Source organism: Callospermophilus lateralis, chromosome 4 (genome assembly GCF_048772815.1).
Source record: "Callospermophilus lateralis isolate mCalLat2 chromosome 4, mCalLat2.hap1, whole genome shotgun sequence".
NCBI lineage: Eukaryota > Metazoa > Chordata > Mammalia > Rodentia > Sciuridae > Callospermophilus > Callospermophilus lateralis.
This window is the reverse complement of record NC_135308.1, coordinates 166,834,666-166,976,823: the sequence shown is the minus strand read 5'-3', so window position 1 is coordinate 166,976,823 and position 142,158 is coordinate 166,834,666. Positions and strand designations below refer to the sequence as shown.

At 50.5% G+C, this 142,158-nt stretch overlaps 4 protein-coding genes across 26 annotated transcripts; 2 read left to right on the top strand and 2 right to left on the bottom strand.

The window, feature by feature from the left end:
• Window positions 1-2,511: 2,511 nt before the first annotated feature.
• Rabl2b (RAB, member of RAS oncogene family like 2B) lies at window positions 2,512-16,146 on the top strand. Of its 12 annotated transcripts, none has more exons than XM_076853418.2 (10): window positions 2,522-2,581; window positions 2,953-3,070; window positions 3,949-4,099; window positions 9,810-9,839; window positions 10,915-10,994; window positions 11,745-11,824; window positions 14,193-14,304; window positions 14,572-14,669; window positions 14,936-15,019; window positions 15,178-16,146. In XM_076853418.2, the coding sequence occupies exons 3-10, from the start codon at window positions 3,993-3,995 to the stop codon at window positions 15,256-15,258; spliced, it is 672 nt and encodes a 223-aa protein (XP_076709533.1). In that variant the 5' UTR covers window positions 2,522-2,581; window positions 2,953-3,070; window positions 3,949-3,992; the 3' UTR covers window positions 15,259-16,146. The 12 variants fall into 12 exon arrangements, with proteins under 12 accessions (XP_076709538.1, XP_076709533.1, XP_076709532.1 ...); XM_076853417.2 differs by having other exon boundaries at window positions 2,540-2,671; XM_076853416.2 differs by having other exon boundaries at window positions 2,540-2,691.
• A 23,514-nt stretch (window positions 16,147-39,660) lies between these two features.
• Window positions 39,661-46,700, bottom strand: Acr (acrosin). 3 transcript variants are annotated; one of them, XM_076855575.2, is made up of 5 exons: window positions 46,557-46,700; window positions 44,285-44,491; window positions 43,799-44,082; window positions 40,788-40,933; window positions 39,661-40,270 (listed from the first exon to the last, which is right to left on the bottom strand). In XM_076855575.2, the coding sequence occupies exons 2-5, from the start codon at window positions 44,398-44,400 to the stop codon at window positions 39,665-39,667; spliced, it is 1,152 nt and encodes a 383-aa protein (XP_076711690.1). In that variant the 5' UTR covers window positions 44,401-44,491; window positions 46,557-46,700; the 3' UTR covers window positions 39,661-39,664. The 3 variants fall into 3 exon arrangements, with proteins under 3 accessions (XP_076711690.1, XP_076711691.1, XP_076711692.1); XM_076855576.2 differs by lacking the exon at window positions 46,557-46,700 and adding an exon at window positions 45,413-45,658; XM_076855577.2 differs by lacking the exon at window positions 46,557-46,700 and adding an exon at window positions 45,413-45,658 and having other exon boundaries at window positions 40,022-40,262.
• A 135-nt stretch (window positions 46,701-46,835) lies between these two features.
• Window positions 46,836-105,486, bottom strand: Shank3 (SH3 and multiple ankyrin repeat domains 3). 9 transcript variants are annotated; one of them, XM_076855572.2, is made up of 24 exons: window positions 105,406-105,486; window positions 104,972-105,032; window positions 103,631-104,247; window positions 103,104-103,307; window positions 102,033-102,104; window positions 100,293-100,401; window positions 100,067-100,218; window positions 99,807-99,974; window positions 99,602-99,718; window positions 99,051-99,128; window positions 98,112-98,178; window positions 85,143-85,416; window positions 82,260-82,453; window positions 81,276-81,389; window positions 75,905-75,980; window positions 75,537-75,619; window positions 75,069-75,193; window positions 74,838-74,970; window positions 73,799-73,879; window positions 65,989-66,119; window positions 65,357-65,441; window positions 59,193-61,458; window positions 52,286-52,313; window positions 51,243-51,364 (listed from the first exon to the last, which is right to left on the bottom strand). In XM_076855572.2, exons 3-24 carry the CDS (start codon window positions 103,904-103,906, stop codon window positions 51,344-51,346), a joined length of 4,854 nt encoding a protein of 1,617 aa, XP_076711687.1. In that variant the 5' UTR covers window positions 103,907-104,247; window positions 104,972-105,032; window positions 105,406-105,486; the 3' UTR covers window positions 51,243-51,343. The 9 variants fall into 9 exon arrangements, with proteins under 9 accessions (XP_076711684.2, XP_076711682.1, XP_076711681.1 ...); XM_076855574.2 differs by lacking the exon at window positions 52,286-52,313 and adding an exon at window positions 56,769-56,803 and having other exon boundaries at window positions 51,294-51,364; XM_076855569.2 differs by lacking the exons at window positions 51,243-51,364; window positions 52,286-52,313 and adding an exon at window positions 46,836-47,380.
• A 17,909-nt stretch (window positions 105,487-123,395) lies between these two features.
• Window positions 123,396-126,477, top strand: Arsa (arylsulfatase A). 2 transcript variants are annotated; one of them, XM_076855565.2, is made up of 9 exons: window positions 123,396-123,510; window positions 123,690-123,941; window positions 124,086-124,326; window positions 124,440-124,658; window positions 124,733-124,902; window positions 125,192-125,316; window positions 125,398-125,525; window positions 125,723-125,825; window positions 125,935-126,477. In XM_076855565.2, the coding sequence occupies exons 2-9, from the start codon at window positions 123,724-123,726 to the stop codon at window positions 126,261-126,263; spliced, it is 1,533 nt and encodes a 510-aa protein (XP_076711680.1). In that variant the 5' UTR covers window positions 123,396-123,510; window positions 123,690-123,723; the 3' UTR covers window positions 126,264-126,477. The 2 variants fall into 2 exon arrangements, with proteins under 2 accessions (XP_076711680.1, XP_076711679.1); XM_076855564.2 differs by having other exon boundaries at window positions 123,396-123,582.
• Window positions 126,478-142,158: the final 15,681 nt, after the last annotated feature.

Genomic DNA, 142,158 nt, shown 5'->3' with positions numbered 1-142,158 from the left:
AACCAACACAGCATTACATGCAGAGGCACCTCTGTCAGATCCCAAGGCCTGTCAACCACGTACTTTGCTTCTTGCTGTCTTCATCCGTTCGGATTACGGTGTGGGATGGTAGGCTCTATTTCTGTTTGAGTTCCAAAATCTTGGCCTGGAATAATCCGAACAAATTTCAGAGCTTCACCGGAACTGCCACGAGAGGGTGCAGAAGCACTGCTGAGCAGGGAGTATTTAGCATCCTGTGCTGCTCAGGCAGGGGGCGCACGGAGCCCCTTTCTCTGACCCCTGTGAAGCTCCGATTTTGAGTTTAAGTGCTGAGGTGGAATGACTCCAGGCCTTGTTTGTAGAAGTAAACCACCACCTACCAGGCACAACCATAAAGCACAAAGTGATAAATAAGTTAATCATGCTAATAAGAATAACCACATGTGAACTTACTGAATTAATTTGAAGCACGCGGATGCACAAGCTTATCAAACACATATTGGAAATCCAGGATCAGGAGCTCATCAAACATGCCAGACCATGGAGTAAAGCAACCCCTCAATTGAGATCCCTAAAAGGAGGCATGCCCTGAGACTGGACATCGTGGGCACCCTGATCCCATCACCTGATCAATTTTCATCACAAGCCTTGCCCAGGAAAATCACCACAGCAATAAACCTCTGAATTTCCATCCCCAGGCTTCAGCAGAGCACAACTTCTCCTGTCCATGATGATAGCACATGGCCCACTCCAAGCTGATATCTCAAGCTGACACTCTGAAACTGCTGTCTATTCTGAATGTTGGGAGTCTCCATGAGAACTCCCTGGGCCTTTCAAACATGGCGGTGGGCAAATTGCCAGTGGGTGGCTAGAACTCCCCAGGCCTTTCAGATAAGGAGCCCCTAATGCAACATGGAGGCAGGCAAGTTGCCAGTGGGCAGATAACAAGTTGTTGTGAAAATTTTCTAATTGGTCCTCCCATCTTCCGTGATCGTGGACAGCTGGTGCCCCCCATGAATCTTATGCAGGGTGGACGTGCGTGCACCATAGGTGATGACCTGACCTTTACTATGATTGGCCCCGGGAGCTTCCTGGTTTAAGATAACTGACTCTCACTTTCTATATAAGCTAGAACCAGCTTGCAGTAAAGTGCTTCATCTTTGTCACTGCTGTCTCTGTGTGCGTTTTCATCACCAACGATGAGCCTTGGCCTTTCACTGAACCTGGCTCTGCACCCTGGACAAGTTCTATTTGACCACCTACAGTAATTCTGCATTTATATCTGCTTTTTGCCTTTGCTCAATTATATATACATAATTGTGTAATGTGTGATATGTGATTGAGAGTTACAGATTTTAGAAATTAAGTTGAAATAAAAGAACTTGTGTTTGCCTGGCTTATACTACCCGGTTTCCTATAGATTTAATGCACCTTCTCCCTGATCTTCCAGCCTTCTCAGAGCCTCCTTTGCAATATCACAGCTCTCTCTCTCTCTCTCTCTCTCTCTCTCTCTCTCTCTCTCTCTCTCTCTGGGGCACAGTAGCACACAGTCCCTAGGAAGTGTTTGGCATAAGAGCTGATCTCATGGGCACCTGGAACCTGCCAGGTGAATCAGTGACAGGCCCCTGTCCTAATTCCTGCTCACTCACAGCAATTTAGGCTTTTGGGCCATCTAGGCTCATGCTTAGTTACAAATGTCAAAATGAGGCAGGAGTATAGAGTTAAACTGGTGACAAAAGGCACTAAATGCTCTATGCTCAAGATGGATGGTCAAAAGCCCTAGCCAACTGCATTCATTGTTCAAAATTAAAAAAAAAAAAAAAAAAATCAATTGATGTAACCAGATCTGACCACAACCGAAAGTAACCAGGACTCTCATTGGAATTCACTTCCACAGTAAAAGAAACACCTGGGGCAAGACTTAACGATTTGAGACACTTTTATGATCATGTGCAAAAAGGTGCAGGTGGACTAAGAAATTGCAACTTAATAATGAATATTGCTACGTAACCTATAAATATGCAAATTTCTGATCCACAGCTCTGTGTTTATCCTTTGCCTTCCTTGCCCTTCTGCCAATGGGACAGAGCCACCTCTCCTGGCTTTTCTGCTTATGAGTAATCACATTGCTATATTAATCAATATTAATCAATATAAAAATTCTTTCTAACCCTCTCTTTATTAGTCCTGTTTGATTTCATTCCTTTAGCATGAGCTAAACGACCCGCTGAGTCGGTGACAAAAGTTGAGACATTTGCTCAAATTTACCCATCAAAGAACTACAACCGGCAGCAACCTCCTGCTCATAAGCCTGCAAAAGCTGATGGCCCTCCCTCCACGCCCCGGAACCTATACCAGCCCGGCCCAAGGCCCCCGACCCGACCCCGACCCCGACTCCAACCCCTACACACAGCCGCTGAACCTGGACGCTCAGGAGCTCAACGCCACCTCGTGGCCGGCCGCCGCTAGGCCCTGCGCCAGCCACCCCGCGCCCCGGCGGGGTCCTTCGGGCGCTCTGCCGGGCAGCCCTTTTCGGGGTCCTTGGCGCGGTTGCGTAGCAGCTGCAGGGACGCTGCACAGCGGAAGCCGACGGCGGTGCTGCGTGAGCTGGGCTGGCGGGTGGGACCGGCGTGGCTACGGGTCCGCAGGGCGGTGGCGTCCCTGGTGTCTCCAGCCGTTTCCCTGGTCGCACGTGAGGAAGGCCTCCCAGGGGTGCCTAGGCCTGTGGGACCCGCCCCTCGGAGGCGGAGGGAGGGCCTGGGAAGGGTTCTCTCAGCCGAGCGTTGAGTGCCCAGAAGTGTTTGTCGAAGGCAGGAGAGCGTGTCCCCTACATCTCGAGGACACATCAGCCATTGAAGGTCTTCGAGCTCACAGTCAGGTTAGGTTTGGCTTTCGTAGAGGTCGCTGCGCCACAGAGTGGAAGTGGAAGGAGAGAACCCTTACCATGCTCACCAAGCATCTGCCACTTCCCAGGCACTGCACTAACGGCTGAGAGTACTGCAGTGAGCAAGGCTCAGTTCCTGCTTATGCAAAGACATTACAGTCAACTCCTGTGCACACCTCTGAACTCAGTGCGAGGTCTGCCCAGTAAGTAAGTGCGTATTAGTGCTGTTAGGTCATCATCAGAGTACCATTTCTGTGTGCCTAGCTAGTTCAGGATCTTAGGAATGTTTGCAGTGCCACATTTAGGTGTGAGGGGAGTAGAACAGGCTAGAGCTGATGTTATACATAGGCGTTGGCACTGGATGGTGGAGGTGTCTTGTATATATGGGAATGTGAAGAGCAGCAGTTGTGATGGGCAGGATTATAGTACTTGCATTAACATGTAACTTGCCTGCAGGCCTTTCATTTCCTATTTAAGGTCTGATGGTCAATTACATGTCTGAGTCTGGCACTAAGGGAAGCATTCTTCATGTAGTTACTATTTAAGAGGTGCTTGAAATTACTAGAGGTTTAAAAACTATCTCCTTTAGAAGAGGGTTTGGGAAATATCCATGTTGAGGCGAGAGAGGCAGCTGCTGAATGCAACAGGATGGAAGATTAGTGGGAGGTGAGAGGTGAGAGGGCAGATAGTCAGGAATGTGGGTTAGGCATCTTTGGCTATGTAGTATATGTTATTTGGTGATGAGAACTCAGATTGTTTTTGCCATACAACGTCTTGTATGTATCATGTGGCATGGGTACTGTTTTTTGTCACTGTTTGACAAGTAAGAAAACCCATATGTTGAACTTGTAAAGTTTTAGCATGGCAGGTGGGAAGTGTGGTCTGAGCTTAATTGCACTAGGAAGATAACATAGAATCTTACGAGACAAGGTTACAACCCTGAGGCCAAGCATGTGGCAGTTACATCAGTGGTAAAGGGAGAAAGATGTGTGTCCTTGGGCTCCTTTCTCCCATCCAGGAGGAAGAAACAGATTGGTTGAGGGTAGTTCTTATCTCTAATAGCAACCTCTTTTTGACTTTCCCAGACACTGACAAGATCATCTAGCTGGGCCTCTACAACTGAGAGCCTATGGCAGGGGACAGAACCAAACTATGTGAGCTGGACCAAGAGAAATACGATGCTGATGACAACGTGAAGATCATCTGCTTAGGGGACAGTGCAGTGGGCAAGTCCAAGTATGTTGGGAGATTACGGAAAAACGACCAGGCCCAGAATGGATCTGGGTTGTTAGAAAAGTCCTCCACAGTGGCTTCTATGGGCTGGTGAGGGAGCGGTCTTGGCTGGAACACAGGTTTACATGGAGGAACAAGGAAGCCACCTCAGCAGATATGTGTGTTGAGGGAGTGGGGGGGTAAGTCAAAAAGACAGAGGAAATTTGGGTATTTCCACAAGTCCTGATTGTAGGTGTAGAGCAGGTTACCCTAGAGACTACTGACGTGATCCAGGGTGAGGATGTGAAAACTGGGGAACTTCTGTATGTGGCATGTGGGCTGAGGGACTGTGGGCCTGAGACAGTGGGACTGGAAAGAAGAAAGTGACAGATTGGTTAAAGGTGGTAAAGATGCTTTCTTGGAGCAACTCCTGAGGCTGAGAAGTATGGATAGCAATCACAATCAATTTACTCTATTGACTTCAGTACCTACCTGATCCACTGTGGAACCTTCTGCCTAGAGAAGTGAGGAGAGGCTCTGCAGTGAGTGCTGGCTGCTTGTCCTCATGAGATGTGCCACTTCTCATCTTTTTGGGACTGGTGAGGGCACTTGCCTATTGTGCCTTCTCAGGATAAGGTAGCATTGTCCCTGCTTAGATGTCCCAGAAGCTCCCAGCCTACCTCACTTTCTGCCTTGGACTCAGGTAGCTGTGAATAGTTTGGTAGGGGCTTTGCTGTTTGTAGGCCATCTTGATGAATTCATGTTCCCTCTCTTCTCCACTCGATCCTCACACTGCAGCTCTACTTTGGTAATTTTATGGTTGCTCTGACCTCCTTAACAATGTCCTACACGACAAAAGTGAGGTGGGTTGCAGTTTAGGAAAGTCATTCAATAAGTAACAGTCCCTTTATGCCCACTGGAGTCTAGAACTGACAAAAGAGAACATGATTAGAAGGCAGGTGGGGGAGTAAATTGTCAGCTTAATAACCGATAGACATTTGGGGGAACATAACCTGGTGTGAGATCCAGTGAGGGCTGCCTACTAAGTCAGTGATACCCAGCCCCCATGTTCAACTCCATCCTCACTTAAAATAGTACCAGTAAGAGTCTAAGTAGGGCTGGGGTTGTGGCTCACTGGTAGAGTGCTTGCCTGGCACATGTGAGGCACTGGCTTTGATCCTCAGCACCATACATAAATAAATAAAATAACAGTCCATTGACAACTAAAAAATATTTTTTTAAAAAAGAGTCTAAGTAATTAACAGGACATCAAAGATTACCATAGCACTAATTTCTGTAAGGTTTAGAACACACGCTAGCCCCCTTTCCCTAGCAATATCTCAGGTAAAATGTTCCACAGGTAGAGACCAGGATGGCAACAGTATATCTGAAGAAAGGTGGGTAGGTAAGAAAAATCTTGGTTCAGTTTCAATGGGACTCAGAAACTCTATGCAAGTTTTTAAGTATCTCTAAACCAGGAGAAACTCTCTTTAAGAAACTAATTAATGGGCTAGGGTTATGGCTCAGTGGCAGAGTGTTTGCTTTGCATGTGTGAGGCACTGAGTTTGATACTCAGCACCACATATAAATAAAAAAACAAAGATCCATCAACAACTAAAAAGAAATTTTTTTAAAAGAAGCTAATTAATGCCCATGTTCCTCATATCTGGGGGCATCTATCTATGCACAGCCTCAGTTCCAGGGGGTAGTTTTGAAACTATAATGCCTTCTTGAAGTTTAGAGATTTACACTGCTGGCAGCACAGATCAACAAGCCTTCTTAAAGTGTCCTTTTTCCCTCATGTGGCATATTTACTATTCTAGATGCCATTTTCCCTATGAGCACCCCAGGACTCCACTGAGTGTGGGCTCTAATGATGTGGCTCCCACCCCCCAGGCATCCTGGGACCTGGTGCTGCCTCCTGGAAAGGCGTTCCCTTCATTCCTGAGTGTGCCAGCTTTCTGCGTCAGAGACTGTTAAGAGAAGATATCCTGACAATACTTGAGCTAGCCAGCTCAAGAGGTCTTGCGTGGACCCCTTTCACTGTCCAAATGCTCAGCACTAGTCAGACCTGCTCCATATATAAGAACCTCCTTTCCCACTTATCACGGCACCTGGCTGAGTTCACTTAACATAATGCTTTCAAGGTTCATCCATGACGTAGACTATTCCTTTTATGGCAATAGTATTCCATTCTATCTACACGCCAACCTGTTTATCTGTTCCTCCTGAAAGGCTCATGAGTTCTTTGTACCTTTTGGATATTCACAATGTCTGTTGGACTCCCTGCAGTCAGGTTTCTGGTATACAACTGGGAGTGAGAGTGCTGTGTCACAAGGTGACTCTGTGTTTAATGTTATGAGGAACTGCCAGTTTGTCCTCCACACTAGCTGCATCATGTCACACTCCCACTGACAGTGCACGGAGGTTCTGATTTCTCCACGGCCTTACCCACCTTCTTTTCCATTTCTGTGATATTAGTCATTCATCTCATTGTGGTTTTGATTTGCATTTCCCAGGACTAATGAAGCTGAGCATCCTTTGGTGTGCTTATTGATCCTTTGTGTATTTACTTTAGGGAAATAGCCCATATTTACGTTGGGTTGTTTGGGGGTTTTGTGATGTTATAGGATGTCTTTAATATATTCTGCTTACTAAACTCCTATCAAATATATGATTTACAAATATTTCTCTCATTCTTTGGGTTGTCTTTTTACTTTCTTGATAGTTTCCTTTGATGCACCAGAGTTTTTAAAAATTTTTATTAGTTATTGATGAACCTTTATTTATTTGTTTATATGTGGTGCTGAGAATCGAATCCAGTGCCTCACACATGCTAGGCAAGCGCGCTACCACTGAGCCACAACCCCAGCCCAAGTTTTTAAATTTTATGATTCTAATTTACCCATTTTTTTCTTTTTTGAGTTTTTGGTGTCATAATAAGAAATCATTCCAAATCCATGGACATGAAGATTTTTCCCTGTATTTTCTCCTAAGAGTTTAATAGTTTTACATTTCGGGTCTTTTTGTTAAGTTTTGTTAAGTTTTGCTTGTGGTATGGTATAAGGGTCTGCATTCTTTGTTTTGCTTATTTTTGAGCACCATTTATTGAAGAGACTGTCCTTTCCCCACTGGATGTCTTGGCATCCTTGTCAAAAATCGATTGACCACACGTCAGAGGTTTTATTTCTAGGTTCTATTTTGTTCCATTGGCCTACACATCTACACTGCACTTTTGATTACTACACATTTGTAGTTTAGGTGTGAAATCGGGAAATGTCAGTCCTCTAACTCTGTTTTCCTTTTTCAAGGTTGCTTTGGCTACTTGGAATCCCTTAGATTTCCATGTGAGTTTAGGATCTATTTTCTGTTCTACAAAAGAAAAAAGACATTTTGATTTTGAAAGAGATTGCATTGGATGTGTAAATTGCTTTGAGTGGTATTATCTACCAAACAGTAAGTCTCCAAGTTCACGAATACAGATGTTTTTCCATTTACTTAGGTCTGGTTTGATTTTTCCGCAACATTTTGTAGTTTTCAATGTTGCAAGTCTTATTCTCCTTGATTAAATTTATTTCTAAGTATTTTTTTTCCATGGAATTATAAAAGGAATTATTTTCATTTCTTTCCCTGTCATTCATTGCAAGTGAATAGAAGTATAATTGCTTTTTGTGTGTCAATTTTATATTTTTCACCTTTGCTGAATTTTTTATTATTATTATTACATATAACAGGTTTTCGGGTGTCTTTAATTGTATTTCTGCCTTTCTATTTTGGAAGAGTTTTGCTTCTTTTTCTTGCACAGGTATGCTGGCTGGAGTTCCCAGTACAGTGCTGAATAGAAGCATGAAGCAGGTGTCCTGGCCTTGTTCCTGATCTTGGGGAAAAGCTTAACAGTGTCCCACCATTGAGTGTGATGTCAGCTATGAGCTTTTCATATATGGCTTTACCCTGCTGAGGAATTAGACTGAAGTAAACAAAAGAATAGAAGAACTAAAATTAAAAAATAGAGAAAAAAAATCAATTAAACTGAAAGTTGATTCTTTAGCTAGACTGACTAGGAAAAAAGAGGAAAGACAAATGTAGCTGAGGACATGAGTATTCACTTTACAGAAATGAAAATAATGTATCTCCCTCCCTCCCTCCCTCCCCCTGCTTTCAAATTTTTTTTATTTTTTTTATTTTTCTGTGTCTCTAGAGTTTAGGAGCTGACTAAGCTGTGTCCTGTTGTGGCTTTCTTTGGATTTATTTTGTTTGACATATGCTCAGCCTCTTGACTCCATAGATTTATGTCTTTTGCCAAATTTAGGAATATTTTTAAATGATTTCTTAGTTATAGGAGGTCACAATGACCTAATTTATGTTTTTCATGCAGTGCTGAGGATCCAACCTAGTGCCTCCCCGGTGCTAAGCAAGAGCCCTACCACTGGTGCATAACCCCTGCCCGAAATTCAGGAGTTTTTAAAATGTCATTTCTTCTGTTTTCCAGTCTGGTCTCCTTTTTCCTTTCCTTTGGAGGTCTCAGTGACAAACATCATTTTTTGTTCACAGCTCCCCTAAGACCTGTTCCTTTTTCCACTCTACTTTTTCACTATTGTCCATTTCGAGGGATTTTTTTTTTTCTGTGTTCTAAAGTTTTGTTTTGTTTTGTTGTAGTTGGACAGAATGCCTTTATTTTATTTGTTTTTACTTTTATGGGGTTTTAAAGATTGAAACTAGTTCACACATGCTAGGCAAACATTCTACCATTGAGCCACAACCCTAGCCCCAGTAATTCTTTTGACATAAGTTATTTATAAGTGGTCTTAAATGTTTGATTATCTTTCAATTCTAACATACAGAAATGGTTAATTTTTTTAAAAAATGGTTGTGTTAATTGTGATATAATCTTGATTATATCTTTTGGGGAAGGGTGGCTTGCTTTTTTTTTTTTTTTTTTTTTTTCAGTTGGTGGTCAGTTATGTGAAAGCCAGAAAAGGATTCAGAGATTGGGGATCTGTATTAAGCTTATTGACTGTGCCCACCACATTCACGTGTTCGGAGGGTGCCTGAGCCCTACTGCACCTCTGCTCTTCCCTAAACATTGGGGATACAGCAGCAAGATACAAACTTGAGAACTACTCTGGTCCGTAATCCATTCTGATTGAGGGGAATAAAATCACTAGCACCTCAGCTGCTGTTATGTACAAGGCAGAAAGGGAGGAAGGGATACCTAGCACCTCAGCTGCTGTTATGTACAAGGCAGAAAGGGAGGAAGGGATACCTAGCACCTCAGCTGCTGTTATGTACAAGGCAGAGAGGGAGGAAGGGATACCTAGCACCTCAGCTGCTGTTATGTACAAGGCAGAAAGGGAGGAAGGGTACAAAATGTATCAGACAAAGTCCTCAGGGTCAGTCTCACTGCTTGAGTGACGTTCGAGCACAGTCCTTAGGACCTCCCGAATCTTGGGGAAGTGGCTTTTGAGTGGAGGGTACAGTCTTCCTGGCCTCAGTTTCCCTATACGTAAAACAGTGTGCTGGAGTAGAAAACATGGATCTGAGAGCTTCACATGGACTGGTCTTATACTTATAGTGACAGAAGTCCTTATTGGGAACTTCACCTAGAAACCATGTGGGTGGAAGTTAGCAGGAGAGGGGAAGCCACATGTAGTTTTCAGGTTGTCAGCCTGGGGGTAATAAAGTAGGGACAAGAAAAGGACACTGCCTGATGACTGCCTTAAATACTCTCTTACAGACTCATGGAGAGATTTCTCATGAATGGATTGTATCCTTCAAGTCTGGAGATGCCCCTTGTTCCTGCGACTCTTCCCACTCTGATGCATCTCAACCTCCTCCACCAGGGAAGAGTGGTGGGCAAATGAATGCCAGGCTTTTTCTCGTTGCCAGCTCACCGGGTAACCTGCATGCCCTCACATGATAGGTGCATTCGGGTTTGGAACTTGCTCATATTTGGCTTTATTTTGTATTACGAAGGCAGAAAGAATGGCTGACAACACCTGATATGGATCAAATGCTTGGGTTCAGATCCTTCTTGGGCAGGTCCCTTAACCTCTGACCTGAGAGATCAGGCCCCATAATAAGTCTCTGATGGGAATGAACTTTGTAGAATATAAGCTTCTGTCTTCCCCCACTTCCCATGAATTGTTGCATTGTTTATTTTGGAATGAGGCCCTCCCTGTAACGCCCAGGTGAGCCCACTCAGAACCAAGAGTGAGAAGACCTCCAGAGCCTGTTGCTCCCTGACCTGGCACTGTGTAGCCGAAGGCAGTTGCTCTGGAATCTTAGTTTTTGGTCCACCTCATAGCAAGTGCTCCTCTACACCCAGCCTAACATCCAGCATCTTTGTGCTTCAGGAGGCATTATGCCCAAGGCTTTTTGTTAGGGTTTCACACGTAGGCAAACATCAATTTATAAACAGCTTATCAGCTGTCTGATTTGTGGGCACTTTTTTCCATGGAACAGCCATGTTGCTGCCTAGGGCTAGGGTTTCCTTTCTAGGCTACAAGGGTTCTGTCCATGCAGAAGGCATCCACAGTTGCATTTTTCAGCTCCATGGTGCCACTTATGTCAACTTCTCTGATATCCTGGCCCAGGCTTACTTCAGAACTAGATGGCCAGAGCACACTCCCAATCCCTGCTGTCCTCACCCTTCCATTGGACCATGTGCCAGTGAGAGCCTCATTCTCCATCTCCAAAATTCATTCATTTAAAATATAAGTGACCAAAAAGAAAAGAAGGGAGAGGGCCCATTCCATCACCCCAAACACCAAATACCTCCCTCCCTCCCTGCCCCTTCTTTAGCTCCCATTATTCATCTTTGCTCCTTAACCTGAGTGCAGCCAGCCACAGCAGCTGTCCACATATGCTCTGACTCTGTACAAGCACACGGCCACCGTGGATGGCAAGACCATTCTCGTGGGTGAGCAGCATAGGCCCAGGCCAACTGAGCCTCAAGGGGAAGGAAGTGGGAGAGGAAGAGAGGTTTGAGGAGGTCCGTGGAGGGATTCAGGGAGGGAGGAGGAACACACAGGGACACACTGCCTCTAACCCCACATCAGGCCAGAAGCAGCATACACAGGAAGGTTCAGAAAGGTGAACGTTGGGATTCTGTGCCTGCCAAAGGAAAGAGGAACACAGAGGCCTTGACAAGGCAGTAGCTTTCCTCATTCAGGGTTTCTCCTTCAGCCAGTGTGAAAAAATAGCAAAGGTGGCCTGAGCATCCTCTCCCATGTGAAGTTTGACCTTCCATGAGGTCTTGGCCTCTTCCTGGGCCAGGCCACTCATCCTGCCTGACTGTTCACCACCTGTGTTCATGGCACTGGAATTTGACACTTTGGAGGACCCTGCATCTTGAATGTGGGGATGAGGGGCACCTATTCCTCTTCTGGGTCTTCCTGTCTGCATTATCCCTCTTCTGGGCCCCTGGCCCTGTGTCCCCTCAACACACACACCAGTGTACACATACCTCTCAGCACACCCAGTACGTGTCCTGAGGACACATGGAACTGTCTGAAGTTTCTTCCTTCCCCCGTGCCCCCCATGCACTTGTACACGACACTCGCCACATGTGTTGGGTTTCTGCGAACAGATACCTGTGCAGAAATGTTTGGGGCGTGGGGGGTCTGCTCTCCAGCCCCATCAGGCAGTCAGAGCTGTGTTCATGTTACAGACTTTTGGGACACAGCAGGCCAGGAGCGCTTCCAGAGCATGCATGCCTCCTACTACCACAAGGCCCACGCCTGCATCATGGTATGAGACCAGCCGGGGAGTAGACAAGGCACTGGGCAGCTCTGAGGGGTAAGGGAACGAGGGGCTCAGCAGTCCTGGGCCCTCCTAACCAAGCTGGTTCCTGTGGGAGAGGGATCAGAACCTCCCAGATGCTTCAAAGCACACATGCTTCCCGGAGTTTCCAAGTGTGAATATGCCAGGTAAGCTTGCCTCAGGTGGGAATGGGTAGAGGAAAGGTGAAGAACTTTCATTCCAGGGTGAGCGACACCCTCAGGGCTCCAGTAGCAGGTCTGACAGAGACGGGGCCACAGCCCTCTCTGGTGAAGCACATTCCCTCAGAGAAGCTCCCAGTGACCTTTCCCTCTCCAACCAGCCCTGGCTTGTTCCCAGTGTCCTGCTCTGCTGTCTGGGTCATTCAGGGTCGCATCCAGTGGCCAGAGTAGAGTGAACTCCACGGGGCACCCAAAGCAGCATGGAAGGACTAGTGAAAGGGGCCGTGAGCACCTGTGTCCTCCAGGAGTGCCTGCCTGGGAACCCTGGCTCCTTCTCGGGTCACCATTCTTAAAAGCTAAAAAGGAGTGTGTTTTTATTTTGGGCCACTTATAAGTTTTTTCATATTAGTTGTCTATAACACATGAAGTAATAGAGTGGTTTGGGTTTGTTTGTTTGGTTTTTTTTGTACTGGGAATCAAACCCAGGGGCTTGAGCATACTAAGCACGCCTTTTTTTTTTTTTTTTTTGTACGAGGGATTGAACCCAGGGGCACTTTGCTACTGAGCTACATCCCCAGCCTATTTATTTATTTATTTATTATACAAGGTCTCACTAGATTGCTGAGGCTGGCTTTGAACTTGCGATCCTCCTGCCTCAGCCTCCCGAGCCACGGGGATTACAAGTGTGTACCACAGCACCCAACTAAGCACATACCTAAACTCTACCACTAAGCCTCATTCCCAGCCCAATTGACTGGTTTTACACAAAATGAAAACTTGGGTGACATAAAACATCAGTTTTATACTGGGTCAAGAACCAATAATGTTCGGGGTCTCAGCTGAGAAGACCCCCCCCCCAGCACCTCCACACACACTGGCAGCCAGCTGGGCCACCAGCAGGTGCTGCTCCATGTGACTCCCAACACTTCCTTGGTGTGGGCTGATGTGGGCTTGCTCACAAAGTCACCCCAACACTGAGCACCCAAGGGGAGCCTGTTGAGAGTTATATCGCTGCAGTGGCCTCACCCTGCAGACCCTGTGCCTCGCTCTGGCTGCAGCCTCTCTGGTTAGAGCACTTGGGTGATAAGTTGCTACCACTATTGGTATCTGAAATCTGCCCTCCTCCCATAGCTCTTTGTACCACCAGCCTTCCAGCCCTGCCTTCTACTTAGTGGCTACCTGTAGTATGCACAGACTCACTCTAAGCCTGAGTGGCTGTCACTTACCCATAAGGAGCAGCAACAGAGGACACGCAGAAGGAGTTGGTCACCCTCCCTCTCCCCTTCAGCTCCTCCCCAGTTCACAGCCACCCCTGATGTTGTCATTAGAGGGTCTCTTTCCCCTGTGCACCCACTTCTGGCACGTGGGCTCTGTGCTGTGCACATGCAGGTGCCAGTGGGCAAAGACCCAAGTGCTGATGCAGGAGCCTAGCAGCTGGCCACACTGTGGTGAGAACAGAGGAGTCTCCTCTCCTGCCCTCTGGTAAGAAAGGGCTTGTCACCAGACTCCTCCTGCAGTGCCTTAGGTACAGGACCTTTGAGGATTTCCTAGAGTTTTAATCCTGATGACTAATGGTACTAAACAAGAATGGTGCGGTAAAGCAGACAGGAGCCAAAGTCTGTCTCTCAAGAACCCAGAAGTTTACTTCTAGCTATTGAGAGCCACAAACAAGTCAAGATGGCGCCTGGCACTTTGCCAGGAGGAGTGATTTGAGAAGTAACACCAGCGAGACATTAAGATGATGTTAATTGAGTTAAGCTGTGTATAATTATTAAGATGATAGAGATTCCTTATTGGCTAATTGCTGTATCTGGATGATGTTAATTGAAACAAGCTGTGTATAGTCAGTCACGTGTATATATACCTCTGCTGTCCTACAATAAGGCGGCTCCCGCTGTATCAACCTTCACAAGTTGCTTGTCACTCCTCCCCGGTTATTTTGCCCAGCCGGACTGCGGCACCTAGCCATCTCAGTTTCAGTCCTCTCACTTCTCTCTCTGAAAGTAGCCTTCTGCTGTGGCACATCATTGGCTCCTCTCAGACCCTCTTCCAAGGGTGTTGGCCTGGGCTCCCACTCTGTGGCACATGCTCACACTTGACTGACTGGGTATTTTGAGTCACCTAGGTGGAGTGCAGAGATGTCGACATACCAGAACTGTCTTCTGTATCTTTTGCAGGTGTTTGATGTGCAGAGGAAAGTCACCTATAAAAACCTGAGTACCTGGTATGCAGAGCTTCGGGAATTCAGGCCAGAGATCCCATGCATCGTGGTGGCCAACAAAATTGATGGTGGGCCATCCCTGCACCTGGGTGACAGAGATGCATGGGACCCATCTCCATGTTTTCTCCCCTCTCCTGGGGCAGGCAGCTGTCAGCAGTTTGTCCTCCCTTCCCAGTAAGGATGTCAGCTGAGCCATCCTTGCCCTCTTCCTAAGATACAGAGGATACCACCCTGATCATCTCTGCCCCACTTTGTGGCACAGGGCCCCCACTGACCCTCCAGTCCCCTCTCCTTTCCCCTGAACAGACAGGCCAATGCCCTACTTCTCTCTGCAGCAGATATAAATGTGACCCAAAAAAGCTTCAATTTTGCCAGGAAGTTCTCTCTGCCCCTGTACTTTGTCTCGGCTGCTGATGGTACCAATGTCGTGAAGGTAATGGGAGTCTACCAAAGCAATTCAATGACGGTGGCAGTCATAGGGAGGCTGGGAAGGAAAGGGATGAGAGGACAGGGCCAGTGAGTGTGCACATGTGACAGGGAAGGGAGGATGTGACGGCCTGGGCTTGATGAGGCACAAATGCATTGGCCTTGCATGGGTTGGGGTTAGGTGAATTTGAGGATGAGTTGGCCGATTGTAGGGTTGGGTTGATGGCCTTCCTGCCCACTGCCACACTTTGTTTCCATCTCCATCCCCTCCAGCTCTTCAATGATGCAATTCGATTAGCTGTGTCTTACAAACAGAATTCCCAGGACTTCATGGACGAGGTTTTGCAGGAGCTTGAGGTAGGTCAGGCCAAGTTTTGAGTGGGATAGACAAAGCAGGCCTTCTTTCAAAGATGTGGAATATAGCACAATATAGTGGCTTTTGATTGTCTTTAAATGTATCAGAACCACAGCTGGGCAAATGCAGGGCCAGGCCTCACCTGTGACCTTGTTCACAGAACTTCAAGTTGGAGCAGAAAGAGGAGGATGCACCCGACCAAGACCAGAGCAGCAGGATCGAAAGTCCATCCCCCTCCTGATCAGAGGGCTGCCTCTCATGGCTGACTTGGGGATGTATGGGGGGAGCCTTTGGGAATACCCCTCCAGCTCTGAATAGAAAATCTCCTGGCCACCCCTGCTCAGCCTCCCATAAACTCGCCCTATGATATAGGAGGAGATTAGCAATAGCATCCTGGACAGGTATGAGGTCCCCCAGACCTGCTTGCAACAGAATTAGGGATTGGTGTCTTTCGTACCTCCCATCCCACCCTGAGCTGGCCAGTGGAAGGAACCAGAAAACATAATTGTGTGTCTCTTCACAGTAAACACACATTAGGTGGTTCTTGTTTTTTGTTTTTTTCTTCCCCAAATTGACCTCAGGGAATGTACCTTGCATTTCTTACAAGAGAATGATTGCTATTCCCTGATTACCCCAGGCCCCCACTGCAGAATGTGTAAGGCCTTGTCCTTTCTCCCCTCTAGTCTCCTCAGTCAACTTTTTAACAGATGTTTGACAGCTATTCATTCCAAGTTTTTGAGCACCTGAAAATTTCAGGTCAGGCCAACATCACAGGAACAGGTTTTCCATTAAAATTAAATAATAGCAGGTAACAAGTCTAGCCATACTTGGTCATATAAATACACAAAGGAAAGTAAACAGTACTGGCTGTAAACAGCCAGACCATGAGAATACCTATTTTGATTATAAGAAAGCAACTTTCAGAACTGCTCCCTTTGAAGCCTCTATCAGCTTGGGAGTTATTCCTTCATTTCTCTAGGACAAATGAGATCTTGTGCCTCCCAGGGATGGCCAAGGACTGCAGAGGAAGAGCTGTTCAGCTGCCTTTGAGCCATACCCATGTCCAAGGCTTGCTAGTGTGCTTTTAGGATCATCTTGGGCATCATTTGCATTGGGGTCCTTAATTTATTGTCTGTATTATTTCTGTTTTTACATTAAAGATTGATGTATAAAAAAAAGTATACATGTGTGCTTTGTGGATCTGAGCAAAAAGACAAAACATATTATCAACCAATGAATGAGGGGAGTCTGCCTTGGTCTGCCAGGGGGGAACCCGTGTCAACTTCTCACCAACTGTAAAGGAAACCATTTCAGTGGAATGCGGTATTTTAAAAAGAATAGGTATTGATTTGGGAGCTTGAGAATAAACATGTTTCCCCTTTAAGTAATTTGTACATGTTCAACTTAGATTTCAACTGCTCAGGAGTTTTCATGAGGTGGAATTTTTTTATTATTTAGTTATTATAAATGACTAATAATTTGAGGGCGGGTTCGTTTTTCGCTGTGCTGGGGAACAAATTCAGGGCTATAAACTTCTTGTTGAGGTAGACTTTACACACAAAATTGATTCACTATCAATATTGACTTTATGAAGCTGCTTTGTATCAGGCTTTCCAGAAGCAGACCCTGGGAAGGCAATTGTTCAGTGGCTCACTAGGGCGATTCTCTCAGAAACAAGGGAGAGGACTGGGGAGGTTGGGAGGCAAGGAGCTGAGCAAGGTTGTGGTCTCAGCTGGAGGCCGACTTCAGCCCTCCTCCCATCTGTGAGGTGGAAGGGGCCGCTTGCAGTCTCCAGGGCAAGTGGTTCCTGTTTGAGTTAGGGCCCACTCTGGGGAGAGGGCAGCTGTGGGTCTTATCCCTCAATGCCGAGTACCCATCCTCAGCCACCACCCTCTGTTGCTTCTCAGGCAGTTCATCTCATCCAGGCCCAGCTTCCCCAACATTCCGACCAGTCCTAACTTCTGGGAAGAGTCGGAGGGAAACCAGAGCCCTGCTGCTGCAGTTGGACCCTCTTGAAGAGAGCAACATCCTCTCCTTTTCCACCACCACCCTCTGGCTAGCACTTCTGCCAGTCTAGGTGGTTTGCCTTGTATGGATCCTGCTCCTCTTGACTGGGGGCCTAAGCCATTTTGAGGCAGTAGTTGCACTTAGAGCTGGATGTGTGAGTACCAAGGTCGCAGGGTCACATGAGTACAAGTGCATGCTCTCTGCCTCCATTATATAGCAACATCCTTCCTCCGGGTGAAGATTGGTGACCTCCTTCCAGAACACTGACTCCTTTCTCTGCTTGCCGGGTCCCGAGCACGTTCAGTGTTGAGGAAGCAGCGCTGGCTTTATATTGTGACACTCTTACTCTGTCACTTGATGGAAATCACCTCCCTACCAAGACCTCCACTCAGTGCCTACAGTTTCAGACCAGAGCCACAGATTCCCTGGGTGTGTCATTAAGAGATGGTGAGCAGGGCACTCCCATCTCCATCCCTGGCTACTAGATACAGGACACGAAATCCTACACAGATGGTTGAGTTGCATACCACATTCTGAAGGGCCTGTTGTGGTTAGAATAGAAGATGTCCCCAAAGCTCGTGTGAGAGAAAATGCAAGAATGGATTAGGAGCACCTTAACCTAATCTGCCCTTAACCTAATCAGTGGATTAACTGGGTGGTAACTGCAGGCAGGTAGGTGTGACTGAAGGAGGTGGATCACTGGGAGGATGCCTTTAGGGTATATATTTTGTCCCTGGTGAGAGAGCTCTCTCTGCTTCCTAATTGCCATGTCCTGAACTGGTTTCCTCTATCATGCCCTTCTGCCTCGATATTCTGCCTCCTCTCAGGCCAAGAGTAATGCAATTGGCCATCTATGGGCTGACTCCTCTGAAATAGTAGGCCCAAATAAACTTTCCCTCCTCTAAAATTGTTGTCAGGTCTTTTGGTCATAATGGCAAAAAAGCTGACTAAAACATTTTGTATTTACTTATTTATCAATTCACAGGTAATTTTATATATTTACAGTTCTGCAGACTATTGTGCACCTGACCTCTTTGGTCTGGCTCTTCTCAGGCCCCCTAACAACCAGCTGAGCCTAAAAATCTAGGAATACCCTAACTCAAGCCACTTCCCTCTACACAGTGCATGGCCTCTTGCATTGCCAAAAGCTCTGACTATTGGGAAGATTTCCCCTTACCATCATCTTTCAGAATCATCATCCTGAAGGGCGCAGCAGTCCATTTGTGGCAGTTACATACTGAGCTAACAGACCAGTAAATCTCTAAATTTTACCAATGTGGCAGGCTCCAGAATGTTTGTGGGGCTTACCTTCCACCCTCTGGAGTACACACAGCTTATCAAGGCATCTGGAATAATTAGATCCCCAGGCCCAATTATGCAGCTATCAATATAGTGAATGGAAATGATGTTCTATGGGAGATCAAGGTGGTCCAGTTACCTTCAGAGTGTGTTATAAAAGAGTAGCAGAATTATCATAGTCTTGGGCAGAGCCAAGAACATGCACAGTTATACAGCTCTTGATCCTAAGTGAATGCAACCGCTTGTCCTTTCTGGAAAATAATGCATTTTGGGGGAGCAATAATCACAGTCCATATTTCCAAGTTTCTGTTATTCCACTCCAGTAAAGACACCAAATCCTGCACAACAGCTGTAATGAGGCTACTTCTTTGTTAAGTTTTAGGGAGTCTACTCTCATCCTCTATGAGCCAACCACTTCTTGTAGGGGTCAAATTAAATGAATAAATTATATATATATAATCCTACTACCCATAAATCGTTTTTAAATAATTCACATAAAATTTAAAAATTCACATAGCATTAAATCAAAAGTTCCATGCATATAACACAGTCACAATATTGTATAACCATCACCTCTAATTCCAAAATATTTCCATCACTTCAAAATGAACACCTAATTATTTAATCTGTGTTCTGTCTCTGTGGATTTGTATATTCTGGGTATTTCATATAAAATGGATCACACAATGTGTGACTTTTCGTACACATAGCACACTGCTTTCAAGATTCACCCACATAACATGTTCTTCCTTCCTTTTTGTGTCTGGTTCATATCCTATCATATAACAATGTGTTATAGGATTTATCTATTCATCTGTTGGTGGACACTTGAGCTGTTTCCAATCTTTATCTACTAAAAATAGTGGTGCTAAGAACACCCATGAACATGTACTTGCATGGGTACCAGAATTCAGTCTTAGTCTACTCATTCTATTTCAACAAGTATCACAAACTGGTGGCTAACAATAGAGACTTACTCTTCTCACAGTTCTGGAGGCTGAGAAGTCTTGAGATCAAGGTACACAAGGTAGGTGTCATTCTGAGGCCTCTTCTCCTGGCTGGTAGCACCCCTGTGTGCTCATGATCTCTCTTCCTCTCTTCAGAAGGCCACACATTCTGTTGGGTCAGGACCACCTATGGTCTCATTACCCTTATTGCCTCTGAAAGGCCCATCTCAAAATATTGTCACCTTGGGAGTCAAGCTTCATTCTATGAATTTGGGAAGGAGTAGGGGACACAATTAAGTCTATAGCAAGATGTGTATCTAGGAATGGAATCACTGCTGGGCTGTGGCTCAGCGGTAGAGCACCCACCTAGCACGTGTGGGGCCCTGGGTTCGATCCTCAGCACCACGTAAGAAGAGATAGAATCAAGGTATTCTGTCTAACTACAACTAAAAACATATTAGAAAAAAAAGAATGGAATTACCAGGTCATGTGATAATTCTATATTTAGCCTTGTGAGAAATTGCCAAACTGCTTTGTGTAGTGGAACCACCATTTCAAAGTCCCAACAGGCATTTACTTTTACAAAGCCTCTCTGGTAGGACCATGCCCCATCGGTGTGTATGTGCTGGTGTTTTACCATGAACATACAGTTCTAACACTGCTGTTTTGCCCTTTCACATGTGTCTTTATTTGCTTTATGTTCATCATAAGAGAAACTTCCTTGTGGTAGGTACATTTTAGAAAGTTTTGAGTTTTTAATTAACATATGAAGTTTTTTAAATCTTGATTTTTTTCTATGGATCTTTTTTTACTATAACATGATGGGTTTAATTTAACAGGTGAAACAACGTGTTAACTATATGATATAGTTCATACATATTTAATTCATAGTTGTTTGAACATGTTTTAATTTTTAAATATACCTAAGATGTGACTATACACTAATATATAGTAATGAGCAGTGACATATCAGAAAAAAATGAACAAATAAGGAGATTTTCATCAGTGGCCATTCATTATTTTGCTTTTTGGAACATGGGTCTTCTTTGAGTTTTGAATATGCTGCTGAATCTAATTTCTTAACTTCCTCAATATCACCCGGAATTGTTGGAATAAGTGCCTCTAAATAGAAAAGTACTTTTCTGGCATAAAGTAGCCAATGATGACCACACTGAGGATTTCAGATTCCTCTTGCAGGGTCTGCACTCTAAGTTTCCGTGGACCTCTTCACATTCTCATGGCATAGCTCCACACCACGCTCACTTTCAACACAGGTCCAAAGCTCAGTCAACAGTGGTGGATGCATCTGCTGGAAGATTACCTGCAACTTATTTGAGAAAGGAAGATGTGAATACACCCCGCTGCCTGGAGCTGTAGCCAAAGAGCTGCATGACTCGCTGCAGAACTTATCAGGGACCCCATGAGGCCACCCTCACAGGTCCTCTGCTATCTGCAAGCCTGGATGCCAGCAGAAGTCCAGCTAGTTGCCACTATGGGTGTACTATCTTGTACTTTCCATCACTTATTTCTTTATGCCTGCGTTCTTTTGTGTTTAGTTGATATTTTTTTTTTGTGGTATAACTTTTTTCAATTATTTTTATGGTACTAAAATATAAATAACACAAGGTTTACTGTTTGTAAGCATAAAATTTAATGGCATTAGCTACACCCATGATTTTCTGTAACCATCTACCACTCTCTATTTCATAACTTTTTCATGACTCCAAACACAAACCGTAACTGTTAAGCATGAGCCTCTCATGAGCAATGGTAACCTTTTCTACTTTCTGTCTCTAAGAATGTTCTAATTTTAATGCCTAATTGTGGGGACAGGTGCATGGAGTACTGCATACATGGCATACGTTAAGGGCATCTGAGTGGCAGGCCGCTCCCCTCACGCTAGGCGCATGAGCGGCTTGCACTGCAGGTAGCCAGGACATGAGGCCATCTGCTGCAGTCCCTCGGCCTGCTCTATGGCCCTCTCCTTGATTGGTCATTGCAAGGTCAGTTAGCAAGAAATTCAAGTATTTTGTGAAGGATTTTTACAAATACATTTATGAGTTACTTGCTGTAGCTTTCTTTTCTAGTAGTATCCTTGTCTGGCTTTGGTATCAAAATAATGCTGATCTCATAGTGTGAGTTAGAAGGTATTCCCTTCTTTTTCATCTTTTGCAAGAGTTTGAGGATTGGTATTTAGTCTTTAAGTGTTGGATAGATTTCACAAGTGCCACTATCTGGCCATCTGGTCTGGGTTTTTTGAAAGGTGTCTAAATACTGACTCAGCCTCTCCTGTTACAGATCTATTAAGATTTATTCAGATTTTTTCTCTTTTTTTCCATCTCATTTAGGTAGATTGTCCCATTTATTGACATTCAATTATCCATAATATTATCTTATGGTTCTTATTGTTTCTATAAAAATTGATAGTGATGTTTCCACTCTCATTTTTATTTTGGTAATTTGGGTCTTCTCTCTTTTACTGTTAGTCAATATAGCTAAAAGGGTGTCAATTTGTTGTTCTTTTCAAAGAACCAACATTGGTGTCTTTGACTATTATTTTTCTAATATCTGTGTTGTCTCTACTCTGATTCTTATTATTTCCTTCTGCTAGCTTCAGATCTACTTTTTTCTAGATCCTTCACTATATAATCATATATTTGGGATTTAGAATTGCTTGGTTTTTAATATACATGTTTACAGCTATGAATTTTCCTCTTAGTGTCTGCTTTTGCTGCATCCCATAAGTTTTTAGTGTGTTGTGTTTTTGTCTTCAATCACCTCAAGGCATTGTCTAATTACCTGTGAGTTATTCTTTGACCCATTGGTTGTTTAAGAGTGTATTATTTAACTGAGTGCAGTGATACATGCTTATAATCCCAGCAACTCTGGAGGCTGAGGTAGGAGAATCACAAATTCAAAGCTAGCCTCAGCAACTCAGCAAGACCCTAAAAAATTTTTTAAAGGGCTGTGGCTTAGTGGTTAAGTGCCCCTTCCCTGGTGAAAAAGAAAAGAATGTATCGTTTTAACTTTTAACTTTCACATATTAGTGTATGTTCCAATTCTCCTTCTGTTACTGGTTTATAGTTTTATTCTTTTGAACTCAGAAAAGAGGCTTCATTGTGATTTCAGTCTTTTTAAATTTATTAATAGGCTGGTCCTGGAGAACACCGAGTTGTGAGTATTCTGCTCGTGCTGGGTACAGTGTCCTGGATATGTCTGTTATGGCAAATTGGTCTACACTGCGTTCAAGTCTTCCATCTCCTTGTGGATATCCTGTCTGCTTATACTATTCATTATTTAAACTCTCTAAACATTATTATGGAAATAAATAGTTCTCCATTAAATTCTACCCATTTTTGCTTTGTACATTTGGGGTTTGTTGTTAGGTGTGAATGTGTGTTATGGTTTGGATGTGAGGTGTCCCCAAAAAAGCTCACATGTGAGACAATGCAAGAAGGTCCAGAGGAAAATGATTCAGTTATAAGAGTCTTAATCCATTCGGTGATTTAATCCCACCAAGGAATTACTGAGTGGTAACAGCAGTGGTAGAGTGTGGCTGGAAAAGGTGGGAATTGGGGCATGGCTTTGGGTACATATTTGTATCTGGCAAGTGGAGTCTCTCTCTGCTTCCCAATCATGATGTGAGCCGATTCCCTCTGCCACACTTCTCCGCCACGATGTTCATCCTCCCCTCAACCCCTGAGGTGTTAGCCTTTTATGAACTAAGACCTCTGAAACCATGAGTCCTCAAATAAACTTTTCCTCCTTTACACTTGTGCAGGTCAAACCCTTTAGTCACAGCACCAAAATAGTTGACTAAGACAATATGTTTGTACTTACATCTTCTTAGTACATTCGAACTTTTCCCAACATATAAAACATCCTTGTTTGTCTCTTGCAGTCTTTTATGAATTGAAATCTATTTTGTCTGACAATAATAGAGCCACCCCAGGCCTCAGGTGCTATTCACACAGCTTGGTGTTTTTTCCACAATTTTGCTTCCCACCTTTTTGTCATCTAGCATAGTTTTGTGGCAATAGAATTGCTGATTGAAAGAATTTTTTTTGAAATTTTAATTTTGTCATCCCAAATAGCTTTCATACTTTCTGGTAGGAAATCAACTATATATATAAAACAGGTTGCTTTTCTCTTTCTTTTGACAGTTTATGATATAGCGAGAAGGCAGGCCTGGCCCAGATCCACCCACACCGGCCTGTACAGGACCAGGACAGAGGCTCACAGTAGGCCCCAGTCCATCCCACCATAGGTGGACACCCACCAGAGCCCAGCCCCCAGCACAGGACACCCCTTTTGACCAGCAGACTACTGCAGGCACTCAAGCCTGGCCCAGATCAGCCCTCCCAGCTTGCATGAGGTTCAGGATCCTCGCTGCAAGGAAGAAGACACATAGACAACATAAAGAAACAGGGGAGGAAAGTGCCCCAAACAAGCCAGGACACCACAATAACAGAAGCCATGGACAGTGAAGTTGATGAAATGTCAGAGGAGGAGTTCAGAAGGTTCAAGATTAAAGTGATCTGTGAATTAAAGAATGACCTAAATGAGCAAATACAGGCAAAAATTTGACCGTTTATGATTGTGTGTGTATGTGCATATGTTTGGTGCCATGACTTGGATGATAATGTGTTTTGATGGGTATCTCTTGAAGTTCTTTGAATTCTTATCTGTATATTAATGTCTTTCCTCATATTTGGGGAGTTTGGGATCATAATTTCTTCAAATAAGCTTTCTGCCCATTTCTTTCTCTCTTTCTGGAACTCCTATCATCTGTACCCTGGTGTGTTAGGTGATGTCCAGAGGTCCCCCAGGCTCTGTTCGTTTTTTTCTAACTCCCTTTGCTTTCTCTTCCTCAAACGGAATCATTCCACACTTTGCTTCTGCCTGCTCAAGTCTGCTGCTGAGCCCCTTTAGTAGGTTTTCAAGGCAGCTTTTGTACCCTTGAGTCCCAGAATTTCTGGTTGGAAACAGCTATGGTTTGGATCTGTAGTGTCCCCTGACATATCGTGGGCTAAAAGTTGATGAGTGGCCTGCGGTGCCTTGGGAGGAGGTGGGACCTCAGGAGGTGGTGCCGGCAGGAGTGTGCCCTTGGAGGGAACCTTGGAATCCCAGGCCCTCTTCTTCCCGGCTTTGCTTCTTAGCCACCATGAGGTGATGCCTCCTCTACCACACATTCCTGCCATGATGTCCCCGGCCACCAGAGACCCAGAGCAACAGGGCCAAGCATCCACAGACTGAAACCTCTGATACCATGAGTCAAAATGAACTTTTCACCCTTTTTAAGTTGTTTATCTCAGATATTTGTCCCAGTGACAGAAATCAACACAGAATGTTATTACCAAAAAGAAAGACAGAAACCCTTGGAACTGGTCTGCAGAAGGAATTTGGAAAAGTTTGGGGAGACAAACTACATTAAACCTAGAGTTCTGTAAGCAGAGCATAATGGGTGATTCAGGTGAAGGCTCTGAGACCGGCATAGTGACAGAAATGCTACAGTGAAGGCCATGAAGGTGAGGTTTGGGGGAAACAGGACTCCATTAGGAATTAGACTAGCAGCCACACGTTACATTCTGGCAAATTATCTGTCTACATTTTGTCCATGCTCTGGATTTTCATGGGAGGCTGAGTTTAAAGGTGATGAACTAATTAATCTGGCAGAGGAAATTCAAGGCAGCACAGCATTCAGGTTGTAGCAGGATGCTTTTAGCCGGATTTACAGTGAGAATTGGGAGCAAAACGTAGAGTGGAAATATTTGAAAAAGTTGTAGTTTGTCCAAAAAAGGAGCAAGGGTAAAAGTGTCCTCAAGAAGGGTGCCATTGCCAAAGAGACAGCACCATTAAAAGAAGCTGATTTCCTTCACCAGGACAGTAGAAAAGATCCCTTGATGGGATTCCAGTGATCAGTAAGACCCCATCTATGACAGGCTCAAAGGGTCAGGGTGTAGACCTTTCATTGGAAAGGCAAGCCTGAGCCCAAGGCGCCCTCTGCACAGGGTCACCTAGGAAATTGTTGGGGCATTCTTTTTGCTGTGAGCACTCAGAAACTGCTGCAGCCATGATTAAACACGCCCTGACACAGCTCACGCTAGCAGCAGACCCTAGCATCATCCACATGATGCTCATCGAACATGGTTTTTCTGGCATGCAAGATGCACAAGATGTGGGGGTCCTAGAGGTGTCCACTGAGATTTCAGAGGAAAACCAGGAGTCTAGGCAGTACGTGGCAGGCTTGAAGTCACTACGAGAAGCCCCCAACATGGTGATGCACAAAACTGTAAGAATCAAGCAAAAGCTGCAATGGAGACTCCACAGATTAGAGATGCTAAAAGGAGCTGTAGGTAGCAAGCAGAGACATGGGGGTGGGCCCTTTGGACTTTGAAACCTTGTTTGGAGATACTAGCAGTTGAGCACAGCCAGAAAAGGAGGGAGAATGTTCCTTCTTTACGGGGAAATGTCATCCTCTCCCACTGAGCATGGATGCACACAGAATGGTAAGTGAAGAAGGGCACCGTGCCTGGCCAGCCAAATGAGCCAGGTGATTGATGGGATGATGGATGCCATAGCCAGATCACCTTCGCACCCTGGCCAAGTCCTTTGGAACTCACAGCATGCCACCACATGTCCCAGATGCTGCACATGAGGACATGTTTTAACATTTGCCCTGTGTGTTTCGGTCTGGTTTTTCCTTTTCATGCCTTTATTCCTCCCTTTTGGGACAGGAATATTTGCCTTGCACCATTGTATCTTGGAAGTTTATAACTTGCTCTTTTTATTTTTATAGGGGTTCACAGGTGAGTTTTCCATAAGTCTTAGAGGAAATTTTGGACTTGGATGTTTGAATAATGCTGGGACTGTTGAGACTTGGGGACTCTTGGAGATGGACAAGATGCATTTTGCATCGTGAGATGGACATCAATCAAACAGGAGTGGCATGTCATAGTTTGGATCTAGAATGTTCCCCAAAAGCTCATGTGTTGAAGGCTTGGCCCCAGCTTGAGGTGCTATTTGGAGGGGGTGGAACTTTTAAGAAGTGGGTCCTACTAGAAGGAAGTCAGTTTGCTGGGGCACACCCTCAAAGGGCCCCATGGCCTCTTCCTCGTTCTTTCTCTTTTTGCTTCCCAGTTGTGGTGAGGCTGACAGACCTCCTCTGCCACATGTGCCCACCAAAACACACTTGCTACCACAGGCACACAGTGATGGGCAAGCAACTGGGAACTGAGACCTTTAAATCATCAGCCAAATAAATCTTTCCTCCTGATAAATTCTTCATCTCTGGTACTTCATCATAGCAACAGAAATTGACTAACAGTATCGGTTTTTCTCAGTTAATATTCTCAGTTTGTTCATGCATCATTTTCTTTATTTCCTTTGGTACTTTGTCCATGGTTTCCTTTTGCTCGTTGAACATATTTAAGACAGTTTATTTCATGTCTTTGACTAGAAACCCCAACATCTTGGCTTCCTCAAGGATGGTTTCTGTCATTTTTTTTCTTATAAATGGCCCATAATTCGCTGTCAACTTTGTGATTTCTTATTGAAAACTATTATAATAATATGATGTGGTAATTTTTGGAAATCACATGTTTCCTTTTCCCAGGGTTTTCTGATCTTGATTGTTAAACGTTGTAGTCATTCATTTGTTTACTGACTTTTCTGAGTTCTTTTGTTTCTTGGTTTGGTTTTTATTTTTTTAATTTTTTATTTTTTGAGACAGTGTCTCATTGGGTTGCTTACAGCATTGCTAAATTGCTAAGGCTGGCTTTGAACATCTGATCTTCCTGCCTCAGCCTCCCAAGCCATGGGATTAGAGGTATGTGCCACCACATCTGGCTCTTTTTAAAAAATAATAAAAAAATGTAATGAAAATTGGTCAGTGATTCTGTATAACTCATAGGCTAACCAGTTATATGGGACTTTCATAGAAATGTGTAACAGAGAAGATACTGAAGTAATGTTACATACTATGAATATCTGATTCATCTTCTTCCTTTGAAGATTCCTTAGCATATCTCTCTGCCCCTACCCTTATATCTTCTGGAACAACCCTTCATATCCTCCTTTAATCAATCCATGAACCCAGCAGAGGTCTAGTTCAAAAGCCTTATCTTTAACTTCATTGACTACTGTTAGTTACTGTCACAACTTCTTTAACATTACAGCAGGTCGTTTCATTCATCTGAAATTTTCTATCACTGCCTTTACAGCCTGCCTGGCTTTGCCAACAACACACCCCTGATGGATGGGTCCTCATATGGTTCATACGGCAAGACCCTAACATGGAACCACTGCACTGTGGAGGGGACACAGATGTGTGCACACGGCCACCTGTCTATGAGATGCTCAGTGGAATGTTGCAGCCAAATGTAGATATAAAGTTGGAGGTTTCTTCTTTCGCTGTGTCTGCTGAAGAATGAGCCTCTGCAAACAAACCTGCTATGGCAGTCCCACATGCTGGCCACACTTAGTCTTTTATTGAACTCTTTTTCATAAGCTTAGAAAGGATTGATTTTTCTATCCAACAGCCAGCACTATCTTTACATCTCATCCTGATAGCTGTACTACTATTTTCAGATTTTACAGCATATTCAGCTTGAAAAACTCTTCCATCAGGAGAGAAAGGACAGGCTGACAGGTCATACCTGGTGCCAATGGTGCACACCATGCTAGAGCCACCAGGACACGCAGGGTCACCTGGCCTGAAGCACTTCACTACACTGCATGACCATGTAGGCTAGTCTCACCTTTAGTTCTAGACATTCAAGGACATCTCTGTCAAAACTGATCTCGGGTGCAGCTCACTGATAGAGCACTGACGTAGCATATGTGAGACCCCGGGTCCCCAGCACCACAAAAACAAACTAAATCACTTTTCTACCCTGAGTGGGTTCAAATTCACACAAAACAAACAGGCACCTCCCTTAGTCTTTCAGATAGCCAATAGATTAGAATAGACAAGCGATCATTTGTCTTTTTTGCTCCCTCTGGAACCAGAGTTCAAGGTCCCACACTGGGAAAGTGGGCTAATGGTCTTCAAGACCAGGCTGGGGGGAGGGTAGGGCAAGAGTGAGCAAACGCGCCAGGAGGCTTTTAAGCGCCTTCTCCTGGTATCACTGTTTTCCTGGTTTCTGTAAGACTTTGACTAGTTCCCAAGTTCAGACAATGTTTCTTTTTCTTTCTTTTTTTTCCAAGCTTTCTGTGAAGGCACAGAAGTTTAAATATGTTCTCTGCTGTTTTCCTGGTGTCACCTCACTTTGAAAAGTCTGTCTTTATGGCTGGTACTAGTCTCTGCCACTCCCCAAGGAATGCAGTATTACTTATTTACCATCCTGGTGTGGGCTGAGGTATGGAGGTACTGACTCTCAAACGGCTCTATTTGCTCTTATCTGTGGGCCCAGGAACTGATGCAAGAGCTCTCCCACTATTCAGCATGTCCATTCAAAGTACACATCATCGTCGCAGGATGAATCCATGCGACTATACCCACTGTGCGAAGGACCTGGGCCAGAAATCCATATATCACCCAACACATCCTCTTAGGCTAACAAGTGGGCTGTGACGGTTTTGCATCCCCAGGATCAACATCTGCTTTGATTTCATGCAGAAAGCCCTTAAAATATCTGGGAATCCCCTTCAATGAACATGGCAGGTACCTCTGAGGAAGGGCGTGATCACTTCTTCATGTCCTGCTGCCATCTTGGGGCTCCTCCCCGTAGGCACTGAGCCTCTGCCCTCAGTAGCTTTGAGAACTGGCTCAAGCCATTCTGATTATTCATTTTTTCTTATTTTTCATTTGTTCTTTTAGATATACACGACAGTGGAGTGTATTTTGACATATTATACACACATGGAATATAATTTATTCATATTAGGATCCCATTCTTGTACATGATATGGAATTTCACTGGTCTCGCATTCACATATGAACACAGGAAAGTTATGTCCCATTCATTCTACTGTCTTTTCTACTCCCATTCCCCCTCCCTCTCCTACATTCCCCCTTCTCTAATCCACTGAGCTTCTATCCTCCTGAGTTTCTGAGTTTCCCAAATGGCAGTGATATGAAGCATTTTTCTCACATGCTTGTTACCATCCATACAGTCCTAAAGTTAACAACATTGTACTGCACACTTGAGATTTTGCTAAAAGGGTAGCTCTTATGTTAAGTGTTTCTTATCACGAAAACATAATAAGCCAAACATTGGGGTACACACCTGCAACCCTGCTGCCCAGGAGGGTGCTCAGGTCCCAGAATTAAAAGGCCAGCCTGTGCCACATAATGAGACCCTGTCTCAAAAATAGTGAATTATTGTTATTAAATAATGATAATATTAATATTAAATAATAAAAATAGAGAATGAGAGCAAACTTGGAAGTGGTGGATATGTTCATGGCATAGTTTGTGGTGATGGCTTCATAGAAAAACCTTTATCTTCAAACTCATCAATTTGTATACAGTAAATATGTATGTCAATAAAGTGATTTTTTAAATGCATGAAGCATTTTAGTACACATTTCTCTCTCTCTCTCTCTCTCTCTCTCTATATATATATATATATAGAGAGAGAGAGAGAGACAAATGGACAACAAACACATGAAAAGATGCTCAACATCATTAGCCATCAAGGAACTAGAAATTAAAACCAGAATGAGATATCACTTCATATAATGAAAAAGACAGATACTGAACGTTGGTGAAGATGTGGAGGAATCACAGCCGCCATGCACTGATGGTGGGAATGTGAAATAGTGTAGCCACCTTGGAAAACAGGTGGACAATTCCTGGAATGGCTAAGCATAGCTACTATATGATTCAGCAGACCTGGTCCTAGACATATACTCATGATGTATGAGAACACACTCATGCAAAAGCCTGGATGTGCATGTTATAGCATCATTATTCATCACAGCCAGAAACCTGGGAATAACTCTGATGTCTGCGCATCATGGTCTCTCCATGCCCTGGAATGTTGTTTGAAAATGCAAAGAAAGGAAGCACTGGCACTGCTGAGGTGTGGGTGGCCTCCCCAGCAGCACATCGCATGGTCCTGACTCTGCAAAACTTGCCGAACAGGCAAACCAGAGAGCGGATAGGTGCCTGTCCAGGGCTGGGGGCAGCGGGGAAGGAGCTTGGCGGGGCAGCTGAGGGGTACAGGGTTTCCTTGCAGGGACAATGAGATTGTTCTAAAACTGATGGAAACCAGTGAATTGTATAGTTCAAATGGGTGAGTTGTGTGGTATGAAAGTGTTGAGAGCCACAGCCAAGTCGGAATGGCCCCTGGCATTTTGCCAGAAGCAATGGTTGAGAGGCAGCCATTAAGATGATGCTGGATTGAAACAGGCTGTGTATTCAACGTATATAGACCCCTGCTGTTCACCTTGGTTGGTGAAGTTCCGGTGGAGGGAGTTCCGGTTGGTGTGTGGTAGGCCTAGAAGGACCGCATGGGTGGCGTTAGGGGGAGTTAGGAAATAAAATTTGTTCCTGCTTGAGTGGCTGGTGATTTGTGCCCAGCCAGACTGCGGCATGTAAGTTAGATATCAATGTAGCTACAATAAATATATACTAATAAAAACTGAGTGGGCTGGGGCTGTGGCTTAGCAGTAGCACACTTGCCTGGCATGTGGCTGGGTTAATAATACTCAGCACCACATATAAATAAATAAAATAAAGGTCTATCAACAACTAAAAAAATATTTTAAAAAACTGATAGACTTATAAGGACAAATTTACAATCATCTTCAGCAGTTTCATGCCCCTTCTCAATAGTTTACAGAATAAGAGTACAAAAAATGAGTAAGGATATAGAAAATTTGGACACTATTAACCATCCTGAAATAATTGACAGTTATAAAACATTCCACTCGCTAATAGAAGAACACATATGTTTTCCCAAGTATACACTGAACATTTACCAAGATAGATCACCACATCCTGTACCATAAAACAAATTGCAAAAAAAAAAAAGATTCAAGCCAAAGTGTACCCTGACCACAAGGGGGTTAAATTAGAAATCAATAACAGGGGCTGGGGATGTGGCTCAAGCGGTAGCGCGCTCGCCTGGCATGCGTGCGGCCCAGGGTTCGATCCTCAGCACCACATACAAACAGAGATGTTAGGTCCACAGAAAACTAAAAAATAAATATTAAAATTCTCTCTCTCTCTACCTCTCTCTCTCTTAAAAAAAAAAAAAAAAGAAATCAATAACATATTCCTATTTGCTAACTAAATGGCATGGTTCTAAATGACACCTGGACCAAATAGGAAATCAAACAGGAAATTAGAAAGTATTTTTTTTTTAAAGAGAGAGTGAGATAGAGAGAGAGAGAGAGAATTTTTTTTTAATATTTATTTTTTAGTTTTTCGGCGGACACAACATCTTTGTTTGTATGTGGTGTTGAGGATCGAACCTGGGCCGCACGCATGCCAGGCGAGCGCGCTACTGCTTGAGCCACATCCCCAGCCCTAGAAAGTATTTTAAGCCAATAAAAAATGGAAACAATAGGGGCTGGTATTGTGGCTCAGTGGTAGAGTGCTCACCTAGGACTCGCAGGGCCCTGGGTTCTATCCTCAGCACCACATAAAACTAAGTGTTTGGAATACAGATATTATGTCCAACTACAACCAAAGAAATAAATATTTTTTTTAAAAATGGAAACAATAGGGCTGGGGTTGTGCTCCGTGGTAGAGTGCTCGCCTAGCACGTGCAAGGCCCTGGGTTCAATCCTTAGCACCAGGTAAAAATAAAATAAAAATATTGTATCCAGCTACAACTAAAAAATAAATATTATAAAAAACGGAAACAGGGGCTGGGATTGTGGCTCAGTGGTAGAGCGCTTGCCTAGCACGGGCGTGACCTGAGTTCGATTCTCAGCACCATATAAAAATAAAGCATTGTGTTGTGTCCATCTACATCTTCTCTCGCTCTCTCTCTCTCCTAAAAAATGGAAACAATATACAAAATATGTGGTATGTTATTAAGCAGTGTTTAGGGAGAAGTTTACAAAAGAAGAGGTTTCAAATCAATAAGCTCAGCTTTCCCATAAGTAGAACAAATTAAGCCAGGTGTGGTGGCACACGCCTGTAATCCCAGCAGCTGGGGAGGTGGAGGCAGGAGGATCGAGAGTTCAAAGCCAGCCTCAGCAAAAGTGAGGCACTAAGCAACTCAGTAAGTCCCTGTCTCTAAATAAAATACAAAATAGGGATGAATATGGGGCTCAGTGGTTGAGTGCCCCTGAGTTCAATCCCCAGTACCAAGAAAAAGAAAAAGAAAAGAAAGAACAAATTAAAAGAAATAAAGATCAAGGAAGATCTCTCAAAGGCCAAAGGTGGAAAACTATGAGCAATGGATTGAATGATATTATATTGGATTATAATCCTACGTGTAAAAGAAATACACATAGGTAATCTATACTGATGTGAATGAATTAATGAGAAACACACCTCACCTACAAAGGAATTCCAAGGATATGTGTAGTTGCTACGACCAGTAGCTCACTTCCAAAGAAAAGCCTGTGGTAGGGTGTGGGAGGTCACTATGTGACCAGCATTTTCCTTCCCTGATCAGTTGAGGCTCTGTTGGTTACTTTGCATGATCTGGCCACATCAAAGTGGCCCTAGATGGCTGCCCCGATGTTGAAAGTCGCAAAATGTGTCTTCGTGCTTAGGCGAGCCTTCCTGCAGCTCCCTGGGTCAAGCTTCGCTCACCTGTTCCTTTGTGATATTAACCCCTGGCCCCGTTTGGGATAGAATGTTCCATGGAAACGCCCTTGTGTGTCCCCTTCTCTTGCTCCGCCTTGGGTTGTGGCCTTCCTAGACGTCAGACAACCTGCTGACAGTGGACATCAGGAAGCTAGACGCAGCCCCCTGAAACCTGACCCTTGCCTTCTTTGAATGACTTCTCTATAAAAGGGGCCAGTGCGCGCTCACTCTCTCTTCTGTGGACCCTCAAGGTCAGAGTAGCCATCACAGGACACCAAAGAAAAAGGTATGTCTGTCTCTTGTGTGGTTATTTTGCGCAGCTCAGCTTCCCTGGAGTGCCCCTGAGTGTTTTTGTGACAGTAGGGAAGCAGAGAGGGGCCTGGAAAACAAGGCCCACCAAGTGGCTGGGGCAAAGTGGCACTCTGGCTGTGGCCTGTTGTGGCCCTTGGTAGGATGGATAGCAGGGATATTTTATCTCTGTGGGATTCTTTCCCCAAACTCATGATACTAACACAATCCTGGAAAAGTTCAGTCAAATTCAAATTAAGAGACATTCTACAAAATACCTGACAAGTACTGCACCAAACTGCCAAGGTTTGTCCTATAAAAGCAAAGAAAGACTGAAAAACTGCAGCAAACAAGAGGAAACTAAGGACAAATGACAAGTAAAAATGCCATGGTAACCTGGGTTGACCTTGGAACAGAGAGAAAGGAAAAGTAATAAAAAGAAAAAACTGGTAAAATCTGAATAAATTCTACAGCTTGGTTAATAGTCATGAGCAATTTTTTTTCAGTATTAGGGATAGAACACTGGGCCACTTGACCACTGAGCTGCATTCCCAGTCCTTGTTAAGTTTTATTTTGAGTCAAGGTCTCACTAAGTTGCTTAGGGCCTTGCTAAGTTGCTGAGGCTGGCTTTGAACTTGAGATCCTTCCTGCCTCAGCCTCCCAAACTGCTTGGATTACAGGCATGTACCTGGCTTAAATTTTTCATATAAGTAAAATTATATGGTGTTTGTGTTTCTGTGCATAATTGTCTCTCTGTGTTTGTCTTACATTTTTCATATAAGTGAAATTATATGGTATTTGTCTTTCACTTAGCACAATATTCTCCAGGTTCATCCATGCAGTCACAAATGAGAAGACTCCCTTCTTTTTCATGGCCACATAGTATTCCTCTGTGTGTGCACGGGCGCGCGTGTGCGCATGCTGTGTATGTGTATCACATTTTCTTTATCCACTCATCCATTGATGGTTAGGTTGATTCCATCTCCTAGTTACTGAACAGTGCTGCAGTGAGCAGGGGAGAACAGATATCCATCTGACACACTGATTTCACATCCCTTAAATATTTTCCAAGTAATTGGATTGTACCATTTTAGACTAGACTAGCCAGACAGTCGTGAAAAAGAACAAAATTGGAAGACAGACATTAACTGGTTTCAAGACTTACTGTAAACTATATACTATATAAGATAAGGCAGAGTGGTACTGCTATCAAGACAAATAGATCAGAGAAACAAAATAGAAAATCCAAAAATAGAACCATATGTATATGAACAACTACTTTTGTTCAGAGGTGCAAAGCAATTCAATGGGAAAAGGAGAATCTTTTCAAACTGTAGTGCTGAAACCACTGGATGGCCACATGCAGAAAAGGGGACTTCAACCCATAGTTCACACCAACACGAAAATTAACTCAAAATGGATCAGAGACCTCAACGTGAAACCTAAAATTAAATTTCTGGAAGACCATATAGAAGAAAATTTTTGCAGGCTTGGGTTAAGCAAAACTTTCTTCAATTTGATATCAAAAACATGATCCATACAAGAACAATTTGATTAATTGTACTCCATCAACATTTAAAATTTCTGTTCTTCAAAGAACCTTGTTTAGAGAATTCAAAGACTGTTTAGAGAATTCTCCCCTTGACAGGGAGAAACATTTTAAAAGCATATGATGTATTAATGTCATATTCAGCACATAGAAAAACTCAAAACTCAAAAAAACCCTCAAAACTCTATAAAATGGTTATAAATACTTTTAAATAGGCAAAAGATTTGACCAGAAACTTTATCAAAGAAGATATTTGGATGGAAATAACCACACGAGAAGATGCTTAATATTGCCAATCATTAAGTAAATGCAAATTAAAAACACAATGACTATTACTGTATACCCATCAGAAGGACTAGAATGAACAGAAGGAAAGTGTTGCTGAGGCTGTAGAGGGCCTGTAACTATACCTCTACAGTTTTAGTGGGATACAAAATGTTGAAGTAACTTTGAAAAAATATTTTGGCAGTTTTTGAAAAAAGGTTTAACACACACCTACTATATGATCTGCCATTCTTCTTGTAGGCATTTAACCAACAGAATGAAAGCATACAAGTCCAAATAAAATGCAAAAGACTTATACATGAATATGAATGCTCGTCACTGCTTTATTGTCATAGCCCAAACTGGAAACAACCCAACATAATAGAAAAACAAATTGTGGTATACTCATACAATGAAACACTTAACAATAAAAAGGAATAAATTACTGATACATACTATCACATGAACAAATGTCAAAATGAATGGTGAGTGAAAGAAGGTATATTAAAAAAAAGTGCTTGCTTGAGTTGGGCGAGGTGACGTGTGCCTATAGTCCTAGCTACTTTGGAGGCTGCAGGAGGATTGCTTGGGCCCATAAGTTTGAGACCCCATCTTAGAAAAGAGAGACGGAGAGAAAAAAAGAAAGAAAAAAGAGCACTTGCTCAGGATTCCATTTATATACAATCTAAGGAATTCAAACTCATAGAGAAAGGCACAGGTAGGGGAGGCTTGGAGGAGGCTTGTGGGAGGGCAGGTGCGTAGGCTATCTCAACCGTCAGACGGCTTCATGGTGTATTCCTATGTCAAACTGCACCTCCCAAACTTCCAGGTCTGCTCACTGGTCTAGGTATTCACCCAAGGGAAATGAAAGCACATGCCCACAGAAAGAGCCACCGGTGGTGACCACAGTGGTTGACTGGTAGTCACTTACCAAAAATGCAGTCATGCAGTGGACTCCATTAAGCCAGCTTCTGGCTCAGTTTTCTGTGCACTGAAGGTCACCCATCTCCATTTCTTTACTTTACCATTTTAAATTTAATAAAATGGTACTCATCCGGGTCAGTTTTCCCTTGTAGATAATATAAGATTTCCTCTACTGATCAGAGCGTCCCAGTCAGAACCTCTTCCTCTGCATCTTTTTAACTGTGCATCTGTGACCTTACTATGGCTGCCTTTCTGGGGTCAGACTTTTGCCCTATGCAGTTTCATCTGTTGTCAAATTCTTTTCTGTTATTCTTCCTAGCAATAACATTCACTGTTAATTTAATCTTTTAAGGTTGTTACCATGAGGACTGGGATGTGGCAGTATGAGGCTCTGAGTTCCATCCCCAGCACAAAAGAAAGAGGTAGGGAGCAGGGAGGAAGGAAAGAAGGAAGGGAGGGAGGGAGGAAGGAAGAAGGAAAGAACTCATCATGTGCTTCATCATCCTGAGAGCAGTGAGCACATCCCTCGGAGGCTAGCCCCCCGGGTTCCAGTGTTCTGTGTGGCTGGTCCATTTTCCTTCTGCCTTCATGTAAGCGATATCTATTCCAGGGTCTATGAGCCGTTTTCAGGGTCAGAATAACCACAGGAACACGAAGGTGAACCTAAGAGCCTCAATTTACTTATGAAAAAATTCATTCTTAGGGCTGGGATTGTGGCTCAGCGGTAGAGCGCTCGCCTAGCACAGGAGGGACCCGGGTTCGATTCTCAGCACCACATAAAAATAAAGGCATTGTGTTGTGACCACCTACAAAAAAGATTCTCTCTCTCTCTCTCTCTCATTTAAAAAAAATCATTCCTAATCTTTAAAATTAAAACATCTATTGCACTGGCAATTGCAATAGATGTTTTAATTTTAAAGATTAGGAATGAATCTTGGCATCTTAGCAATGTTGGCTAAGATATGGGGAAATGAGCATTCTCAGGCATGGAAGGCTACATGCTTCTGCCAGGAAGAAGTAGGGTGCATGAGACCCACCTATAGAACTAAGGTGGGCCTGCAGAAGCTCACGTGGAAACAACTATTTGCTAAATAGAAAAGGAAGTCATGGAGTGCCATGAAGCGGAAACTAGACAGGGGATCGCAGCATGCATCAACCTTTCCACTTCCCTGAGGAAGGAGAGATAAATCAGGACAAGGGCTAGAACATTTAAGAGGAGAAAGAGCACCAGGAGAACTCTTCTTGACCCCAGAAGTCTCGTAAAGAAGAGCTGAGTCAGGAGCAGCGGTGCGCACCTGTGATCCCCGTTGCTCTGGAGTCTGAGGTGGGAGAACCGTGAGTCCAAGGACAGTTTGGGCAGCTTAGTGAGACCCATCTCCAAATAAAATCCAAAGGCCTGGGTACATAGTTCAGTAGTAGATTACTCCTAGGTTCGATCTTCAATACCACAATAAAAAAAAAGATCTCTGGATTACAGTACTGTTGCTACTGTAGTCCCTCCCCGACTTGTTCAGAATCCCTCCATGCGTCTGAGCACACCTTGCCCCCTGCTCCCACCTGTAAACCCACCTGGTGCTGTATCTGGCTCAGGGTCCAGGATTGCCCCATCATGGATGAGGGGAAGTCCCGAGTTGCTGCTCTTTGGATCAGGTGTCCTGTGACATGGACTGTCTTGCTCTATTAACTAGGCCTTTGCCTTTTGTTTGTTCAGTGTTTAGAAGATGGCTAGTGTCTGGTACCAGGTATAAAGATAATATCTGGCTTTAGTCAGGCATAGTGGCACCCACCTGTAATCCCAGCAACTACAGGAGGCTGAGGCAGGAGGCTTGCAAGTTCAAGTCCAGCCTCAGGAACTTAGCACGAGCAAGTCTCAAAATACACAAATTTAAAAGGCAGGGGATGAAGCTCAATGGCAAAGCACCCTGGGTTTAATCCCTAAAAAAATAGAATCTGATTTAGGAGGTTCAGGATATGGTTTGGCCAGCATGCATGAGAGCCTGGTTCAAGCTCCAGCACTGCAAAGAGAGGGAAGGAAAAAAAAAAAAAAAAACATTGCCAACTCCAGTCTTAGCAATGCCAGCTCTTAACCAGAAAGAATTTGGCTTTTGAAACTTAATTCAAATGTTGCAGTGCGACAGAGCTATGGGTCATTCAGAGCAACATGCAAGCCCTCCTATGCAGCTAAAGAATTTCGGGAAAATGGTGATCCCACAGTGCTCCCTGAAAAGACAGATGAGAAGCTCACCACCAGGTGGCTCCACGTGACAGCCCACATCCATGAGCACTCAGTGTCCAGCCCTGATCCCATGCTTCACCCCATCTTTATCCCACAGACACACACCCTCAGGTGCATCTCCCCATAGGCATAGAGGGGTTGAGCAGGACTTTGCCAAGCAGAGAAAGGAATTCCAAAGCAGCTTGAGATACCCCTGTCCGTGTCTGTCCCACAGGCTTTCTCACAGAGGGTGCCCCCACCTGCTGCAACACCTTCCCTCTGCCATCTGTCTTTACAGCCAGGGCATTAGACATCTTGCAATTGACATGCACACAAGCAATTTGATGAATGGACATGCAAGTGAATGCCAGAAGCAGGGTCTTCTTTCACTGGGATCTTCCATCTTTGATAACACAAGTGGTGATCTAGCATCAGATTTTATTCACTCCTTTGACCAAAGAGGGTAGTTGGCCTCAGTCCATCAGGATTTCTTTCCCGGGACTTTGCCAACAAATATGAGCAGTTCTGAGGGCTGGCCCCAGCCTGGGGACAGTGCAGGTAGGTCTGCCACTCAAGTTGAGCATCTGCAGCCACTCTGAGAGAATTTCAGACTCTAGCCATGCCATGGGTCCTATCTGTTTCTGACATTTACTGTTGGTTCTTCGTGATGTCTTTGCACCCTTATCATTTAAATGACTTTCTGTTCCGTGCAATGGAAGATCTTAAATACCCCTGAATGGTAAGAAAGCCATTCAAAATCCACTCAGGTGCATCCAAAAGGTAGACCTCTATTCCATGGCTATTCCTGGAAAACTATAGCAAATAATTTTCTAGTTTGCCTGAATCCAGGAACAAGGTTCATTTAGCCAATCAGGGACGTGCACAGGCAATGTTCAGCCAGCCAGTCAACAGAAGCCAATCTGTGTGCTGTACTGGACATTTGCTGTTATGGCTGCACAGTTGTGTGGTCCCAGGTTCTGAGAGCTCTCTCCACCTGCACAAGCCTCTCTGGCTGTCTCCCGACAGCACCAGGAGAACTTGGCCTCCTGGTGGAAGACTTTGGATCTTGCCTCTTTCTTCCCAGTCAGCTCAGCTCACAGCATTTTCTGGGCACAAGCCCAGCTGAATTGCGTATGCAGAGACCACCCCGTCTAGCCAGTTTCACTAAAGGGTGAGATAAAAACTAAACCTGGCCTGTGGACCCAATCACCTTAATCCAGCACCAGCATCTACGACTCAAGACCCACAATTCACAGGAACGTAGGAGAAGTTGCACCTTGTTGGAGAGTGCAGGGAGGGGTGGATTCGATGGAGGTCTGGGTTGGACTGGATGGACAGACAGAAGTCCAGAAAGCACCTCTTCATGTGTATACATCTTTTATAGATAAATAAATATGTTTATTTCATCTTTTCCCCGCTGGTCTGCTGACCCAGGGCGGGTCAGGATATGGACCCCGGCAGCTCTATGGTCTCCGTGTCGTAGGAGGTCTTGGAGCTCGAGTAATCCTTCCGCTTCAGGGTCTCTATGAGACGCTGAAGTCGCTCGGCAAAGGAAAGGGTCTGGGGAAGTTTGGTGGAAGGCCGTGGAGGAGGTGGCGATGGCGGAGGCGGAGGCGGAGGCGGAGGCGGAGGCGGAGGCGGTGGCGGAGGCGGTGGCGGTGGCGGTGGGGGCGGGGTGGGGGTGGGGACCGGGGTGGGGGGAGGGATCCGGGAGGGAGACGAGGCCGGGGTGCGCAGTGGCAGGAGCGGAAGGGGCCGGGGTGGGCGAGGCTGGTGGAAATACCACGGGCGGTGGGCCGAGGGCGGCCGGGAGATGGGCCGGGGCGGAGGCCGCGGCCGAGTGGGCGGAGGCGGGGTGGCCGGCTGAATCATGTGCAGGGCGTTAGGGCCGATCTTGGAAGCGATCCAGTCCAGATAGTCCCAGGTGGCCGTGTAGATCCCAGGGCGCTTGGCGCGGGCACAGCCCACGCCCCAGCTCGTGATCCCCACGATCACAAAGGGGCTTTGGTCGTTGTCTCTGCACATGAGAGGCCCGCCGCTGTCCCCCTGCCCAAAGGACACAGAGGTCACTCTCAGCCCGAGCCACTCTCCTGGCCCGGGGGGTCGTGGGATTCTGGGAGGGCAGTTTCTGCAGCCACAGGGTTTCCTGCGCCAGAAACATCGAGGGGTGCGCCACAGCCTCAGCTGGGATGGAGAACGGCACGGACGGAATAGGTTTCCGCAGTGAGAGGAGTGAAGGTGTGCACGCCTGTGGGGCTGCCTGCATACACCGGCACTTGTGGGTCTGGGAAAGAGGCCCTCGGTTTGGGAGATATGTTCTGATGGCTGAGGTTGGGGTCAAGTACTGAAGGGGTGATTAGTTCTCTGTAGGAGTAGCTGGTGGGTGTCACCTCTCATCTTCACTGTGACTGTCAGTGCTGGGAGAGGGACCAGGGAAAGATTCACGAGAGAAGGGCACTAGGCAGGGAGTAGAGGCCGTGGAGCTCAGGGACCCAAAAGAGGTGTCCTCAGTCCTGAGGAGCCCTGGAGGGACCCAGGAGTCTGGCACCAGGAAGAGGGTTACCTGGCAGGTGTCGATCTTGCCTTCGGGATACCCTGCGCACACGTTGCTTGACGTGACACGCCCATTGTACCACTGGGTCGAGTTACACAGGTCCAGGTCAATGAGGTCCACACGAGCCTCCATCAGTACAGGCGAGGGCCTGGGGGCTGCAGCCAGGCCGTGCAGTGGTCAGTGATCAAGGCAGACATGGAGGGAAGCCCTGCCTCCTCCTCCACTGAACCCCCATCCTTTGTCATGCTCTAGTTAAACCTAGATCCATCGGCCAAGGCCCCACTTTCCCTCATACACTCCTGAGGAGAGACACAGTGAAAGAGCAGCCAGGGATGGAAGTGGGCAGTGTCACCTGGGTGAAGAGGGAAAGGAAGGAAGGGTGGATGGGTGTGTATAGTAATGGTAGATGAGGGTTAAGGAGGTTAGTTGTAGCATCAACAACTGGAATCTGCCCAGCACGCACGAGTCACACCTGTTATTCCCTGGGGCTGCAGTGCCACCGCCTACTGTGGGAAGTGGTAGCTGTGATCTCCCCAGGATCACCCTTCTCCAGAACCAAGTCTAGGACACACCGTCTGGCTACTGTGGGAAGTGGTAGCTGTGATCTCCCCAGGATCACCCTTCTCTGGCTGGGAATCAGCCTCCCTGCTTCTTACTCCTCCCCAGGACCTCTCTTTCCAGCAGTGGAGCTGGGCTGATCAGTCCCTCCCCACACGCCTCAGATCTGTTTTGAGGAGACTGTAGGAAGAAGAGAGCTGACTGGGTCTCCTTCACAGCTCCGACCCCATCATGACCTGGGGGTTAGGAAAGGCCTGTCTGTGCAAGCTCATGCAGGCAGCAAGCATGGGGTCCGACGTAGCCCCACCACCAGTGCCTCCGTGCCCCCATCCATGGCAGCACCACAGCCTTGTGGGCAGATCCAGAAGGTCCGCAGCACAGGCAAGAAGCAGCCTAGGGAACACGACCATGCAGGCCCAGAGGGTAAGGGAGGAGATGCTTGAGGCATGTACACAGGGATGCACACTCAGCCAGCATCTTGTAGATGACTGCTAATGTGTGTTTGCCAGGTGGGATTTTGTTGTTCAATCCCTTCAGCTACCACCATTCCTCCTATTCAAGCAGCAGCAAGGGATTAATATGTGCCCTGTCCTTGGAGTGGTGCGACACTGAGATGGCAGGTTGTTAGCAGTCGAGATGACTTTTTAGATCTACACAGAACCACAGCCCTGAAAGTCACAATCACTGTGAAATGCCCAGTGTCCTAAAACAGAAGAAAGTCTCCTCAACCCCAGCCCCCCTTGGCTTAAGTAACAGAGGCCACAAGCCCACAGGAACTCAGAATTCAAGGAAAAGAAGCAACACTCTGGGGTACTCTTTCAGCCCCAAAGAGTTCAAGGATTAGCCAGAACAAGGAAGTTTCCCGTGAGTCACAGGAGATTGGAGCCCGAGTGTTTCTTTAAGACTTAAATTTAAGGGATGTTTGAAAAAAAAAGTAACAAGAGATGCCCCATTAATTTCTGGGGGATTCCAGGACAAAAAGGGCTTGCTTTGACCTCCAAGGTGTGTCAGGGAGCCTACAATTGGATAGCAGATGTGGGGTTGGAGTGAGGACCCCAAGAGCAGCCTTCCAGGGACTAGAAACCCCTTCAAGCCATGGACAGGCCAAAGGGTAGAAAGGAGTGTGATCTAGAATAATGCATGTCCTCACTCTGGACACCATGGCAAAACCTTCAGCATCAGCAGCAGAGACAGGGGTGGGCACACTAGGTCAGAAAGTGATGGTCTCATGTCAGCAACGGCCAGTGAAAATGAGATCAGAGGGACAGGACTGGTAACAAACCCATCAGGAACTAGACCAACCGCTGGAACAAGGGAATAAGAGTAGAAGAAAGAATCTCAAACAAGTTTTAAGCTCCAAGTGACTGAATTGCTTGAATTAAGAAGCATAATTTTTCTATTATCAAAGAAGAGACTGAGAGCAAGGTTTCTGTGTCACCACCCTAATGTCAGTGGATGAAATGCTATGTGGCTGCTTATGGAAACTGGAGTGTGGGTCATGCACAGAGATCAAGTTCCACCTGGTTGTCCTCTGTCAGAATCTTGCTGTCTACAATTACCCCTGGGACAAAGAGTACCCCCTCGGCTTCAGGTACATGGGAGATGTTGGACTCAGCATAACCAGGGAGTCAGCAATGACAGATGCTTTAGATTCCTCCCTGAACCCTCTGCGAGCCCGTCTGCAGTGGGAAAAAGATTCCTGATCTCACTCACCACTCAACTGGTGCCAAGTGGGTCGGGCAACGTTGGGTAGGTGAGATGTTTGGGTCAGAGAAGAGGCAGATAGCTTGCCAAGGCAGAGAGGTCTAGAGAGGCAGCTACCATCATCATGAACAGCAAGGGACCAGGTGGATGGCTCCAAGGTGCCCCAAATGCCGGAATACCCATGGCCTGCAGAAAGCCCACCCATTGCCTGCCTGCCTCTAAGGTGACAGAGACAATGTCAAGCAGATCAAATGAAAAGGGTGGAAGTTTGTGCCAGGACTATCCAAGGACAGAGCCAGGAGCCTGCTGCTGCTGGTGGATAGGAGTGACCCTGTCATAGCAGAGGTTGGAGTTGTTCTGCTTGGAGGCCATCATTACACAGAAGCAAAACTAGCCCATGGCCACAAAAGCACATCTAGAATTCTTCTCTAAATGCTGTTTCAGTGTACATTCCTCATTTCCAGAATCTAGCAGGTGGGGCTCCAGGTGCCAGGCAGACAGGAAAAAAGGCCAGGGTTCTACTTGTGCATGCCATTCGGCCTTCCGCTAGGCAACCAGTCCTGTGACCTTGGACAGGGGCTAAGTTTCCCTCAGACCCCAGCTTCTTCAGCTGTAAAGGGCATGTGACAGCTGCTGCCCCTGGTGCCATGATGAGAAGGGAAAGTTGCTCAACTGGGCCTCAGTGTATGACCCCCGCCTCTCCAAGCCCACCAAGAGAAAGACCAGCGCGCCCTCCTCAGAGCCCTTCCCACACTCACCCTTCTCCTTTATGTATCCCCAGCCAGCCACATAGCAGGTCTGGGGAACTTTGGGAGGGCCTGCCTTAAAATTGGGCAGGCAGCCTACCCCAATGAAAGGCCCACATGGAACAGGAGGGGTGACCTTCAAGAGAGCAATGTCGTTCCCCTCGGTCACAATGTTGTACTTTTCGTGGATGATGATTCTCTCCACGTATCTCTCCTGCAGAGGATCATTCACTGGCATGTTTGTCCCATATTCAATTTCCTGGGCTCCAAAAATCAGTCTCCAGTCATAGACTCTTCTGTGGGTACAAAGGTGACACAATCGTTCTCACAGATGGGTTGACAGAATCCCCTGGGGAGTGACCCTTAGAGCCTTCCCCCAACCAGAGTCCAGGTGCCACTTTGCCGGGGACCCCAGGGAGACCCCACACAGAGCCCCGGGGAAGCTCCCTTTCCAACAAGGGCCCTCTGGAGCCCCCCTCCAGGTGTTCCCACACGTACTTCTTGTTGTCAAAGCAGTGAGCAGCTGTGAGCACCCAGTGGGAATTCAGCAGGCACCCTCCACACGAGTGGTACCTGCGGTTGTTGTGGGGCTGGTAGACCTGAAGGCTGACCATCCAGGGCCAGGCCCCATTCTGCACAACATGCCCTCCGATCACTCTCGAGCTCCCTTGAGGGTTCTGCCTGAACCGCAACCCACAGGGGCCACTGAAGAGAGACCGAGACACGATTCAGACCCATCGGCACAGCCAGTCCCGGCACAGCCAGTCCTGGGGAGAGGCAGGGATATGGGGCTGGGAAAGGTGGGAAGAGCTGTGGGGTTCCAAGAAAAGGGAAACCTGGGGCACGCAAGAAGCCATCAGCTCCAGGAAGTGGTTTGGGGTTATTTTGGGGTCTTATGTTATCACAAAATAAGGAAAGGGGGGCCATAGGTAGGGCTGGAGAGGCCCTAGAAGTAGGGGAGGTCCCTGGGCAGAGCAGGAGGCAGAGGTGGAATGGGGGGTCTGGAGGTAGAAGAGCAGAATGGTCTGGGGTCTTTAGGGACGATCTCAGGTAGGAGAGTCGGGTGATTTAGAGGATCTTGGGGCTGTCGTGTCGGGGTTAGATGGCAGCAGGAGGAGAATCCCTGCAAGCAGATACAGTGACCAACAGGCCTGGGGAGGCGCACTAGGAGCAGAGAGACCCAGAAACGGAAGTTCTAGGAACTGTCACCGGTGGGAAGCCAGTAGTAGTTGGGGAGTTGTTGGCATTGCGGGCCCTTTAGGGGCGAGAGTCTATGGGTAGATGGAAGTGCTAGAGGCACATGGAGTCAGGCTCATGGAGGACGGCTGTCCGTGGAGGACAGGGCATCCTGAGTCAGGACTTGATGTCTGAGTGGCAGTGGGTCAATCGCCAGGGGAATCAGGAGCAGGGATTTAGGAGCTGAGAGCTCTTTCTTAGGGGAAACTAGAGACAACTGCGGACCCAGGGTCTCTGGACTGACGCTTCTGGGAGCAAGGAGGGTCTGAGCTGGGTCTGTGAGACCCAGGCACTGCTAAGGCCCCAATTTGGCCCCTCCCTATCCCTGGACAGAGGAAGTCTGAGCAGGACCTGTTGAGCTTCCCTGACCAAGGAGCCCCGGACACTTACTCACACGTGGAGTTATCTTTGGCAACCACAGACACTGCCAAGACCAGCAGAATGGCAGTTGGCAGCATCTCCACCATACTCCTGCCCCCGCCTGGCATGCAGGCCATGACCTCACAAAGCTCCGTGGCCTCCTGGCCAATCAGCAGGGTAGTCTCCCCCCAACCCCAGCAGTAAGCCAGGCAGGCCTCTTGGCTTAACCGATCCATGCTGAAGTGACTCCCCAACTTCCTGACAGGTTACCACTCCCGGGTAATTGGGGACGGTACCCGCCTGGTTCCCTCCACCCCCAAGGCCAAGATCTTCATGGCCAATTACTCTTCCCAGGTCCCACTGTGTGAGAGTTAGGGTGTGTCTCTTTTCCAGCTGTAACCAGTGCAGACTCAAGCACTCAGGAGCGGTTTGGCCCTGCTGCAACAAGAGGTGCAAGATGTCCCTGGTTAAAGAGTCAGGTTCAGAAGATCTGTGGATCCCTATTACTTGGTAGGGAAAACTGCCTTTTCCTTCTCCGAGTACCTGCCATCAGTAAACTTTTCAAAGAACCATTTTGAATTTCCCAAGTTTATGACTACAAAGTCTACTTTCCTGTTCACCGCCAAGTATCACAAGGTCCCCTCCCTGGACATCGAGACCTTCTCTCTGGGAACTAAGTGCAACAAGTGGAGCCAAGTATTATCTTCTATGGTTCCATGTCAGTTCTCACCACAGCGACCTGTGGATCAAAGCATCACTTTTTCTGATTGTCAGGAGACAGCATCTTGACTATCAGGAAGTGACAAATGTTTATGACATATTCCTGGATGTTCAAATGTTTCCCCGCCCCTGAAAGAGTGCCCGGAGCTCTGATCTCCTGTACCTGCATGGAGAGCACACCTACCTCCTCCAGCTCAGTGGAAGTCTTGCCAGCTTATCAGAGGGCAAAGAGATTGTTCCTCTACTGGAGTGTGACAAGAGCCCCTCTTGTCTACCTATTGGGACATCTCCTTTTCTCTTCCTGAGTGTTGAGTTTGGGGATTATGGATGATCTTGATTTCTCTCCCTATTTTCTCTACCCAAAGAACATAGTTTCTCATTTCTAAACCTTGCAGGAGGTCACATGCCCCTCAATTGAATGTCCATCGGATCTCAAATATCAAGGAGTTCTCACCTCTCCCCATATGTGAGAACATCTCTTTCCTCCACTTCAGGTCCAGAGTCTTAAATCTCCTCCACCAAGAAGTCAGTCTCATCTCCACCACCTAGTTTCATCTTCTCTACCTGAGAGTCAAGAGGTCTTATATCCTCTGCCCAAATGTCTAAAGGTGGCACTTCACTGGGTGAGTGTCCTGAAGTCTCAAGTGTCATAATGAAGTGTCAGGAGCTCTCATTCCATGACCCAGCTTCCACAAAGTTTCCTAACCTCTACTTGAGAGTAGTCTCATCTTCCCGCCTGAACGTCACAGCTTTTATCTCCTTTACCAGAGCATCTCAAGTTCTCCTTTCCAACTTCTCCTATCAGCTCTGGTCTGTCTAAAGGTCTCACCTCCCTACTGACAGTGATGAAATCCTCTGTCTCCTATTTGAGGAGATTCATCCAGGGTGTCTGGGTGCCCCCAGGGCAAAGCAGGGAGGATTCTGAGTTCCTGAGGACTCCTGGCCCTGAAGGAGAAAGTGTCCTCCCCCAGGTGATGGGGCTTTGGGGTGAAGCCCCACTTCCATATTACCTCTAGCAGGTTTCTCGGGGGGCTAGTCCTTGAAGACCCTGACCTGTCTTCTGAGGCTTTTGACCTGGGGGAATATTCATCTTCTCCAAATCCTTGGGGAACCAGAGGGGGCAAAGTGGTTTCTATGAAAGACAAGCCCCCCGACCCTTGCTCAGAAGGAAACCAGTCTCTCTGGTCCCTTCTCTCTCTGCCGCAGGCAGGCCTTCCCAGGGCCTCTCTCCTCGACTTCCTGGGTCTTCCCTTCTGTGTGATGACCAGAGTTTCTAGCCTAAAAATGAGACAAAAAAAATTGAAAATGTTGAACATTTGTAATTGTGGGGCTTTGTAAACAAACTGCAAGTCGCCAGTCCCAGCCTGAAGAGGGACTTGGCCATCACTTCAGAGCCACCAGAACTTCACCTGCCCCCAAGCAGCCCGCAGGGCACCGGCTTCCCTGGAGAGCACACTGAAGGCTCCCTCTGCCCCCAGCTCTGATCCCCTCCCGGATCCTCTGCTTGGCTCCTCCCCAAGCCTTACCACCAACCCCAACCTGAGTCGGTGTCAGTCTGTCCTTTTCATGCTAGCAGAGGGGCAGAACCCACAGACCCCAGAAACCCCTGCCCTCAGGCGTGGCACAGCTCCGAGCCCTGGCTCCTGAGGTCTCTACCCTCCTGCTCAGCAGGACTGTCAACCCACTCAACTCTCTGACCCTGTTCTCTCTCATCCAGGTGCCCCTCCCCGACACTGTGAGCTGCCCCCCCCCACAGATGCCACACAGGCTGTCTCCCATGACACATTATTGGCCAGTGGCAGCTGGCTGTGCACAGGAGGCCTGTGCCCTTGAAGGTCATGTCCGGTTCAAATAGCCTGAAGAGATAAACCTCACATTCCTGAGGTGCTGGTCCCCAGAGGGATGATCCAAGGTGGGAAGCACCAGCTTCCTCTAATTGGAGATTAGAGGGCTGTGAGGACGCAGAGTGAGGGTCAGGGAAGGAAGGCTTGCTGGAAAAGGGACTGGAGTTCAACCTACAAAGGTGGTGAGGTGGGCAATCCAAGCAGAGGGGGAAACGGCAACGATGCGACCCTGAGCCACCAGACGGGCTCCAGGACTTCAGGAGTGGAGTGAGGCCAGCGAAGGGAGGAGCAGGCCACCTTGGAGGCCAGAAGGTGTGCGGAGACACGCCTTCCTTCACAAAGACAGTCGGTGTTAGTGAGCAGAGGGCAGGAATGGAGCCCCAAGACTAGCGCCTGAGCCCAGGGAAAGAAGAGGGCCCACCTGTGCGCAGCAGGCATGGACAGGACAGGCAGGAGCATGAGAGGACTCAGAATGAAGAACTGTAGATTTTACACACAACTGGGCACTGGAGAGAGGTTTTAAGCCCTAGATTTAAGATCATGACAGAGGGCCTGGGGTGTAGCTCGGTGGCAGAGCATGAGGTTAAAAGCCTGGGTTTGAGCCACAGAACCAAAAAATGAAAAAGTGGCAGAGATCATGGAGGACCACCATCCTGGAGCTCAGGAACCACCACTCAGTGAGCTGCTGAGCAGAGAGAAGGACCAGTGTGGGAAGCCCCGAGGCCAGCAGTCCAGGGAGAAGCCAGGAACTGAGAAGCCAGGAACTCCCTCTGCAGGGAGGCCAGCAGAGGCCTGGGTCAGAGACACATCTCTGAGTCACCAACACATCGGTCAGGGCTATGGGACTGGGTGACCAGTCTAAGAGTCAGAGACAGACTCTGCTTCCCAACCTCCCTTCAAACAGGCAAGTGGAACATGGCTTCATTTCTTATAAATTTATTACATAATAATATTATAATAATTATTATCAATAATAATAATATAAGAAACATAGATCTCTGTGGGGTGTATCACAACGTCAGGGTCAGGAGGCCTCAGGACTGGAGCAGGGGGTGAAAGCCCCTGGATGGAACTCCATACAAAAGGAGGGGTGAAGCAGAACTGACCCTGTAAAGTTAAAAACCCAAATTGAACGGAACAGAAAACCCACAGGTGTGAGACTGAGTGTGTATGTGGCAGTCTGTTACAGTGACCGCTGCTGTGTGTGACCTGGTCTGTTGGTGAGAGGGTTAGTGGGTGTGACTCTGAGCCCAGGGAATGGGGCCGGTGGGCCAGGGAGGGGCAGGCACAGACCGGCGTGCCAGGCCCCTGGGCTGTGAAAACTTCTGTTTTCTTTTTTTTTTTTTTTTTATTAAAAAAAGCTAGAAATATAAACAGAAACTGTGAGTGACGTGGATGGAGCTTAGTCCAGACTCCAAACCCTAGGTTTAAAAACGCCCCAGGCCCCCCACCCCACAGGCCACTGCTGAGTGTGAGGAGTCACAGTAGGGGGGCTGGGCACCCTCAAGGGTCTCTGACTCTCCCCAGGGCCTGTGGTGGCATGACTCTAGGGGACCCCATGATCCCCTCAGAAGCCCAAAGAGGGGCACTGCCTCCAGGGGGCCCTTGGGCCTCCCCAAGCAGCAGGAATTCAGCAAAGAATCCGCTCAGGCTTGGGGAGGCTCTGGAAGGACAGGCTGGGCAAACAGCAGGGCCCAGGGGCAAGCTGGCCTGACTTTCTTTGGAAGAGGAGACGGGTGCTTTCACAGGCACACACCCATGCACACACCCATCGTACATTTCCACAGCCCCCACACCAGTCTGCAGCAGCCCCAGGGGGCCACTCCACAGGCACACACAGGGCTCCCACGTGCTAAGTTGCACCCGGGTTTCACACGCACACAGGTGTGCACACACACACAGGGTAAGAACAGGAGACTTTGGGGTCCAAGGCAGGGAGGCTTCTCTGCTGTAGTTGCCCAAGAACATGGAGAGGATGCTGGACCCCTTCTTGGGGAGAGACCCTGTGAGGAAGATGGCTAGGGGTGGAGTGCTAGGGCCCAGCCCCAGACCCAGGGCAATGGTCTCCCAGGCCCCAGGGCCCTGCTGGTGTCCAGCAGGACCTGATGCCTGCCGCCCCTGCCCCCTCCCCCGCCCCGAGCAGCACCTGAAGGGTGGGTGGGGCACACTATAGCTCAGCCAGGGAAGGGAGCCGAGCTGGGGCCCCAGGGTGGGCCGCCAGGACCCTGGCCAACCCCAGACCAGCTGGAGTGTCCCCTGCCCCGTATGGGGTGGCAGTGAGGGGCCGGAGATGGAAGACTGGGCAGCTGCAGTGGGACCAGCGGGAGGGATCGGGAAAAGGGGGCGGGAACTATTACGGACAGAGATATTTGTTCCTTTTCTCGTTCCAAATATAGAGTGGATTAAAATATGCAAAACAGGGGGCTCCTTGGCCCCCATCTAGAACCCCAATGTCTCCCCCCTCCCCCCGAGTCACCAAGGCGTGTCCTGACCTCGCATGCTGGACTAGTTTCCCCCTCTGGGAGAATGGCCACCCGGAGCTGTGAAGGTGGTGGTCAGGCCAGAGCACCCCACCCCCAACCAACTCCCGCCCCAGCCTCCCTGGTCCGTGCCCTTTCTGTGTGCTGGGTGGGGCTCGGCAGCAGGGCAGGGGAGGGCACTAAGCAATGTACAGGGCAAGTCTCCGAGCAACAGCAAACGGGACGATTCATGCAACATTCCTGGCCCGGGCGCCGTCGTAGGGGGCGGGCCGAGCCCGCGGCCCGGGGTTGGGGTGGGGAGCCCTGCCCGCAGGGCGCAGCTGGAACGGGAGTTGGGGGTAGGGCGTCAGCTGCCTTCCAGCTGCCTGAGCGCGCGTTCGATGTTCATGCGGTGGCCCACGCGCGTGACGCCCAGCTCCACGAAGTCGTCCTTGGTGAGTGCGGGCAGGTGCGCGCCCTCGATCTCGTGGTCCTCGAAGCGGTCGCGGTGTTCGCCTAGGTGGATGCTCTCCAGCCAGTCGCCCACATCAAACTTGCTCCAGAGCTGCAGCGGCTTCTGCTGGAAGGGCCGACGCGGGCCGGGGGCGCCGGGGCCAGGGCCAGGCGCAGGCGAGGGCAGCGGTGACGGCGAAGGGGAGCGGCTGCGCGCACTCACGCTGCGCACCACGAAGCGCACCTCCTTGGGCTCGTGCGGAATGGAGAGGCTGGACGACTTGAGGATGGTGGGAGGCGTGAGGCCGAAGGGCCGCCCCGCGCCTCCCGCGCCCGCCCCCAGCCCCTCCACCCGCTCCAGCGACGCGGGCTTCACTGGGCTCGGGGCGCGTCGCGCCACGGGGTAGCGGCCGCTGGGCCGCACAGAGTAGGAGGCCCCGCTGCCCGGGCCCCCGGGGCTGCGCTGCGCTGAGATGGTGCTCAGCTCACCGAGGCTGCTGAAGAGCCTGCGGAGGGAGAGGGGGTCAGGGCCAGTTGAGGGGGTGAAGTAAAATGGGGCGGGCAGGGGGGAGTGGGGCAAGGGGCCAGGAGGGCTGTGGCTGGGGAGACTATCCTATTGTTATCCTAATCCTTTTGCTTGGCCCCTAGGGCCAGAGCCAGTGTCCTGCTCTCAGGGACCCCTAGACTAGAGCAGTAAGACTGGTGCCTTCCTCCCCCTACTTCATGGAGGCTCCAAGAGCAGCGGACCAAGAAGACAGCCTCTCATGGCAAAGAGCCAGCTGCCAGCTGCCCCTTCACTTCCAGCCTCCAACACTGGCTCTGGGCATGGCACCATCCACAGGTGTCTTAGACGGTGAGGCTCAAGACAGTAGCCTTCACCACTCCCCTATACAGCTCTGTTGCCCCGAGGAGACCCAGAGAACCTGGTTAGCTTCAGGGACAGCTGAGTCATGGAAAAGGCTGACAGTGGTACAAGACTAAACAGGTCCATGACACTGAAGACAAACACCAGGAGGTGCTCACCCCCACACGGGGCAGTGTGTGCAGGTGTGAGGACGCAGTACACCACAACACACAGGTAGCCTCCCTGCACAGGACAGTTCCTGACAGCAATGGTACCCACTCAGGTTGCAGTCATGCAGCCATGGCAGGGGCTCAGCGGCTCACAAGCAGACATGTGCAGACACAAGAAGGACGGCATTTCACTTCCTCACCTGCCAGGACCCAGGACCTCTAGTCCTACCTCATCCTGACCATGACAGGAGGCCTGCCTGGGGTGACTGCTCCAGAGCACACCCACCCCCACATCCCCATTCCTCAGGAGCTTCCAGTGGCCCCAAAGCCCCACGCAGCCATGCAGAGCAGACCTGGGCAGCTAGGCACAGCACATGGACTGTAAGAGGCATGGGATGGGCATGCTCACTTACACAGCCGGCGCTCGGGACCACCGCGCAGCTAGACAGAGCAGCCACATGCAGATGGGCAGGAGAGAGCAATGAGAGAGAGTGTTAGCAGGCCAGGCCCACACGGCCCAAGTCACAACCACACAACGGGCAGCCAGGTGCAGGGACCCCTACCAGAGACCCTGTGCAGGGAGGGGCTCAGGAGTTGGGCCCAGCTACCCTGGAGGTGCTGGGGGAAAGGAGGCACCTATGTGGGATCTGAAAGTGCAGGTGGACTTGACAGATAAGAGTGCACCCGTGACTTGCCTGCACAGGGGCTGTTCTCTAGTGTTCTTGTTTATGCAGTGCAGAGCAGTGTGGATTAGCAGGCACCTGGCACTTGGTGGTGTAATCCATTGACATCCTCTCTGCTGACTGGCCTCTCTCTGTCATCCCCCACCCCAATGCTTGCCCCCAACCCAGGCTGGCCTAAGGAGTCCTCCCTTGGCTTGGGAGTTCCCCTTTGGTACTGTCCTAACCACACAAAATCTCCAGTGCCTGTCCTGTACCTGCATGGCCCCTCCTCATTCCTTCCCTTAAAGTGGGTTCATCTTTCATCTCTAGGTGGACCAGGCAGCCCCTCTCTGGAGACTTCTCTCTCCTACTTAACCTCATTAATATCCCATCCTCTGGCTGTCTCTTCCTCAGCCTGTTTTTATTGCCTCCTCCCAACTGTTCAGACCCATAGCAGAGCTTCCTGAAGTGGGCAGACCATGCCCGCAGCAGAGAAGGGCTCCAGAAACACCAGAGGTGGCCACAGGGAACAGGCAAAACCACCAGAAGAAATGCTCTCTGGTCCTATGGTGCCTGGCCTGAGGGAGCCACTTACACTTTGGGGTTCCCTGGGGGTGGTGATTGTGTGTGCAGTGCTGGTTGAGACTATGAAGGAATCATACCTGTGGACAGACGGGTTATTCATACAGGAGTAGAACAGGAATAGGCACCTTGCCTCCCATCCCCAAACTCACTGACCCTGTGCAGAGCACCTGCACCACATGTCAGACACCTGCCCAGGCCCCATCCCAAGGGATAGGTTTCTGTGTTGTTGTGATGTCAGGTGTCCTGGAGTCTCAGAAGTATACAGCCAAAGGGGTGGGGAGGACCCTGGCTGAACAGTGGAGACAAGTACAGTGCAGGAAGAGGTTCAACCAGACCCCACCCGGGAAGGTTCAAGGAGGACCGAGGAAGCTATGCCTGTCTTGGTAGCACTGAAGCCCTCCTGCCTGGCAGAGGGACCTGGAAGCTCTGGCCAAGGGCAAGCTGGCTCAAGGTTCCCAGAGGCTAAGGAAAGAGACAGAGGAGCACTGGGCTGGGAGTGTGGGGAGAGGGCCGGTCACACACCCACCCTCCCACACACACTGGGTGTGTCAAGGCCTCAGGACACAGGAGGGCATGACTCACCACAGGGCTTGGGTATGTCCTCGTGCTCTCTTCTGGGGGATGAGTGCTGCACCTTGTCCCCAGGGCAGGAACCCTAGCATGTCCACAGCTGACCTTCCAGCAAGCCCGTTTTGGTCCACTGGCATGCGTGGCTGTCTGACCACCCCCTTGGTGGGGCTCCAGCCACTACACAGCCACCTCACCACACCTACCCCATCCCAAAGGGCTCTGGGCCACAACACGTCACGAGGCACAGCCCACAGCCTCCTCCAGAGGACAGCTGGCTCAGTGAGCGTCCACAGCCCCCAGTGTCTCTTCCACCAATGTCTGGATCTTGTCCACTATCCACAGTGACTCTTGGCCAGCGAGGCTTTTTCCCGCTCCCTGGTAGTCACCAAAGCTGCAGCAGGACCCCCTTGCTAACCTGCTCATCCATGTCCCTCAGAGGCAGACTCTCCTCAGTCTCTTCCTGGATGGGTTTTCTGTTTCCTGCTCTTCATAGTCTGCATTTTCTCTGGGCCACTGCTTGCTATGGCTGATGTGCCCAGGAATGTCACAGGAGGCCCCACCTCTACTGGGGTCTGGTAACATACCTCCCACCCCACCTCAGTGATGAATGCCCCGTTTTTCCCACAGGAGAAGCCTAGGAGCCACTGTCAGCTCCTCCCTCTTTTCACCCATATGGCTGACGAGTCACCAATTCCTGACTTTACCCTAGGCCCTCCTCGTGGATCATCTCTGGTCCAGGCTTATCATCCCAGGACCTTTCGCCTCTTTTGTTGGGGGTGCCAGGGATAGACTCCAGGGCTTTATGCCAGGCAGACATGCCAGCGCTGAACCCTAGCCCCTCCCTTCTTCACTGGGCTTGACTCCTGGTGCCTGGCACAAAGCCAGGAATATGATGCAGCATCTTCCACCCAGGCTTGCTCACCTCTGTCAATCCACTGGTACCAATAGTAGGAAGGAGTCCACGCTCTGGTCTGGCCTCCACCTTTGGCTTTCTGTCTTTGCATTCACATGGGGTAGGCCTAGGCCTATAGCCTCCTGATCTGGGGGCCTCATTAAGGGAAACAATCCTCAGTAGGAGCACAGAACCCAACAGGACTCCAGAACTTCTGGGTGTGTCTCTTCTGTAGATGCCTCACTCCTACCTCACAGACCTGTTCACAGCTCCAGCTTGACATGCCCCAGTGTCACTATGTCCCATCCTCTGTGACCCACTTCTGTTCCCCAGCAGAGTTCAGGGACCTGGAAACGGACACCTGCATATGGCCTGCAGGGACACTGCATCCTAGCCCCAGTGCCTGACTATCCTCGAGGCACCTGCCATTATGATCACTCAAGCAGGCAGGGCTTTGTCCAGATCCCTTTCAGACATGATAGTAGGCAGGACCTCGTAGCCAACCTGAGGAGGGTGGGTCTCCTGTTAGGTCCAATGACACTAACAGGTCTGGAGAATACGGCATGCTGTGCCCTCCTCCACATAGCTGATCACAGGTACCGAGAAGGGACTGGGATGTGGCTCAAGCGGTAACGCGCTCGCCTGGCATGGCATGCGTGGGGCGCTGGGTTTGATCCTCAGCACCACATAAAAATAAAATAAAGATGTTGTGTCCGCCGAAAACTGAAAAATAAATATTTAAAAAATTCTCTCTCTCTCTAAAAAAAAAAAAAGAAAAAAAAGGCACTGAGAAGGGTTGGGGATATAGTTCAGCTGGTAGAGTGCTTGCCTCAGATGCACAAGGCCTGGGGTTCAATCCCCAGGACCACAAAAAAAGGTGGGGGGGGCCACTGAGAAGTAATGTCACAGAGAAACTTCACATTTGTGTTTCCAAAGTTACTTCACTGCAAACTTTTTCTATAAAACCAGATAAAAGGGTCAGACAGATGTAAAACTGATAACCAAGGAGAACAGAGCATTGCTGTGGTCTCAGACCACATGTGGGATTTAGGTCCAAGAATGGGCCCTGGAAAACAAAGTGAGTTCAGAGACAGCATAGGCCTCAAGATAGACAGATGGGAAGGGGCCCACAGCCAGTTGTGGAGTTCAGAATCAGGTCTGAATCAACACGCAAAAGCAGCTTAAGTCAGGTGTGGGGCCGAGTAGACAAATGGTCTGTCTGGCAGGGCTAGGCCTAAAGGTAGTACACAGAGCAGATGGATGACCCAGGGTGGATGTCTTAGAGGCCAACAGTCCTAGACTCTCAGAGGCAGACCAAGGCTAATGCATTCTCCAGCTGTCACATAAAAAACAAGGGTGGCTCAGTACAATCTGGTCATTTTCCTCAAATACCTGAACTTTGGTTTCATAATATACATAACACCTTAACTCCAGAAATATCTCCGGCTGCTGGGTACCTGTGGCTAAAGAACATCACATCCTGGACTGGGTCATCCTGTAGAAGGTAGTGGAAAGGGCTGCTTCCTTCCTTGTGGTATTCACCAAGGGAGGGAAGAGATGAGTTTGGGAGATGAAACTGAGGGACCACACAAGGAACAAGGGACATGGTGTGACCCTGAAGGTGTTTCTGCTGCTGCCCTAGGACTTCTGCCAGGATAGGACCTGGGAAGGAAGCAGTCATGCCTGGATGTCAGAACTTCCCACACTTCGGACAATTCTCTCAAAAGCACTTCAGATGGGCCATGCAAAAGACCAGGCCCAAAATAGGATCAGACACAGACATGGCCACAGATGTTCTGTGTTCAGCCCCCTGCCTGCAGCCAGAAGTGGTGGGTAGTGGGGCCCAATTCAGAGGGCTATGTTTTTTTCCCAGCTCTGACAGCAAGGAGGAGCCCAAGAATAAGTGAGCAGAACAGAAGGGAACGCAGAGGCGAGAGGGGGCAGGAGCCAGGGCAGTGGTATTTTAGTGCAGTCGGGCAAGCAGATGACACTGAGTGCTGTTTGTCACACATACATCTGACATGTGCAGGCATGTGAGTCCATGCTCGGCAGTGAACATGCTGTCCACTTGTGTGTGAGAAGACTGCGGAGCATAACCCCAGTGCTGTCATCAGGAGGGGCTTAAGGGCAGAGCTCCAGGTTACAACAGACAGAGAATGGACCTAGGGTCAGACACACCACACTTACTGGATGGAGTGACTCTGGAACCTCAGTTTGATTGTCTGGAAAATGGAGAGTATATTATTGTCCATCTAATAGAATGGTTGTGAAAATTAAATAATGTGATGTGACATTCTCTAGTGCCACATCTAACATGCTAACTTTCCCACAAATGCCTCTAACACTTAACCTCAGTGCCTGCCCAGGTGCCCGGGTGTCAGAGAGGGTGAAGGTAATACTAGCTCACGGGTGTGAGGACCCATCCTGCCCCAGCCCTGTGCCTGCTTCATGTTTCAGCATGCCCACCCTCAGGGAAGCCTGGAGTTCCCATCATTACCAGACCCATCCCACAGGTAAGGGACAGAAGGTCTGAGAGTCTAAGCAGCCTGCTCAAGAAAACAGCTGAGACATGGCCTGGTGAGAGTGGAGATGCAGGGTCATCTGAGGGCTCTGAGCCAATGTCAGGCAAAGCAGCAGGATGCTGAGGCTGGAAAGGGCCACAACACAAGGGAGGCCTGCTGTTTTAGGGCTGCTCAGCAGCTGATTTTCCTATGGAGAGTAACCTCCCCTCAGTCTCAGCTCCTGTTTGTCAGGTGGGCTGGCTCCCCCACCCCAACCCTACTCATGACTAGCCAATGAGCCCCGTGATCATTGGAAAAGCCCGGCCACTAGAAGCTAGGCAAAGGGCAGAACTTTGCAGGTACTACTAAGAAAAGCTGCCCACTTTCTAGCAGCCTGTAGACCAATGGAAGGTTGGTATTCTGGCCTTGCCTTCCCCACCCCATAAAGCACCCAGGCCTAGCAAAACAGAGTCACAGGCTAAGAGAACTTTACCCCACCTATGGAGAATCCAAAGACCACAACAGGAGCATGAATCTAGAGAAGGAACATGCCAGAAGCTTCTGGCTGAGGAATCGCTGGATCTGGCCCTGCAGCCTACTACCTGATGGGAGTCAGAGCCCACGGTGAGGACTGGGCTCACTGAGCCCAACTACAGGAGCTGGACATCCAATAGATTTGAGCCCCTCTCTCTGTCCTTCCATGGAATTCATCCTAAACCACAAAAGACAGCACTTGCATTTGGCTTCACTCTTCTATCCACCTAACAAATGTTTACTGATGGCCTGTACGGGGCCAGACACTGTGCAATGCACTGTAAGTGGCTTTTACTTCCATTGAGACCAAGAGGCAGAGAGGAACAGAGCAACTGGCAGGAGGAGGAGAAGCAGAGAAGGAGGACAGGGCTGGGTCAGGAGACCCCTCCTCTCCTCGAGGATCTGGTCCTGCACCGAGGCCTGGAACCAGGGTACTCATCTTGACTCACACTCTGTGCATCCACTCCAAGGGTACCCTACACACTGCACTGCTGGAGACAGGCTCTCAGACTCGGCTGGGAATCAGAAGAGGGTGAAGGAGTAGAAGCCTCCAGAGCAAGCTTCAGGATGACAAGCGTGGAACCCGGGCCACGCAGGAGAGGCAGCATGAGCTGTCCAAGTTCCCATTTCCCCAAGTTCTCATTCTTCCAGCCAGTTTTGGATACTGACAAGCCCTTAGGACTAAAACCTGCAGTCCCTAAGCTGTTCATTGCTCACTACTCTGTGGACTCCTGCCTTCGACACCTGGCAGCAAAGAGCCCACTCAGGTGGTCTTCAGAGCAGAAAGGAGTCAGGAGGGAGCATCCTGCCCAAACCTGGGGTTAAGGGACCTTGGGGCAGAAGCAAAAGCAGCTTGAGAAAGGTAGACAAGAGGCTGGGCAGCTGATCCAGCACATACGCAGCCCATAGAGGGCCAGCCCAGGGATTGACAAGAGTGGCAACAGCTTTAGTGGTACCCAGCCCCCAGTTCAGCCCCTCCCTGTAGCTCCATGCTGGGGAGCAGGACAGAGAAACAAGAAAGGGAAGGAGAAGGTGAGAGGGCAGATGGTGTGACCCCACCTATCTTCTTACTGCACTTTAAAAATCCCACACAGGAATCTGTGCTTAAGGGGCTCTAAGGGGGTACCATGAGATGAATGTTTCTGGGCAGGAAAGAGGAAGTTAGTGGCTGGTTCCCGACAGAAAAGGTGCCAGTGTGCTCCAGGCCTCAAAAAAAGAAGCAAAGCAGTTGGCAGTCCAGGACAGATGGCACCAGTTTCCTGGGGCAGCCACACCACCCATGAGGACAGGAGTGGAGGCATAAGCTGGCAGACACAAAGCCAAACCCTGGACATGCTCATGCCCCATCTTGGTCTCATGGACCCAGCCCCATGGCCAGCACCAACAGGGTCATGGAGACCAACAATCCTAAAGAGCCTTCTATCTCAGAGAACAAAGCAAGACTAGACAAAGAGATGGATGCCTGGGGTGTGGGAACGGGTGAGATGGGACAGAATGAGGAGGAACAGAGGAGCCTGTGAGTGGATAGGAGGAACAGGAGACAGGGACAGGTCCCTCCCCATATGGCCCTGCTCACCGAGCTGCTGCGATGGGCGACTTCTTGGTGGGGTCCAGCAGGCCACCCAGGCCACCAGCTGGCTCCTCCCCCAGGGAGCGCGTGTCTTTGTTCAGCTGTTGCAGGCGGGAGCTGAGCTCGCTGATCACAGTCGGTTTGTCGTCTTCAGGCCCAGGGAGCCCCCGGCTCTCCACGGGGTCCCCCCACAGCTTGGACCTTCTCTGGAAGAGGTAGCGAGGGCGGGCAGGCCCGGCGGCAGAGGCCAGCCCGGCAGAGGCGGCATGGTGCTGCTGGGCCATGAGCTCGCTGTCCGAGGACTGCTTCAGCAGTGGGTCCCTGAAGGTCACCGGCCCCTTCCCCAGCGGGGACTTGAGCTTGGGCTTGGGAGGCACTGGTGGCTTCTCGAGTAGAAAAGTATGTCCATCAGCGAAGGAGGTGTGGGTGTCGGTGAGTTCCCCGCTCTCCGAGCTCAGGGTGGACATGCTGGACACTGTGGAGATGGTGCTTGTGGTCTCCAAGTGGGGGTCACTGGAACTTCGAGTGTCAGCCTCCTCCACGCCAGAGTCGGCTGCAGACTCAGGGGCAGGGGGTGGCTCACTGCTGGGCTTCCCTGAGGCCGGGCTGGGCACCGTGGTGGGCAATGGGCCCGGGCCAGGGGGTGGGGTGGCCAGCAGGATTCCATTGGCAAACTCTTCAGGGGGTGGCACCAGCCCAATGCGGGCCAACTCCTCCCTGGTCTCCTCATCACTGGAGGACAGTTGAGCCGGCGGCAGGTTCACAGCAAACACCAGCTCTGGCTCCTCTTCTGAGCTGCCCTGGCCTGGTCCAGGGTCTGTTGGGGTGCTGCCTGGGGGCTGGGCCCGGGGGCTAGGCAGGGGCTCTGTCACCGATGCAGTCTGCATGGGAGCCGGGGCCAGCTCCGGGGTGCCGGGGCGCTCCTCTTCAGCTCCCAACCTGCTGGGCTCCTGCCCATTGCTGGTGGCATGCACAACAATGAGGCCAGCTGGCCGCTGCAGTGAAGTATCCAAGACGCTGAGGATCATGGACTTCTTGTCCTCGGGTGACTTACGCTCCTCCCTAGGGGCCTTCTCTACCTCCCTTCGGGCAGGTACAGGAATCCAGGCTGGGCTCCTCGGGGAAAAAGCTGGAGAGGCCAAGGCCCCTCGCTCTGGATCCCGGGCCTGTACATCCACAAACAGGGGTCCAGGGCGTTCTGCATCAGGGCTGTGCACGGGTGTGGGGGACCGGGAGGGTGCCTGTGAGGCCAGAGCTCGTTCTCGGGCAGCCAGAGCCAGGGCCAAGGGTGAGCTAGGGTCCAAGGGTTTGCCAGTGAGTGGGTGGATGAAGGTGGAGCCCGAGGGCCCAAGGCTCGGACCACTGACCAATGGCTTCAGAGCAGAGACTGGGGAAGGGAGCAGCAGGTCGCGGCCAGTGGTGGCGCCACCGGTCCCCAGGAGGCGCTCATCTATGGAGCGTGAGGGCTGCAAAGATGGCAAGTCAGCACTGGGGGGGCTGCCCTCGATGGCACCCACTGACAGGAACACCGTGGAGCGACGCCGTTCCTCAAGCCGTCGCTCCTTGCCAGGGCCCGGACCCGGGCCGGGGCCCCCAAACGCGAGTCCCAGGCTGTCCCCCGCGCCATAGTCGAGGCCGCCCTGCCGGGGGCCGCGGTGCGTCGGGGACGGCTCCCTGGCGAAGCTGCCTCCGCCTGGGCCAGGACTACCCACAGCCAGGGCCGCTCGCTCCTGTGCATCCTCCACCTGCAGCTGCTTCACCAGCGGGCTCTTGCGGCGCTGTGGCTTGGACGGCGCGAAGAGGCTGGCGCTGAAGGCGCCAAGGTTGGCGTAGGGGCTGTCGGGGCCGGGTGGCCGAGGCCTGCGCTTCGGGCGCTCAGGCGGTGTGGCTGCGGGCCCGGGCCGGGGGATGTCGCCTGCTTCCGGCGCCGAGTCCTGCAAGATGATCATAGAGCGCGCGCGCTTCTGCCGCTCGGGGTAGGGCAGTGGGCCAAGGGGCGCGCCTGGCTCGTAGAGGCCGGCTGTCCCCGCCCCCAGGCGTGCCTCCAGGCCTGGCTTGAAGCTGGAGCGTACAGTGTCGTAGGCTCTGCCAGGCGGGGGTGGTGGTGAGAAGGCAGGGGGCGGCCCCGAGTCGAAGTAGTAGGGTGCTGGCGGGGGCGGAGGCGCGGTCTGTGGCGGGGGCGGGATGCCGCGCCCCTCACGCCCAGAGTCCTGCATCGATGTGCTCCTAGGGAAGCGCCCTTCCAGTAGGGACGCCAGCTTCTCATCCTCCCCTGCAGATGGAAGGGTCTGGTGAGACTGCCCTGGGCGCTGTGCCTTCAGAGACACCCCTGGGGACTGCGGCGCCCGCTCCCATGGAGGCTGGTCCGACCCAGAGTCCATCCCACTCAGGAGCATGGGTCAAGGTCAGCAGGGCATCAGGGATGATTCAGGAAGCCCCCAGCAAGGACTCTTGAGTGAGAGGCCAGTCTGGGCTCATCCTGGGATACCCAGTCCTGCACAAGTAGGAAGGGCTAGGGCCCAGGAGAGTGCTGAAGTTCAGCCACAGGTGAAGGAAAGCCCCCACGAAAAAGGCTCTGGGACAGAACCTCAGCCCTCCCTGCCTGTAGATAGAAACCAGACCATAAGAGGACACCTCAGGCCTGCAGGGGCAGGGCTCCCATGCAAAACTGAGGAAGGTAGGCTCCGAAACACCCCAAATGGAACAAGCTGGACCTGTGCCTGGCCCCGGGGGCAACCAAAGGTGGGAGCACAGCACAGCTGCAGATAAGGGACGGGACTGTGGCAGAGAGCACCAGGCATCCAGCAGAAGGATGGCAGGGCATGGATGGGCCTGATGGGGCCGCTAGGAGGCAGCTGACATAACCACAGTGGCTGGACTTCAGTAAGGGTTGGTGGAAGGAGGATGGGTCTGTGACTTAAATAGAACGGTAGGCCAAGCACTCTGCATGTTTCCATTTTAGCCCCTATTGGCTGTGTAATCCCAGGCCAGCCCCTCTGAACCTGTTTTCTCATGGGCTTATGTAACCTTAAAATGAACCCCCTCCTCCTACCTGTAGATGCCATTAGGATTCTAACTAAAACCTGACAACCTCCTAACTCTGGGACATAATGTGGACACCCACAGGTATGTCCAGTGAGGCTGCACATGCTGGGTGGCCCAGCCTGAGGGGTAGGCAGCTCCACACCAGCACACCACATCTGGTATGCTCTGTGTTGGACACATGCAGGTTAAGAAGTCACTAAAAGATAGGATGCCTGCTCTGACTAAATCCTCCCTCAGTCACTGCAGTGCAATGTCATCAGCAAGGCCTCTGACCAGCCAGGTGTAATGGCTCTGTCAGGTCAGGTATAACAAGGGTAGGTGGGCTTCTGCTGCAGGCGAGGCTTGAGTTCCAGCTCTACCAGTCACCTCTAGGAATTTCAGTCTCATTTCAGAAGGATTTTCTGCCCATTACAGGGCCATTTAATGTTTACAGTGTTGGGCTGGACAGGTAGCAGCACCCTGGGAAGTATCATCATTTTTAGGTCGCCTTCCCTCGCACTGATGGACAAAGAGTCTGTGTCCAGTTGGTCTGGCTCTCCCAGCTGCATTCCTGCACAGCACATGCACACAGGATGAACACCCCCAGGCTGCACTAGATGAAGCTCCCCAGGAGGAACAGTCGCACCTCGAGGGTGGAGAGGTGGCAGTGACATGTGAGGATGAAAAAGGGAGATTTAATGCTAATGGCATGCCAAGTTCTGGTTAGGTGAAGAAAAGTCACTTGCCTTCGCACAGAATGGGAGTCTGTTCTGATGCCATCTGGAGCAAAGTAGATCCTCTCTGCCCCAATCATAGCAAGAGCATTTCCTAGCCTCAAGATGCAGGGCCTGATCTACCATTGTTAGCCGCTGCTGGGAAGCCCCTGTGTACCCACTTGGAGCTCAAGCAGGAACAGCCTACTGGTGAGCCCAAGTAGTCCTTGGGGGAGGCACCAGGTGTTCTCCATGTTAACAGATGAGGGCCCTGAGGCTCTAAAGGTTGCACCATGAGCTCAGGGCCACGCAGGACACAGGGAGGAGTCTGGGGGAGCCTGACAACCCAGTCCAATGATCAAATTGGCAACTAAAAGCAAGGGACCAAAATGAGCCCCTGTCAGATCACTTGTTCAGAGAGTGTAGTGGGCACCAGTGAGAGGAGGTGGCAGGCCTACAGAGCAGATGCACAGGGCTGGACCTGCAGTGGTCAGTCCTGCAACTGGATGGCTATCCAGGCAGAGTGAGAGCAGGAGGACAGTAGCAAGACTGTTAAGACCCAGATCTGAGGGAGGTGGAAATGGAGGGGGCCAGTGCTGGTGCCCAGGGCCCTGGGACAATAAGAAGTCCACGAAGGGTTAAGCTAAAGGATGTACAGTAATAACTGTCCTGCAGAAAGTCTCCTTTGCCAAAGGGATGGATGTCAGGGCAGAGAGGGGGCTGGAGGTCATGAGAACAAAGCTGTGGTCCAGGTGCAAGAATAGGGCCTGCACTGGGCATAGCTTGAGACATGTGAGGAGGCAGCCCATCCAAATTATCAGGTGAGGCAGAGGATAAGAAAGAAACCATAGAGAACGCCCAGGGCTTAGGCCAGTGAGGGCAAAAAGAAGCACCTCTTGGCTCCATAGCAGCTGCAGTTTCATAACCTTCTTCCACCACTCTCCCATCTACAGAAATGATTCTCAGCAATTCATGAAGGACCTTTCCATATACCCATGTTTCTACATATTGGCATCTGTCAGCAATTTTCCCCATTGTCCCCTGGAAACTTCACTTACCCTGCATTCTAAGCTCAAAACTGCCACCAACCTTCTGTGACACCCAAGGGTGGCTGGAGTTCCCCAGTTAGCTCCATATGTATGTGTACCTTGATACCCAACGTGAAACTGAAGGATCCATCCTTTCCACCTGAGCCTGAGATCCAGCCCAGGGTCAACCTAGAGTAAGCAGGGCTCCTGGGGGAAGGTGAGGGACTGGAGTTTGGGCAGCTGATTGGCTTGAGGATGGATAGCAGGCAATAGGCAGGACACTTGTGTGACCTTCAGCAAGTCAATTTACTGAACCCTTTGCTTCAGTAAAATAAATGATGTTCCCCAATATGGTCACCGAGAGTATGAGATAAACACGTGCATAAATGCTGTGCCTGCCCTGTGCTGGGCAGGGAAGCTTTGGGGTTTGGTGGCTATCCGCAGGTAGGTGGATGGACAGTGGGCAGCTCTGTGGGTGGCAGATGCCTGTGTAGACACAGTCCTGCCTGGGGTCAAGGAGGTGGCCACATATGGGGTGTGGTGGAGGAGGGCAGTGATGAAGCCGCGAGGGAATAAGAGGTAGAAGGAAAGATGCGGAGGGCTTGGCCTTGAGCAGGTCCCTCAGTTAGTGGGTTAGGGTCTGGGGACTGAATGGTGCAGGCTGAAGGAGGGAGAGCCAGGAAGCACTGTGCCCGAACCCTGGGAGAAGCTTCACTGAGGAGGGATCCAAGAAACCTAGTGGAGTGGTAAGAAGATGCCTAGTCGTCTGTGCCCTGGGAGATTCCCCAGAGGTCTCTGGTAGCCCTGGGGGGAGAAAGCTCATCAGACACAGGCTTAGGGCAATATAGGAGACCTTTCCAGGAAAACTGGCTGTGAGGCAGAGGAGAGTGCGCACCGCCTGGTGGGTGTAGAGCAGGTCCAGGAGAGACTGTTTTACGGCAAGCTGGACCTTTGCTTGGATCTTGCTACAGAGGAGCAGCCAGGATAGGAGATAGCTGATTTGGGGACAAGGACACTGGTGCTAGTGGGAGACAGAGTGATGGAGGGGAACACCCAGTGGACAGGGCGGTAGACAGGTGTTGGGGCCACCCAGTGCACATGAGATAGACAGCAGTACCCAGTGGTTGAGGGATGCTGCCCAGTGGACAGAAGTGGTGAATCCAGTGGGCACCAGACCAGGAAAGAAATCTCAAGAGTCTCTTCCAGCTGCCTGTCCCTGGACTCACGGAAGGACAGACATACTTATGTCCAAAAATGGGACCCCCTGGTCTGGGCAGGAAGAGGTTGGATTCAAGGACCTGAAAATCCCAGCCACGGGTGGGAAGAGACAGCATCCTCCAACCTGACTCCACCCAGCCTAGCCCCCTCCCTCCCAGCCTCATGCAGTCCCTCGGCCCAGCCATACCTACAGACTTGGTCCGTGGAATCCCCTTCCGCAGAGAGCCCGGCAGCTTCTCTGGGCCTGGGAGGCCCTGGCGCTCAAACAATGACTGTGGGGGTCGGGGAGGGGGAACATGGAGGTTCCAGGGCATTAAGGCCCCCAGTGCTCCATTCAGCCCCACCCCTCCTCCACCTAAGCCAGAGACTGGATACACCCCATGCACCCTCCGAAACACTGGTACCCATGGCCTGGTCCAGAAATCAAATCTGGCCTATGCTCAGGTAGCAGGTTGTGTGGGCAGTGCAGACAGTGGCAGTGTCGACGGTGGGGATAGGTCCCAGGCATGGTCTGGAGGAGGGGAAGAGTCCAGAAGGTGCCAGGGAGGCCAGGAATGGTCATGGATAGGACATGCTATGTGGTAGCCTCCACCAGACAGGGGTCTGGTGGTCCTAGAGTGGTACAGAAGCTGCCTGGGCTGGGAGGTATGCAGGCTGCAGCCACAGGAGACCCATTGGTAATAAACTGGCCATCCTGGGGACCGAAGTGGTCCCAAGAGTCTCCAAAAAGCTCTGAGGTATTTCTCCCACCTCCAGAGAGGAGATCCAAGAAAGAGGAAGCATGGCCCTCTGACCCCCATACCCTACCGGCCGGCTTACACTGATCTCAGCAGGGGTGAGCCTCCGGCTAGTGGGCCGCTGCTTGACAGTGGCTGCTCTGGAGTCGGCGTCTGCAATGTCTGGCCTCAGTGCTGGCTCTGCAGCAGCTGCCAGGATCTCATCCAGCTTCTCTGCAGTGGAGGAGATGCCACCTCAGCCCCCAACCTACCTCTGGTCCCCCAGGCCCACCTGACCCATAGTGCTGACCACGGCCACTGGGACCCAACCATCTTCAGGCCCCTTACTGCCCAAGGCTCAGGGCCTGGATTACATCTTGTATCCCATACCAGCCCCTCATGCCCCAAAACCCAGCCCCCCAGCCTATCATCAAGATTCCACCTGCCCCTGGGGAGTAGCCACACTGGACACTCAGGAGGAGCCACTATGGCAACGAGGGAAGAAACCAGGGTGGGGGACAGAACCATTTAGAGCCCCTACTCCCTGACTCCCCTCTGTCCTGGCCTGATCTTGGCACACGGCCTAAGCCAAGGCAAGTGCTCCTAGTGGGACCACAGCTGTGACAGACTCTGATGCAAAGCACGTGTCCACAGGATGTTCAGACAGGTGATAAAATGATCAGTGAACGCACAAGTGGGGGACACAGCCTAACAACCAGGCTCAGGCCGGGATCTAAAACACGGTTCAGTACACCTGAAGAGGTCAAAGAGTCTTCCTCCTCCACCCCAAAGAGAAGCAGCTCCAGCCCCGGTGGGTGCTAAGAAACAAAGAGGGAAGCAGGATGGCTGAGAAGGATCCTCCTCATTGAAGGGGCTTTCCCAGCCCCTCAGAAAGCAGGGGGAGCCAGAGAAGCAGGGGAGACCCACATGGGGCTGACGCCTGAACAAGGCCCACAGGCAGATGTACTAGGCGGCCTTTGTACTAGGAGATGTACTAGGAGACCTTTGTTTGCTGTCCTTATTAAAGTGAAGTGTTTTTAAAAGTGGCACAATTGCATATCAAAAGAATTTGGAAATGTCCAACTAACATGACTGGGGGAAAAAACTATGGGGAGATGGCCACTCAGCTATATCTCAGAGCATGCTCAGGGCCAGCATCAGGGTACAGAAGGGGCTGGGGAAGCACCTGAGTCTACCTGGCAGCTACACAAGCCCTCTCCTCTGGTGGCCTCACAGAACCCTACCCATCCCCTCAGGCTTCCTATCCCCAGGTCCTATTCATCTCTCAAGGGCTATGCCTACCTGGGGTGGGGGGCACTGGCCCTGGCCTGCTTCCACTCTCACATGCCCCTGATGAAGAGTTCCCATGCTCATCCTGAACACCTCCTGCTCCTTCCAGCCCCAAGCTGTGGCTTCAAATAGCGCCTGCTGGCTCCACCTGCCACCCCTTGGCAGCTTCTTGAAGTGTCCGGGACCCACCGCCCCCAGACCAGACCTACACTGCACACTGACTGCCCAGAGTTGGGGCCCTCACCAGATACAACAGGCATGAGCACAGCCAGGCACCATGCAGCTGGCTCTAGGGAGAGTCCCTGCAGAGGGACCCATGACTGCACTGGCCCAGTGCAGTACTCAGTGCCCATTAGAGGCAAAAGGCACCTTGTCTCCTGAGCCCTGCTCCTCCTCACACAGACCCCCAGGGTGGCTCCCGGACCAGGGATGGCTAGATGAGGGATCTTCCCATTTATTTTTGAAGTGGACTGAAGAATTTCCTTTCAAAGGTGAAATCAGCATCGCCTTCCTGTGTTAACAAGTCCTTGGTGATATCCAGCATGGGCAGGTTCTTATCTCCCACAGCAAGCACACAGACGATGCCATTATCACCCTCACCCTACCAGGAGCAAACTGAAACAGAGAGAGACTATCCCAGATCACAGGCCCAATAAGGCCGCACTATCTAGAAACCACAGACGTAAACATGGTGGAAAGCCCTTCCTCCCAGCAAGATGTGCTGCCACTTAGGCTGTGGGAAAACCTAGTCCCAGGGACCCAAAGCAATGTGCACACAAAGTATAGCAAAGCAACTATTATGGCTCATGAGGTGAGGTGCTGAGGCCAAGTGAGAATTACTTTCAAAAGGAAAGAAATCAAGAATTCTGCAAATGGCTGGGCGCAATGGTGTAGGCCTGTAATCCCAGTGTCTTGGGAGGCTGAGACAGGAGAATCGTGAGTTCAAAGCCAGCCTCAGCCATGGTAAGGCACTAAGCAACTCATTGAGACCCTGTCTCTAAATAAAATACAAAATAGGGCTGGGGATGTGGCTCAGTTGTTGAGTATCCCTGAGTTCAATCTCTGGTTCAATCCCCCAAAATTTTGCAAATGACAAAAAGATGATGAGGTTGGGATAAATTTCCAACCAATTAGAAAACACACTCTTGAATAAATTATTCTTGATACTTAAAAAAGGAAATGAAGCCCACTAGGAACCAGGTCCAGGCACTCCCACCAACCACCTACATGGGTCATCTGGGTGTGGGGCAGGACACGCTGGGGCCCAAGTAGTGTGACAACTCTCCTGCCACCTCCTCCACAGCTGGGAGAGGTACACAGGCCTGGAAGCCCAACTCTATCACTGGATGGCAGAACCAGAATATCCCAGAAGCAGCTTTGTTTGTCTGCCCCAAAGGCACAGAAAGGAGTCCTGGAGGAGAGACTTTGTCATCTATTTTTAATACCTGAAAGGGACAACAGATCCAGGAGACTTGGGGGCAGGGGAAGCACAGGGCTGCAGGTCCTGAGAGAGAGGTGGGCTGGGGGCCAGTGGATATAAAGCCGTAGATGGAGGGATGCTAGGTACACAGAGGATGTTTACAGATACCATGCATGGGGCCACAGGGCCACTGTAGGCTTCCATCTGGGCCTGGCTTCCACCTGTGTAAGAAGTAGAGGCAGCGGCAGAAGCCAGGCCCAAGAGCTCATCAGACACTGGTCCTCAGTACCCAGGCCCAAGTGACTCTGTTGCCACCTGGATATTGTTCCTTGCAGCCAGGCTGGACATACAAGCTTGAAAGGATACTAGGATGGGGCATGAGAGGGGGTAGCAAAGTCAACAGCCTGGCAGGAGACCCCAGATCCCTGCTCTAAAGGGACTGTCAGCTCTGAGTCAGCCCTGCAAACAACCAGCACAGGAGTAGGGCCCACAGCCCAGGAAGAGGCAGCCCCTAGAGGATTGCAAAAAGATGCAACACAGCTAGAGCCAAGCACCCCAACCCCCATCCTAACACTGCCCAGTCACCCAGCTTCTCCAACTCCAGATTGGATCCCTCAGAGCCCTTCTTCTCTCCAGCTCTAGGCCATGGCACATGCAGTGGCCTCCACCAGGGACTATCTTAGCTCCTCTCCACCAGGCTGCCTCCACAGCTCCCACATTCCCCAGCTCCCCTGAGTCCTAGGGTCCATTCCTGTGCCTCCCTAGCATATCCCAGAGAGTCACAACTCTAGGGACTCCCCATTCATCCTTCCTAGCCCTTCTCCATACCCCGACCAGATCCCCCGGGAGAATCCTGGGTGTGCCCAGGATGCCAGACCACCCAGACTTGGACTGGAGTCTCATACACCAGTGCTCCCCACAGGCGTGAGGTAAGGCTGGGCCTGGGGACACAAGCAGATGACTTACCCCCTTTTCTTCTCCGAATGGAGGCTTGGAATCAAGAAACAGAGCATAGGGAATAAGAGGCAGGTTTTATCCCATGGCACGCGGGCCCATTCTCCACATTCAATTCCTTGTCCCCATATCTACAAACCCCACCTCCCCAAAGCCAGGCCCTCACAGATCCGCCCCTGGCGTCCCCCTCCTTATCATGAGCACAAATCTGCTCAAATGCCAGTTGGTTAATATGTGGCCTAAAACAAGAAGGAGAAAACCAGCACAGGCAGGAACATATGCACACACATGCATATACACACACCAAGTCCAGTCACACATGCACACCATGCACACACACTCCCACAAGTCCACTCACATATGCACACATGAGCACACGTACACACCCACAAGTCCATTCACACATGCACACACATGCAAACCCATGAGTCCATGTGCATGTGCATGTGTATGTGCAGACATGACCATACACAATGATGTACAAAACTAAACCATACTCGGTCCAGTCAACTGTCTTTTCAGGAAAAAGGCAAAATCCCCCCAAAAATCTAATTTCAGAGGCCACTGAAATTGATAGTTACCCTTGAGCATTCTTTGCAAAGTAGGGCTTGAGTGTGTGGGGACATGGGGGTGTATTATAGGTGATGGAACCCAGGGCCTTGCCAGGCTAGGCAAGTGCTCTACCACTGAGCTGCACCCTCAGCCCCAAAAGGAGTTTTTAACAAAAGGCAGGACAAGCATATTCAGCAGGGAAACCTTTTCCAGACTGAGGCCAGTGACAGGGACACTGGGCATGGAACCTACCCCAACCTCTCACCACAAAGAAAAAGGAGCTTAGTGATTACAGGGAATTGATTTCTCCTAACAAAGTCATGAATGCATAGAGGTCAGCTTGGACCAGCCGGTTCCCCCAGAGCTGGGGTCTCCACTGACTTCGGGCCCCACTCACATCAGGACACCCCAATAAGGAAAGGCACTGGGAGTGCTCTGTGCTTCCTCCTCTACTACCTCTTGCTCTTGCTGTCACCCCCACATCTGCCCACTACTACGACCTTCGTTTCCTGAGACCAGCTCTCACTCACAGGAGCCCCTGTCCCCGCCTTCTCCTCCTCCTTCTCTTCCTCCTCCTCGTCCTCCAGCAGGACCTGGCCTCATACTCCACATGGCAGGAGCCACTTCAGCATGAGCTGCAGCCCACTTCCCCATCACCTCACACACTCTTCTCTTCAGGTCATCGTAAAGGATCACAGAGTCCAGAGGGTTGTTAGCTCCCGGTCATGTGAGGGTAGGACATGTCTGTTACGACTGGTGGCAACCCCACACCTCTCATGTCTACCTCTTAAAAGCACAAGTTCTGGATTGGGAGTGGCCTCTCAAGCACCTGGGGACCTCAACTGCTGGCCTGCTTCCACGAACCATGAATTTCCAGAGGGGACTGGTCAGAAGTGGCTGCCGTCCTCTGGAAGCAAGGTAGCTCCCCAAGCCACTGGCTTTCCAGCCCTTCTCAGAACACACAACCATGAAGAATCGGGGTCCAGATTCAAAAGAAACTGTGATCCTAGGGTAAAAAATGTAGGCAGAGGCTCTGTGCTAGGCTGCCCTCTTGTTTCCCCTAGACTCAGACCAGGAAAGCCGGATGCCATGAGTGAGCTCCTCTGGACCACCGACGTCTCTAGGGCACTCCCAACCACCTTTCCCTGTGGCTTCTACAACAGGGGGAAGGTCTGCCTCTTCCACTCACTGCTTCTGTAGGCAGAGCAGCTCAGGAGTTTTAACAAAGGCAGGACAAGTGGCTTCAGCAGAGAAACCCGCGCCAGACTGAGGAGTTATTCCATATGCACAGTGCAGAGCCCTTGGTTCCCTGGATTACAGTGCTCAGGTTGCCCAAATCCATCTGTGCAGACCGAGAGGACCCCTTCCAAACACGCAGCCTCTGACAGGTGGCTCCACCCACCCATTCTACCTGGTGTCCAACAAGACCCAACTGCCTCCTTGTGCTGGCTGATGGACCCATGTGGGTCAGGTCAGCTCTGTGACTGACCACAGACCCACAGGACCCTGAGACCAGAAGTGTGTACCTCTCCAAGGTCTTGTGCCTCCAACTGCTGCTACCCAGAGCCTGTCATTAAGCCACCACTCCCTCCTCTCCTGTCTCTGTCTCTGGTGATTTTTAAGACTTTTCTGTTTGTCTATACTATTCTGAAGTTTTACTGTGATCAACCTAGACATAGATTTATTTCTATTTCCCTGATTGGAACTTCTTCAAACTGGAGTCTCACATCTTTGTTTACTTTGGGGAAATTCTCAGCTATTTATTGTTTGAATATTGCCTCTGTTTTTGTTCTTTCCCTCTAGGACTCCCAACAGATAGGTGCTGGGCTCTTCCTCCTAGTTGCTTTCTGCCTCCATCCCCTAATTGATCTCCTCAGACTTACCTTCAGTTTCGTTTTTCAGCTGGGTCTAGTATACTGTTTATCCCAGCCACAGATTTTTTTTTAAATCTGGAACTATATTTTTTTGTCTCCATAACAAGTCTTCATGGATGTTTGTTAAATGTGCTTATTCTTTTGTGTTGTTGTTCTGTCTTCTTATCTTTCATTAGTTCTTTCAATTCTATTATCTTACTTTATTCTCTTTCCTACTCCTCTGATTTCGAGTTCTCCTGGTGCTAATTCTAGCGCCTGTGCATAGTTCCAGCTTCCCCACTTCTCACAGGTCCACAGCCAGCTGTGTCTTCCAGGAGAGCTGAAGATTTCGATTTCCAAGCTTGAGCTCATAGGGAATGGACTGGTTTGGGGGCCACTCATCACTCTGGCTCAAGCTTGCTCTCTTGGCTACAAAGCCTCACAAAAGGATCCTTGGGTCAGAGCTTGTCTTGGGACAAAACAAATGCACTACTGCCCAGGGCCCTATCCTACTGGAGCTTTTTCCTTAGGGAGCCCATTCATGATCTGAGTTTGTATGGGGGCTTCAGAATTCCCAATCATAGATTGTAGGAGGATCAGCTTCCCCTACTCTACTGGCTTTGATTTTTCTCTTCATTTTTGAGACCTGGGGATTCCTATTCTTTCTTCTTTTTTTCTTTTTCTTTCTTTATTTCTTTTTTTTTTTTTTTTGAGTTGTCTGTATATGTGTGTCTTCGTTTTATTTTATCCAGAGTATTAGGCAAAGAAAATCCTGACCATGTCAGCCCAGTCTATCTTGGTAGTTGCTTCCCACACTGAACTAAATCACAGTCAAGAGTGCCTGTTGGAATAGGACAGCCAAGCTTGTGTCCAGGACAGGGTCAGGGCCCAGTCCATGAGCTAGTACAGGGACATCTCTGGGGGCCAGAGGAAGGATTTCTTCTATGACCATAGCAGAGTAGAGCCTAGGATAGGGACTAGCTCCAACTGGAAGGGAAGAGCACATCAACTGTCACATGTGTTGAATGTGCTCATGGCGGGGCTGCTGGGATGTACCACAACAGGGCTCTCAACAGTCATGTGCATCAGCACATGACCACAATAAGGCTGCACACGCAAGACATGGTCATGCAGGGGAGACCTGCCCACAGGAAAGCTTTTCAAGGTCACATATGTGTGGACGAGATCATGTACATGGCAACATGCTCACAACAAGGGCTATCAATGAGTACACATCCAGACCGAGCTGGGTGATCTGGGGTTGTGCCTGCAATTGGCCCACCAAAGCCCAACACACTCTTGTTCACCCCCCAGTTCATGAAGCCCCACCTGCCAGAGGTGCTCACAGAGGCCTTGAGGATAGAGGCTCACTTGACCACCATGCACACAGGTGCAACAGTAACACACACATAGAGAGGCGACCCAGCCAGTACCTGGCAGAGCCAGAAACACACCTAGGTTCCCCAACCACTCCTCCTTCCTCACTTGGAAAAAATGCAGATGCAAAGTCAGAGTAAGACATGGAAAGTCAGGGGCAGCATATGCACATATACGTGCATACATGTGCGAACACGCTGCAGGGTCAGACCGTGCTCCCTGCCATGTGTCCAATTTATCCCAATGTCTGTCTTCACCCCCACTGCCCAGCCCTTCCACATGCCATGCCCTTGCCCCACAGGCACCCACCCCTCCAGCACTCTGTCGGCTCCCACACCCATCATCGGTCCTTCCTACTGTCCCTGCCTGACCTCTGCCCCAGCTCAGCATCCCTAGCCTCCCGCACAGTCTACGTCCACCCCCCTCTGGGCCTTGTGGCCTAAGCCCACGGCCACCCCAGTGCTCACCGAGTTCCTCGAGTTCGGCAGTCATGGACTTGGAGCGCAGGGTCAGTGTGGTGCTGGGGGCCCTCTTCGGGGGGGGTGGGGCTGCAAAGAAGAGGGAGGCCTTGGACCTCCTGTCCAGCAGCAGGCGGCGCGGCGTGGCCAGGTGTAGGTGCCACTTGCGCTCTACCGCCTGGATCTCCTCGTACTCCCGTGAGGATGAGTCGCACTGAGCCAGGATCTTGTTCAGGCTGCGGCTGGATGCAAACTTCTTCATGGCGTGGGGAGCTCAGGGAGTGCAGGGGCTGGGGTGGTGGGGGCCTCTGGGGCCCTCGGGATCCCCAGAGCCCAGGCCTCAGAAGGCAGTTAACGGTACCAGTGGGGGTCAGGGTGCCAGCTGGCTCTAGTCTGAGTACCCACCCTGCAGGCTCTGAGGACCCAGTGAGGGGGCACTGGCGCCATGGGATGGGGGTTGGGAGGGTCTCCTGCCAGGCTGGCTCCTGCTGCTCCAGAGCTCCCCCAGGGGCCTGGTGGCCACTGCCCTTGGAGAACCAGGGTGTGACCAGCCAAGCCAAAGGCCTGGGCTGGGCCGGGTGGCAAGGCCTCCTGGGCCCGGCTGTGCAGTGTGGCGGCGGCGGCGGCGCGGCGCGGGGAGAAGACGCTTTTCCTCTTCCCTCAGGTGCCGCCTCCCCCTCCCTCCGACAATAAGCAGCAGCGTCAACCTCACGGTTGCCATAGCAACCCCGGCCTCCAGGCAGCCGCTGGCAGAGTCGGGAAGGAGGGATCTGCCATGCCAGGAGCTGGGGATTCCAGGAAGGGGGGAGGGGTCTGAGGGGGCAATCTGGGGTCAGAGGTCAGAGGTCAGGTGGAGGGCCGGGTTCTGACACACAGCCTGGAAAGCAACCTAGGCTACAAGCAAGTGTCGAACGAGCTCCACTGTCAAGCTTCATCCAGGTTCGGTAGCCCAGAGTGGGTGGGCAGAGGAAGGTGGGCCTGAGGTAAAGGGCCAAGGTCAGGAACCCAGGGGAGAGTCCAGGCCAAGCCCACCAACCTCGGCCCTCACCTCTGCGCCGAGCCCCGTCCTCCTCTGGCTTCCTGGTCACAGACACGACCTTCATCACCAGGCGGTTGCCACCCTGGCGGATCAGGGCCACCACCTGCTTGTGTCCGACCTTCACCACATTCACCCCGTTCACCTAGGACAGATGGGCTGCTGGTAGGTGCCAAGCGTGTCCCCCGCCCCCGGTGGCGGGCCAGGACCCCACCAGGCCGTGCAGGCCAAGGCCGGGCTCACCTCAATGAGGAAGTCTCCGGTGCGAAGTCCTGCCCTCCAGGCCACACCCTCCACGTCCACCGACTCCAGGTACTGGAGCGCAGGGAAGGCCGGCGTGGGGGTGAACTCCTCGATGGGGGTCTCGGCTGCGGGGAGCAGGAAGGTGCCTCACCAGCGCGGCTCAGGTGGGGCGGCCAGCACACAGCAGCCTCCACACAGCTCAGCGCAGGCAACACGTGACAACTGGGGCAGAATGACCTGGGACAGGGAGGGCAGCAGGCAGGGCCACCCAGCCCAGGAATCCAGCACAGACCCCCATTCTCTGCGAGGCTCCTTGCAGAGTGGAAAGCCGTGGAGGAGGTGGCTCTGCCCTGTCCCAGGGAGCCCCACACTGCACAGCCAGAGCCAAGGCAGAGGCAGGAGGAGCCATGGGAGACAGTGGGCAGCGGGCAGCAGGATACAGAGAATACCCAGCACTCACACCCTTACCTTTGGCCCCCCGGAGCACGAAGCCAAAGCCCTCGTGTTCCCGTTTCTGTAGGACAGCCACCTTGTCATCAATGACGTAGTCACTGACGGAGGAAAGCAGGGGGCGGGGGGTAAGGCTAGCCTGGCAGCTGGGGAGCAGGCAGCCAGGCTTACCCCTAGGGTCCCACAGGGTCCCACAGTCCAGATCATCCCAGGATGGCCCTAGGCTGACCTGAACTGCAGAATGCAGAGGTGGCCAGGCACCTGGTCCTCACCTTCCTCCAATCTCCGCACACCCTGGCCCTCCCTCTCACCACACGTCCCACCCCACACCTGCCAGGCCCCACCAGTGTCCCTGTGTGTCCATACCCTGTCCCACCTGCCAGTACCTGTGTGAAGTGAGGCTGTCATAGGAGCCCACCGTGTAGTGGCGGAAAAGCCGCTTCGTCCGGTCCTCCCGGGTTTCTGGAGGGAGTATCAGGAGCTGAGGAACGGCCATGACCTCCAACTGGCTGAACTGCTCTCGACTAAGCTGCTCACAGTCTGTCCACACACACCCTTGGCCTGGTTGTACCCAGATGGAAGTGGGGACCCCAACTTCTGGGGTCCTGGGTCCAGAGGTCTGAGGCAGGAAGGCTAAGGGGACCATGCAGGGAATTCTGGCCTCTGGCAGCCGGGGCCCAAGTGGGTAGCAGCCATGGCTTATCTCTCCTGGACAGCACACAGCTGACACAGGAGACCAGACAAGGCCAGGGCCATCCAGTCAGTGAGCACAGGAGAAAGCCTGAGGGTGCGTGTGAGACCAGTCACGTGTTTGCTGTGCTGACGCTGTGTCTGTGACCAACAGAGTGTGCAGCACTGTGCTCTTGCACGAGCATGAGTGGATTTCAGCATGTGCCAGTGCACGTCTGCGTGTAGTGACCCGCACTCCCATGCAGAGTTGTGCTGTCCACCGAGTGCACCAGCCTGGAAACAGCACTGAACTCTCCTCTATAGGCCTGATGTGCACCCCTAGGGTGTCCCTTGCTGCAGACCTGACCCTGAAATGTGGGAAAAGATTCAGGGGGGAAGCTGGGTCCCCCTTCCCTGACCTCACTGCATCCCATGGAAGTTTATCCCCATCTGTCCTTTGATCTCAAAGTCCCTCGTGGCCACTGTGGAAGTGGTCAGGTTTGCCAGCTGCCCCCTCAGCCTTGCTGGTCTCCTGAAAGTCTGGCCCACATTGCCAACCAGGACCTCAGGTGGGCTCCAGGCTGGCTCCTCCGGCAGGTTGCTCATGCTTCTGGTTCCACACTTGAGGTCTCCAAAGACCCTGGGGTGGCACCCCTACTGCCTCGCATCTTACCCTCAGGGGCTCCCTCCCTCGTTTTCTCTTACTACAGCATTCTCAAGATTCATTTTTAACTTCACCAAGTATTTATTGAGCTCCTACTATACACCAGGCCCTGTTTGTTTTAGTTCTAAGAACACAGCAGAGAACAGAGCAAAGTTTCTGCCCTTGTGGAGTTAATAAGCTATTCTGTAACAGATGTAATAAATAACAAATACATAACACAAAGGTTGGCAAGTTCTCAAGAGCAAGGAAAGCATATCAAGTATGCAAAGACAGTGTGGTTCCAGGGCATCTCAAGAAGGCCTCACCTGCAAAGACAGCCAAGCAAAGGCTCAGGGGCATGGGGGTAAGGGCCTCCAAGAATGGGGCTACCAGGGTGGAGCCCTTGTGTTGGCACCAGCCTAGGGTATGAGAGACAGTGTGGAACACCATGCAGCTGGAGCAAAGGGAGCCAGAGAGTGACCAGCAATGAGATCAGAGGGAACCTACAATGTCTTGTGACCTGTCTCCCCAATAACTGTGAGTTCCTTGAAGGAAAAGACCCCATCTTATTCTCTGTATGGTCCCAGTGCCTAGCACAGCACCTGGCACCTAACAGGAAGAGAATATGGTGTTCAACTACCTGGGTGCGTGTGTGGATCTATACTGCATGGACAGAAAAAAAATGAATGGATGTATAAAATGGATGGGTGGGTGGAGGTAGAGAGAGGATAGATGGCTGGGCTAAAGAGAGATACATACATATACGGATGGATGCAGAGATAGATGGACTGACTAAGAAAGAGGGTTGATGGAGAGATGAATGATGAACAGACAGATGAACTGGGTGGCTTGATGGAGAGAAGGATGGATGGATGGATGGATGGATGGATGGATGGATATGTGGGTGGAAGGATGGATGGATGGATGTGGATGGGTGAATGGATTGATAGAGAGATGAATGGATTAATGAATGATCAATAGAGGTACAGGCAGATTGGGTTGGTCTCCTGAAAGGGGTGGGTGCACAGAGTGGTGGTAGGTGGAGGGGATAACTGGCTGAGTCAAAGGACAGATGGAGCAGATATACACAGAGATGAAGCCATAGCTAGATAGGAGGAGAAAGAGTTCCTATTCACACCAGAAGACATGGCTATTAACTGGCACAGTGGCACATGCCTGTAATCCCAGTGGTTCAGGAGGCTGAGGCAGGAGGACTGCAAGTTCAAAGTCAGCCTCAGCAAAAGTGAGGTGCTAAGCAACTCATCTAAGTAAAATGCAAAATAGGGCTGGGGGTGTGGTTCAGTGCTCCAGTGCCCCTGAGTTCAATCCCTAGTACCACTACCACCACACCCCCACTGCCAAAAAAAAAAAAAAGACATGGATGTGAAGAAAAGCCTGGGTCCAGATTTCAGGCATGGCAGACTTCCATAAAGACAAAATTCTCAGTAAGGCAACTATCTCCTTGGAGCCTCTCCTTACAGAGTCAGAAGATTTATCTTGGAGGGTCCCTAGGTTCTAGTAACCTGTATTCTCATCACCCTGGCCCCTTCCACACACATACCCACTTGCTGTGGCTGAGTCCCTCTGTGACATGACCACATTGTCCATTCTGAAGCTCAGAAGTCAGCATAGATGACACCTAAATACCATACAGATGTGGCTTCAGATCCCTCCTGGCTTTCACCACACTCCTCTCCAGGTCAACTGTCATAGAAATGCTTACATTGCCTGCTTGCCAAAGGACCCCAAACATGCATTCACTAGCCTCTAGCTTATGAACTAACCTCTCATTTTTAGTTTTTTTTTTTGTCAACCAAACACATGGTATTTATTATAAATTCATTCTCTGGTTTTGTCAATCAGACACATGAAAATCTGCTGGAGAGAAAACATACAGAAACAGCCCCCTAAATGAGAACCAAAGGGGCAGGGAGGGAGGGACAGGGCAGCACCCCAGCATACTGGACCTCAAGGTCCCTGCACAAACTGGTCTCAGCATTTACTGTCCTCACAGTTCAACTCCCTGAGCCTGCAACAGTGCCACACGAAGCCCATCTCTGCTCAGTGCCTGTCTTCTGGTCCTGGAGCAAATGCTGACCCTGGACACCAGACAGGCCTGTGTTCCTCAGCACAGTGTCTCCTCCTTGGCCTATAAGTCCTTCTCTGTCCCCACTCTGGTCCCTGAATCAGATTTTTTTTTTTTTAATCTGAGCCTGTAGGAAGCAGGTTCCTATTGCTAATCTGCTCTCTGGCCTCTAGCAGAAATAAGCCTGAGTCCCAGTGGGAGGTTCTGCCCAGAGTGGCTAACTGGGATGCAGCTCAGGTGAGAGGGAGGCCACTACTGCTCCTACCCACTTCCTACAAGCTGCCTCTGCAGAGCCCTAGGAGCTCCCATCTACCCAAGTACCTCTGACAACCCCTTCCCCAGTTACACACCCTGATCTGCAGCTCCATCTAGAGGCCCTGCAACTGCCTTCAGATCTCAAGCCATGGTCTCCACACTGGCTACGCTGTGGCTCTCTCTCTTCTCTGTGAACTTCTAACAGCTCTGTCCTGTTTGGATCTTGACCCGGACATTAAAATACCTGCACAATCAAGCAGCCCTGGCCTGGTCAACTCCTACCACAACACCATCCTTTCCCTCTACCAAAGCCACATGACTGGCTTCAGGCTCCGCACTTCAGCCTTGCCATCCCTCACAAGGCCGCCTGCCTATGTAACAGAAAGACCCTACCCTTCAGGCTGAGGCCTCCCTTAGAAATGGTGAGAAAGACTGGCCCCACCTCCTGAGACTGCTGTCTCCCACTTGACGGATGAAGTACTAAAACTGAACTGCTCAGGTGCATGAAGTGACACCATGTGTGGCTCTACAGCACTGTCTGGGCCTTACGCACATGGACACCCTCTCTGGCTTCTTCAAGACAACCCCGGGAGCTCCCACACCCACAGGCCCCACCACAGTGGCACAGCACACCCACTTGGCTGCCAGGCTTGCCTGCTCTGCTTGATGCCTGGGCCAGGCCTCTGAGAAGCCAGCATAGGTGCAGCATGGGGCACACCCAGTGAACACCTGCTCCTGAGTTCTGGTTCCAGCCCAAACTTCCCTCCCTCCCAAGTTTCAGACTGAGGTCTAAATGTACCTGTATCCACAGTTTTCAAACTAGAACCTTTGTGACCCATACTGGGGGAGCATAGGACTGGCTCCTCTGCCTCGGGCACAGAGATACCACCCTTCCTCCTCTCCTGTCCAGTCAGACCAGAGCCCAGATCTCTAAAATCATTTCCCAACTGGACCCCACTACACCCACCCTTCACAGACAGAGAAAAAGGGACCCAGGCCCTTCCACACTCCAGAAGGTCTCCCAGGAAGACCTCAGGAAGTTAGGGAACAGCCATATGAGAAAGCAAAGGCTAGCCAGCAACAGACCAGCAGCCGAGGTCCTGCCTCCCTAGGCCTCTGCCAAGCTGGGCATAGGGCAGAGGTACTGGCCACAGAGGGGAATGGGCTCCCCTGGAAAACTCACTCACACCAGGGAAGGGGACCCAGCAACCCTACACCCAATCCTTTCACATGCAGAAGGAGGGAAATAAGTACCTAGATCCAGACACAGAACACAACTACTAGTAACCACTCAGGAGGGGCTCCTTCATCCCATTAGTCCTCTGGGCCAGAAGTAAGTTCATGGGTCCCTAGGTTCTGAGGGCACACTGCAAAGTCAGATCCCAGACCTGCAGCCAGCCCGTGTAGTGAGCTCCAAAGGACCAGCCACCGAATCTACTCGAGGACCAGAGGGAGCCTTTCTAGAAGCTCAGGTATTCAGCAAGCTTGGACTAAGGCCATTCCACCTCTAGGAGCTGCACCCTTCATCTTCACATTGTTCTTCTTGCTGAGGACAGGGACCGTCCCTCACTGGCTGCCCTCAGACCACCACAGCCCCAGGGTACCTACAACTGCCCCTTGGGGCCCAACTGGCCTCATTTCCTCTTGGCTAGTCCAGGCCTCCTGCTCTGCCCACTTGGACAATCTGTCCACTTTGGAAAAACGCCTCTTTTCTCACACTGACCTCCTTACTGGTCTGCCAGCCACACATGAATTGCAAGCTCCTAGCACCTGGTATTTCTGTGAGGACTATGCAGGAGGGGTGGTCACAGTCACAGGAGTCAGGTGTGGGACCACTCACACAGAGGCACGGTCACGAGGTGTGCCTCCTGTGGGCATATCACAGGTGTTTCTGTGGCGGTATGGCACCAGGCTGCATGCACACATAACCCATTGTGTACACACTGTGTCTGTGCTATGTGCACAAGTTTCCATCTAACTTTGGGTGTGTCTGAATGCACTCCTCGTCTTTCCTCTGTGAATGTCCAGATTTAGTGCCCAAGAGACCCAAGGGAGGCTGGAAGGGCGGTGTCCTCAGGAACTGCCTGGGGGCTAGGTCACTCACCACGCCGTGTGTCATACTGTCGCATCTGCACCTCCTCCACACAGTCAGCTGGGAACCAGCCTGTGCGACCCTTCACGGTCCCCTCCCAGAAGCCGCCTTCCCCGATGCTGAGCACTGGAGCGACAGAAGCCAGACAGGATGTGAGTGAGAGCAGTATGGAGCGCGGACAGTGGCCTCCCCGCCTCCTCAGGAAGAGGTGCTGCCCATGACCCTCACCCTGGCTCCCTTTCTCTTCCCACATCCTCCTAGATTCTTCCCTGGGAAGATTTTGGGACCCAACAGAAGAGGGAAAGGAACAGATGGGCTCGGCACAGGACAAGCATGTGGGGGACAGATACACACAGATGGACACACGAGATGGGACAGAAGGCAGAGGCAGGGGCCACTCCTGCTCTTGTCCCCAATGACCACTGTCCCTCCACCCTCCTGGCTCTGACACCCACCCAGAGGTCACAGCCAAGAGCTCAGGGTCATTGTGCTATGGCAAGTGGGCTAAACCACATGATGCACCAGGAGGGCTGCCCTCACAACTGCTTCTACCTTAGGCTCCATGCCTTCCGCCTGAGAGCACGGGAGGAAGGGGCCCGGTGGTGACCCCCAGAAACAGCTCCATGCCAGAAACGGTCACAGTACACAGACGCCCACAACTGTCAGGTCTCCCCCAGGATGCAAGCGCCCCACCATATCCCTAGAATTCCCCTGGAAGAAGCCTTGGAAGTGACACATGCCAGGAAGCTCTGTAGTGGGATCGTAGGGTCCTTCAAACACAGGGTTCTGGTGACATCAGCCCCAATCATGACACAGAAGCACCCTGACAAGCTGAGGCTCTACCATGACAAGCAGAGCCACACGACAGGAGTCCAAGGGCCAGAGCCCTTCACGGGGACACAAGAAGCCAGCAGGGCTCACCCAGCAAGGCCAGGGCCACCCCCACCACCGGACCCCAGGCCCCGCCACGCCGGCCCCGCCCCCCGCGCCCCTCACCCTTCACGGCCTCGCCGCGGTGCAGCGGGATCTCGCCCTCGCCCTGCGGGCTGTGCGCCTTCACCGCGATGAACTTGCGGCCGGGGACGGCGCTGTAAAGTTTCCTCTTCGGGCCCCGGGGCGGCGGCGCGGGGGACGCGGGGGGCGCCGGGCCCGGACCGGGCGCAGGGCCGGGGCCGCCGGGCCCGCTTGGGCTGTAAACGAACACGTAGGTGACGGACGCGATGCCGGGGGGCAGCGGGCACGCGAAGCCGGCGCCCGGGGCCTCCATGGCGCACGGCCCGGCCCCGCCGCCGGCCTCACCGCAGCCGCCGCCGCAGCGCCCGCCGCCCGCCCGCCGCCCGCCCGCCCGCCGGGGGCCCGGCCCGGGGCCGCTCCATGGGCCGCGCCGCCGCGCCCGGCCCGCTCCCGCCAGCGCACGAGCCGCGCCCGCTTAGGGCTCCGGGGCCGCGGGGCTGCGCTCCCGGGCGCGCCGGGCTCGCTCCATGCCGCGGCCGCCCCGCGCCCCGCCTCCTCCGCCGGCTCCTCCCTCTGCGGGCGGCGGCGGCCGCCTGACTCCCGCCCAGCCAGCCCGCGCCCTCGCCGACCCCCGCCGGACCCAGCAGGGGTGCGACGTGAGGCGGCCAGTGGGGCTGCTGGGTGGGCGCAGGGGAGGGCTGGGCGGGTCTCTGGGCACCCGAAAAGAAGGACAGGGAGGGGTGCAAGCGTGTCTGGGAGCCTGGCCTCCTCACACCCTATGCCCCAATCCCCTCCCTCCGGGCCTGTGTCCTCTCGTCCTGGACTCCTGCCCCTGCTGCCCCTGCCTACTGCATGCTCACCACCCTCTCCAGACCACTCCTCAGACCTGGGCACCGAGCCTGAGGTCTCCATCCTCCACCTCCACTCTGCTCAAAAGCCTGCCCTAGCTCCCTAGCACGGAACAGGGCAAGTTCTCCCAGACTGGAGCACTTACTACGCTCCAGCCTCCCGCGTGGGCACCTTCCCGCTCCTTCCTCTGAGCCCTTCACCACTCTGCAACCAACTAAACTACTCTGATCTTGCCCATTCTGCTGGCGATTAAGTTACCCACTCTCAGCTCCGAATTCCTCCAAACTCACCCTTCTAGGTTCAGCTGTATTGTACTGGGGCCAGACCCTGAAGATGACATTTCTGGGCTTTCCAGGGACTACACGCCAGGCTCAGCCAACCAGGGGACTCAGAGCCCCACACCACTACACAAAAGCCACCCTCTGGCCATTGACCACAGGTTTCCTCTGCCCTGATGCTGTCCTTCCTGAGTGCACCAAACGTCCTTGATCCCCTCCTGAGGGCCACAGACCCCTGTCCACTCACCAGAGCAGTCCAATACCTAGGTCACTGCCCCCCAATTGCTTCTTTATATTGGGCCCAGCTGTCCATGTCCTAAAACCCAGTTGGGGCCCCTCTTGTTAGCTCCCAACACATGTGACACAGGCACCTATCCGATATTTATAGGGAAGAACCCTGCCATCCTACAGAGCCAGCAAGCTGGGGTCATGACATGGCAAGTCTTTGTTTTGCACCTGCTGAAAGGGTGAATGAACACACAAGCAGGTGCAGGAAGCTGTGGCTGCCACAGGGCTCAGACTCAGGAGAAGCCCTTCTGGGAAGTGGCAACATCCTGAATGCGTTCTTTCAGCCACAGGGCCATTTGCCCCTTAGAAGCCCAAGGGGTTATGTGAAAACTTCAGGAGAGAATGGCAATTTGGGGCAAGGCAGGCAGCCTTCAGGGTCCAGCCAGTCTAGGCATAAACAAACAGACACTGAAGTCAACACTGAGTTGGGGCTGCATGAGTAGGGGCAAGAGTACAGAAAGAAAGTCTTCCATGAGCTTCTGCTATACCTCAAGCCCTCTGCCAAATACCTGGGCACAGGTAGCCAACTCCTAGTCCCATGACTTTTCTGAACTAAACTGGGCATCAGGACCCCCATCTACAGCACAGGGGCACAGTCTAATAAGTCACTGAAGTGAATGCAGATGACACATTTGCTGTTCTGTTCAATGGTGCACCAAGTGATAGGATTCTAAGAGCTAGCTGCCATCAGAAAACAACACACTGTTATAATACTTTCCTCCAACAATGTTTTCAAACACCTTCTATGTGCTTGGCTCTTGGAAAACAGTGGAAAGCAAAGACAACTCCTGCTCTCAAGGTACAAGGAGCACAGGCACCACAACCAGCAGGGGCTGCCCATGCAGTGCATCAGGGTCACAGCAGACACGCCTCTACAGCACCCTGGAAGGCTTTTCAAAGGGAATACCTTGGATGAGATCACCCACCTTACCAAGGAGGGACCCAGCACAGTGCAACCTGAGAGCAACGGCACCCCAAGCCCCTCTGTGCAGCCTGCTGCTTCAACAGGCTGCAGTCCACACCTCCTACTGTAAGTCCTGGGGACTCCAAAACCCTCAAATTCCCTACTTTCTCGGTGGGTGTCCTGGCGCACAGGGGGTGGTAAAGAGTTCTATAGGTGTACAGGACTGGGGATACCAGAACACCATGGAGACAGGGCTGGTTGTCACCTGTAGGTTCTGAGCCTTCATGAAGAGGCATCCCACATTCACTTATGACCAGCCCTGACCTTGCAGTGAGTTTTCTAACCACACCCTCTCTGCCTAGAATATTCTCTCAGTTGTCCACTATCTAGAGCAAGCCCCAGCTTGCACCAGAAACAAGTGTAGATCAGCCTGCCCAGCCCACAGGGCCTCACCTTCTTCCCTCCTCCGTCCAGGGAGGCCTGTCAAGGCCCTGAGAGTCCTCATCTCAAGCCCCAAGGCCAGGCACCACCTCTCCCTGTGCCCACTGCCACACCTAGCCCAGTGCTGGCACCCTCCCCCACCAGGGCCTCCCAGCCCCCTCCTACCTGATCTTGCTCTGGCCGCCCCTGCTGGCTGAAGGGCCACCGACATCATTCTCCTGGTCACCATCACGATCACGGTCTTTCTCCTCCTGCAGCCGCTGGAGCAGCAGTTGGTGGGGGAGGCTCCGCAGAGAGGGCCCAGGAGAGGCTGCTGGCTGTGCCTCAGCCTTCAGGTTGATGTCGCTGGCTGAGCGCTGCAGAGGCCGAGGGGATGCCAAGCCGCTGGGGCCAGCCAGTCTCCGCCGTTTCGCATAGCTGGGGGTTTCCCTGAATGGCACTGGGTGGAAGGGCACAGGTGAGACTCTGAAGAGGCAGCTGGGTGACCGCCTGTCCTAGTTTGCCCAGGTTTTAAAACTAAAATCCTGTGTTCTAGGAACTGCTTCAATCCCAGGCAAACTGTGACAGTTGGTCACTCTGTAACTAAGCCACCATAGACAGGCCACGTCCCAGGCAAGCTGCCTCTACCTCCAGCTTCGGAGACACATAGCTGCCATCCTCTCAGCTCATGAGGCTTGGTATGCCCAGATCTGCGGTCAGTTTCTCATTTCATGAGCTTCAGTAGACACAAAGTAGGCTGACCATGACCAACTATGCTAGACCACTGCTATGAGACTATTTAACTAAAGCCAGGTAAACTGAAAAAGACCAGGTTTCAACAAATTACCATAAGAAAACAGATGGTAACTATCTCAGGCTTCTCTGAAAGCCATATAGTCTCTATAATTCTGCCACAGTAGTGTGAATACACATAAAGAAATGGGTATACCTGTGTTCCGATAAAACTTTATTAGAAATAGATGATGAGCTAAAAAATGTGATACAACCATATGATACTTAGAAAATCACTTTAGATCCAAAGACATAAATAGGTTAAGAGTTAAAAGATTTCTCACATAAATAGCAACCAAAAGAGAGCCGGGAGGCTACATTAACATCAGACAAAACAACTTTAAAATTTAAAAATGTAACAAGACAAAGGACATTAAACAATGGTAAAAGGCTCAACTAATTACAAAGATTAATGATTATTAATGTATAAGCACCAAACAACAGACTACCAAACTATCAGAAGTCAACAGTGGCATGATTAAAGAGGGAACAGGCAGTCACCAGGGCAACTATAGGTGCCAACACTGCGCTTCCATAGTGAGCAGAACCCTGGAGAGAAGAGCAGTGAAGAGAGGAACCTAAGTCGTCCGCCTAGCGGGCAGGCAGGCACTCCCACCCAGCAGAGAGCACACTAGAGAATTCTTCTCAAGTGCACACGGAGCAACATAGACCACACGTGGGACAGCAAAGCGAGTCTATCTCAATACATTTTAAAGACTAAAATCAAAGTATCTTCTTCAAGCACAATCGAATGAAGCTAAAAATAAAGAATAGAAGAAAACTGGAAAATCTGTATATGAGAATTAAATGCCACACCTGTGTGTGTGTGAATGTGTGTGTGTGTGTGTGTGTGTGTGTGTGAGAGAGAGAGAGAGAGAGAGAGAGAGAGACAGAAAGACAGAGATTGATGAGTTAATCCAGCTGACACAGGGTTTAAGTTGCCTCAAACTTAGATCTTCCCACCTCAGCCTCCCAAGCAGCTGGAATTACAGGTGTGCACCATCATGCCCAATTTAAATACCATACACTTTAACAACCACATCAAAAAAGAAATTAAAAGGAAAATTAGAATTGATTTTGAGACAAAAACAAAAATTCAGCATAACAAAAGTGATAATATGCCACAAAGCAACACTGAAAGGTAAATTTATAGCTATAAACATCTACATTTAAAAAGGCATGGGGCTGTGGGTACAGCATGGGCAAAGACCTGGATTCAATCTCTAGGACCAAAAAGGAAGAGGAAAGTCTTAAATTAATGACTTAATGGTATACCTTAAGGAACCAGAAAAAGAACCAACCTAGCAAAAGGAAGGAATGCTACTAGAGAAACGGAAATAATAAGATCAGAGCAGAGACAGTCAAAATAGAAAACTAACAGAGAATTAACGAAATGAAAAATTGTCTTTGTAAGTATCAACAAAACTGGCAAAACTTCCACTAGACTGACTAAAAAAGAGAGAAGATGGACAAAATCAGCTAAAACCAGAAATATTTGTAGCATTAGACTACAAGATAATGCTATGAGTAATTGCCTACTAACTGTTACAGTTTGGATATAAGGTGTCCCCCAAAAAGCTCATGCCATAGACAATGAAGAATTTTCAAAGGTGAAATAATTGGATTACGAGAGCTGAAACCGGATCAATACCTACGTCTATTGGATGGATTGATAACTTGACTGAACTACTGGGTGTAACCAGGCTTGGCTAAAGGAAGTAGGTCCCTGGGGGGTGTCCTTGGGTATTAGGTTTTGTCTCTGGCTCCTCTCTCACTGGGGCCTTTCCTCTCTGCTTCCTGGCTGCCGTAAGCTGAGAAGCTTTCCTCCACCATGTCCTTCCTCTTGATGGTCTTTCTGCCTCACTTCACATCCAGAGAAATGGAGTCAGCGGATCTGAATTGAACGTCTGAAATCATGAGCCCAAAACACTTCTCCTTCTCAGAGCTGCTCTTGTCAGATACTTCGGTCACAGAGATGAAAAGCTGACTAACACCCCAAAAATCCGATAAGCTAGATAAGATGAACAAATTCCCAGATGAAAACAAATCAACAAAACAGACCAAGAAGAAACTGAAAATCTAAGCAGACCTGTAACAGCCAAAGTTTGCAATTCAGAAATCACAAACCTTCCCAGGAAGAGAAGTCCAGCATCTGTGGCCCACTGTGGGCCCTGCCAACATCCGAAGAGTCAGCAACAACCCTCCTCAGGCTTCCAAAACAGAGAACAAGGGTGACATTTCCCAACTCATCCTTTGGGACAGGTATTGCCAAGTCCAGATAAAGACATGACAAAGAAAAAAACCAGCCAGGCACAGTGGCACATGCCTACAATCCCAGTGATGGGAGAGGCGAGCCAGGAGGTTCCCAAGTTCCTAAGTTGCCACGCTCAGCCACTCTCTAACTAAGCCACCATCGAGCGGCCACGTCCCAGGCAAGCTGCCTCTAACAAATAAGAATATTTTCAAAATAAAAATTTTAAAAGCCTCAGAATGAAATTTTAAAAAGGCTGGAGATGCATCTCAGTGATGGAGCACCCCTGGGTTCAATCCCCAGCACTAAAACAAAGAGAAAGAAAGAAATATATCTAGAGACCACTGAAATTAATGTGATACATGACATCAATAAGAACAGAGGGGGAAACCTTATGACTGTTTCCACCGACACAGAGGACCAGACAGTAAGACTAGAGGGAGACATCCTCAACATGGCAAGACACACTTGCAAGGAACCCACAGCTAACATCCCACTCAGGAAAGAAGGTCAAAAGCTTTCCTTAGGATCAGGAGCCTAGTGAGGAAGCCCACTTTTATTAACACTATTCAGCACTGTAGTGGAAACTTTAAGGGAGCAATTAGAAGAAAAACAAGGTATAGAAAGGGGGCAAAAAGAAAACAAATGAAAGGCATCCAAATTGGGAATGAAGAGTTAAATTTACCTGTATTTGCAGATGGCATGATCCTAAACATAGAAAATCCCAAGAATCACCAAGAAAGCTACCAAAGCAAATAAACAAAGTGAGCAAAGTTCTAGGGTACAAAATGTACAAAAATCACCTGTTTCTATACACAAGCAGTGAGCAATCCAAAAGAGAATTAAGATAACTCCATTTGTAATAGCATCCAAAAAATAAAATACCCAAGAATGATTTAGCTAAGAAAGTAAAAGATTTGTAAACCAAACATGACAAAACATTTCTTAAAGAAGACCTAAAAAAATGGGAGGAAATCTCATGTCATTAATTAGAATATTGTTAAAAAGATATCGGTCCTAACAGAATGATCACAGATCCAATGCAAGCCTATCAAAGTTATTTTTGCAGAAATAGAATAAAAATCTTCAAATCCACAAAGAATTGCAAGGGGCCCTGATTAAACAAAACACTATCAAAAAAGATGAACAAAATTGAAGGAAACCTAATTTGAAACCTCCCAATTATAAAACTTTCACAGAGTTACAATGTGAACAGTATCAAAAAAGAAGAACAAAGTTGAAGGAAATCTCTAGATTTGAAACATCCTAATTTTAAAACTTACCAAAGCTAGAGCAATCAAAATCATGTGAATACTGGCATAAGAAGAAACATGTAGGCCAGGCGTGATGGTGCACAACTGTAATCCCAGCAATTTGGGAGGCTGAGGCAGGAGAATCATAAATTCAAGGCCAGCCTGGGTAACTCAATGAAGTGCTAAGCAACTTAGGGAGACCCTGTCTCAAAATCAAAAAAAAAAGGGGGGGAGGCGGGTGCTAGGGATGTAGCTCAGTGGTAGAACAGCTATCTGGCCTGAGTGAGGCCCTGGGTTTGATTCTCAGCATCACAAAATAATAAAAATTTAAAAATTAAAAGGGGACTGGTGGTGTAGCTCAGTATTAGAACACTTGCCTAGCACTTGTGAGGCACTGGGTTTGATCCTCAGCACCACATAAAATAAATACATAAAATAAAGCTATGGTGTCCATCTACACCTAAAAAATATTAATAATAAAAATTTAAATAAATTCTTTTAAAATTAAAAGGACTGTGATTCAGTGGTAGAGAAGTACCCCCCAAAAAAAACCAGACACATAGACCCAATGGGATACAACTGAGAACCCAGAAATGAACCCACATATCGATGGCCACACGATTTTAAAAGAATGCCAAGATCATTCAATGGGATAAGAATGAGAGTCCTTTCAATAAACAGTGCCAGACAATTGTATATCCATATGCAAAAAAATGAAGACAGATTTCTACCTCACACCACATACAAACATTGACTTAAAATAAATCAATGCCTAAACATCAGAGCTAAACCCATGACACTCTTAGAAAAAAAACAGAATGGCAGAAAAAAGTTCTCACTGGGAAGCCATTAGATGGGGTGGCTCTGACACTGTAGCTCCCTAATGAACACACCAAAGCCCACTGCAAACAGGAAACGGAACCTAGAAACAGGTCCAATCAGAAACCACAACCAAGGTCCAGCTGAGCACAGTCCCTCTGTCCTGCTTCCATAACTGCTCTCGAGTGTCCTTCCCGTGCCCCTCCTGGAAGAGCACTACCTCCATGCTGTTCATGAGGGCAGGATACCCATGTTTTTCAAAATAAAAATTTTAAAATTTTTAAAATCTAAATGTGCTTCAGTTTTCTTTTATCAGACCTTGCATTCAAAGTGACACGTTTAACAGGGCAGGAAGCAAAGCACAGTCTCTGGCTCCGCCACTGATGAGAGTCCGTCTGAGCGATTCTTGATCTGCACTGGGTTCCAAAGTCACAGCAGAGACCAGACAGGTGCTGACTGGCTTTGGTGAGACACCTTGGTACGAAAGGTCCCAGAAAGACAGGGAATTGCTAGCTTATTTATTCCAGGGAGTCTGGGACTCTGTCTGGAAGCCTGAACTTTCTAGAGAAATGGAGAATATTACTGAATGATGTAGAAGTTGGGTACACAGTAGAGTTTGTCTGACCTCAGCAAGATCACTTGTCTATCAGGGCACAGGAAGAGAGGCAGGGACATCGAAAGCCTCAGAAACTCCATTTGGACTGATACGCAGAGGTGTCTGACCTGTCTTCCTCCCTGACCTCTGCCTGTTCATGACTGTCGACTCTTCCCTGGTCTACAGTCCACCCCAAAGGAAGAGAAGAGGACTGGGTCAGTGTTTATAAAAGTCAGGCCCTCAGTCGCTTTCTGACCCCTGTGCTGTGGTCACAATCTCAAGCTCAGAGCCACACCAGCAGGGATCTGCCCTGAGCTCGTGTGACCAAGCACACAGTGACGGGACCTGAGGTGCCTGTCACCCTGAGGTGATGCTGGGGGCCACAGTAACACACATGGGGTCCACACGTGGCAAAAAAAAAAAAAAAAAAAAGCCTGAAACCCACAGATGACCATGGAAAGCCGTTCCTAGAATGACTGATCCACCAGACCTACAGACAAAAGACGAATCTACTACAGACCACAGGCCATGGGGATTCCAATCAGCCCTCAAAAACTTCTCCTTTTTTTTCTTTCTTCTTCTTCTTCTTTTTTTTTTTTTCTGTGTGTGTGTGTGTGTGTGTGTGTGTACTGGAGATCCACCCTAGTTCTTACTGGGCAAGCTCTCTACACTGAGCTACACTCCAGCCTGTTTCATGTGTCTGTTTGTATGATCTTTCATATGGTACTACTAAAACAACTGACAAATCCTTCAAGAAAGTTTTATTTAAATTGGCTTCAGGACAAATGAGCATGCATATGAATGATTCCTGAAACTCTCAGAAACAGAGAAACTGCCCAAATGTGTTTTGGGTTTTTCCCTCCTAAGTTCACAAAATTTAGGTAGATCTCTGGTACATAAAGCTGGTTTTTAAATTGTGAGTAAAACACGAATATGAATATTTTGACAATGTCAGTTTTCCTGGGCTGCTGGTCAGACAGACTTGTATGGTCTCTGCTAGATATTTAAGACCATGAACCATAAATTAACCTAAAAGCAAAACATACAGTGAAAATGAAGTGCTTGATACAAGACAGTCACAGAAGGAAAAAAAAGAAGGGAAGACCATGTTTAACTTTTAAATTTCTCGGCTTCTGTGACATTTTTTAATCTTGCCTTATTTGTCCACAGAAATAAAGCAGAACAGGATGATGGTACAAGGAGCAGACAGAAGACACTGGGTTCCTGGGAGCATCATCCAAAAAAGCCCCTCCCCTCCCTGCTCTCTGCAAACACCTTCCAGGCCAGGTGACCAAGAGACCGCAAGCAGCATATTTTGGGATAGCACTTCCCAAAGGCCTTCAGTTTGGGCTTTGTTTAGTGTCTCATTGAAGTTTTCATGGGAAATTCAAGCAAAATTGTTAACAGTAAATCAGGGCTAGGGGTGCAGCTCAGTAGTAGAGCGTTTGCCTGCCTGGGCCATGCCTTACGTCTGATTCCCAGCAACCCCCCAACGCAGAAGAAGAAAAGTTAGGTAAATATGAATTTTAAAAAGTTCTCCAATAAACTTTTCAAAAATAATTAACATTTTATAGAATATGCCCACTTAAAAAATAGTTTCCAAAATCTTCTTTTGGTAACTTAAAATATTAAAGTAAATATTGATAATCATTAAATGGTTGAATCATTCCCACATTAAAACAGGGAAATGCCAGCTGGGTGCATGCTGCAGACCTGTCATCCCTGTGACTCTAGAGCTGAGGCGGGAGGATCAAAGTACAGGCCAGGGTAGGTAACTCAGTAAAACTCTGTCTAAAAATAAGAAATAAAAAGGGCTGAGGATGTGGCCGAGTGTTCCTGGGTTCAACTGCTGAACATGTTTAGGGCACGCATGCTCTGGCATCTTGCCTTTACGTAATAGAGAAGCTAAATATATTTAGGTGTTAATGAAAGACATGAAAACGTGTAGTTATGAGATGGCCCCAACACTGAATGCTCCATAGTCCTTACTCATCTTCCTTAGAGACTGAGGCTACTAAGGGTTGAAGGGGCCCATCAATATAAGTAGCTAACGCTGCATGTGGCTGGGAAGTGAGGCAGTGGTAACTAGAAGGATATGTTCTGAATAGGGAAAGAGGAGCAACTTCGGGACAGACGCAGCGGCAAATACCCACAGCCTCAGCTCCACAGGAGCCCTGGGAGAGAGGGGCCAGTCTGGGCAACACAGCAAGACCCCCCCCTTTTTATTGTGGGGAATAGCCAGGGATTAAACTCACGGAGCCACTCGCCAGCACTACTCTGTATTTTATCTAGAGACAGGGTCTCTCTGAGTTGTTTACCGCCTAGTTTTTGCTGAGACCAGCTTTGAACTTGCAACCCTCCTGCCTCAGCCTCCCGAGCTGCAGAGATTACAGCCTCCCGAGCTGCTGGGATTACACTATGCCCAGCAAGACCCCCTCTCTTAAATAAAAACAGTAATTTGGATAAACTGCTGACCAAGATCAAGCAGAACAAGAATTAATGATGGGGACTGAAACTTGGTGAAGACAATGATTTTATGACTTTATTTGAAATGTTATTGGTTAGTGGTTTATTTTCCAGATTTAAGTAAACATTTTTTTTCCTTTTAAGTTATTTATAGCTTGTAGCAATTTAGTAAATTACATCTTCATGAGTAATAGTAAAATATTTTTCTCCCTATCTGATCCTCCAGAATCTGGAAAGCAAACCATGTATATTTTAATTATGTGGCAACAGTTATTTTCACAGGTTCAACAAGAACCTCTCTCTTTTGGGGAAGGTACAATTGGAAATATCAAGGTCCTGACTGGAATGTTGCTACTGGAGAATGTGTGAGGGATGCTGCCTTTCCGGGGTTCCCAGTCTGACAATAAGTACAAACTGGTACCTGGTAGCAGGTCCCCAAACCTCAAGATGTTTTGGAGACCTTGGGAGACAGAATTCTCCTAACTCTACAAGCACTGTAGGTAACATCTGATTTGCCTTAATTTGACTTCTAGCTTTCAAAGTTTTTAAAAGTCCAATCTAAGGTTCCTTATAAAAAGTACCAACTAAACAAATGTAGAGGGCCTACGTGGTCAACTACCATCTGTGCTGCCTTTACATAAACTCTGGCCAGATTTCACACGGCTGAATTACTGCACATTCAATCAATCTTACTCTGATTACCTTGGCAGAAACTAGGACAACTACAGAGACAAAAATTATGCCTTGGTGGAAAACCACAGTACACCTGTTATTAGGCTGTAGCCCCAGTTCATTGTTTTCAAATTTTGTTATCTACCTGTGGATGGACTGGATCTTGAATTCTTCTGGATTCCTCCAATCTAATTTTCTCCCACTTTTCCTACTTGGCAACACTAACAAGAACTGCCCTGTTCCTGAAACCTCACAAGCTGCAGATGGATACCTGGATGCAATTCCAGGGTTCTTCCCACCCCTGAATGGCACCACCCCTGAGTGTGGGCCACTGGGGAGCTCAGCAAGATGCCCAATGCCATGACCAAGACGCTCTAACTGCAAGCCAGGAAACACGCTTTCTTTGAGTCCGAGTCTGGAAACTCATTGGCTGACTCCCTCTGGATTCAGGCTGAATTTATGGCTTGCTATAATCATCGATTTTGCTTGTCTTTTGCTCCAAAGAAAAACTATTTAGCTTGATTGGGGGCCCTTGGCCAGGGAGCATCTGATCTCTGGTGTCACCCTCTGACAGCCAGCCTGGAGTGTCTGCAGCACACTACCTCCTGTCAAGGCCTGAATGTGTGCAGACATCAACAGGACGCCAGGCTGCCTCACAGTGTGTTTAGAACAAGGAAACTGAGACGAACAACAGAGGACTTTTGTTCAGCAACCTTGCACATGCCACAGCAACCACCAGCTGCAACGGTGGCACTTACTGCCAGGTTTTGGTCAATCACTCATAAACAAGTGACTGAACAAACACAGGGAGGTCATTTTTTAAAATTCTAAGTGGGAAGTCATTAGATGGGGGTGGCTCTGGCACTGTAAATTCCTACATGAACACACCAAAGCCCACTGCAAACGGTAAACTGAAACTAGAAACTAGAAACAGGTCCAATCAGAATCCACCAACCAAGTTCCAGCTGAGCACAGTTGCTCTATTTTGCTTCTGGGATTCTCCCCATTCCTGACTGCAGAACATGCCAATGAACTCTTTAAAACTGAGATGTGCTTAAATGACCTTAAATGTGGCAGTCGATTATTAAATATGACATCAAAAGCATGAGTGATAAAAGAAAAACTAGCCAGGTACCGTTGTATGTGTCTGTAGTCCCAACTACTTGGGAGGCTGAGACAGGAGGATCACTTGAGCCCAGAGTTTAAGACCAGCCTGGGAAACTCAGGGAGACCCCTAAGTCAAAAATACAGAGATACACTAGATCTTATAAAGTTAAAATTTTGACATCAAAAGACATTATCAAGAAAGTGACTCCTGACAGAGAGCTTGCAGCCCTGGGTTCAAGCCCCAGTATCACCAAAAAATTCAAAAAATTTAAAATTAAATAAAAATAAAGGCTGGGGATATAGCCCAGGGGTAGAGCACCCCTGGGTTCAATCCCCAGTACCAAGCCAGGGGCAGTGGCAGGAGGAAGGTAGAAACAACCTACATATCCACCAAAGGATGAATGGATCATAAAACAATGGAATATTATTCAGCCATAAAAAGTAACAAAGCAGTGAAACACCCTACAAGATAGAGGAAGGTCAAACACATGTTGAGTTAAAGAGGCCAAACACAGAGTCACCCTGCACAATTCTGGTTACATGAAAGAGCAAAAAAGGTAAATAAACAGAGACAGAAAGTGTGTGTATGCCAACAGGCTGGGGAGAGGGCATTGCAGAATGACTGCTTAGCACATCTGTGGTAGTTATGGAAGATAAAAATGTTTTGAGGTTCAAAATAATTGGTTGCACAACATTGTGGATATAAGAAAGGCCACAGAACTATTCAATCAAATTTTTACAGTATGTATATTTCACTTCCATTTAAAAAAAAAAAAAACGATGAGGGCTACGGGCTGGACATGCTTGCTGGGCATTCTCTTTCTAGCCAGGTCCATGCCCATCACACAGTGTGGCTGCGGGACCCACAACACTGCTGCACCTAGAGTTGGCTCAGGGCAGAACCTCAGTGCCACCGAGGCCAGCTGGGTCAGAACCTACACTGGACGGTGTGCAGTGTGGTCACTGTACAGTACGTGCCGCTCCAGGGCACCCATCAAATGCACCATGGCCCACAAGGCCCCGAGAACACACGTGACACACGAGCAAGGAGTGCAGACCTGAGAAGGCCACCCTGTGGGCAGAGGTGTCCCGCCTCTGGAGGATGACACGGTTCCCTGGAGTCACCAGGTGATACTGTCACTGAGGAATACGGAGCAAGATGGGTGGGCAGATCCCCTCCAGCTTCTCCTATGTGCCACGGTGGCACTTACTACCAGGTTTTGGTCAATCACTCATAAACAAGTGGCTGAACAAAAACAGGGAGGTCATTTTTAAAATTCTACGTGGGAAGTCATTAGCTGGGGGTGGCATGGTAGGACAGGGGGACTCCTAGGGGCAATTCAGGGAGTGTCCCTGAGCAGCTGTGTGCAGATGGGAACGGGTAAGAAGAACAGACCCTAAATTCCCAAGTTTACATTCAGGCCCTGCCACAAATCCCCCTGGGCCTTAGTCTCCTTCTTTATTTAAAAAACAAACAAACAAAAGGCCCAATAATCATCCTTTAGGGGGTTGTTGACAGCCACTTGAGATAGGGGCTCAGGATAAACCTCGTGAATGCCCCCACCTGCACAAAGGACAATGGTGTGTCAAGGGTGTGTGGCCAGGGCTGGGGGTGTGGCTCAAGTGGTGGAGCGCTTGCCTGGCATGTGTGGGGCACTGGGTTCGGTCCTCAGCACCACAGAAAATAAATAAAGATGTGTGTCCACCGAAAACTGAAAAATAACTCTGCAGCACAGAGACAGTGGGTCTCACCGGCACCAAGCCAGCACACCTGGGTCAGACAGCATCAAGCCTCCACACTGGTGACCCCGACACCCAGGAGGATGGCAGGGTCTTCTTGCCTCTCAACCTGGACCACAGACAAGCCCCCTCCCTCCAACCGACTAGCTAGAGGCCACCTACCTCCCAGAGCTGAGCTGCAGGAGGCCAGAGTGGAGAGGGACTGGAATAGTGGTGAAGACCTCACGTGACTTGAGAGAAAGTGAGGCACCAGGCCTTCACAGCTTTCCCATCAGATACCACAGCAGAAGAGAGGCCCAAGGGACACGGGCCAGAGGCCACCTCTAGTGCACCTGCAGCCTGTCCTGGCACTGGTTCAAATCCCAGACTTCCCCACAGTTCTCTCCCAGGCAGAACCTGGACCCAGGACCTTTGGGCTCCACACAGCTGCCTCTACAGTGGAGGACAGTGGAGGACAGTGCCCACTGTCCTCATGGCCCTCACCCTCTGGGGCTCCAGGGACTTTGTGGAGAGGAGTGATTCAGGGGAAATTCCACAGAGGAAGGGACCCTAAACACAAAATTAACCTTAATCTCAACCCTTGTCCAAAGTCCAACCCCAGCCCCTACTATACTGAGATTCTCACCACAGCAACAGCAAAACAGACATCCAGGGCAGGAAGGGGAGCCTGGGGCCCATGCTCCAGAAAGAGCCACAGACACAAAAGCCCACCCCACCCAGGCAGCTAGAGGGTGTGGCCAGCACTCTCCTGGAGGGAGGCTCAAGGGCTGCTGCAAGTCCAGCCCCCTCCACCCTGCACAAGATGGCCGGCCTGGCACACATTCCCAAAGGTGCAAGAGTATGTTCTGGCCCTTCCTCCTACCTGCCTGGGCCAGGCTGCATGTGCAGATCCTGGTCTTCCTCCAAGGTCCATGAGTCACTCACAAGCAAATCATCCCCCGACACACAGGCCACCAGGTGCGTAGAGCCTGACTGGAGGGGCCTGCCCTGACCTCCTCTGTCTTCACCCTCATCACTGGAGATCTCTGCCAACTAAAAGCTATGGTCTTCCGAAGACATTCACTTTCTAGGCTGCAATGGGATCCACAGCCCTGTGCCCCCAGGTGGCCCTTCCTAGGACCTAAGAAGAAAACACAGAGCCTGACCCTAAGTTCAACCCAGAGCCCAGTGTAGCCTGGCCCACCATGCTCTTGACCCTGACCCTAAGTTCAACCCTGAGCCCAGTGTAGCCTGGCCCACCATGCTCTTGACCCTGACCCTAAGTTCAACCCTGAGCCCAGTGCTAGCCTGGCCCACCATGCTCTTGACCCTGACTGAAACATCTGTTTATCAACACAGGCCCTTTCTGGGGCAGGACCTGGGCTTACAGATGGGGGCCTTGACATGCCACCTGAATACCCACTACTGCCCTTTAATTCCCACACAAATCCACACAGGGCCCATGGGTGGGCAGAACTCACCGACATCTGAGTCTTTGTGAGTCTTGATAACCTCTGCAAGCTCAAAGTTCCCGGCAATGATGGCCACCTGGGAGAAAGGGGAGGTCAAGACACGCGGAGTGGCGAGGAGGTCTAGGGGCACCGACCTCATGCTGCTCCCAGAAGCCCCTAGGCTGCTATGCACAGTCTCCTTCTCTAGTTACCACACTGCAGTGCAACTGGGACACAGCTAGCTGTAGACAGCACTTACAGGGTACTACACACAGACCCTGAAACTAGTGACCCACCACCCAGTCTGCCCAGGACCAAGAGACTTCCCAGCCAGGAGACGGTCCCAGGCACACAGGGACATACTCCCAGAACGTCTACTCTGCCCCTCCACACAACCATCATTCCTGGGTCGGCCAGGCACCCCAGCTGCCCACCTGCAGCCCTCATCTTCCCTGACTATACCCCTGATGGGCCAGTCACCCAGTCACCTGATAGGCCCTGACGTATCTACTTCCAGATGGGCCCCAACCCCTGCACCACTGCCTCTATCCTCCTTGACCACACAACCACAGGTCTCACAGAGGTCTGTGTCCCACGCTCTCCCCGTGGCCCATCAGCCCCTGTGACATATTCCAGGCTGCCTGGCCAAAGAACTCAGAGGCATCACTGGGGAAGTCAGGAGCCAGGGTGGTGCCCTTGGGGGTCTGGTCTCTGCATCCCTGCCCGGCCCTCAGGGATCAGGCCCACACTGTTCTCTTCTTGTCTGCCCCTCCCACTGCCTGAGCCCCCCAACCTTCCTCTCTGCCTGGACATCCAACACATCCCACCACGGGCCCATCCTGCTCACCTCCTCCCAAAGCAATCCAGAAAGTGGATTCTCCCCTGTTGCCTTCCAGAGAACCAAAGTTTGGAAAAACCAAAGCATACAGAGACAGGCTGCCCCCGTTCACTCCCAGGAACCACACCCACCTGGAAGGCCGTCTGGCTGTTGTAATTGCGAACATCCTTGTTGGCTCCTCGGAAGAGCAGGACACGAGCACAGCTCTCCTGTCAGGAGGCAGCAGGGGTCACACTGCACGGCTGGAGGGACCAGACCAGGTGCAGCGAGAGGCACACGCAGAGGTGCACCTACAGTTGTGTAGGACAGGGCACTCACATCTACATGTTCTCTGCACACAGCCATCTGACCCCCAACCCCAGGTAGGTATGCCTGGGAAGGGCCCACCAGCCCAGAGGGTCTGGATGTGCCCAGCGAACACCAGGATGGCCTCGTGGGCCTACATGTACACACACATGACACATCTGTATTCAGGAGACAGACTGTACAGGAAGGCCCCTAAGGCCATCCTGTAACCACAACTCACTGCAGGACACAGGACACATGTGGGATGGCACACAGCCTGGGACACAGAGCCACCTGTGTGCCAGCATGCACATGTATGTGTACGTGTGCACACAGGCGTGCTTTGAGGCACTCCAACAGGCAGTGCACACATATAGAACACCATGTATGGTCACACCTGGTTGTAGAGAGCACAGATATGCAGTGCTGTGTTTCCCGAGGCATTCTGGGCACCCATGTTGGCTCCGTAGAATAGCAGGTGCTCCAGGTGCTGCACGTGCCCAAAGCGACAGGCCTAGAGAGGAGGGAAGTACTGCAGAGGCCGGACAGAGGCTGGGCCCCACCCACACACAGCCAGGCCCTGCAGCACACTCTCTGCCCACCTGGTGGATCTCCTGCCAGCCATTCTCGTCAGTGGTCCCCAGCTGCGCATGGTCGTGGAGAAGCAGCTCACAGCAGAGGGCATCACCGCCACCCAGTGCACTGTGGTACAGGGGTGTCAGGCCGCGGCTATCCTTGTAGTCAGGTGAAGCACCCAGGTCCAGCAGGGTCTGAGAGTGAGGCAGCTCCATGTTCATGCCAGGCCTGGCTTCCTCCAGCCCCACCAGGCCATGTGCTCCTCCACCCATGGCCCTCCACTGACCGTCAATGCCCCTGCATTCCGCTGCCGGGTGGCACAGTGCACGGCAGTTAGCCCATCTCGAGTGCGGAAGTCCAGGTGAGCACCACCATTCCTCAGCACCTTCAGCAGGTCCGTGGCATTGTCTAACTGGGCCGCAAGACTCAGAGGGCACTCTGGGTTCAAGGGACAGATGAAAGTTAGGGTCTTAGCCACTCAAAAGGCATTCCCTCCCTGCTCTGCCTCTTACCTCCTGAATCAGGATCATGGAAATTGGGGTCTAGCCCCTTGTCCAGAAGACGGGCCACCTTGTCTGTGCTGTGCAGCTGGACATAGTCCATGAATTTCTTCAGGTTTGCCTGGAATACCAACTGTCTCAGATGACCACAGCCATCTGACCCCCAACCCCACATTTTCTCCAGTAAGCCTCAGGCCACCAGATGCACCACCCCCAGCAGTCTGACCTGTCACCCAGCTTGTCCACCCTCAGCCCTACACCATGCCTCAGCTACGATTCCAGCTTGGCTGAGCCCACGGTGCCACTCAAAGCCCTGCCCTGAGTCCTGATACCCAAACCCTCCCACGGCAATCAGCTCAGCCAGCCTTGCCATAGCCATGCCCAGGCAAGTTCACATCCCCAACCTCAGTCACTGTCCCGGCTCTGACTCCTGGCTCCTGTGCCCCAACAAGACCAGACTAGAAGAGCCCTGAGCTAGCCCTATGGCAACCCAAATGCTCATCATTCCCAAGACTTCTTCTCCAGTCCTTGCTGACCAGCTCACCCCCTGGCTGGCCCTGGGGGCCACCTTTTATTCATTTTCCCAGTCCTGAGTCAGTTCGCTCAACAAAGCCTCGTGAGCCCACATGGCAGGAACACCACACAAAAGGCCCAGGGCCTCTGAACACTCAGCATGCAGCAGGGGCAGGAGGGGGCAGCTAGGGACACTGCCATGGGTTGGGGCGATAAAACTGGAGGAAAGCTACTCCAGCCCAGGGAAGGGTCTGTGCAAAGGCTCCGGGGACAGACCTCAGCCAGCCCCAGGGCTGGAAGGGGGAGTACAAGGCCAGCAGGACCCCAGAGCAGAAGAAGTCAGGAGAAAGCCAATATGGGGCAGTGGCCTAAGTGACAGAATCACAAAGGAGCAATGGAGGAAAGTAGGATCTTCTTACATGATGCCTGCCTAGCCACAGAGCCAGAGCCACTGACCACCACCTGCCCTGGACAGCAGAAATGCCTGGGTCAGAAGCCTGAAAATCTGGGGTCATGAATGGAGTCATAAGGCACAGGGACCCAACCTCGGGTCCAGGTCCAACTAGCAAGTGTCCAGCAAACAAACACACACTAGGCCACAGAGCTGGGGTAAGGGGTCAAGGAATCTGCCCCTGGGGGAGGCCAAGACACCCATCTTTCCCCCAGTACATTCAGAGGAAGTAGTGCAATGCCCCCAAATTTCATAAGATCAGGACCCCCTGGAGGTGGCACCCAACAATACAGACGCCTCACGCATGAGCCAGGAACAGGGCAGAGTCAGACAGATCTGGGCCCAGCACAGTCACAAGTAGGTGACTTGACCCCTCTGCCATGCAGTCTGCTCACATGAAATAGAGTAACGAGAGTCCCTCTAGGGAGAGCATCCTTGAGATGCCTAAGCACAACGCTTCTCAGCACCGGGTGGTAATACGCACTGGGCCTCTTGTCCCCGACAATCAGCACATCAGATGCTTGTCTGCTTTGCCTCTCACAGGACACTCCACCCACTAGGCCAGGGGATAACAAGAGTCTGATCTGACTGGAGCCAAGACAGGACTAGCCCTCTCTGGCCATGGTCCTGGAATCTGTACCCAGCCTTCCAGTAGCTCCAAAACCCACATCTGGACCTCTGACCACAGAATGGGCCTTGGGGGGAGGGGAGGGGGGATCAGTGGGTCAGCCCTAAGCTAGAGGTGGGGACAGTGGCCATGGGGTCCCTTCCCATAGAGAGATCTTTACCTTTGTGTGCAGCTTTGCAAACTGCTTGTCATCAATGAGGTTCTGGGCATAAACACGCCGCTTGTATCGAAACTGTTCAGATAAAGAAAAGGTGGAGAAAAGGTACCACCCCAGTGAAGAAAGTGGCGACCACCATCATCTGCACTCACACACACACACACACACACACACAGTGCTCACTATCACAGAGCCCTCCTACACACATCTGTCAAGGGCACTGCCACTTAACAGCCATGAAAGGCCCAGGCACACACTACCATGGTGGACGCACAGCTGACAGCTGTCACCTACCCAGCACACTGAACGTGGCATGTGGCACCATGGAAGGCAAGTACCTGGCCATCTTAAGTGGCAGGCTCCTACCCTGCCTCATTCTCATCCCCAGTATTCCCTGGGAAATCCCACTCCTCTCCCAACATCGGCTACCAGTCTTACCTTCCTAGATATCCCCTTTCTAACCCCTCTACGACTTCCCTATGTCACCATGAAAGTCAGGTCAACCTTGACCTCAGCTACCCTCTTAATTCAGTGCCCATTGAGGTTATCACCCTCCCCCTTCCCCAAACTACAAGACTTCACTATCATGACTCAGTCTCTGTACCCGCCCCCCTCCTAGAAGGGCACCTTTACGTCATGACTGAGCAGAGTACACTCAGGTCCACTTCAGAAGACCTCGCAGTGGGGGGCAGGGAACAAACTGCACACAGATAACGGTGTTCACACCCCCCAGCCCCCGGGGCACTCACTACATACTGGATGCTCACTGCACATGCTGTTCAAACTGCTCACACCACGCGCGCTGACTGCATGTGCTGCACACTGCTCACTGTGTACTCCACACAAGGCTTGCTGCACGCACCACATACACTGTCCACACTGCAACACTGCTTACCCCGCACGAAGCTGCTCACACTGCCCACTGCCCACTGCACACACCCCTTACAGCGCACTGCTACCATTCCAACTCATTCCCCGCGTTTCTCACTGCTGTGCCCTTCGCCACTCCTGCCACGGCGCTGGGGGTCGCACCCTAACCGCCTCCCCGACCCCCGCCCCGGGCCCGCTCGACACCTCCAGGTAGGGCAGGGGCGTGTCCAGGTTGGGAGGGTACTCTTGCAGGAGCCGTTCCTCATCCAGGAACTTGCCGGCACGGCCCCTGGAGGGCGGCTGGAAGAGCCCGTAGTTGAGCGCGTCCTGCAGGCTGTGGTTGAGGGCGCAGAGCACGCGCTGCTTGGCGGCCCACACGGGTGCGGTCGGGTCCAGGCGCAGACACTTCTGCGGCGGAGCGGGATCGTGAGCCGGGACCCACCCGCCCGGCCGGTCCCGCGCAGGGCGCCGCGCGCTGCGCGCCGCGCCCCGCTGGAGGGAGCCGGAGGCTCGGAGCGGAGCCGAAACCCGCGCCTCCGCGCACTGCGGCCGAGGCCCCGCCCCGGGGTTGGGCTTCCCCGGGCCCCGCCCCCACCCAGAGATGGGGAGGGTCCGGTGGAGGCGGCGGGGGAGGGGTGAGTAGCCGCGGCCGGGGGTCCTGGGCGCTGGGCGCGCCCGGCGGGGGCATGGCGATCGAGCCACTAGGGGCGCGACAGGGTCTGGGGGCTCACCGTCTGCTGCAGGTCCGGGATGCCGACGCGCACGACCACAGCGCTGGCCCCGGGGCCGTCCATCCCCGCGCCGGCGCCGGGGCTACCCACGGCCGGGAGACGGGCGCACGGGGACTCCGCGCGGCGCCCCGGCCCCCCCTGGCCCCCCGCCGGAGCCCCGCCGGCCGCGCTGCGCGGGAGGGGGCCGGGGGGGGCCGGGGCCGGGGCCGGCTCAGGGGACAGCGGCTCCGGGAGCTCCGCGGCAGCGGCGGCGGCGGCGGCGCGGCTCAGCTGCATCGGCCCCGGCTCCGCTCGGCGCCTGCCTTCCCCGGGGGCGGGGGCGGCGGGGGGAGGGGGCCTGAGCCGGGAGCGAGGCGGGGGTGGCGAGGGGGCTGCGCCGGCGGCGGGGGCGGGAGGCCCCGGACCCAGCGCCGGGGTTCTCTCCGGGTCCCGCGCGCGCTGGGGCAGTCGGCTAGGAGGGCGGGGGTCCGCACGTGGGGCGGGGGCCAGGGGCCGCTCCGGGATGTAGGCGCCCTAGCCCTCGCGGGGGAATGACTGAGCGGCGAGGGCCACGCCGCGCTTCCGCTGCGGGCGAGCGTCGCGGACCACCGGGCGAGGGACGGCAGAGGGTCTTGGAGCTGGGTGGGGGCCGCGTCGGGGCAGGACCACCGGCCAGGCAGGGGAAGAAACAAGGAGAATTATTCCTCCGGGATGGCGACCTCTCTGCACTCTGCCGACCCCCACTCCCGGCCCCGAGGGGACTGGGGGGGTCAACCCTGCCCCAGCGATGGGGTCGACTGGTAGCGCGCCCCACGCGGGGTAGGCTCTAGTCGGCCCCGCGGGGAGAACCCCCCGCATCCCCCGCATCAGCCTTCGGACCGCGCCCAGCGGGGTCCCGCGGCACCCCGCGGCGGAGTTTGGGACTTCACTGTGGCCCCCAGGTCCCCTTCTGGGGCCGCCCCCTCCGTCGCCAAGCGCCCCTTCCCCGTCACCTTAGCGACGGGAGGATGGGGACGCGACCTGCAAGGAGGGCTTAGGGGAGGGGGCGCCACTAGTCTCCACCTGCGACGGGGAAGTGAATTTTAGTTTCGCGCGTTGTCGTGGCAACGCGGGAGGAGGGCCGAGTGGGCGGAGGAGGGGAGCGCAGCGAGGAAACTAGCTCAGGCGCCGCCCGCGTGGCGCGTGCCAGCCCCGGCCTCGCACAGCACAGCCGCGGAAATGCCCAGGGCCCCAGCGCTTCGCGCATCCCCGAGGACCGAGGACCGGGCAGCCCTGGGTCCCGGAGACCATTCCTGCCTGGCATACGTGCACCGACGCCCCCCAAAAAAATATAGGCCCCCGACTCCGCAGTGATCCACTCACCCCTTGACGCCGCACCCACTGGATCACCTTCAGGAACAGCCTGGCTGGAAGCCCTCGGCCTCTGGTGGAAAACAGCCCCTAAGCACCAGCCTCCCCCACTTTCTCCTCTGGCAACCCTCGATCCCTCACAAAACTGGTTACTCTGGAGCTCCCAGGAATAACCTTGGGACTGCCCAACACAAAAAACCTCCCTATCCCTCTTCGTGGCCACCTGGGCCATCTGAGAAAGACCCTGACACCACACAGAATAGTGATTGAAAACCCCAAAAGAAGCCCCCATTCTCCACAGATCCACCTAACTCCCCTTGCCCCTTCAAAACGCACTGACTGACTCATGCAGGGGTTTCTCACCAACCCCGCCAGAGGAGGGGTCTCTTCCCGGGGCCCCTGGCTCCCTGCTCCTGCTCCGCTACCCTTTGAGGAACAATCTCTACCTCCCCAGGACACCAGCGACCCGGCGAGCTGAGCCTCCAGCGCCTCTGTGGCTCTGCCTGCCCTCCAGCCTGGACCCTCCCTGACAGGGAAGTGGAGCCCTAGCAGGCCCCTCCCAAGGCCCTGGGTGTGGCCTGAGGGGTGCAGTTGAGGATCCCCTGGTGTGGAGACAGGATGGGAGGAGGGGGCTGGGCGCAGGGAGCAGGAAGGGCCCAGGAGTCTCCCTTATCTGCAGGAAGCACCTTGGGAAGCTGGAGGGCTGGGTTTCCTGCGGCTGACCTCAGGAGAGGAAACTGGGGCTGTCCACGCCTGGCGTCTCCACCGCCTTCCTGCCCTGTCTCTTTTCCCTCCCCCTTGGCCCAGGCCCCCCACACACACACACATTTACCCTAGCCCTTGACCCAGCCTTTCAGCACCCTGGGTGCAGCCAGCTGTGACGGATGTGAGTCTACTAGCAGTAGGACTGGAAGAGGAGAAGGCTTCTCCACCATCAGCAGAGCAGTCTAGAGCCTCCTGGCTGTTCCTTGGCTCCCTGCAAATCTGCAGGATGGACCTGGATGGACCCACAGCCCCCTAGCCAGAGCCTTTGGACCACCTGCCCAGACTGGATCTCAGGGGGGCCTTGCAGCCTCTCCTGCCAGCTCCCTAGAACTGCAGCTGCTGCTGTGTGAGCCTGTGGGGAGGGCATGTCGCAGCTTCAACGCCTGGTAGCCTGCAGCCCCGTGGTCGCCTCAGCTGGCCCTCACACTGCCCAGGGTGACACACAGCATGTGTCCTACACAGCGCCTGGTGCATAATGAATGAATAGCAGACCTCCGTGGTCCTCCAGTTCCCCTGCCACCTGGCAGATGGCAGAACTAATAATGCCTGGGTCCTGCACACCAGATGTCTTCCTGAAGGTTCTGAAGGAGAAAGCTGGTTGGGTGTCTTTGCCCTGGTTTTGTGGAGAGTAATCCCAGGCTCCTCCCGACAAGCCCCCTGAACAGCCCGCCCCTCCCAGCCAGGCCATCCTTGGCCTGCCCTACCCCAGCTCCCCTGCCACTCCACCTAACCCCACACCAGATACTAGGCCCTTCTGCTTGCCCCACTTTTCCATCAGGACCAAAGTTCCTGGAAGACCATGATTTTTGCCATCCCTACTTCTTCCCCACCAAACTGTCCACCAAACTGTCAGACACAGCAGGCTTCATGGGATTTGGGGGCAAAGCACTCCCGGGCAAAGCACCCAGAATAGTGCCTGGCCTGGGGCACAGGCTTCAGACCTTTGCCCTAAAGTAGCTCCCAGGCGCAAAGGCCACTGCCAAATGTCACTGCCTGTGACCTTCCACCTGTGCTTCAGTGATCACTCCAGGCCTTGCAGACCTCAGGCAAGTAAAACCCTCAAAGTTCTGGGCCCTCCACACTCAGGATCCCACCTTCAGGCCACCCAGGTGACCTCACCTCACCCCTGAGGCTCCTCTTTGCCTGGTGGTTCGCCTCCCATCAGCCTAGCTGGGATGGTCCCTTTGCCCTCTCTATCACTCCCACAGGTCAACCTGGTCACCCAGATCCTACCCTCCCCTCCCTCTGGCTTCTTGCCCCAGGCCTGTTCCCTCAATCAGCATGCCCCAGAAGACCCCCTTGCTGCGGGCTGCCCAAGCCTGATTCTGTCCTGTCTCTTGACTCCTCCCTGCCCCCACTGGTTTCCATGACAACAAGGCGGGCTTTCACTGAGCCAGACCCTAGCTGCTTTCCTCTCCCAGCCTGCCTCTCTCCAGTGTAGACCCGCCTCGCTCCTTCACCTCTCACTTTGATCTGCTTTCTCCTGAAGCCACTCTTGGCTTCTAGACTGATCCACTCATTTGTTGCTCAGCATCTTTCTTTTCCTGCCAGAAGGTGGGTTCCCTATACAGACAGATCTTACCTGTCTGGTTCACTGACGTGTCCAGTGCTTTCCCCTTCACATCAGACTTTCTCCAGAGTGGTCTGTGTAAGGCAGGAATCCTGGAATGCTCAGCTGGCTATGACACCGTCTGGACCTGGAGTCTTCTTTTGAGTAGGGGTTTGGTTTTGGCTTTGATGGGACTGGAGATCAAACCCAAGGCCTCGCACCAAGCTAGACAGGGCTCTACCACTGACTATTTCCCCGGCCCATTCTTCAGTTTTGAGACAGTGTCTTGCTGAATCGCCTAGGAATCCGACACGGTGGCACACACCTGTAATCTCAGCAACTCAGGAAGTTGAGGCAGAGGATCGTGAGTTCAAAGCCAGCTTCAGCAAAAGCGAGGTGCCAAGTAACTCAGTGAGACCCTGTCTCTAAATAAAATACAAAATAGTGGGGCTGGGGATGTGGCTCAAGCGGTAGCGCACTCGCCTGGCATGCGTCCTCAGCACCACATACCAACAAAGTTGTTGTATCTGCGCAAAACTTAAATAAATATTAAAATTTTAAAAAATAAATAAATAAAATACAAAACAGGGCTGGGGATGTGGCTCAATGGTCAAGTGCCCCTGAGTTCAATCCCCAGTACCCCCAATAAATAAATAAATAGCCCAGGAATCCTCTTGCCTCAGCATCTGGAATAGCTAGGATTACAAGTCTGCCCAACCACATCAATCATGAGTGGGTTTTTTTTTTTTAATTGCTTGTAGTTATATAACATCCAAAGGTATATTCAGAGTCTATTTCACCTTGAATCTAAGTTTCCTTTTTCTAGAAATACACTGAGGTTTTTAATTTTTTTTAGACTCAGTTTTCCTATCTATCTATCTATTTATTTATTTATTTTTATTATGGCACTGGGGATTTAACCCAGGGTTACTCTACCCCTGAGCTACATCCCCAACCCTTTTTATTTTGAGATAGTCAACTTGGGATCCTCCTGCCTCAGCTTCCTGAATTTCTGGTGTTATAAGTATGTGCCACTGGATCTGACCAGCTTTCCATTTTTAATCTGTTTTCTATTTCATTTTATTCTATTCTTATGTTTATTTTTTCTACTTTTTGTGTTATGATTTGTGTCTGTGTGTATGTGTGTGTGTGTGTATGGGGTATTGAATCCAGACTTCATGCATTCTATGCAAGCCTTCTACAACTGAGCTACATTCTTAGCCACTAATAGTTTTGATTTTTTTTAAACTAAAGTAATGAAGCTAAGCACTTACTAATTTTTAGTAGTTCTCCTTTTCTAAAATAATTCTTTCCTCATACATTTGGTTCTGTAAATTTTCAGGTGCCACTTGTTGTGCTAATAAGTAATAATTTTCTAACATCAGTTATATATTTTAGCTTGTAAATTACTGAAGACTATGCTTATTTAAATTTTCAAATATGTACTAGTTTTTCAAAATGATTTCTTCATTACTGATTTCTCCTATGACTGCATTGTGGTCAAAAAAAATGGTCTAGATCATACTAATATTGGGGATTCTATGGAGTCTTTGTGTCCTGGTACATGGCCCATTTTTGTAGATATTTCGTCTCTTTTCAACAGGAATTAGTAGATGCAAGTACATGTCCTTGCATCCATTAATTCATATATACAGTGTGAATATGTATTCAGAAATATATAGTATCTATTAGACTAAGGCCCTTAATTATGTTACTCAAATATTCTATACCTAACTAATATTTTGTCTTCTTCATTCATAAATTGCTGAGAAAGGAGTGTTAAGATTCCTGTCCTACCCTGTGGTTGCAGCTACTTGTAAGGCTGAAGCAGGAAGACTGCTTGAGCTTAGGATAGCAAAACCAGGCTGGGCAGCACAGTGGGACCTGTCTCAGAACACATCTCTGCTGGGGTGGTGACTTTACCCGTTTCTCCTTGGAACTTTGCCCATGTTGGTTTTGTATATTTGGGGGCCTTGTAATGAACAATCTTAGGTTTAGAAATATTTTATTTTCCTGCCAGGCGCAGTGGCACCCACCTGTAATTCCAGTGGCTCAGGAGGCAGGAGGATCATGAATTCAAATCTAGCCTCAGCAAAAGTGAGGCTGCTAAGCATCTCAGTGAGACCCTGTCTCTAAATAAAATACAAAATAGGACTGGGGATGTTGCTCAGTGGTCAAGTGCTCCTGAGTTCAATCCCAGGTACCTCCACAAAAAACAAGAATTATTTTTGTTTCCTGACAAGTTTTTCCTTTTATCATTGCTCTGCCACTCTATCCAATAATGCTTCATGCTTTGGTTATACATTTTCAAAGTTAGTGCAGCTGCAGGGCCGTTTCCATGAGCATGGGCCCCCAATCTCTTTCCTTCCTTCTCCTTTGTCTTCATGTTCTTAGGTACACAAGGTGAGGAGGTTTACAACTACAATCCTGGGTTCCTGTGTTTGATACATCTTAACTGATTCTTATTATCAATTTTGTGTTGTTCTTCCTTTTTTCTGTATGCTACTTTTTTCTCCTTTCTGCCCTCCACTAAAATGATCAGGGTTTTTTTAATTCCCCGTTCCCTCATCTCCCAGTGGTTTAGAAGTTATACATTCTCTATCATTTTCATAATTACACTTAAATTTTCAACAAGCATCATTAACAAGGCCCAAAGTCAATTAATGTCAGTTTATTTTTCCATGTAAAATAAAGAATTTAGAATACCAAACTCCATTATGTAGGTTTGTCACCATGTTGCTTTTACCTCTAAATCATTCTTGTTATTATTCTCACTAACAGGGAATACTCAGATTTTTCACATAATCAATTTTGTTACTCAGTATTCTTTCTTAAACCTCATTCTTTCCTTCTGGGTTCAATTTTCTTCCTCCTGAAAGTACATCCTTTAGAAATTTTCTCAGTTTCTGTTAGTGGCAAACCCCCTCCATCTTGCTTTGAATTGTCTAACTTCACTGTTATTCTGGAATGATAATTGAGCAAGTGGAGAATTCTGTGTTGATAGCTACTTTCCTCTCCATCCTGTGAAATTTTTCCCTGAATGTGATGCATTCTGAGTGACTTTCACAGTCCTGGCTTCCATAACACTAATCCTTGACCATGTTTAGCTTCCATAGATTTTATTTTGAGAAGCTGTATTCTTAAATCTGCTTGCTATTTTTTTTTCAGGATATGAGCTTTAAAAAAAAAAAACAACTTTATTTTGTTTATTTTTATGTGGTGCTAAGGTTTGAACAGAGGGCCTTACATGTGCTAGGCGACCACTCTACCCCTGAGCCACAACTCCAGCCCTGCTTGCTGTGTTTTTTGGTTTTTTGGTTTTTGTTTTTTTTTTTAAAGAGAGAGAGAGACAGAGAGAGAGGGAGAGAGAGAATTTTAATATTTATTTTTCTTAGTTTTCGGTGGACATAACATCTCTGTTTGTATGTGGTGCTGAGGATCGAACCTGGGCCGCACGCATGCCAGGCGAGCGCGCTACCGCTTGAGCCACATCCCCAGCCCTTGCTGTTTTTTTTATGTTGACTTTTTGGCTTTTACATAAAGCAAGTTTGTTTTTTGGTGGTACTGGGGATTGAACCCAGGAGCACTCTACCACTGAGCTACATCCCCAGCCCTTTTTAATTTTTATTTGAAGGCAGGGTCTCAATAAGTGGCCCAGGTTGGCCCAGAACTTGTAATCATCCTGCCTTAGCCTTGGAGTTGTTAGAACTACAGGTGTGCACCACTGTGCCTAGTTTCTTTTATTCTCAGCTTTTCAAATATATATATCTAAAGTTTCTAGTCCATTGTTTTGTTGTGTGAACTTTCTGATGGTCTAACTCTGCTTCTTGGGATGTCTATGAGTTCACCGTGGGCCTGGATCAATGTGGGAGTCCTGGCGCACCTTGATGAGCCCTTTGGAGGGTGCTGCTGGTTCAGGGCTTCTCTTGTGTTTACTCATTGACTTTCTTAACCCTGAGGACCACAGTGTGATGCAGTCCAAGGTCCAGAGATGGTGTGACAGCAGGGGCTACATTGTCCCAGACTTTTTCATCAGAAGATCATGACAAAACTTGGTAAATTGAAAGGAAATATGCAATAGCAATCACCAACCAGGCGATTCACTGAGTTCTCGAGCACTTCCAAGCCACCATGAACGGCTTTTACTTGATTTTATCTTGCTTTAAACTTTATTTTAAAGATAAGCCCTATCCCCAGGGATAGCTCCCTTTCTCTGGCTGCGAGGCCTTTCTGACCCTCCGCCCTGTTCTTCAGGGGGCAGTTATGTCCCCTGCAGCTGGGGTTAGCTGATCCCACTCCATCCTGGTAGGCCACTACTCTGAGACTGCTGTCTTTTCAGCAGCCAGACGGACGTTTAGGATACACAGCCAACTCTGGCTTGTTAGCTTCTCTCTCTGATCCTGTCTGATCAGTCTTCCAAAAATTCCTGTAAGTTGCCAGTCGATTCCCAGTCCATGTTGCTGTCTTCCAACAATGGGATATTATTTATTGACTTTAAATGTATACAGTTCCTTTTTATTATTACTGTACACTTAAAAATGGCTCAAGTGGAAAATTTTTTTTTACCACAATTATAAAAATTTGCACATAGATCATAAATTGTCATCGGCCTTGACAGGGCGGTCAGGTAAACACATGGGTGAAACAGCCTTGAAGGAAACTTGGAGTTCTAAGTGTGAACTTAACTAGACGTATATCTCAATTTTAATTCCACATTTCATGGGAGAATAATGCTTTAAATCTAAAGCTCTGACCATATACAATCAGCTGTCGCATGTGAAGGGCATCTATCAGAGCGCCTTTCCCTGGTGGTGAAGACAGGAACTGTCTTCTGAACTAGCTCCCTACTAATAAAGCTCACTCACCCCAGAGGCCGGGAGCTGATGGCCAGTCTCTGGGGACTGGCACTTTGCTTCATAGACTACATCCAAACAGGACCTGCCTTGTGGCCAGCGTGAATGAGGCAATGAGACAGTTGTATTACTGTCCCCACTTTAACTGAGCAGGCATGAGAGAGAGGAGAGCGAGAAGTCACAGGCCACCTGGATCCTTGATGCTGAGCTGGGATGCCAATCAACACACCGGTCCCAAGGCCAGCCCTGCACCCTGCTGTGCACACTTTCAGCCTAGAAGTAGGGAAATGTGTTGGCTCCTAAAGCCAAACTGCAAGAAAAGCAGAAGCAGAACAGTTGTCAAATTTCAAAAATGATTCAAACCCTTTTGGGATCAGGCGGTGATGCATGCTGTAATTCTGCTTGGGATACTAAGGCGGGAGGATCTCAAGTTCAAGGGCAGCCTGGGCAACTTATCAAACCCTGTCTAAAAATAATGAAAGGGTCTGTAGTGTTGCTCAATGTAGAGCACTTGCCTAGCATGGAGGAAGCCCTGTGTTCTGTTCCCTGTGGGAGGGTGTCCCAGCCCCTTCCTCAGTGACATGGCTTACTTTCTGCCAGAGTGCCCTCTACCCCAAGGAAACCCTCCTCAGGATCAGTCCTACTTGGTTCTTTCTTCTTTTTCCAAGTAGTATTCCATTTTATGAAAATGCCACATTTTGCTTGTCAAATCATCTGTGATATGTACATTTGGTTGTCTCCTGTTTGGAACAATCATGAATAAAACTGCTATAAACATTTGTGCATCAGTAGTTTTGTTTTTTACAGTACTGGAGGCTGAAACCAGCAGTGCTGTGCCACTGAGCTACATTCCTTTTTATGTTTGTTTTGAGAGGGTCTCACTAAAGTGCCCAAGTTGGCCTTGAACTTGGGAAACTCCTGCCTCAGCCTCCCAAGTCACTGGGATTACAGATGTGAGCACTGCCTGTTTCATTTTTCTTGGATAAATACTTAGAGGTAGAATAGCCATGCCTTATGGAGATGTGTGCTAACTTGTAAAGATATTGGCAAGCAATTTTTCTAGCATGGTAGTGCACTTAACATCCACCTTGTTCCATTTCCTGCATGACCTGCCCCTGTCCACTCGTGGCATTGTCAGCCCTTCAGACTTAAGCCATTTTAACGGATATCTAGTGCTATCTCTTTGAAGGGTTAAATTTGCATTCTTGATTATTAATAAGACTGAGCTTCTTTTCATGTTCTTATTGGCCATTCAAGTATCTTCTTTTGTGAAGTGTCTGTTCTAGTCTATTGCTCATCTTTTTAAATGGGTAGTTTGACTGAAATTTAGGAACTCTTTATGTATTCTGGACAAACATTTTTTTACTATATATGTGTTACAAAAGTTCTCTATTTCATAGCTTTCCTTTTCATTTTCATTATAATCTCTCTTTTTTAAAAAAGCTAATGCTTTCACAGAATACAATTTTATCTGTTTTTCTTTCACTATTAATATTCTTTGGGTCTAATGTAAGAGATCTTTTCCTATGACACTATCACAATTTTTTTTCTGTTTTTTTTTTTTTTTTTTTTTTTTTTTGTGTGTGTGTGTGTGTGTGTGTGGTGCTAAGAATTAAATCCAGGGGCTGATCCATGCTAGGCACGACCCCCACTACTAAGCTATACCCCAGCAGTTTTAGTTTTTAATTTAGGTCTTTGATTAAAATTAAATTCTAGTTTTGGTGTCAAGAAAAGTTGATGTCTGTATGTTTCTTATGAGATGTTCATTTGTTTCAGAACCACTTTATGTTTATTGTGTCAAAATATACTCATTATAGAATTTTCCATGTTAGCTGGGCACCTCTACTCCCAGAAACTCAAGAGGCTGAGGCAGGAAGATTGCAAGTTCAAGGGTAGCATGGGCAACTTAGCAAAGCCCTGTCTCAAAAAATAAAATGGGCTGGAGATGTAGCTCAGTGGTAAAGCACTCCCAGGTTTAGTCCTTTGTGTCAAAAAATGAATTAATTTGATAAAAAGGGCTGGGTGTAGCTCAGTGGTGGAGCGCCCCGGGTTGTTCAGTCCCAGAACCACGGTGCTTCCGCTGTGGTGTGTCTGGGTACAGTGCCGTCGAGTGCGGCACACTTGTGCAGCCATCTGCTCGTGCCCATCTCACATTTCCCCCTGTGGCCATGGCCCATCCCCTGTCCCAGCCCTTCCTGCCCTGTCCCACTTTCTGTCAGCGTGGATCTGACTATTCTAGGTCTCTCTAAGCACCGGCCTTTAAAGGACTCTCCTTTCTCACTGAACCGCCTCTGGCACCTTTGCTGAGTCAGTTGACCACGTATGTGTGCTCTATTTCTGGACTCCCTATTCTTTTCTGTTGATCTAAATTTATATACTTCCTTTAATATCACCCTGTTTAATTTCTGAAACTTTATAGTAAGTTTTCCAATCAGATAGTATAATTCCAACCACTTTGTTCTTTTTAAATTTTGTTAACTATTCTAGGTCATTTTTATTTCTTAAAAAATCTTAGAATAAGCTTGTCAATTTTTACCAAAATAAAAACTTTTGGGAAATTTGATATTGTTTTAAATCATAAAAATATTTATAAGTGTGAACATCTTAGCCACACTGTATCACCCAATTGAGCATGGTATATTGCCTCATTTATTTTGTCCAGTTTATCTCAGCAAAGCTTAATAGCTTTCAGTGTACAGTTCCAACACATTTTTGTCAAGTTTAGTCCTAAGATTTTTAACTTCACATATTTATTGTAAATGAAATTTCATTTAACTTTTATTTTTCAAATTGTTGCTAACAAAGAAACAACTGTGTGTATGTGTGTGTGTGTGTGTGTACACACAGTAGCCTGTGACCTTTTAGATTGTGCCAAGGGGCTGGGGTGTAACTCAGTGATATAGCACTTGCCTGGCATGCCTGAGGCCCTAGGTCCAATCCCCAGCAAAATACAAACAAACAAAGAAATAAAATGTACTGAGTTATAACACAGTATATATACATACATGCATGCATAAATTCCTTGGAATTTTCCATGTAATCAGGTTGTCAGCAAATAGAGATGGTTTTACTTCCTCTCTTGAATTTTTATGCTTCCTGTTTCTTCTTATCTTATAGTGTTGCATAAAAGTGATAGAAGCAAAACCAACCTGGACAATATAGTGAGACCCCATCTAAACACGAATTGTTAGGGTTCATGGATGAGTGTTGAAAACATCACCTAACATAAAATAAGCCAGATAGAAAGGGGCAAATGTTATATGATTGCATTTATGCAGAGTGTCTAGAATATGCACATTCACAGAGACAACAGGACCAAGGTGAGCTGGGGCCAGAGCAAGGGCTGGAGTGGGGAGATAGGCCCAGAGACTCTGATGAGGAAAAGCTCTGGGAACCCACCATGATGCCACTGAGAATATACTTGATGAAATTTTAAAGTGTGGAATTAAAAAGTGATTTAAAACTCTTAAATACATTAGACCTTCTCCTTCTAGCTTCTATAAAATGTTCTCATCTTCCAGTCTGACTATTCTGTATTCTGGATCATTTCTTCAGAACCATCTTCCAATTGAATAATTCTTAGCTGTGACTGATCTGCTATTGAACCTGCCCATTGAAATTTTACTGATTTATTATTCACAATAGCCAAAAAAATGGAATCATCAGTCCAACATATGAATAAAGTGTGGCATATATACACAATAGAATAATATTCAGCCTTTTAAAAGAAGGCTGGCATGGTGTTGCACACCTGTAATCCTAGGGATTCAGAAGGCTGAGGCAGGAGGATCCTAAATTCAAGGCTATTCTGGGCAACTTAGGGAGAACCTGTTTCAAAATAAAAAATGAAAAGAGCTGGGCTCTAGCTCAAAGGTAGAGTACTCCTGGGTTCAATCCCCAGTACTACAAAAATAAGTAGATAAAAATAAAAACTATTTTCCAGGAAGAAAAAGAAAAAGAAATTTTAATTATTGATTGTCAAATTCCCAGCGACAAAAACCCTCAGGGTCACTCCAGGGGAGCTGGGCTGCACGGAAGAACCACACAAGAGACAGAGACACCTTTTTCTTTGGGATCCTGTGAAGGCTCCTCTGACCTTAAGGGTCCACAGAAAGCACAGGCAAGCAGGAGCACGCGCTGGCCCCTTTTACAGAGAAGAAGTCATTCAAATGAGGCACGGGTCAGGTTTCAGGGGGCTGAGTCTAGCTTCATTAAGTCTGCTCTCAGCAGGTGGACTGACATCTAGGAAGGCCACACCCAAAGGCAGAGTAAGAGAAGGGGACTCACAAAGGGCATTTCCATGGAACCTTCTATCCCAAATAGGGTAAAGGGATAATATCACAAAGGAACAGGTGAGCATAGCTCGGTCCATGGGGCTACAGGAAGGCATGCCTACGCGTGAAGTCACATTCTGCTACTTTGAGGATCAGGGCAGCGTCCAGGCCACTACGGAAGTGACAGACAGAACCTCTTCCAATCACATGAAGGAAAATGTTTATTATGTTTTAAATCAGCATTTCCAGATGTTTTGCAATAGAGGCATTTTAGATCACATTATTGAGATCTCTTCCTGGTCAGCCACAGCAGTCAGAATGCGACAGCCTCCCAAAACTGATTGTATTTTTTCATTTCTGGAGCTGTATTTTGTTCATTTTCTTATCCTTTCAGATAGTTTCTCTCATGTTCTCTAATTGCACCCTTACACCCTTTACCTAATTAGCAGTTTAAGCATACTTACATGTTTTGTGATGTTAGATTGCGATCTCAAGTCTGGCTCATCTTCATCTGTGGGAACTTGCAGGAGTCAAAATGAGGGTGCACACCTTTAGAGAAGACTGGTATTTTTGCTCTGGCCAAGTGCCCCTGTGCTGTGGATCTACAGCCAACTCAGCTCAATTCCAAATCACCTAGGGAGTTCATATTTAAATTCTACACCCATTTGATGGAAGTTCATAGCTATACATTCTCGGAGAAGATCTGATTCACTTTTGGTGATGAGGTCAGTACGGACATCATCGATTTCTCCTTCATGGAAAGCAGATATTTCTTTCTGTAGTCTTTCTGGACTTCAAAAGTCCTGATTTTACATAAGACTCTTATTTCCAACTTATTATATTGCATGTGCCCAAATCCATGTCTCTTCCTTTCTATGCAGCCTTAAAACTCCAGGCTTTAAGTTCCAGGCATTAAGAATGTTCAAGATTTCATACTCATTTACCCTATTGGTTTCAACTTCCTCTTTGTTTTGTGTCTCCAGGGATATATCCCTTGTTTCCTTTGAAGTTCACCTATGCATATAAAGGAATGTTTATGATATTTCAAATCAGCATTTCCAGATGTTTTGCAATTTTACATTATTGAAAATCTTCTTTTCTTAGTCAGCCACAGACGTCAATATGCATAATGTTTAATAATTTTCGGGCTGGGATTGTGGCTCAGTGGTAGAGTGCTTGTCTCACAGGCGTGAGGCACTGGGTTTGATCCTCAGCACCACATAAATAAGAAAGTATTGTGCCCATCTACAAATTAAAAAAATGTTTAATCATTTTTTGGTCAAACATATAATAAACAGAATCATAAATGAACAGGATACTCTGCTTTATTTATTTATCTATTTATGCAGGGGATGGAACCCAGGCGTTTGAGCATGCTAGGCAAGTGCTGTACTACTGAGCTACATCCCCAGCTCACATATGCATTTTAAAATTTTAATATGCACAAACTCTGGCCAACTGCTCAAAACAATCAATCAAACAATATATGAGACAACCAGGAAATAAACACAGGAGAGATTCCCATACCCACTGTGTTCATTGTCAAATCAAAATGTGCCTCTCACCTGTCCTCCCAGACCCCTCTGCCCAGCAGCCCCTTTGCTTGAAGCATCCCCTCCCCCAGCCATCCTGGCCAAGGCTGCTCCTCCCTTCAGGCAAGGCAGGGAAGGCCAAATGGCCTTGGGTGTTTCCGCCAGGTCTGTCCCTAGACAGAGGGCTTCTGGTCCAGGAATGACTCACATCCAGGAATTGCAAAAGGAACTCCAGTCCCCTGCATTGTGACCAAGTCAGGACACATTCCTGAGATCCAGGGTTTTGCACCCTACTTCCACCACCCCCACCCTATGCTGCCTTCTGCTTCTGTCCTAGACAAAGGGCCAGCGAAGAGGTTTCTGATGCCACAACACTCCACTTGCCCATCACAGCAACCCCATCCCAACACAGTCTCTGTATCCTGCTTCTGGAGGCAGCACCTCTTTATCTCTGCCCTACACTAGCTGGCCTCCCCAGAGCTTCTCAAGGGTGTCTCCTTCCACAGTACACCCCATTAATACCTTGGGGAGGTTGGGACAGTTAAGGAACAGCTGGGCAGGCAAAGCACAGGGCCTACCTGCCTCCTTTAACCTTTGGGTGCTTTTTTCCTCCATTAAACCAAGGAGTGTCTAATATTTCACCTTCATTCCCACATCCTTTGTGAACTCTAGTTTTAATTACCAGAATATAAACAATCCCCTTCCAGGCATTCCACCTGTGGTTCCAATCCAAAATCTGTGTTCATTGCCTCAGGCTGGCCTGGTTTAGGACTGGTCTTCTTCGGTATCCATTCCCCAGGACTGGATAATCTGAACAAGATTTGCAAAATGATACAATTGTTTCTGTGTCCAAGTCTTCTCTTCCCAGACTTACTTTAAATAGCCCCTGCCCTGTCTTGGAGGACTGGAAGGTGACCGGTTCAGGGTTCACATCACAGTGCCTCAATTCCTCAGGCCCTTGGACCTGTGCAGGGTTCCATGCTTCTGGCACCCTGCACAGGATGGCAGCTGCTTCTCAGCCCATCCCAGCCAGACCTGCTCTGGGTTCTGCACTGGGGATTCCTGGCTGCTGTAAGTGCCAGCTCTAGTGTCCCTATCTATATCCACTTTGGGGCCTGGATCTGCTGGAGAGGTCCTCCTCATGAGCTCTGCCTCGTTCCTTCAAAGCACTGGAAAATAACCTGGTTTGGGCAGAACAAGCATTCTTAATAAAATGCTAACAAAATCTTCTGTAATTTTATGAATTTATAATGTTGGTAAGACTTGTTCTTGGGAACTAATCACTGCCTAGCTGGCTGTCATCTGCAACCAGAGGTTATTTCTGTACCTAATCTGATTCTTGTTCTTGAGTGAATCTTTGAAGGGGGTCTCTCAGGGATTTTCTCTTTCATTGGGATTATAACAAAACCTGGCCCCTGCTTCTCAAACTCAACAGTTGGTTCACAGGTTCCAGGCCATGTCCCCACCTTTCCACCCACCACCACTGTCACCAGCACAGTCTCCATCAGGCCTCAGTGCTGAGCCAGAATGCTCCCTCCTTGGAGAACCACCCTGGCTCTAGATTCTTGCCACCCTGCACAGCACACCTAGGTCCTGTCAGTAACATTAGGGAGCAGGCCCCTGGGGGTGGGAGAAGTGGAAGAGTCAGCTGGTCCAACTTCGCAGAATTCCACTCAGGCCAAGTGCTCCCACTGTGCAGCTCCTCCATCCCACCCTCCCATGCAGAGGCCTCTCATCCCCCTCGTCCAAGGCGCAGAAAGAAGAGACCTGCTACTCACTGCAATGCCTCTCTCCTAACTGTGGGCGTTTGTCCCAAATTAGCGATGCCCCAGGTGTCCAGAGCTACTTCCCAAACCCCAGCAGGCTGCCTCCAATTGGGGCTTTGTCAATGCAGAAAAAGAACTCACATCCCCAAAATACAGGACAGCCTGCAGAGCTTGGCTTTGAACAAACTGAGCTGGCAGCAAGCACAGCCTCCCCAACCCGCCCCAACCGCAGGCTTGAGGTCAGGGCTGGGCAAAGCAGCCATCACGTGGGCACCCGGGTGAGTACCACTATTTGCATAACACAGTCCCACACAGTCCCTTCCAGGAGTGATGGGTAGGTCCTGGGGTAGTTCCCAGCTTGCAGTTGGACAAAAAGAAAGTGCTTTTGGTTGATTTTTTTTTTTTTTAAAAACTCCAATTCACAGCACCAATTCACTGAGAGAGCTCCAATTACAGGTTCAAAGATTTCTGGGTCACAGAGGAGCAGTGTCCTGGATCCAGACTGAAGCACCAGCAGTGCCCACTCCACCTCTTGCACAGGCCCAGAAACCACGCTGCAATGGGACACCATTGCCAGATGTCCCCAGAGACAGCAGCAGCCTGTGGCCCAACCCTTTCCCCATCACACCCTGGGAGTTCCTGCCCTTCCACTTTCCCTCCACACTGCCTGTTTTTAATCAGCTTTTCATTGCTTTGACCCAAATACCTGACAAAATGACTTGGAGGAGGAAAGATTTATCTTGGCTCACGGTTTCAGTCCATGGTTGGGCCAAAGGCAGAACCCTCATGGTGGAAGAGCACCTGGTAAAGCAAAATTTCTCGCCTTGCTGGGTGGGGGGGCAGTCCCAAGAACATGTCCCCAAGGATCTTCAGCCAGGTCCCACCTCCCACAGATGCCACCTTCTTTGAGTCCCAGCTATTAGTGGATTAATCCAATAACAAGGCTGACACCAAAAGCTCAATCCTCGTCCACAATGCTGGACAAAGTTTTGAGGAAAAGGAAAAAGTTTTTTTTTTTTTTTTTTTCAAATAAAAAAAAAGTTTTAATTTTTAAAAATTGTTTTTATTTTTTTTTAATTTTTGTTTTCAAACGAAAGAACTAAGAAGAACACAGAGGGGTCTCCTGTCCCAGATGCTATGACTCTCACTGCCAGGAAATGGTGGGCTATTAAAGAGGGGATGGGAAAAGGAAGCTCCAGGTGTGCCCTTCAGGACATCATTCACATGTGGCCTTGGAGACTTGTTCTCAGATCCTCTGTGCCAGCCCTGAAGTCTGGATTCCTTCATTTCTGTGGTCAGTGAGCTGAAGAATAGGTAACTCAGCCTAGGATGGGAAGGCTAACCTTGCCTTCCCGAGTTGGAGGGAGAAGAGGAAGGAAAAACATGTCAGTTTTAAAATACACGGGGTGGGGTGGGTACTGGGGTTATGGCTCAGCGGCAGTTCAGCAGCACAAAGGGGCACCTTACTACAAGTTGGCACCTTTACAGCCAATCACTTCCCAAAAGCCACCTCAGAATACCACTGCATAGGAGACCAATCCCTCGGCACACGAGCCCTTGAGGGGCAGGGACTACACTACCTCCAGGTGTTAAGGGAGCCTGAGTAAGCACCACCTTGCCACCTCTGAAACAGTTAAACAGGAGGCTGAAAAGGTGAAGTCCTCAGCAATTCAGGGAGGGACACCTTCCAGACAGGATCCTCCAGAGGTGAACCCTGAGTCAGAGGAGGAAAGGACCCCACACAGTACTCCCACCTCTAGCACCACACACACCTGGACCCCACACACCTAGAACGCCAAATCCACCTGGAACACAAACACACCTGGAATGCCACACACACACCTGGACCCCACACACCTAGAACGCCAAATCCACCTGGAACACAAACACACCTGGAAAGGCACACACACACCTGGACCCCACACACCTAGAACGCCAAATCCACCTGGAACACAAACACACCTGGAATGCCACACACACACCTGGAATGCCACACACACACCTGGACCCCACACACCTAGAACGCCAAATCCACCTGGAACACAAACACACCTGGAATGCCACACACACACCTGGACCACACAACACACCTGGAATGACACACCCACACCTGGAACACACAACACACCTGGAATGACACACCCACACCTGGACCACACAACACACCTGGAATGACACACCCACACCTGGAACACACAACACACCTGGAACACACAACACACCTGGAATGACACACCCACACCTGGAACACACAACACACCTGGAATGACACACACCTGGAACACACAACACACCTGGAATGACACACACACACCTGGAACACACAACACACCTGGAATGACACACACACACCTGGAACACACAACACACCTGGAATGACACACACACACCTGGACCACACAACACACCTGGAATGACACACACACACCTGGAACACACAACACACCTGGAATGACACACACCTGGAACACACAACACACCTGGAATGACACACACACACCTGGAACACACAACACACCTGGAATGACACACACACACCTGGACCACACAACACACCTGGAATGACACACACACACCTGGAACACCAGACACACACCTCAAACACCATGCACATACCATTCAAGTACCACAGACACACCTCAAACTCCACACACGCACCTGAAGTGCCACACAGAACACCTGAATCACCAGACACACCTGGACACCACCCCCACACAGCACCAGATACCTGAGCACCACGCACACCCCAAGCACCACACACACTGCACACACCTCGAATACAACACCCTCCTCACGACCCACAAACACACCTCGATCACCACACACACCTGGAGCAGACTCAGGCGCCCACAGACCCAGACACCACACACCCACCCCGAGAACAGACCCGGCTGCGGCTGGCCGGGGAGCGTGGGAGGCCCTGGGTTCCACCCTCAGCGCCACACAAGGAGCCATCAACCAAACGGCGGTACTGCGTCCGTCGGCGACTCCCTGGGCACCGCCACACCTCAGTGCCACAGACACACCCGGAACACCGCGCCAGGCGCGCAGCTGGGCGCAGCAAGGCCCCCAGAGAACAGGCTCAGGTGGCAAAGACGCCCCAGCGGCTGAGGGCAGAGCCAGGGTCTTCCCACTCCCGCTGCAGCACCGCGCGCACGGCTTCCGGGAGACCCAGGTCGGGGCAGCCCAGGCCTGCACCAGCACAAACCGGCTGGACCCGGGGGCCGCCCCCGCCCCGCCCCGCCCGCCACAGCCCGAGGGAGAACCGGCCGCCGGCCCGACCCGGCCTCACCACTCCCGCCCCGCCCACCTGGCGGGACCCGCGCCGCTCCCCACCTGGTCCCGCCCAGGCCCCGCCCAGGCCCCGCCCAGGCCCCGCCCACCTGGCGCGACACTCGGCCGCTCCCCACCCCGGCCCCGCCCCTTTCCCCCAGGATTCCCCCAACACTCTGTAGTGGGCGGCTCCCCGCCCGGCCCCCGCCCCTTCCCCAGTCCCCAACCGGCTCTGCACTCGGTCGGTCCCCGCAACCGCTCCGCACCGGGAAGCGGGCCTAGGTCCACCCACCTCCAGGCTCCGCCCACCAGCACCCGGCTCCGCCCACCGGCCGGTCTCGCGTGGCCGAGGGTCACGGGACCACCTGGAGGCCTGAGGCGGAAGCGCCCTCGAGGGCTCCGCCCCTCCCTTCCAGGGCTCGGAACCGCCTTCGCCCGGCAGCGCCTGAGGCCGCGGTCCGCAGCGTCATGTGACTCCTGCCGCGATCCGAGCCTGGGCCGGGGCTTCTGGGCGAACCGGGCCTGATAGCCGAGCGTCGGTGCGAAGGGGTCCTGCCCCCGAGGGTCGCTGTGGGTTTGCCAGGCAGGCCGTGTCTCCTGGGTTCTGTCAGGTTCGCTGGAGTCGGGAAGTGGGTTGGGGTCCCTGAGGGTGGCGGCAGCTCTGGGCCTGGGGTCCCTGAGAAGAACCCGCAGGGACCAGTGTGCCTTTCTCCCCAAGGCTTTCTGAACACAGGCCTAGCTGCACCTTTGCTATGGAGACGGTGTGGGCCCTCTGTGTGGCCTTGGCTGCAGGCCTGGCCGCCGACAGCCAGCCTAACATTGTGCTCATCTTTGCTGATGATCTGGGCTATGGGGACCTGGGCGCCTATGGGCACCCCAGTTCCACCACCCCCAACCTGGATCAGCTGGCTGCAGGGGGGCTGCGCTTCACAGACTTCTACGTGCCTGTGTCTTTGTGCACACCCTCTAGGTGAGTGAGGGCCCCCACCCCACCCTGCTCTCCTGGATTCACCTTAAATTGCAGAGGGGAAATCCATGTTTTTCCCTTCTCTTTCTCTGCTCCCACCTCTGTTCATCTCTATTGGATGCATGGACTCTGTGACCTGTCCTACAGGGCTGCCCTCCTCACCGGCCGGCACCCGGTCCGGATGGGCATGTACCCTGGAGTCCTGGAACCCAGCTCCCGGGGAGGCCTGCCCCTGGAAGAGATGACCCTGGCTGAGGTCCTTGTCTCCGGTGGCTACCTTACAGGGATGGCCGGCAAGTGGCACCTTGGGGTGGGACCACAAGGGGCCTTCCTGCCTACTAATCAGGGCTTCCATCGATTCCTGGGCATCCCGTACTCCCATGACCAGGTACAAACCCCGGGGTCCTCAGCCACCCCCCAACTTGCCCTAATCCTCAAACACTTGACCTTCTCCTAGTCCCACCCCATATCCCAGACCCCTGACTGGAGATATGTCCCCAGGGCCCCTGCCAGAACATGACCTGCTTCCCACCAGCCACCCCATGTCACGGCGGCTGTAACCAGGGCCTAGTTCCTATCCCACTGCTGGCCAATCTGTCTGTGGAAGCACAGCCCCCCTGGCTGCCTGGATTAGAAGCCCGCTATGTGGCTTTTGCCCGAGACCTCATGTCCGACGCCCAGCGCCAAGATCGTCCATTCTTCCTCTACTATTCCTCCCATGTAAGTGACCGTGGCTCTCCCCTCCCAGCTGACAGTGACCCCTATCAAATGCTGACTCCAGTCTTCACCCCCAGCACACCCACTATCCTCAGTTCAGTGGGAAGAGCTTTACAGGGCGCTCCGGTCGCGGGCCATTTGGGGACTCCCTGATGGAGCTGGATGCCGCTGTGGGGGCCATAATGACAGCCGTGGGGGACCTTGGGCTTCTCGGAGAGACGCTGGTCATCTTTACTGCAGACAATGGGTATGCCAGTCAGGGCAGGGAACATTCGTTGCTCACTCATACACCAGGGTCCTGAGGATCCTTCCACCTTGCTGGCTGAAGACATCATGGGATAAAGGGGTGTCGGAGATGGTGGCCATGTTACAGTAACTCCCGGGTTTTAGGCTGGGTGCCACAGATGCATAGGGATGCTGATTTTGGTAGGCCAGGGTGGGGCAGGATGTATAAATGAAAAGTGTGGGGCTGGTGGTCACCAGAAGTGGGTCAAAAGCCATGGACTGCTTGTCGCTGATAACCTTGTGTGTCCCAGACCTGAGACGATGCGCATGTCCCGTGGTGGCTGCTCTGGTCTCCTGAGATGTGGAAAGGGGACAACCTTCGAGGGCGGTGTCCGAGAGCCTGCTTTGTTCTTCTGGCCAGGCCACATCACTCCTGGTCAGTCCTCAGGCCCTCTCCTTGGCCTCATTTCCCCAACCTTGATGGCTAACTGAATAACTGAATAGCCCTCTGCCCCAGGTGTGACCCATGAGCTGGCCAGCTCTCTGGACCTGATGCCCACCCTGGCAGCCCTGAGTGGGACCTCACTGCCCAACGTCACTTTGGATGGCTTTGACCTCAGCCCTGTGCTGCTGGGCACAGGCAAGGTAGGGTTAGTGAGCCCTTGGTCCCATGGGTTTGTTCTCCCTTAGAGTCTGTCCCAGGTCTCTTGATGAGTGGCATCCAAGTAGTGCCACCTATCAGGTTCCTAGGTGGGCCAGAAGGGACTGAACAGCCAGGGCCTACCACAGGGGCTGACAGCTCTCAGGGACCTCCTACCTGGCAACCCTGATTGTGCCCCCAGAGCCCTCGGAAGTCTCTCTTCTTCTATCCTGCCTACCCAGACGAGATCCATGGGGTCTTCGCTGTGCGAAGTGGGAAATACAAAGCTCACTTCTACACCCAAGGTAACTCCATCTTCCTGGCTCCCTCTCCTGGCCCTGTTGACCCAGTGTCCTAGAGCCCTGGCCTCTCCTCTTGCTCTTGCCCCGTGCATAGAGCTGACCACCTCCCCAGGTTCTGCCCATAGTGACACCACTGTGGACCCTGCCTGCCATGCCACCAGCCCGCTGACTGCTCACGAGCCCCCACTGCTCTATGACCTGTCTAAGGACCCTGGTGAGAACTACAACCTTCTGGAGGGTACTACTGAAGTCACCCCAGAGGTGCTGCGGGCAGTGAAGCAGCTTCAGCTGCTCAAGGCCCAGTTTGATGCAGCCATGAAGTTTGGCCCTAGTCAGATGGCCAGGGGTCAGGACCCTTCCCTGCAAATCTGCTGCAAGCCCAGATGTACTCCTTACCCAGTCTGCTGCCAATGCCCAGAACTCCAGCCCAGAGGGCACTGACCAGGTGCACAGGGAAGACCCCCAAGGCCAACCTAGGGCCCCCTCCATGCCCTTGGCACGTGGTGGTTTATCCCCAGGAGGGTATGTGGAGGAGTTTATGCCTGATAATGTAGTAACACCAACTAAGACTTGCAGGTATGGTAATTCAGCTGCTCCTTGTGGTAACTCTGGTGATATTCCCCTGTTACTAATAAAGAAACTGAGGAACAGGAAAGTCAGGGACTGGTGAAAGATCACTCAGCCAGAAAGAGGTTGGGCTGGGATTTGAATCCAGGTGTCCTTGTTCCAGAAGCTTCTCCACCCCCAGTGATCTGCACATGTCAATACATGCATGTAAACATCAGCCCCAAACATGGATACATCCATTCACAGGATCAGTAAGTGCTTTTAGGTGGCAGGAACAGGTGGGCAGGGCTTGAGGGCACGGTGACCAGAAGACCTCAAGATGCAAAATGCCTGAGAGAGACAAGTGTTCTCCTGAAGAAATGTTCTTAGAGAAGCAGAAGCTGGTGCCTAATTTTTATCAGAAGCCTGCTGGAGTCAGGTGATGGGTGCACATTCCAGGTGAGGATAAGGGGCTTAGGGCCCTGCCAGCTCCTAGGAGAGCACACAGCAGCTCCTGAGCCAGCCTTGTGAGGCCCATCCACCTCTCAAGCTCTTCATTCCTCCTGCATGCTTCCTTCCTGTGTCCCAGCTTCACCTTTGATGTCTTGTACTAGCTGTTTTCCACACCAAAGTGATCTGTTACTATCATCTATCAGGTTGTGTTTCATCATGCTCAGGATAAAATCTACACTCTGTTCAGTGGCCTACCCTGTCCTCAAAGCCCCATTCCACCCTCTTGTTCCTTGGTCTTGGCAGGCTGGTGATCCATCCATGTTCTGCCTTCACCATTGGCTTTCTCTGTGGAAAGGTACCTTTTTTATATACTGGAAATTGAACCCAGGGACATTTTACCACTGAGCTACATCCCTTTTATTTATTATTTTTAAAATTTTTATTAGTTATTGATGGACCTTCATTTATTTATTCATATGTGGTGCTGAGAATCAAACCCAGTGCCTCACACATGCTAGGCAAGCGCTCTGCCACTGAGCCACAACCCCAGCCCCGCTTTTTATTTTTTATTGTGAGACAGGGCCTCACTGTGTTGCTGGGGCTGGCCTCAAACTTCTGATCCTCCTGCCTCTGCCTCCCATGTCCCAAATTGCTGGAATTATACACGTGTGCCTCTGCACTTTGCTGTGACTTTTGACCACCTGCCTGCATGAACAGGTGGTGTGTCACATGCCAGGTGCTCCTTGGTAATGGTCACGTGGAAGCAGTACCACCTGGGTGTGCCACTACTACCTTTGCAGGGCAAATGCTGTCTGTTGTCTTACTAGTGAATCCTCACTTTTTTTCGATGGTAGTCAAAGGCCCTGTGACCTCAAGGAAACAGACTCTGTCTGATCCAAGAGGGTAGTGGCCACCCTGAGACAGTCACAGCCCAGGGATTTGTCAGGGAGTGGCACAACATGGTCCTGATAGTGAAAGGTTGGGGTGAGCTTCCAGGTCAGGACTTGACTATGGCAGTCACTGGCCGTGGAAGGACATTGTGTAGCTGCTAAACCAGTGTCTCCAGCTGCCTACCTGCAGAGCACCAAGTGCAAGAAAAACATGTTTAAGCCATCGCCGTGGACTGTCGGCTACTTGCAGCTAGGAGTGGCTTTATTGGAATGAGCCCTGAACAGGGTGTGGTGGGCACATGTGCTATATGACCTGTAGCGTCAGTTGTCAGAGCCCCTCTATATTTCCATACAACGTCCCTTCACCTATGATCTGTTTGAGGGGCTGTGCTGATCATACCTCAAGTCCTGCTGGCTTGGGTGATCCCAAGAGGGCCAGCATGCAACAAGTGAGGAAGCTGGCCGCAGAGATGCCCAGGCTCAGGCTGAGGACAGCAACTGGAGCAGACAACAACCACGTATCACATCTCAAACTAACCGTCCAGCAGCACACCCTGTGTGCTGGACAGGTCGTTGTCAGAGGAGACCCACCCTACTCCCACAGAGCTTACAGTCTAGCAAAAGAGATAGCTTGACTCCCGGGATGTCAGACACAAGGGATCTCATTGCTGTAGATGTCACTACCTCTAATAGGGTGGGGCACATGGTTATTGCCTGAGCATAGGAACGTGAGGATGTTACAGATATTCTCTGTGGAAAGAGAGACACGAGGCAGACATGTGAATAAAGCAATCAAGCTAGACACTATAAAGATTTACATACTTATTACAATGTCATTGTATATTTTATACTTCAATAAAAATTTTTTGTGGTAAACACTCCAAAGAAACAGTGCCTGGTCATATAAACAGTCATGAGGCAGGGGAGGGCAAACAATTGAGCCAGTCGGGGATGCTGGACTAACAGTGTTGGGTGTTCAAATCCATCCTCTGTACCCAAGATCCAAGAAGGAGATTCTCCCCCCTGCTTTGCTATGATTTGTTTGCATGAAGAAATGCTTGTTTCCATCCTCCAGCTGCCCGAGTTCAATACACCCTCCTCGCATAGGCATGCACACATACATGCACAAGTGCACACACACATTATCCTCCAAAACCATCCACAATGTTCCCACACTTCCTGTTCTTCTCTGCTACCATTGATTTCTAAAACATCTTTTCCTGCAAGCCTAAGATAATCCATTCACCAGCTGGCAGCTGTCCATTCCTGCAGATCCGCTTCCTCAGGGAGCCCGGTGCCCTCTGGAAGAGGCTAAGAGTGCTAGAACAGAAGCACCTTGGCTCTGGTTTCCCCTCAGGTATGTCAGGAAGGAAGAGGAGATATCTGGAGCAGGGAGTCCACCCTCTCCCTTGCCTTTTACCCCTCCTTTCTCATGCACTCTCCTCTCCTGCAAGTGACCAGAAGGAGGAGCAAAACGGACTGTTAGAATCAATGTTTAATCTCTTTCTGCATATTCTTTTTTTTTTTTTAATTTTTTTTAGTTACATGGACACTATATATTTTGTTTATTTTTATGTGGTGCTGAGGATCGAACCCAGGTTCTCTCATGTGCAAGGCAAGCACTCTACCATTGAGCCACACCCCAGCCCCTGCATATTCTTAATTACAAAGTAATGTGCTCTCATTGGAGCAACCCAGGCAGTCCTGCTGACCTCAGTCCAGGTGGGCAGTGCTGTCAGTGGGTGTCCACACAAATTGGGTCTTTGTGCTCATGCCAATGCTGTGTCATGGCTCTGGGCACTGTGTCCAACCCTGACAATCCCCTGGTGCCTGGACGCTCCTATTGGATGTCTTACCATCTTTATAACCTGGCCTTGTGCAGGGGACGACAGGAGTCACGAAGGGAGAGTGCATTTATTTAACCCCTTCTAACCTTCTTGGCCCTTCTCAGGTGGATGCAGCATGCAGGTCCAGGGCACCAGCCACTGGTCACCCACAAACTGCTCCCCATCAGCAGCTCTGTAACCCACTTCCCACTCAGGCAGCCTCAGGAGGAAGGGACTCAGTCACAGGAGAAACCCCTGCCACACTCAGATCCTGGAGGAGGGGGAAATTTGGGAGTGACTAATCCAGGACTCCATGGAAGAATGGAGACACTCCTCTCCTCTGCAGACACTAACATCAGACAGTGCATCTCATAGGCCCGTGGTCTCCAGATTCTGCCTGCTTCAGGTGGAGACCTCAACCCAGTCAGGAAGTGGATCTCCACCTCCCATCCCTGGCCTGGAGCAGGGGTGGGTAGGTGCATCTGTGCACAGCAGAGTTAGATACCCGCCTATAGGGCATCATATCTCCTCTTTAGTCGTCCTTGTTCTGCCTTCTTTTAACTCTGGGAATCCTAACGACTTCCCAATAAATTTCCTTTTGATTAAATTACTCAGAATCGGTCTCTATGGTTGTGACCATAGAATGCTAATCGGCACAAGAGGCAGCTAAATAATAACACTGCAGGTTCCTAGTCCCAGCAAAGTGTTCAGGGTGAAAGGAGCTGGACAAACTGGACATGGCCCCTGCCATCAAGGAACTCTACTGACAGATGTGCCTGCCATTTGTGGTGGAGGGTGGGAGGTCACCTCCTGGGGATCTCTGCCTGTGCCACTCTTGCCACCCCTTCCTGGGGGATGTGCTGTCCTGAGGGAGGAGCAATGTGGCCTTTTTCTTCTCTCTGAATGGATGGATACTTGAACTGGGACCCTCCCAGTGTGAGCTAAGCGATCCAGTCCTGAGATGGGAGTGGCAGGACATAGCCTGTGAACCTGGGGCTTCCTCAGAGTTCCTTCCATGTCCTTCAGCCGACCCACCAAGCACAAGGCTCCAGACACCCTGAGGGACAGTCAGGCCCACTCCACATAAAGCCTCCAGACTCCTGAAGGGCTGGACTATAGGCCACAGAGTCCAGGTAGCGGATTCTGTCTGGATGGATGGATGGATGCTTGAGATTCCACAGAGATGGGTTCTGCAGAGGTGGCGCGGGAAAACACACCAGGTAGACATGGGATCCACCTCTCCCACTTGCTCCAAATGTGCACAAAGGATACAAGAAAAAGCAAAATGGCAGGGCACAGGGGTGCACACCTGTAATTCCAGTGACTCAGGAGGCTGAGGCAGGAGGATCACAAATTCAAGGACAGCCTGGGTAACTTATGGAGACCTTATCTCAAAATTAGTATAAAGAGGGGGTGTGCTGGGGATGTAGCTCAATGGTAAAGCACCCCGGGATCAATCCCCAGTACAAAAAAGAAGGAAAAGGAGGAGCAAAAGCAAATTCATCATGTTGTCTTTAGCTCAAACAACAGTGCAAGTATTTTGAGATGCATTATTTCATCTTCCATTCTGCAAGAGAATTCATGTGAGACAACTTCTAGGTTCACAGATATGAGGGCGAACTGGAGTCAGTACAGGCCAATTTTGGACTCTGAGACCAGGTTCGTGGCCTGAGGTGCTGCAGGATAACAACCAGGATGTGAGCAGGCTGCGGGCGCCGAATGTTGGGTTTTATGCCGTACATAAAACATCACTCGGGTTCCAGAGCAGCATGCCAACCCTGACCCACCCTCACCCCGTGTCCGCACATGTCCACGCGAAATCCACATCTGCACCTGAAAACCAAATGTGACCAGATCATGACTGTTATTTCAGGGGTAGAGTGCACTTTGCTGAACAGGGCGGCAACATTCCCTAACATCCGCTCTTCGGAGATGCTATTTACTTCCCCATCACCTGCTTGGTGGGCGAAGGTCTTTGCCAGGCTTCCTGAAGATGTGGAACCTGTAGCTCAGCTTTGGTGGATCAGAAGCTGGTGGAGGTCTTCTAATTTCAGTGGTGGGTGGGTGGTCCCAGGACCTTCTTCTTCCCTCCCTCCTCCATTGGCACGTGAAGTGCTCAGGGGGCAGAGGGTGAACACCCTGCAGGCAGCCCTCACACCATGGGCTGGAGCCAGAAGATGCATTTCCTCCGATCCTTCAGGTGAAGGTCTCAGGAAGGCACCAGCGTCATTCTTGCCCAACCCTCTGAAGCCAGGTCTGTGAACCTGCCCCTTCCTTTGCTCTTACATTTCCCTCTACCTGGAATTTGAGCATAAGGCTTGGAGGCACAGCATCCTCCATGCAATCATGAGGACAAAAGTCTCTCACTGAAGCACAGGCAACTGCGTACTTCACAGTTACACCCATCGCGTGGTTCACTTCTTGTAGACACATGTTTGTTTACCTTACTGGTTATATTATCAGATCTTTTTTTCCCTCTTCACTGAAGTAATACACACTGACTCACATTCACCTGTGCTGTCACTCACTGAAGTCACACCCCCCAGATGCAGATCCACCTATGCTGTCACTCACTGAAGTCACACCCCCCAGATACAGATCCACCTATGCTGTCACTAACTGAAGTCACACACCCTGACTCAGATCCACCTGTGCTGACACTCACTGAAGTCACACACCCTGACTCAGATCCACCTGTGCTGTCACTCACTGAAGTCACACCCCCCAGATACAGATCCACCTATGCTGTCACTAACTGAAGTCACACACCCTGACTCAGATCCACCTGTGCTGCCACTCACTGAAGTCACACACCCTGACTCAGATCCACCTGTGCTGTCACTCACTGAAGTCACACCCCCCAGATACAGATCCACCTATGCTGTCACTAACTGAAGTCACACACCCTGACTCAGATCCACCTGTGCTGCCACTCACTGAAGTCACACACCCTGACTCAGATCCACCTGTGCTGTCACTCACTGAAGTCACACCCCCCAGATACAGATCCACCTATGCTGTCACTAACTGAAGTCACTCACCCTGACTCAGATCCACCTGTGCTGTCACTCACTGAAGTCACACCCCCCAGATACAGATCCACCTATGCTGTCACTAACTGAAGTCACACACCCTGACTCAGATCCACCTGTGCTGCCACTCACTGAAGTCACACACCCTGACTCAGATCCACCTGTGCTGTCACTCACTGAAGTCACACACCCAAACTCAGATCCACCTGTGCTGTCACTCACTGAAGTCACACACCCTGACTCACATCCACCTGTGCTGTCACTCACTGAAGTCACACACCCTGACTCAGATCCACCAGTGCTTTCACTCACTGAAGTCACACACCATGACTCAGATCCACCTGTGCTGTCACTCACTGAAGTCACACACCCTGACTGACTCAGATCCACCTGTGCTGTCACTCACTGAAGTCACTCACCCTGACTGACTCAGATCCACCTGTGCTGTCACTCACTGAAGTCACTCACCCTGACTGACTCAGATCCACCTGTGCTGTCACTCACTGAAGTCACTCACCCTGACTGACTCAGATCCACCTGTGCTGTCACTCACTGAAGTCACACACCCTGACTCACATCCACCTGTGCTGTCACTCACTGAAGTCACGCACCCTGACTCAGATCCACCTGTGCTGTCACTCACTGAAGTCACACACCCTGACTGACTCAGATCCACCTGTGCTGTCACTCACTGAAGTCACACACCCTGACTGACTCAGATCCACCTGTGCTGTCACTCACTGAAGTCACACACCCTGACTCAGATCCACCAGTGCTGTCACTCACTGAAGTCACACACCCTGACTGACTCAGATCCACCTGTGCTGTCACTCACTGAAGTCACACACCCTGACTGACTCAGATCCACCTGTGCTGTCACTCACTGAAGTCACACACCCTGACTGACTCAGATCCACCTGTGCTGTCACTCACTGAAGTCACTCACCCTGACTGACTCAGATCCACCTGTGCTGTCACTCACTGAAGTCACTCACCCTGACTGACTCAGATCCACCTGTGCTGTCACTCACTGAAGTCACTCACCCTGACTGACTCAGATCCACCTGTGCTGTCACTCACTGAAGTCACTCACCCTGACTCAGATCCACCAGTGCTTTCACTCACTGAAGTCACACACCCTGACTCAGATCCACCTGTGCTGTCACTCACTGAAGTCACGCACCCTGACTCAGATCCACCTGTGCTGTCACTCACTGAAGTCACGCACCCTGACTGACTCAGATCCACCTGTGCTGTCACTCACTGAAGTCACACACCCTGACTCAGATCCACCAGTGCTGTCACTCACTGAAGTCACACACCATGACGCAGATCCACCTGTGCTGTCACTCACTGAAGTCACTCACCCTGACTCAGATCCACCTGTGCTGTCACTCACTGAAGTCACTCACCCTGACTCAGATCCACCTGTGCTGTCACTCACTGAAGTCACACATCCTGACTGACTCAGATCCACCTGTGCTGTCACTCACTGAAGTCACTCACCCTGACTCAGATCCACCTGTGCTGTCACTCACTGAAGTCACTCACCCTGACTCACATCCACATGTGCTGTCACTCACTGAAGTCACTCACCCAGACTCACATCCACCTGTGATGTCACTCACTGAAGTCACTCACCCTGACTCAGATCCACCTGTGCTGCCACTCACTGAAGTCACACACCCTGACTGACTCAGATCCACTTGTGCTGTCACTCACTGAAGTCACACCACCAAACTCAGATCCACCTGTGCTGTCACTCACTGAAGTCACACACCCTGACTGACTCAGATCCACCTGTGCTGTCACTCACTGAAGTCACAAACTGACTGACTCAGATCCACCTGTGCTGTCACTCACTGAAGTCACACCCCCCAGACTCAGAACCACCTGTGCTGTCACTCACTGAAGTCACACACCCTGATTCACATCCACCTGTGCTGTCACTCACTGATGTCACTCACCCTGACTCAGATACACCTTTGCTGTCACTCACTGAAGTCACACACCCTGACTCAGATCCACCCGTGCTGTCACTCACTGCAGTCACTCACCCTGACTCACATCCACCTGTGCTGTCACTCACTGAAGTCACTCACCCTGACTCAGATACACCTTTGCTGTCACTCACTGAAGTCACACACCCTGACTCAGATCCACCTGTGCTGTCACTCACTGCAGTCACTCACCCTGACTCAGATCCACCCGTGCTGTCACTCACTGCAGTCACTCACCCTGACTCACATCCACCTGTGCTGTCACTCACTGAAGTCACTCACCCTGACTCAGATACACCTTTGCTGTCACTCACTGAAGTCACACACCCTGACTCAGATCCACCTGTGCTGTCACTGACTGAAGTCACTCACCCTGACTCAGATCCACCTGTGCTGTCACTCACTGAAGTCACACACCCTGACTCACATCCACCTGTGCTGTCACTCACTGCAGTAACTCACCCTGACTCACATCCACCTGTGCTGTCACTCACTGAAGTCACACACCCTGACTGACTCAGATCCACCTGTGCTGTCACTAACTGAAGTCACTCACCCTGACTCAGATCCACCAGTGCTGTCACTCACTGAAGTCACACACCCTGACTGACTCAGATCCACCTGTGCTGTCACTCACTGAAGTACCACACCCTGACTAAGATCCACCTGTGCTGTCACTCACTGAAGTCACACACAATCACTCACATCCACCTGTGCTGTCACTCACTGAAGTCACTCACCCTGACTCTGATCCACCTGTGCTGTCACTCACTGAAGTCATTCAGCCTGACTCAGATCCACCAGTGCTGTCACTCACTGAAGTCACACCACCCAAACTCAGATCCACCTGTGCTGTCACACACTAAAGTCACACACCCTGACTAGATCCACCTGTGCTGTCACTCACTGAAGTCACACACCCTGACTCACATCCACCTGTGCTGTCACTCACTGAAGTCACTCACCCTGACTCTGATCCACCTGTGCTGTCACTCACTGATGTCACACACCATGATTCAGATCCACCTGTGCTGTCACTCACTAAAGTCACGCACCCTGACTCAGATCCACCTGTGCTGTCACTCACTGAAGTCACACACCCTGACTCAGATCCACCAGTGCTGTCACTCACTGAAGTCACACACCATGACGCAAATCCACCTGTGCTGTCACTCACTGAAGTCACTCACCCTGACTCAGGTCCACCTGTGCTGTCACTCACTGAAGTCACACACCCTGACTGACTCAGATCCACCTGTGCTGTCACTCACTGAAGTCACTCACCCTGACTGACTCAGATCCACCTGTGCTGTCACTCACTGAAGTCACTCACCCTGACTGACTCAGATCCACCAGTGCTTTCACTCACTGAAGTCACACACCATGACTCAGATCCACCTGTGCTGTCACTCACTGAAGTCACGCACCCTGACTCAGATCCACCTGTGCTGTCACTCATTAAAGTCACACACCCTGACTGACTCAGATACACCTGTGCTGTCACTCACTGAAGTCACACACCCTGACTCAGATCCACCAGTGCTGTCACTCACTGAAGTCACACACACTCACTCGGATCCACATGTGCTGTCACTCACTGAAGTCACTCACCCTGACTCAGATCCACCTGTGCTGTCACTCACTGAAGTCACTCACTCTGACTCAGATCCACCTGTGCTGTCACTCACTGAAGTCACACACCCTGACTGACTCAGATCCACCTGTGCTGTCACTCACTGAAGTCACTCACCCTGACTCAGATCCACCAGTGCTGTCACTCACTGAAGTCACACACCCTGACTCACATCCACCTGTGCTGTCACTCACTGAAGTCACTCACCCAGACTCACATCCACCTGTGCTGTCACTCACTGAAGTCACTCACCCTGACTCAGATCCACCTGTGCTGCCACTCACTGAAGTCACACACCCTGACTCAGATCCACCTGTGCTGTCACTCACTGATGTCACACACCCTGACTCAGATCCACCTGTGCTGTCACTCACTGAAGTCACTCACCCTGACTCAGATCCACCAGTACTGTCACTCACTGAAGTCACACACCCTGACTCAGATCCACCTGTGCTGTCACTCACTGAAGTCACTCACCCTGACTCAGATCCACCTGTGCTGTCACTCACTGAAGTCTCACACCCTGACTCAGATCCACCTGTGCTGTCACTCACTGCAGTCACACACTCCAGACTCAGATCCACCTGTACTGTCACTCACTGAAGTCAAACACCCTGACACAGATCCACCTGTGCTGTCACTCACTGCAGTCACACCCCCAGTCTCAGATGAACCTGTGCTGTCACTCACTGAAGTCACACACCCTGACTCACATCCACCTGTGCTGCCAATCACTGAAGTCACACACCCTGACTCAGATCCACCTATGCTGTCACTCACTGCAGTCACACAACCCAGACTGAGATCCACCTGTGCTACCTCTCACTGAAGTCACACACCCTGACTCACATCCACCTGTGCTGTCACTCACTGAAGTCACTCACCCTGACTCTGATCCACCTGTGCTGTCACTCACTGATGTCACACACCATGATTCAGATCCACCTGTGCTGTCACTCACTAAAGTCACGCACCCTGACTCAGATCCACCTGTGCTGTCACTCACTGAAGTCACACACCCTGACTCAGATCCACCAGTGCTGTCACTCACTGAAGTCACACACCATGACGCAAATCCACCTGTGCTGTCACTCACTGAAGTCACTCACCCTGACTCAGGTCCACCTGTGCTGTCACTCACTGAAGTCACACACCCTGACTGACTCAGATCCACCTGTGCTGTCACTCACTGAAGTCACTCACCCTGACTGACTCAGATCCACCTGTGCTGTCACTCACTGAAGTCACTCACCCTGACTCAGATCCACCAGTGCTTTCACTCACTGAAGTCACACACCCTGACTCAGATCCACCTGTGCTGTCACTCACTGAAGTCACGCACCCTGACTCAGATCCACCTGTGCTGTCACTCATTAAAGTCACACACCCTGACTGACTCAGATACACCTGTGCTGTCACTCACTGAAGTCACACACCCTGACTCAGATCCACCAGTGCTGTCACTCACTGAAGTCACACACACTCACTCGGATCCACATGTGCTGTCACTCACTGAAGTCACTCACCCTGACTCAGATCCACCTGTGCTGTCACTCACTGAAGTCACTCACTCTGACTCAGATCCACCTGTGCTGTCACTCACTGAAGTCACACACCCTGACTGACTCAGATCCACCTGTGCTGTCACTCACTGAAGTCACTCACCCTGACTCAGATCCACCAGTGCTGTCACTCACTGAAGTCACACACCCTGACTCACATCCACCTGTGCTGTCACTCACTGAAGTCACTCACCCAGACTCACATCCACCTGTGCTGTCACTCACTGAAGTCACTCACCCTGACTCAGATCCACCTGTGCTGCCACTCACTGAAGTCACACACCCTGACTCAGATCCACCTGTGCTGTCACTCACTGATGTCACACACCCTGACTCAGATCCACCTGTGCTGTCACTCACTGAAGTCACTCACCCTGACTCAGATCCACCAGTACTGTCACTCACTGAAGTCACACACCCTGACTCAGATCCACCTGTGCTGTCACTCACTGAAGTCACTCACCCTGACTCAGATCCACCTGTGCTGTCACTCACTGAAGTCTCACACCCTGACTCAGATCCACCTGTGCTGTCACTCACTGCAGTCACACACTCCAGACTCAGATCCACCTGTACTGTCACTCACTGAAGTCAAACACCCTGACACAGATCCACCTGTGCTGTCACTCACTGCAGTCACACCCCCAGTCTCAGATGAACCTGTGCTGTCACTCACTGAAGTCACACACCCTGACTCACATCCACCTGTGCTGCCAATCACTGAAGTCACACACCCTGACTCAGATCCACCTATGCTGTCACTCACTGCAGTCACACAACCCAGACTGAGATCCACCTGTGCTACCTCTCACTGAAGTCACACACCCTGACTCAGATCCACCTGTGCTGTCACTCACTGAAGTCACTCACCCTGACTCAGATCCACCTGTGCTGTCACTCACTGAAGTCACTCACCCTGACTCAGATCCACCTGTGCTGTCACTCACTGAAGTCACTCACCCTGACTCAGATCCACCTGTGCTGTCACTCACTGATGTCACACACCCTGACTCAGATCCACCTGTGCTGTCACTCACTGAAGTCACTCACCCTGACTCACATCCACCTGTGCTGTCACTCACTGAAGTCACTCAACCTGACTCAGATCCACCTGGGCTGTCACTCACGGAAGTCACACACCCTGATTCACATCCACCCGTGCTGTCACTCACTGAAGTCACTCACCCTGACTCAGATCCACCTGTGCTGTCACTCACTGAAATCACTCACCGTGACTCACATCCACCTGTGCTGCCACTCACTGAAGTCACACCCCCAGAGTCAGATCCACCTGTGCTGCCACTCACTGAAGTCATACACCCTGACTCAGAACCACCTGTGCTGTCACTCACTGAAGTCACACACCCTGAATCACATCCACCTGTGCTGTCACTCACTGAAGTCAAACACCCTGACTCACATCCACCTGTGATGTCACTCACTGAAGTCATACACCCTAAATCCGATCCACCTGTGCTGCCACTCACTGAAGTCACACACCCTGACTCAGATCCACCTGTGCTACCTCTCACTGAAGTCACACACCCTGACTCACATTGACCTGTGCTGTCACTCACTGAAGTCACTCACCCTGACTCAGATCCACCTGTGCTGCCACTCACTGAAGTCACACACCCTGACTCAGATCCACCTGTGCTGCCACTCACTGAAGTCACTCACCCTGACTCAGATCCACCTGTGCTGTCACTCACTGAAGTCACTCACCCTGACTCAGATCCACCTGTGCTGTCACTCACTGATGTCACACACCCTGACTCAGATCCACCTGTGCTGTCACTCACTGAAGTCACTCACCCTGACTCAGATCCACCTGTGCTGTGACTCACTGAAGTCACACACTCTGACTCAGATCCACCTCTGCTGTCACTCACTGAAGTCACACACCCTGACTCAGATCCACCTGTGCTGTCACTCACTGAAGTCACTCACCCTGACTCAGATCCACCTGTGCTGTCACTAACTGAAATCACTCACCATGACTCACATCCACCTGTGATGCCACTCACTGAAGTCACACCCCCAGAGTCAGATCCACCTGTGCTGCCACTCACTGAAGTCATACACCCTGACTCAGATCCACCTGTGCTGTCACTCACTGAAGTCACACACCCTGACTCAAATCCACCTGTGCTGTAACTCACTGAAGTCACTCACCCTGACTCACATCCACCTGTGATGTCACTCACTGAAGTCACACACCCTAAATCCGATCCACCTGTGCTGCCACTCACTGAAGACACACACCCTGACTCAGATCCACCTGTGCTACCTCTCACTGAAGTCACACACCCTGACTCAGATCCACCTGTGCTACCTCTCACTGAAGTCACACACCCTGACTCAGATCCACCTGTGCTGTCACTCACTGAAGTCACACACCCTGACTCACATTGACCTGTGCTGTCACTCACTGAAGTCATTCACCCTGACTCAGATCCACCTGTGCTGCCACTCACTGAAGTCACTCGCCCTGACTCAGATCCACCTGTGCAGCCACTCACTAAAGTCACACACCCTGACTGACTCAGATCCACTTGTGCTGTCACTCACTGAAGTCACTCACCCTAACTCACATTGACCTGTGCTGCCACTCACTGAAGTCACTCACCCTGACTCACATACACCTGTGCTGTCACTCACTGAAGACACTCACCCTGACTCAGATCCACCTGTGCTGCCACTCACTGAAGTCACACACCCTGACTCAGATCCACCTGTGCTGCCACTCACTGAAGTCACACACCCTGACTGACTCAGATCCACCTGTGCTGTCACTCACTGAAGTCACAAACTGACTGACTCAGATCCACCTGTGCTGTCACTCACTGAAGTCACTCACCCTGACTCAGATAAACCTGTGCTGTCACTCACTAAAGTCACTCACCCTGACTCAGATAAACCTGTGCTGTCACTCACGGAAGTCACTCACCCTGACTCAGATCCACCAGTGCTGTCACTCACTGAAGTCACATACCCTGACACACATCCACCTGTTCTGTCACTCACTGAAGTCACTCACCCTGACTCAGATCCACCTGTGCTGTCACTCACTGCAGTCACTCACCCTGACTCACATCCACCTGTGCTGTCACTCACTGAAGTCACTCACCCTGACTCAGATCCACCTGTGCTGCCACTCACTGAAGTCACTCACCCTGACTCAGATCCACCTGGGCTGTCACTCACTGAAGACACACACCCTGATTCACATCCACCTGTGCTGTCACTCACTGAAGTCACTCACCCTGACTCAGATCCACCTGTGCTGTCACTCACTGAAGTCACTCACCCTGACTCAGATCCACCTGTGCTGTCACTCACTGATGTCACACACCCTGACTAAGATCCACCTGTGCTGTCACTCACTGAAGTCACTCACCCTGACTCAGATCCACCTGTGCTGTCACTCACTGAAGTCACTCACCCTGACTCAGATCCACCTGTGCTGTCACTCACTGATATCACACACCCTGATCAGATCCACCTGTGCTGTCACTCACTGAAGTCACTCACCCTGACTCAGATCCACCTGTGCTGTTACTCACTGAAGTCACACACTCTGACTCAGATCCACCTGTGCTGTCACTCACTGAAGTCACACACCCTGACTCAGATCCACCTGTGCTGTCACTCACTGAAGTCACTCACCCTGACTCAGATCCACCTGTGCTGTCACTCACTGAAATCACTCACCGTGACTCACATCCACCTGTGATGCCACTCACTGAAGTCACACCCCCAGAGTCAGATCCACCTGTGCTGCCACTCACTGAAGTCATACACCCTGACTCAGATCCACCTGTGCTGTCACTCACTGAAGTCAAACACCCTGACTCACATCCACCTGTGATGTCACTCACTAAAGTCATACACCCTAAATCCGATCCACCTGTGCTGCCACTCACTGAAGTCACACACCCTGACTCAGATCCACCTGTGCTACCTCTCACTGAAGTCACACACCCTGACTCACATTGACCTGTGCTGTCACTCACTGAAGTCACTCACCCTGACTCAGATCCACCTGTGCTGCCACTCACTGAAGTCACTCACCCTGACTCAGATCCACCTGTGCTGCCACTCACTGAAGTCACACACCCTGACTCACATCCACCTGTGCTGCCACTCACTGAAGTCACTCACCCTGACTCAGATCCACCTGTGCTGTCACTCACTGAAGTCACTCACCCTGACTCAGATCCACCTGTGCTGTCACTCACTGATGTCACACACCCTGACTCAGATCCACCTGTGCTCTCACTCACTGAAGTCACTCACCCTGACTCACATCCACCTGTGCTGCCACTCACTGAAGTCACACCCCCAGAGTCAGATCCACCTGTGCTGCCACTCACTGAAGTCATACACCCTGA

Coding starts and splice junctions, on each gene's coding strand:
- Rabl2b (XM_076853423.2), top strand. CDS start 3,993: ATGGCAGGGGACAGAACCAAACTATGTGAGCTGGACCAAGAGAAATAC. Junction 11,825..14,192: donor AGGCCCACGCCTGCATCATG/GTATGAGACCAG, acceptor TATCTTTTGCAG/GTGTTTGATGTGCAGAGGAA. Junction 14,305..14,571: donor GGTGGCCAACAAAATTGATG/GTGGGCCATCCC, acceptor TTCTCTCTGCAG/CAGATATAAATGTGACCCAA.
- Arsa (XM_076855565.2), top strand. CDS start 123,724: ATGGAGACGGTGTGGGCCCTCTGTGTGGCCTTGGCTGCAGGCCTGGCC. Junction 123,942..124,085: donor TCTTTGTGCACACCCTCTAG/GTGAGTGAGGGC, acceptor CCTGTCCTACAG/GGCTGCCCTCCTCACCGGCC. Junction 124,327..124,439: donor TCCCGTACTCCCATGACCAG/GTACAAACCCCG, acceptor ATATGTCCCCAG/GGCCCCTGCCAGAACATGAC.
- Acr (XM_076855576.2), bottom strand. CDS start 45,618: ATGGATCGGTTAAGCCAAGAGGCCTGCCTGGCTTACTGCTGGGGTTGG. Junction 44,492..45,412: donor AAAGATAACTCCACGTGTGA/GTAAGTGTCCGG, acceptor GTCTCTCTTCAG/TGGCCCCTGTGGGTTGCGGT. Junction 40,934..43,798: donor GGGATACATAAAGGAGAAGG/GTGAGTGTGGGA, acceptor GCCTGGCTGCAG/CCCCCAGGCCCTCGCCTGTA.
- Shank3 (XM_076855567.2), bottom strand. CDS start 103,906: ATGCAGCTGAGCCGCGCCGCCGCCGCCGCCGCTGCCGCGGAGCTCCCG. Junction 102,105..103,103: donor CGCCCCTGCCCTACCTGGAG/GTGTCGAGCGGG, acceptor TTATCTGAACAG/TTTCGATACAAGCGGCGTGT. Junction 75,981..81,275: donor ACAGTATGACACACGGCGTG/GTGAGTGACCTA, acceptor TACTCCCTCCAG/AAACCCGGGAGGACCGGACG.